The sequence below is a fragment of the Chenopodium album genome, chromosome 25 (genome assembly GCF_948465745.1).
Source record: "Chenopodium album chromosome 25, dcCheAlbu1.1, whole genome shotgun sequence".
Taxonomy (NCBI): domain Eukaryota; kingdom Viridiplantae; phylum Streptophyta; class Magnoliopsida; order Caryophyllales; family Amaranthaceae; genus Chenopodium; species Chenopodium album.
Window position 1 is genome coordinate 2,947,178 of NC_137858.1, and position 111,947 is coordinate 3,059,124.

Below are 111,947 nucleotides of genomic sequence, written 5' to 3' on the forward strand. Positions count from 1 at the left end.
ATATGGACCTACGCTACTATTTTAGTTATGCACACTAATTGCACAAAAAAATTCTCACGGGCCAAGAATTTTTTTCCACATTGCGCCATAAAGTACAAAATACACGATCAAACATATAACCTTGATTGTATCATACTCAAGGTACAACAAATTTCACATACAAGTGCCTTTCCCTATCCGAGTAGTAAATACCTAAGATATTTCCCTCTCCTCTTTTTGTACCTTTTTTTTTTTTTATTTGAAGAATTTTTGTACAAATATTTTGTTGGGTAGAAAAGATTGAACTAGCAATTAGTTCAGACTTCAGAGAGCCCAAACCAAAAGTAAATGTTGTTGTCTTGTTGATAGATTCAAAGGGCCCAAAACGTCCAAAAAGAAATGTCAAAGGATTAAAAACAAAAGAAATTTTATTTTAAAAAAAAAAAACAAAAAAAAGTTGGCAGGAAGCTTTCTCTATTTAATATCAGAGCCAGGTTTCGATCCTGGGACCTGTGGGTTATGGGCCCACCACACTTCCGCTGCGCCACTCTGATTTGATATTAAAAATTGTGCAAAATAAACATAAGTATCTTATGTTCAGTCAGAAGACAACTAACAATTGCAAAACAAAACTGTTACCTGCTGAATTTCTTCTTCTAATCTTTGTATAGGAATTCTGGTAAAGTTGTTCAACAAGCAGCTCAATGAGAAAATTGTTGAGATATCGAAAATCCTAAAGTGGAAATGGGAGGTAATAAAAAGGGACGAACAAGTGCCAGGAAGACACATAAGTGACATAACATGATCAAACGTGCTTCTCAGTGAACTTTGGATAATTGCATTGGAGCTGCTTCCCTTTGAAGACGAACATTATAATTTGCGTGGCTACAGGAATCAACCCTTGCACAAGATTTTTCACTTAATCTTCCATATTTCATCGCAACATCAAACCACGAGTCATGTTGCTACTGCTAATACCGCTATTTGCGACACTTCTACTGGCTCAGTTGCAACAATACACCATCACTATTCAGTCCAGCATGCTATAATAAGTGATTTTACTGATTTACCGAAACTAATCATTGCATAAAGAGTAGTAATTTAATTGGATCAAGAGTATATTCTGGTTGATTGTCATTTTCTGAGTGATCATCTTCTGATGTTATTCATTTCTGGTATACAGAAGCAAAGACGAGTATATTGAGCAAACCATCACTCGTCAACACCCATGACAATATCAACGTTGAGAAAGTAGTTTGAGGTTTTCTTTAAGTCACCTAGGTAACACAACAAGATTAAACAAACAAATTGAACTAAACTTATTTTTGAGAGTTCTGATTCGTTAACAAGTAGATGTTTAGAAGGCAGGACAGTCATCGATTCATCCGAGTATAGATCAAAGTTTAAGTGGGTGATATAAGTAGATTAACCATTCAAAAGAGGAAGAACACAGTAAGCTTACTATCAGATAATAAGCATAAATAAAGGGGTCATAGAGACACAAATAGGGAGGCATTATATTGTTCAAATTTGATATTATCAACAACTTAGAAGGAATTCATAGCCCCCTTTGTTCAGAATTCAGCAAAATGTTGATCAGTTATGTGATGCATTCGGAATAACAAAGATTCACAATACCAGAAATTAATGCATGCAGTAAAACAAAGCTTAAAGCAATATACAGAATATACTCAAGAGACACCTAGTCTCATTTATTTATTTATAATAGGGTAGCAACCCACGTTACCAAACACAATAGCATCATCACCACCTTAACACAATATCACACCATAGACACATCTAGACCATATTAATAAAGTTCCGAACCCAGAACACATAAAAGGAAATATCACACATAACACCTAGAGAAATCCTGCTGCAGTGAACGACATAACAGCTTCACAACTTCAAGCATCACCCCCACGAAGACGGAGAACAAGATGGAGGGTAGACTCCTTCTGAATGTTGTAGTCAGCCAAGGTTCGACCATCCTCCAATTGCTTCCCTGCAAAGATGAGCCTCTGCTGGTCTGGGGGGATGCCCTCCTTGTCCTGAATCTTTGTCTTCACATTCTCAATTGTATCAGAAGTCTCAACCTCGAGGGTGATAGTCTTCCCGGTCAGGGTCTTAACGAAGATCTGCATACCACCTCTGAGGCGGAGGACCAAGTGCAGGGTTGATTCCTTTTGGATGTTGTAATCAGCCAAAGTCCTGCCATCCTCCAGCTGTTTCCCAGCAAAGATAATCCTCTGCTGGTCAGGTGGAATGCCCTCCTTATCTTGAATCTTTGTCTTCACATTGTCAATGGTATCCGAGCTTTCAACTTCCAGGGTGATGGTTTTTCCAGTGAGAGTCTTAACAAAAATCTGCATACCTCCCCTCAACCGAAGCACCAAGTGTAAAGTAGATTCCTTCTGGATATTGTAATCAGCCAATGTCCTGCCATCATCCAACTGTTTTCCAGCGAAGATGAGCCTCTGCTGGTCTGGAGGGATTCCTTCTTTGTCTTGAATCTTTGTCTTAACGTTATCAATAGTGTCAGAGCTTTCAACTTCCAGGGTGATGGTTTTTCCAGTGAGTGTCTTCACGAAAATCTGCATACCTCCCCTCAAACGGAGGACCAAATGCAGAGTAGATTCCTTCTGAATGTTATAGTCTGCAAGAGTCCGGCCATCCTCAAGCTGCTTCCCCGCGAAAATAAGCCTCTGCTGGTCTGGTGGGATCCCCTCTTTATCCTGGATCTTTGTCTTCACATTCTCAATGGTGTCAGAAGTTTCAACTTCCAAGGTGATTGTCTTGCCTGTAAGAGTCTTGACAAAGATCTGCATACCACCCCTCAGACGGAGGACTAAGTGGAGGGTGGACTCCTTTTGGATGTTGTAGTCAGCTAGAGTTCTGCCATCATCCAACTGCTTACCAGCGAAGATGAGCCTCTGCTGGTCCGGTGGGATACCTTCCTTATCCTGAATTTTGGTCTTGACATTCTCAATAGTGTCAGAAGTCTCGACCTCGAGGGTGATGGTCTTGCCAGTAAGGGTTTTCACAAAGATTTGCATCTGCAACACACAAGGTCATAAAAACAAAGAAGTTAGATAACAGAGAGATCCACATGAAATCAACAACGAACCACAAATCAGTCTGCATTTCTACTAAAATCATCGGAAAAAAAGAATAATTACAATTATTCTAAACACAAAAGCATAAGGGTCACATAAATTCAAAACACAAGGTGACTAGACTAAAGATTATTAAGGTGTTACAAGCAAAAAGGCTTTTTAAAGATCATTTCAACACATAATATGAAGAAAGCAAGATTTAAATATTTGCAAATAGTTTGAAACAATATTCACTCGCTTAATCTAAGAAATTTTTGTATGAAATCTCATGATTGACAAAAACAAAAGAATATCTGTGATAAATCAAAGAAACCACCAAATAACAGTCATAAGTATGTTAGGATTCTTTAAAATCTAAACAATGACAACGAAAAATTCATATTATAATTAGTCAAACACTCGATCAAGTAATCGATCACTAAAAAGAGTTGCAGAAACATAGAAATCAAACAAGAAACGTAAAAAGAAAATCAAAACCCTAAGATGAACTGAAATCAAAAGAGAAAACTCAAAAACAAAGTATGATAGAACACAATAATAAGAAATCATGAACACAAAATAAGAAATCATAAACACAAAATAAGAAATCATAAACAAATTTACGCCAAGATCATGAACAAATCAAACATCCGCATCATAAACAACACGTTCAGCTAATTAAGTTATACAAAATCAAGAATCAGAACAAATTAACTCTTAAGGTCATAAACATCAACAACAGAAACAACTACTTCAGCATATTCAACATTATAAAATCAAAATTCACAACAAAATAAACCTAAAACAGAAACACACACAAACACACAGCAGAAAAAACAAACGCTTAATCAAGTGATTATTAATCAACAACCATACAGAATCGCAGAAACATAAAAATAATTCAAGAAACGTGAAAAGGAAATCAAAACCCTAAGATGAACTGAAATCATAAAAAAAAAAACTCGAAAAACAGCATAATAGAGCAAAAATCATAACTATACAGCACAATGATAAACAAATTTACGCCAAGATCATGTATATCAAACATCGGCATCATCAACAAGTTCAACTAATTCAGTACTACAAAATCAAAAATCAAAACAAATTAACGCTAAGATCATAAACAAAATCAACATCAACATCATCGACAACAACATTAACAGATTCAACATTACAAAATCAAAAATCATAACAAAAAACATCTAAAACAGAGACGCACACAAACAGACAGCAAAAAAAATCAAACAAAAAACGAGAAAAGATTGAGCAGAAACTCACATTGAATTAGGAGCGAAAAACGTCGGAGATTAGCGTAGAAACCCTAACCCAAATTTAGAGAGAGAAGATTTAAGGTGAATTGTGTTAGTGTTTGATGAAGAGAGAAAATAGTTTGTTGGTTGTGAAGGTGAAAGAGAATAAGAAGGAGGGTTTAAATAGGAAAAGGAGGAAGTTGAGATAATTAAGCTAGGTAACACATGAGTTACGCGTGTCAAAAGTGACAACGTTGATCTCATCAAATAAATAAAATCGCCGTATATTATGGAATTTAATGGTATATAGTTTTCAATTTTTTTTTTTTTTTTGATTCATATGAGCCACAAGGGCGGGTACAACGGGGGGAATTCCAGCATATGCTGGGGGTAAGGATCGATCCCGTAACCTCGAGGTTACGAAATGGGAGTGCTATCATCAGACCAACTCCACATCCTTATATAGTTTTCAATTTTAAGATAATCTTTGTTACTTTTATTTGGACTATACTATTGATAAGATGAGGTTTTTATTTAATTAGTACGGAGTAAAATTGATATGTTTACATAGGATTGGTTAGCTAAAAAAATTTGCTTGTGCATCTACGTTAAACACGTTTTTGGTTTTTACACCTTTAACTTGAAACTCAATTTCCTTGTTATTTCTTGTCAAAAAAGAAATTGTGTAAAAAGTTAAAGGTTGTGATTCAAATATACATCTCGTTGATGTATATTTTAAAGACAAAATTTAAAGATAATTCATAAAAATAATTTAATTTTGGTTAAGGTGTTAAATTATTTTTTCTAATTTTTATTTTAAAATACGCGTCAAGGATATATGTTATGAAGGTAAAAAATAGAGGAAAAACTACAATCTCACGTAAGTATCAAATTTACTCTATCTCTACAAATAAAATATATCCTTAAAATATATCCAATCCCACATAAGAATATTTTTAGGTTTTGTTTGGTAATTAGCTACAGTTGATTCATAATATCTCGTTACAATAATTGATTTTAATAGCTGGCTATATTAGATGGTTTGACAAGTTAGGGCATTTTCATTTTAGCTTAATTTCAGTTCAGTTCAGCTTCAATCAATTTTGTTCAGCTTCTAATTTTCTTCTCTCATAAACTATTCATTTCAGCTCTATTCAGTTCAGTTCAGTTTAGCTCCAATCAGTTCAGTTCAGTTTAGCTCAATTTAGTAAATGTGAACAGTCCCCTTAGTAGAATAAATTGTTTTGGTAACATTAGTTTCTTGTTTTTTTTTTTTTTTTTTTTTTTTTTTTTTTTTTTTTGAAATATTAGAAACTAATAAAGTTTAGTTAGGTTACCCAAATGAGTTTGATAATACGTAGTATTCCCTCCGTCACTAAATTATATCCTTACTTTTCTCTATTATGGTAGAAGTAGCAATGTAATTTAGGGATAGAGAGAGAATTAACTAACAGGTTGGTAGAGTAACCTATTTTACAAGTACTTGTTTTGTTGCTCCACTAATTAGAATGACATATTAGGACATTTAAATGAAATGACATAACTATATAACTATATTGATATGAAGAGAAAATATCAACTTATAGTCATTTTACTAATTTCATTTCTTTAAAAAACCTCACAAATCTAGCTTTTTACAAATAAGCTTATTGAAAATAATCTAATTTGTTAGATTATTTCCTTCATATATAGAAATCCAATACATAGTAAATTGTACCAAGTACTCCTACAAGAAAAGAAATCAAGCCAAAAATCAATTCAAATTCAAACACATGAACCTATTAATTATTAAGATGAAATCGAGGTAGCATACATCCTTGTCCAATTGTCCCTTCCTTCCCTCCAATAGTTGCTTTTACATTAGAAGCCTTTGTTAACTATAAGAGGCATCAAACAGACTTTAGTATGCATTAAACTCATGTCAAAATGACTGATAACAATCTTATAGCTACATTGTTTTTTCTTTTAGTGAATTAAAATTGCCAATTTTACATATAACTCGTAATTATACGAAGTATACATGTAATTCGTATATACTTCGTACATATTTCTTATTCTTATTGATAATTCAAAAGAAAACCCAATAGGCGATGATGAAATAATAATTCAAGCATATATATGTAATACACCAAAGACTTAGTCGTAACGTAGACTACAAGCTTAAGATTTAACCATTATACTCTACTCAGCAAGCATCAATCAGTCCACAGGCAGCAACTTAGACTTGATAGATCGATACTCGTAAGGTGTAATTCTGTGTATGATAGAGAATAGGAACACCAATAACAGCAAGTACTTCGTACAAGGTAAGAGGTTGCAGTATATACTCATAATGAATTATAAACATCTCCTGTACTCATATATTTAAAACCTGGAGATAAGGGCGCACATAAAAGCTACTTCACCTCATTAAGTTGAAAGTTTTAAACTGAATATATTATTTAAATCAACAAACATGTCTAATATATAATTTCTTTGATTGCATGAGACCAAAAAAATAAATTTCCCCAAGAATTTTTTGATTGACTCATGGAAAACCAAATTACTGTACAATACTAAAATACAAAGTTACAAACCTACTCTTCGCATTATCATTCAGGGTTTGATACATATAACACCTCGAAAGGTTGCTCACAAGGACACAAGAATATGATCAAGCCAAATATCGGAACAGCTGAGGGTTCTCCTTGTCTCTTTCAATATAATCTCTGGTGATCAGATCCTCGATCCTCTTCTTAATTGCCTTGAAATCAGGCTGTATAGATTTAAAAAATTAGTTATGTAATAAGGGGCAAAAACTTCGCATGCAATTCTCAATGTTACAGAAATTAGGAAACCGGTGGAGCATGTTGCCTTACAATCCAATAATTATGCTTAATAAACAATAATTCATTTTTTGCACTGTAAGTCAGTAAGCATTAACTGAACAAATTCAATCATACAAAATAATACTTGTATGTATCCAAGAAAGGCAATGCAAGCATCACTGCACAAATTAATGGTTGCCATTATCATCCCCTGCTTATTGATTACAGCTTAGGATCCTTCTTTTTACTACTTTCTAGGAAGGATGGCATGGCGAGAAAAACATCATATGCATAAGATTGAGACAGGAAATAGCCGAATGAGAAACACTAATGATACAACTAAAAGGTCACACAGTGCATTCTCATTCTAAAATCTACAAGCAGCAGCAAAGACTGTCTTACAAGAACTTCCAGAGATTTTGCAGTACCAGGGGGCAGGGGATAAATCATCTCGCAAAATCTCCTATATATTCTTATATCTAGTTTAAGCAAGTTTCTCTTATGCTTGCTAAAGAAAAGCAATTAAAAAAAAACTTGCATCATAAAAAGAAAACCATTGCTTTTAATCCGATGTGTTACTTTCTCTACACACTTTTATCCTTCACATGGAAGAACTGAGTCACACTTACCAGTTGTATGAGCGTACAATCCACAAAAACAGAATGTTTCATCATTAACTTTCTACTTGCTGTAACATATTTGAGTGTTGGTGGTAATTTAGCCTATTAACTAGTTCTACTGCTTTCAATCAGCTGATTTTTTTCACAAGTCAAATATTGATACATATTACATTGTTTCTGTTCTACTCGCTCATCAAAACCAAAACAAAAACAAAAACCACAACCAAAAGTCATTCTAATTGGCTTCAGCTCAACAATTATTTTCCAAGAATTGTGGTCCCTAAAAATTACTGTTACATGCCATCTATTATGCACTAGTTTTTCCACTTCACTTCTCTTTTAGAGCAGTTGACAGCAAGAATGATCAAATCATAAAAATATATACTACATCCACGTACTTCATAATTTATTTTTATAATTCAATGCCAAGCAATTCAGAAATACACTACTACCACCTCCTAAAAAAAACTTGATTCTTCAACAAGTGGGCAATAAAAATTCACAAATGCACAATCGTAGTTTTAAAAAGCGAGCCTAGGCGACGTGAAGCGGCACCCAAAATGCCTTGACCTTGCCAGCTGTTGGGCACAGTGCCGAACAAAAGGCGAGTAAAAGCGCCCCACACCTCATACCACCTCGGAGCAAGGCCAAAGCCTGGGCCACCACAAGTTCAAACGCGAGGGAGTAGCACCAGATCTGCCAGCTTTCTTCGCTGGTCAAACTTTCCACGTTTTTTCTTTGATTTGCTCGTCTTCTTTGTCTTTCATTCTCTCTCTTCATTCTTCTCCTCTTTCTGTCTTCATCATATTCTATCAAAATTCTCACTCTCCTCTTCTCGTTCTCATAAGATTCTTCCTTTGTGTGGACTCCAAGTACTCAGAAAGCCAGTGGCCCAATACCCAAATCTTCTATTCCACAATCACCTGATGCCCCTCCCATTATTTTGGGTTTTTTTTTTTTTTTTTTCTAAATCTTTTTATCTTACTTTTTTTTTTACTCATATTTGGGCTTTAAAAAAATTAATAATACCAGAAATTTTTAAGTGCCTTCACTTTTCACCTAGGCTCCAGTAACCCTTTTCGCCTTGCGGTTTTTGAATCTAAGAGCGCAACCTTATGTTCTTAGTTTTATCCGTTCAAGAAAACAGAGAAGATATACGTAACCAAGCATATATATATCTAAATTATATCAATGGCATCTTATTTCCCTATAGCATCCAGCAACTACCCTCTCCAAACACCCCTTTCCCATCTCTGTTTCATAACAATTATTTCCTGCCTCTACATTGTTCAGAAATATCCATCTTAGTAAAAACTCATCCGACATTCCGACCAAGCCCTCCTTGACGGTGATCCATGATCTTTGCCTCATTTTATGTATTCAGATCATTATCAATAATCAAACAGCTTTGCCATATTCCAGGGTCTAATTAGTCAAACACCATATGTACAGATTCACAGCTCGATTGAAGAAAAAAAGGTAGGAATCTAATTAATCATCAAAGTGTGAGGAGGAGTGTAATGGATTCCTCTACGGCTCTACTTTACTCCACAACACTAGCAGCAGCAATATAAGTATAAGGTCTAGCTAAAGGTTTAAACAATATTTGTTGATGGAGAAGATGCTATACCTTAAACATGCGGCTTAGCTGCTCCACGCATTCCGTGATTAATTGCTGGTATCCCAAAACCTTCCTACTTTTCATTATGCGAACAATTGAGGCATCAATAGCATATCTTCTATCTTTGTCAACATCTTCAACAACCTTCTTCCTTTCATCCATTGGAGGAAGAGGAATCTAAGCAATCATCAAAACAAAGCAAATTAATCTAAATAAAAAGAATCTTGCAAGATAATTATTCACACTAAGGTAATAGGAGAAATAAAGAGAGGGGGGACATACCCTTATCCTCCTCATTTTGTCAGTAAAATTAGAGTTGAATGAAAAATAATCAGTTGGGGACACAGTTCTTGAGGCTGGCTCCTTTAAAAGAATCTTATACTTAGCGCAAGATAGAGATTGAAGCACTCTAACCAAGTCTTCATCAGCTAAATTTAGTTGAGTTGCTATTTCTGAATAGCTCAGTCGATCTGAGGTGTTGAAGAGCATCAAAGCAGCAGCCTACAAGAATGTATATCAGGGCATTAAATTAAGATTTTAAAAAATGAGGTATCAGATGGTATTTTACCACGAAATTCTCTACATCTAATAACTTGAGTCATTAATGACTAATAATGTTCGTTGGTATAAAATAGTGCCTAAATGACATTACCATGATACCAAAATACTCCAACATTAATACCAACAAATGCAAAATGCTTTGTTGGTATCATAGTATGCTTTGTTGGATCATAGTAATCTTTGTAGGTATTAAGATAATAACATCAAACTACAATTATACCAACAAGTGTTATTAGAGTCATTTATTACTCAAGTTATTACAGGTTGAGAAATGTATAATTACCTGATAAGTTCCAACAACCAACTCCATTGTTTTTGGACCAAACTTTCCATTAATATTACAACTTCCCAACGAATAAACCCAGGTCAGCTTCCTGTGCTTTGTCTTAGTTTGATAGAATTGCTTAAAAACTTCAACACACCTCACCTACAAGAAAAACAACAAATTGATATACCCATGCTGATCCATAATAATCAACTTACATTAAACCACAGAATAATAATTTTGATCTAAAATGAAAATAAAAACATTCATTACCATCTCAGCAGGAAGGTTAAGATCAGAAGATTTATAACTAGGCCAGAACCCAGTTGTCAAAACTGTCACAGTCAAATCAAGACCTGGACTGGCATCTGGATTTTGTCCAAGATATTCCTCAAAATTCGTCTGATTCTCCCTCGCCAATGTCAAGTCAGTCACCTATAAAATAATCAAAACAGGTTAAATTCTGTGAATTTAGACCACCAAATATAAACAAAATAATTAAAGGCAATCTACCATTCCCTCCATCTTTGATGTGAATTGTCCTCCACACTGCTGCTTCAATTTAGTTAGAATACTTCTTTCATGATCATCATTAGCACTCTTGTCAAAGAGCAGTCGCCGAGAGAGCTTCTTCCTATTAAAAATCAATAGAAAATTAAAAAACTTGAACAGAAACAACCATGCAAGAAATGATACAGAAAGGAGAGGGTCAGGGGTGGCAAGAGGAAACTCTAACCTATAAAATTCAGCAAACAAGTCTTTATCACTGACATATGCAAGAAGCTTCACCACCTGGAGATAGTTGTAAAAAGCACACCTTTAGTAACAAGAAAATCATAGTTAAAGATCAAAAGTAGACAGGAAATTACCTTCTCAAGTGAATCCTCAATAGCCTCATCACTCAATTTCTCACTACCACCTTTCTTCAGAATATTATCGCAAAAAGAAGCTAGCAGTTCAGCACTTGAACTACCAGCAACACCCTTGTTTAAGAATACCTCAAATGCTTCTTTGAGTGCCTATAGAGCAGCAATAGTTAGCTCTAAAAAAAAAAAAAAAACCGCACCAGAACACAAATCGCAAATAATTCTTCAAGTGGCAAACCTTGTGAAAGATGGTATGGCTGTTGAAGCATTCGGTAACATAAGTCATAAATTTGTCATGCAACTCGATCACTTTCCTGACAAACACCTAAAAGAAAAGGCAAACAAGTCAGCCACTCAGCCCAAATATCCTTTTTCCAAATCATATGACAAGGTGAGTTAATAGACCTACCTGCTCATGTGAACCACCAGCATTTTCAGCCTGCCAAGGAAGTAGTGTTAGCAAGGAAACTGACAACTAGGGCAACTAATACATGATCCGGAAAGGCAACAAACAAATGACCAAAGTTTTCAACCCACATTCCTAACAAAGTATCAGTACAATGAATACAACATATAAGAAGAAATTTATTCTATACATGATAGCCATTTACTCGATTTCTTAAAGAGCAAGGCAAGCTTTAATGAAGATTGATGATATCACAGGAATATAAGGAAGCTATGGTGGCATAAAATTGGAAGATCATGTATTTCTGCTTCTTCCAAGCTTACAACAAGTCACTCATTGAATTCCAAAGAAAATCTATCTTTCATTTCAAACTTAAAAGACAACATAGGCAATAATATTCATTTTTGCATCACCAATGCAGACATTAGAAGTAACATCATGAAGATGATAGGAAAATAAATAAATAAAACACACCTTGCTAATTGCAGCATCTTCAGCCTGCTGTACTAATGTTGTTCCTTCATCAGTTATATGCTGCAGGAAATACATACTGAATATTAGCAAACTTACAAGGACAAGTAGATCTTGCTCAATTGAAAGTATGGAGAAAGCTTTACCTGTTTGAAGATACTGCCAATGGGTTCCAGCCCTTTAGTGACCTTACTGTATAGCCTGTACATTCTAGAAAGATCTTCCACCTAAAGAGATCCAAGAACCAAAGCCAATATTCTCAATGTAAAATAAACAAAACAGAAAACTTACAGACTGTAAATAGTGTAAATGCTATACCTTGTCATCTTTCAACAATGCACGACATCCAGAATTCTCCTTCTCAAGTAATTGATTTTCATAAACCAATAGCAGCTCATTTTGTACTTTCTGTGTAGAAGAAAGCCAATAATACATCAAAAACAAACCATATAAGAAGCCCAAACGTTTTATTATGATATTTCTGAGGACAAAATCTTTACACACAATCATCAAAACCTTAGCAATACTAGAAGGAAATTGCTTAACTAGAAACAACAACTAAATCTAACCTCCAGAAGCTTTGGCTCACTGCTAAAATGTAGATAATGAGCCACTCTATCTTTCTCTTTCTTCAAACATTCCTCTGACTGTATTGTCCATAAATAATTAAAATGAGTCATACATTGTTTTTAGGCAAAAATCAAATAGTAGAGAAAAGAAAATGCTTGCCTTCAACATATATTCTGGACACGAGTCCTCCAGAATCCAGCTTGAGGCCTTGCGTGAGTAGTAAGCAGCAGTATCATCTAGCATATGAGCTTCAAAGTCCTTTTCATAGTAATCCATTTGTCCCATTCCGATTTCAACATATATATCAAGAACATTCTTCAATAATGCTCTATCAATTTGTCCACCCTCCCTTTCTACGTCAATCTGATCAGAAACACAAGCCATACCTCATCAGCATGCAGAACATGTGAGAATAAAACCAGGAAAAAAAGCTTCATGCCATGTACTTACCAGAGCTATGACAGCATCCTTGGCTTTGCCAGATACTTCTTGATAAACCTGGTGCAGAAAAAGTTCATTCATGAGTCAGCTCCCCATGTAGAGCAAGAGTATACAATCAAGCAAGGGCAAAACATTAATCAATCAATCAAAGCCTTAATCAGGGCAAAACATTAATAGAGAACATATATTATACTACTAAGAGAGACATGGAAAATATTTCAATACCAGATCACGGAAGCAAGTCAATCCAACTTCATGCAAAGATGGAAGTGACCTCCGAGCAATGAAGTACCGATCCAGATAATGGAAGAAACGAGACAGCCACCTGACCATTACTTTATGATTTGACCATCTCTTCACAAGCTCTCTCAGCATAAACTCATCATGTTTCTCCCCTAGAGAAGGTAAAACCTGATTCAAAGTAATGGGAGGGAACAGGAAAATGCAGTGTTAAAAACACAGAGCACACACAATGACCAGACTTGGAAGAAACAGTTCCTGAAATCTTGAATTACATATGTTAAACTTCGGAAAATTTCGTGAGAAACTAAAACCAACATTGATATGCGAGCAAGATTATAGCAATACTTACTAGTTACTAGAATGGATGATTTACAACAATCTAATTTACACGAGCAAAATTATATTTGCAAAGATTCAAAATAGATCTACCACACGTAAGGGTAAGTAGTGACAAAAACAACACCATACTTGTACACCAAAACAAATTCCCTTCAATTTATTCATGCCAAGTCGTCAACAGGAATGTACAAGTACAAACAAATGACCCTTGGAAGACTGGCGAAGTGCAAAAGTTCAAAAAAAAATTCTTACTGTTGAGTTTATGTAATCCACGAATGCCTGTTTGTAATTGTCATAGAGCTGTTGAGAATAATCATGCGGGGGTTTCTGAGTACACATGTTATATATTGTCCTACATTTGAATTAGATACTCAGTAATGTGCAACAAATTATTCTAAACCAAAACATGTTATAAATAATAGATAAGGCACCCACGTGTAGAGCATCATGTAGTCTTCAGAATTAAAAGGTGGCTCTGGTAACCCTTCCAGAATCCTTTTTAGCTTTGTAATCCCCTTCTCCATGAATTCCCATCCTGACTCTAGTTCAATAACTTTACGATCGTTCATTTTTGTATCTAATTGATTGGCTTAATCACCTATTACACAACACGAAACAAACAGGTTAGCCACAAATTTGTCATACACAACTGATCATGATATCTACCATTTAATCAATTTAATCATTAAATGATATATAATCATAAAAATTCCAGATATATCTATTAATACAACATCTAAGACTATAAATGCACAGCACGTCAACATACGATGATCATAACATAGTTGATTAACACATAATAAAATGATCTCCCGATCTAACTTGGATTATGGGCATAAAAACAATCCCATTAATCCTTTCTTCCCCTCTCCTCCCAGAGGTAAAGGGGTCTGATTGAATTACAAGCACCCTCAGATTGAACTCAATTCCATAAAGATTAAGCATTTGAACTAGTTTGGACAAGTCAGCACATACTGTGACTTAATTTTATTTTCTTACAAGTATTACAAACTTGAAAACACTAAAGTCTACAACTTTATTAGTATATTACTATAACCGAGCAAATGCATACAAAGGCAATGAAAAAGAACTGAAAGGCAGTTTTACTAAACAAAAAACAAAAAAAACAAATCAAATTTCGGATGCTCATTGAGAGATCTATGAACCTAAACTAGAGGGCAAAATGGCATGAATTTCAAAAAGACCCAAACAATTATTCAATTTTCATTCAAAATTCTGAGAAATTCATCCTAAAAAGCAAAATTGAAGACCTCACATATAATCTACCATTCATCCAAACAGCTCAACACAAAAACCCTGATTTGGGTTTAGCATAACTGTATCCACACACCCAAAAATCGAAACCCTAACCCCAGAAATGAATCGAATTTATCCAAATTACCTCACAAAAACCCACCAATCAACCAAAAAAATCCCCCCCAAAACAACCCATCAAACTTAAAATGATTGAATTATCAGAAAAATGATCAAACAACAGACAAATCAACTAAAACAATCGAAAATGAAAAACAGCTACATAAAGATTAAAACTTTAGAGCTGAAAAACAAGAACAATAACTAACCTTAACAGTAAAACCTAATTAAAAAAGGGGAAATGAAGAAAGGAGAGATCACCTGAGATAAGAAGGTGATGTCACCGGCAACCGGTGGAAGGAGGAGAGAGAAAGAGAGGAGAGAGAAAGAGAAATGAGGATGCGTTGGAAGTGATGAATGTGTAATTGTGTTGTCTGAATATCTGTGTTGTAGTTGTAGTAAACAAAACCCCGATTGTGTATAACCTTTAGATTCAACTATTCTTCTTTAAGACAGGTTTTTCTACTCTTATGTAGTAAGTAATCTTGTTTAAGGTGTAATAATGTTTGGTTTTTTTTTTTTTTCCTTAAAGGTGTATTTTTGGAATATAAACTTTGATAAGGAAATGAAAATATTGGTTTGTTAGTTTTAATTACTCGGTATAAATTTTTCTATTATGAAAAGGTGTCTCGTTAGATTTGAATGGTTGTGAATCTCGATTTTTTTTTTAATAACGCGTGAATGACACTTGGTAGTTTACATGAAAATAATAATTTTTTATTGGTAAAATTTCTCATATCTACCTTGGAATTTATTTTATATCAACACGTGTGTGAGACACTGAGATTAATTACCTTTAAGTACTAATGTTCAATTGACAATTCAAGTGTTATGATAAATAGTCACTAATATAAACAGACATTGCCTACCAATTTCCCTTAAGGGAAAACTAATGTTAAGCCATCAAAAGTTATTGGAACTCTCATAAAATATAATATCAAGTCTTAATCCTTTTGGTACATGAATTTTCTATGCGTAAGCTGATGAAGCATAATTATATAAGGTACGAAGTCTTTTATTTTAGGTTTTATACTTGCATGCCTGCATGTGGGAGCCCGAGGGTAAAAATGGTCGGTTTTGCACTAAAACCGCTACTTCAAGTAGCAATTTGGTGTAAACCAAAAGTAGTGGTATTGCTCGTGAACAAAACATGTAAACTTATTTACAATATAACCACTAGATAAACAATTGTTATTTATCATGAAGATCAACTTGTCTTTTCTTACATGGCTTATTTGACGCTATACTACTCTCCATCTATGTGATATTGTATTAATGATTATTTTAAGATTAAGTCAATACAAATTAAATATGTTTGACAATACTTGAGAATTATAACCGTGGAGAAATTGAAGATAGTTTGCACAATAAATCATAATACATTTCATCGTCTAATTAATACATACAGGGAAGATCTTTGTTTGGGCGAGCAAGGGCCCGACCCCCCTAAGTAGTATTTTTGAATTATTGATTATACGTAATATGATGTCTAATAATTACATATACTAGTGAAAGTTAAAAAATAGTGATTCAGTATTGTTATTTTTAAGCAAAAGGTTGGAATATCAAACTTTGGCCCCCTAACTTTTTGGCTTAAGATCGGTCACCGAATACAAAAGATGAGACTTTTAAAAGTATTCTTGAGTTTTTTATTGTTAAATGCCTTATTGACGTGTGTAGTTCTTTAAGCTTGCTTGTCTTATGGAGTACTCTGTGTTACTCAAAAATCTGGCTAATTACCCCTCGTAATTAAAATAGAAGGTCCAAAATGCTGATAAGGTTATCTTCAATATTGGAATTTGGAAAGGACACATTTTTATATTTATTCTTCCTACAATGCTTGATTACTTTCCCTATATCCAAGATCACTAATGATACTTAGGTACAATTCTATGGGAACCTTAATTAATGAGTCACCAGATTAATCTTACTTATATCTGATATCAAATGGTAAATCAACTAACTACGAAATCTCTACTGGCTGAAGTCGGTGTATGTGAATATACTCATGGTTCGAAGGTTATATGATTCTGATAGCAAGATACTTAGCTTGTTTTTTCGAAATCTAGTAGCTGGACTTACAGACCAAGGAATGTGAGGAATTGCTGGATATCACACTCTTTGTAGGCAATAGTCCTGCTACTTCTGTTGAGGTTTAAAGGTTCAATGCATGCAAAACCTGATTCTATATTTTCAATGACGATGGTTTAAGCCATTACTTGTAATCGAGTTTATACAACCTGTAACTGTTGGCACGACTGATGGCTTCAAAAGCCTGGATGTATACTGTATAGTTTATTGAGCTACAAATTCTGGGAAGGGAAAACAAAAAAGACTCAATTTGCAATATGCACCTCAAGGTAGCTAGCAAGCGACTAGTACACATATTCCGACCTAGAAAGGGAGATAGCCAAGCTTCTCTTGGTTGCATCCCCCATAGTAAGCTCAATTTTCACATGTAGTTTCATGTAGATGGCACAGAATAACAAAACTAACTTGATAAAGCTTCAACTCTCAAGGTTGTGAAGGACAAGGGGAAGTTGGAGGCTTGAAATCTGGATACTGCAAAAAGAAAAGGGCGAAAATCAAAACTAGTTCAACAATTTCTCAAAGAAGAAGAAAGAAAAGGAAAGATAATTACTGCAGCATATGGCGAAAGTGGCCTTGGATGTGATACTGTATTAACTTCGTTCTGGGGTGTGGAATTGATTTCTGGGGCAGGTGCTTCTTCTACTGGTTCCACGGCAGGCTGTGCAGTTGCTTCTGCTACTGGTTCCACGGCAGGCTGTGCAGTTGCTTCTGCTACTGGTTCAACGGCAGGTTGTGCAGGAGCTTCTGCTTGTGGCTCAGGGATAGATTCAGCTTTCTGGAAGCTGTTTTCAGCAACAGCAGCTTCAGGGGCTGCCTCTGCAGGTGCTGGAAGAGACTTGCTATTCACGCTTATTGGTAGAAGGGCGGTTCCTATTTGCTGCCATCCATATTGGAAATTGAGACGATAAATCAGAGAACTTGAGGTATCAATTAAAAAAGCTTAAATCTGCCAAAACCCCCATTCATATTGGAATAATATGTATTATCGAAGATTGATTACTTACCTTTATATCTGAAACGAGCTCATTGGGAGCAACCTTGGTGGTCAGGAATTCATCTACTTGTTTCAATGTTTGCTTTCTATCCTGTCAGAAGAAACCAGAATAACATAAGTAAAATCAATTTATTAGATAATCGTACTGTAGTTAAGCGTAAGATGCTAATACTATCAATGCAATTATTCAGAATTTCAAAAAAAATCATATACACAATAGAAGGCATTGATTGGGGCCAACTGGGGTATCCAATGAATCAATGATCAACTTTTTTCAGACTTGAACTGTCATTTGTTTCCAATGACATAGGCTATGTTCTTTTCACCTATCAGTTACAACAAAGCTGAGTTCAATTCACAACTAAATTCAGTACACATTAGTTCCAAATTGTTCGGTTAAAGGTGAAAGAACGAACACTTAATAATGTCCACAATAGTGTTATATGCCTAAAATGTCCGATAGTGATGACTTACCTCTGCAAATAAAAGCTTCTTGCTAAGCAGCTGAATTATTGCTGCAGAGCCTAGCAGTTGGAGAACAGTTTCCATCTGAAAAGTAAATTAGGAAAACCAAAGATGAATAATTCTTTAAAATAAGGAAAGTCTCTATTCTTGAAGTAAATATTAAAATTTAACCTCTGTAAAAGCCAACAAACCCAATCCAGCAGCTGCTGCTGCGCCAATCCCTAGTACTGGTAATGTATCAGCACTCTCCTGCATTTTAGAAACTCGTTGAATTTGTAAAAATGCAAAAAAGCCTAAGACAAAGAAGTAATAAGAAGGACGAGATGGTTAAAAACAAGTTGGATCATTTGGCTAAAAAATACTCCCCGTGTCCTATAATTTTCTTGACAGTTCGACTATAATTTCTTGTCATTTTTCAAAGTTCTTCCATCAACGAACTTTGATGGTTTTTTTTTTTTTTTTTTTTTTATCATTTCACATCATGTGGATAGATTTATCTTGAAGAGTGAATACAGTGAAAAGAAATGTGAAGAATTCGGGAACCAAGGACTGAAGGAAGTATGCATTAACTAAAGAAGGTTGGCCCTAATGTTTAAAGCTTCAAAACAAAGCAATTTCCTGAAACATAGTGAATCAAATGGCCATATCTAGCTCGAAGTACAGTTTCCTTTGAATCTTAAGCAGCAAAAAGATATCTCATACATTCATAGAAGAGCCAAGAAACATACATCAAACGCACCACCAAATGCTTCTGTCAAACTACTTAAATCAAGGCTGAAAGTTTTCTTTGGTTCAATCCAAGGGAGACTGCTATTCTGCAATGCAGCAATTCATCTCATTAATCCGATGAGTATTGAAGTATCAACGTTTAAATTCAAAAGACAAAAGAAATACTGTATAACTTTTGAAAATTGGAAGAAGTGCAGGACATACCTTCCATCCGCGAGGTCCCTCTGCTCCATCTTTGATAGCATAAGCAGATTTGAACCCATTTGCAGTCACCAACTCTGCTACTAACTCAGAGTTTCCATCGAATCTGACAGAATCACATAATTAAAACATTGGTATTAACTATCAGGATTCTGTTCATGAGTTCAGAAGATTTCTGTAGAAAATGGTAACAATGTACAAGTAGTAGATAGCTGTTGCAGATTAGATTAAGCACTAACAAAACACACTCTCTCCAATATTGTGAGAGGTGAGCTATGTACATTGTACGTCTTCCCCCCACCCCATCCAGCCTAAACCAGGACACCACGGTATCTTTAGAGGTATTAAGATAATGTTATACATCATAAAACATCAATCCGAATAATATCTTTATTATTGCTTCCCTATCTAGGGCGCTGTCAATCCTTAAAGGTATAAAGATAATGTTGATGTCGATATGGACAAGTTAACAATTTATTAATGGCCCTAGAACCTATAATCAAACTCATCAAACAATGTATCACACACACTCAAACTGATCATCAAAAACTAACTTCTATCTTCTTTATCACTCAAAACACAGGATGAAATCGAAAAACACTTCAACCAATTATTAACAGAAAGTCAGAAATGATTAGATTAGCATTGTAAGGAAACAAGAAAATTCAAACCAAATCAAAAGCAAAGAAAGAAAACTAAGTTAAAAAAAACATTGAGCTAAGTGTTCTCACTTGTCTAGGATATACAAAGTAGTATTCTCAGGATCCTTAAACTTCAAAGACAACTTCTGCAAGAACCCTGGCTTATCTTCACCTCTATACACAATCGATACCGCCTTTTTTTTCAATCCTCGAATATCGGGACTACCAACTTCCCTCGACTCCTTTAAGGATCTAATATCAAGAAGCTGAGCATTAGGCTCATCAGCCAACTTAGCATACGCAACTTTAGCAGACTGAACCCCAAATGGCTTAGGTTTACCCCCAAAAACTTGGGATAAAAGCAAGGGAACAGCAATTACAGCAACTCCACCAGCTATAATTAGTGGGTTTTGAACAATTGTTTCAACAACACTTCCTGCATCAAATTCAGCCCCAGGATCTGCATTTACTGATTGTTCTAATGCTTCTTCATATGTCAGAGCACCAGCAAATTTAGCATTCAATGCAGAAGAAGCTAAAAGCACTAAACTTCCATGAAATTTTCTTGCAAAATCATCTGTAAAATTTGGTGGGTTGATTGTAATTTGTGGGAATTTAATAGAGGGAAGTGCTGGAATTTGTGAAAATTTTCTGGGTTTTCCTCTTTGATCATGAACAACACATATTGGCTTCAATCCTACTACATTGAGGGCCTCCATTGCATAATTTTTCCCAGAAAATTTCTGAGGCTCTCAATTATATTCAAGATTTTTTTTTTTTTTTTTTAAATTGAAGAATATTTAATTCACCATGAAAGATACTTGTAAAAGTTAAAAAGCTATCTTTGTTACAAGTTGTAAGCTAAGCCAAAAGAATTGGCTTCACAGAATGCAAAGTGTTTTTGGCTGGGGTGGAAGGTGATGACATGGAAGCAAGATCATTGGTTGTCCACCAGATGAATGACACGTGGCATGAAAGGATGAGATGTTGCTGATTGTCTAGAATGCACGATGTCATGATATCATGTAAAATATGATTGTGTGGATAACATTTTAGATGGTTTATGAAGAATAATTTAGATTTCTGGGAAAATACTAGAGCTTAAGCCTGATTATACAGTAGTACCAGAGTTAAATGGGAGTACAGGCAGAAAGGTCCAAAATAACCATCTGTCTTGTACAACAGAAAGAGTAGTACGCTTAATTTTCCAACTTTTTTGTACTACAACTCTACGAGTACTACTCAACTTTTTATTTACACCATCGACAAACAACGATGATCTAATCTGGTCTAATTTGATGAAGATGACCCTAACTTAAAGCAAATCTAAAAATCACATATCAACATATAAAATTAAATGAAAGAAGCAAATTTATTGCAACGAATTTAATTGTATTATTCATCATTTAAAAGAAAATGAAAAAAATAAAAAATAAAAAATTAAATTGTACTGTAGAACATACAAGATCTTTAGTCTATTTTATGCAAAAAGGGAAAAGCTTAATAAAACAATATAAAAAATTAGGGAAGAAAATTAGAAAAGAAAAATTATATAACAGAAGAAATTTTTGCCAATGATTTAATTTCCAAAATAACATTAGTAAATTTTAGTGTTTAAAGCACTGATTTAAGGTACAGTGGTGAGATAGGTGCACTATTTAACAGCTATTTAAATGCTCCATATATGAGCATGTGATTTTTTTTTAAGGTGAGATTGTGCAGTGTGCACCTTATTCATGAGGTATAAAAGAAATTGCTTTTAAGCTTGTTTTATTGGAGTAAGGATAGTTCATACTGATAAGTGATAACTGATACAACAGTGGTTTGAATGCAAGCTCATCGTAACACTAAGTTCACAAATGTCGAGTGTACAAAGTATAGTTCTTAGCAAATCATGCCAACCTTTTTCTACTCTTTATATTCAACTCTGTAAACTTTTCAGTGAGCTTGGGTCAAGGCTGTTACATCCTAAAACAACTTAACAAACAAAGCTATTACTAGGCTAATACACTAGTCTCACCTAGATAGATAAGACAGTAAATTCAGGTGAAACAATGGGTTGGGTTAGAAGTGTGCCTAAAGAAGATCGAAGAAATAATCTAGTCCTTGGCCTATTTCCCAGATTGAGATGCCAGCCCCCCATGAACGTGCTTCCTTTAGTCGCTCTGCTATTGACATCAAAGTAGGATAGAAGACTGCATGTTTGTGATGTTGATCATCAGAATACAAGAAGAAATGCTCCGCAAAGTCCTTTTGCCACCTCATGGTGGGTTTGTATTGGTCCACTAAAGAGAGATAGTCCCTGCCGGTAATTGCTTGAGCACCACCACCTATAAATTGAGACAGCCGTCAAAAGGGTCTTAAGCTCTAAAAGAAACTAATACACCATACGATAATGTACTCAATACTCAAAAAAATGCCAAGCTAAATTAGGGCACTTCTTCTACAAAATTGCTTGTTCTACTACTTGTCATACACACTCCCTCAAAACCAGTATTCACACTAGATGGAAAGACAATAGGTAAGCTAAGCCTTTTCAAGCAAATTCAAATGAGCTAACCAAGAAGTATACAAAATAAGGACTGTATCAAGAATATGATGCTTCCACTATTAGTATAGCTGAAAAAAGCAAGCACAGGACCCCTTTCTAACGGTTTACCATCCTAGTCAGTACATTCATTCACTCCTAGTACATTCTTCAGTAAGATGTAACACAAATTAACCTATGATTTGCTCACCAAATGCATTCAAAAGAAGAAAAGATAAGGAAACAGCATACCTTCAGCTATTACATAATCGTTCCCATAGAAATTGATTCCAACTAATATCTTGTTCGCAAGGCTCTTCCCACCATCACCAACGAGGAGTTTTATCGTGGAGTGCACCCAAGTCAGTGGTGCATTAGGACCAGGACTATAAGGACTTGAGTAGTCATATGTCATTAATGAGAAACCATCTACAGAGTCACTGAGGGTCCGCAAATCTTCTGGTCCAAAATCATGAGCTTGAAGCTTCTCAGACTCTGAATATGGAGGACCAATGACATACACTAGCTGCAGTGGCTGACCATTCCTTTGTGACCTGACGTTATGCAGGGAATCTCCAAGTTGCTTTACGAATTGTAGTGCCTGCATATCCCGAAGCAAAACTAAGAACATCACATAAGATCTATGGCATTTTAGTGACCTCGTTTATTTTCATGCACAGTAACAAATTTGCTGGAAAACCTAACTCGTACTTCTTGTGTGATTGAAATAGATTGTCTTAAACCCCTATGAAATAAATCAAAAAATTGAATGCATAAGAACATTGTAGTGGAAGCACTGGCATATCTTGTACATCAAGAATCTAAAATGCCCACCCCTTCCACCCTGCTTTCAATGAGGAAGAATTCATTAAATAGTAACAGCCAATAACTTGGTCATGTTCAACAGAATATAGATCCTGAGTTCTGTAAACCCACAAATTCATGCAAAAACAATGGTGCAACATCCCCATCAATCCCAAGAACCTAGTGAGTAATTTCCATTTAAGAGCACTTATGTGTACAAAGAAACAAAGGTGAAGGGTCTGAATATAAAATAACTCTTTAAAAGTTGTAGGCATTGCTCTGGCATAAATAAACATGATCTTCCAAGGAATTTAAAAAAAAAAAAAAAAAAAAAAAGGAAGTCACTCATAGCACTATTGAAATAGATTAAACAGTAATCTCTAAATTGATGGTATAGAGAACGTAAGTCCTATATTACCAATTTTCGCAAAGAAGGATCATGGAGAACACCATGAGCAGCCCATCTTGACCAAGATTCTAGGACAATCCCATCATAGCCAATTTCCCTGTGCAAAAAAGTATATAAACAAATGAGACATGACAATGCACCAAAAAACTGTTATAGTGGACAACATTAGCACAACCATCAGCATCCAAATTCCTGCACTCATTTTGACTTTCTTCCAAACCAAAATCTTAAGATGAAAATTATATCTTGGAAAGAACAAAATTCAGAATAACATGCTTACTTGCACTCTGTTATAAGCAGGTCAATAGCTTTGTCCCTTTGTTTCTTGTTTCTGAGCAGGTCCTTTGGCACTGCTTCAAGGACTACTCTTGGTAAAATCTACACATCAATAATCAAAGTTTATTCAAGAAAGCAGATCATCCTATTAACTTAAACATTCCACAAAGAATAAATAAGTATACAGTACTTTTCAATTTCATTATAGTTGCTATAGGCACTTAATTATTAATCCTGATCCTAAAAAATATGCTGGGGGGCAAAGATGAAGTGACATGCAGAAAGAAATTTGAATTCATGACTCTGCATTCTGCAATATGAAATTTTAATCTAAGTACAATAAGCTGGCCTGTTACCTGAGCATTTCCTCTCAGTCTCAGCTCAGAAATCCATCCTGTATCAGCATTGTGTCTTCCCTCGAGAACTAACTTTGTCCCTTGACTGACCACATGTAAAATAAACTTTTACGAAAAAGGTTTAGATACATATAGAAACAATGTCAACAAGAAGACTATAAAAAAAAAAAAAACCTCTCTTACTCTTTCTTTTCATCTCTCACACACACAAAAGAGGAAAGAAATGCAGATAAAAACAAATAATTGATTTGTGTTGCACCCAAGGAAATAAAAGTATCAAGAAGAGGAAATGATATAAGAGCACAGCAATTGTCATCTATTGAGTATAAGAGCTAGCTTGCAAATTGCAAAATATGTTCACCACAGCATACCTCTTAAGATCGTACCATACAGGAGATAGATGTGTAAACTTGGGGCAGAACCTTTTAGCTAGATCATAACCAGCCGAGTTCCTGCATCATTTGATTAGGTTGGAACTATTAGTATTGGACCCTGGCTTAGCAAAAACAAAGAAACCGATAAATGCTTGATTGAAACCTAGAAGGAAACAAAGCAATAAGCAATCAAGGCTAATTCAATCACCAATATAAGGTTTATTAGGATACCAATGAGCTACTATCATCCAATTGCAAAGTTTGAACTTTAGTCCTACATTTGTTGCATAGGTGCTAAATTTGTTTATTAGACAAGTTCCAAACCCCATTCTCTGCAGAATATAGCGTTCTCCTAGAGGTCAGCACCAATCACACCAAAGCTAATCCGAAAGACAAGTACTTAAGTTCACGTCTATTCGGCACATTGAGCTAGCTTTCGGAATTAGCTCGTCCAAATTAAAAAATGCCCAAGCACAAACACATACAGAGCCATAACTAACCCAATAATGCAAATAGTCCCAAGGTCTTTCTAGAATTCTAGTGTTCTTAATTATGCCATCCTAATTTTCCTATAACCAAGTAAAACCCTAAATTACCACCATCCCTCTGCCTTTCATATTAACAATTCATGATCAAAGTTCAAAATTCAATTCATTTCATAGATAAGAAAATAAACAAATTAAGAACAAGAAAATTGCATGAATGAAAAAATTGGAGAGAGAAAAGTAAATTACCAAGGCGTAATGTAAGCTAAGACAGGATTGGTGAAATGCCGTTGACTAACATTTTCAGAAACCCTAGAATTCTCCTGCATTGCTTAAAACAAACCCAAACAATCAATCAAAAACTCAAACTCAAACAAATCAAAGAACACATCAACGAAATTATACAGAATAGAAATTTTACAGTGAGAATCTCGTGGAAAGTGACATCTTCTTTGACGAGACCTCGTTGATGCGCGAATGAAGGAGGAAGAGAAGGGTGGTTGATACGGCGGTACAAGAATGCGGAAATGGCGGAAGATACGACGAAGACGACGGCGATGATGGCGAGGAAACGGTGGTTGTTGGTGCCATGGAAGTTGTTGGGGTCGGAATTTGGGGGTTTATGTTGTCGAGTTGACGACGAGTCGACTCGGTTGCGACGGCGAGTTGCGTCGGATTTTGGTTGCTTCTTTGTCATTGGAAATTGATGTTTTCATCGGAGAAGATGATGAGATCAGTTGCAGGGGTTTAAGACCCGCGAATTCACTTTAGCGTATACGGTGTAAACTACGTCGTTTAAGGCATTACTCTAGACTCTTAACAAAGGCATTTGGGAGAAATTCAACATGAGAAACATAGTTTATTTCTCAATTGATATTTGTCTGTATTTTATAAATTTAACAATTTGAGAAACAAATTTATTCTCATTTTAAGAAATTGGGTTGGCCTTCGTGTGCTGATGTGCATGTTTAGACTACTAAACCACGTCCGCATGTAACTTGTTTCGGGGTTTTTTGTGATTCCCTCGGATACTGGTCACATTCTGCCGGCAATGAGACTTGAACACCTACAAAAACAACGAATATTCCGGTGCCTCCAACGATCAAGTTTGTGATCGGAATCCGGAAAAGGCTAGAGAGAGAAAGTAGAGAGAAGTTGGAGCTTTTAGTGCTCTATATTTATGTTATGTCGTAATCCCCCCTTCCCATCATAAATGATTGGGGTATTTATAGGGGTGGGAACATGTGCCCCTCTAGGGTTTATAACCTAGAATTTCGTGACATGATTGGCTGCGCAATCAGAGGTCGCCACGTGTCATGAGGGGCGCCGTTTTACGGCTTTCAAGGATTTCTCGGGATTTGGGCCTGAGGTCATCAGGGCCTTTTTCTCTTTCTGATGTTGTATTTGAGTATTGAAGGTACCTGACATGTGGCACCCTGTCAGGTGGACACGTGTCCCTCTCTCATAGGGCCACGTGTCGCCTTCTTATCGGGCCACGTGTCACTATGGGATTGGGCCACGTACCTGGGGTATTTTTACCCTAAACATAACTAGCTCCTACACTTTATCGAATAATGTTCATATATTACTATGAACGACTTATTTATCCCTTATATATATAGCCTCTTAAATACTTTAATCCCATTTTCACTTTTCTTTCTTTTCAAGTTCTAACCCTTACTCTTTAACTCTCTCCCTCCACCCAATCAACCACTAGTCCACCACCACTAAACTCTATTAACCTATATAATAACCACCATCGACAACCACTAACACTAAGAGGTGAGAAAAGGAGCATGAGGAGCAGAGAAACCATAAGGGCAAGGGAATCGTCGGCAACCAGGTACATTTTTTTTAACTTTGTATTTGAGGCAGAATGCCCGGAACATTTGAATCTATCTAGGGGATTTGAAGTTTCTAAGATTCAACATTATCAAATGAGGCATATTATTCATAAAAAACAAAATCGTATATAAATGTATTTTTTTTCTATCGATAAACCACTACTTTTAAAATTTTACAAATTTAACCTCTTAAGAAACAATATGAAACGCCCTCATTATTCATCTTGCTTACTATACACTACTCCCTCCGTCCCTAAATTACATTCCTCCTTTCTATTTTTGGAATTTCAAAATTACATTTCTCCTTTTTATTTTTGGTAAGTTTTTTTTTAATAAATCAACTCTCTTTTTCTGTTTTATATTTAATGCTTTATCACTCATCCTTTCCTAATCTCACTCATAATCCTTGTGCCAAAATACAATGAATGTGATTGGTTAAAAATTTTCAATTAGGAGCATGTGATTAGTCCTTTTTTTGCAAAGGATTGATGACATGTCATGAGTAATAACTATTCTATCTTTATACTTCCCATTGCATTATCTAATTATTGTTATTTGTCTTATTATTCCCTCCTTAGTTCCCGTGTAAATTTCCAAAGAGAAATGTAATTTAGGAACGGAGGGAGTAGAACTTTTCCGACTCAAGTGAGTATGAGTTTATCTCTACCCTTATCACCGTTGACACCGTAATTAAAACAAGGCCTCAGCTTTGATTTAATCAAGTGTTTCATTGATACTCATAAGAGTCATAGCCTTGTTAACTCACCTAATCATATCGGGTCAACCAATAAGTTCCATCCTTAAACTACAGACAGATAAAACCTTATCCACACACATTAACACCATAACAATGGTGGTCCAAACATGGAATGCCCGCCTAAATTTCCCGCTTAACCCTCCTTTCTTCACTCACCATCTTCAGTTTCTCCAATGGAAAAACTTTCTGCCATTACTGCTACTTCTAATACCTTCAATTGCTTCACTTCCCCTGTTCTTCAAACCCCTTCTTCCTTCTGGAAGCTTCCCAGAATCAATTCTTCTAATTTGCATCCTCCCCTTGTTTCTGATTACTTTGATGATCCTGGGAAGATTAATTCGATTCATTTAGTCAATCAATTGCATGCCCAGGTGATTAAATTGCCCCAAATGGGGTATTCAGATGAAATTTCTCAGGTATTGATTACTTCTTACTTGAAATTTCAAGATTTTGAGTCTGCTTTGATGGTTTTTTTTCCGGGTTTTGGGAGGAATTTTGTGGTTTGGAAATCGTTTTTGGAAGAGTTTAAGAGTTTTGGAGGAAACCCAGTTGAGATTCTTGAGGGTTTTTGTGAATTGCGTAGAAAAGGAGTAGAATTTGATAGTAAAGTTCTTACTGTTGTGCTGAAAATTTGTGCAATTTTGATGAGTAAAGGGTTAGGTGTTGAAATTCATGCTTCTTTGATTAAGAGGGGTTTTGATATGGATGTTTATTTGAAGTCTGCATTGATGAATTTTTATGGGAGGTGTTGGGGCACAGATTATGCAGACAAAGTGTTCGATGAAATGCCTGAACGAGGAGTCGCGCTGTGGAATGAAGCCATTGTCGCGGCTATTCAGAATGGGAATCATATGAAGGCTCTGCAATACTTTCAGGAAATGCAATTTATGTCTGTGAAAGCTGATAGTTTTACTATTGGTAAAGCTTTACAAGCTTGTGCCAAAGGAAGAGCTCTTGATGAGGGGAGGCAAATTCATGGGTTTATGTTTAGAAATGATATGGAAAAGGATTTAGCAATATGCAATTCTTTGATCAACATGTATGCAAAAAATAACAAGGTAGAACTAGCTAGGAAAGTTTTCGATTCTATGGATAACTGCAGTTTATCATCATGGAACACGATGATATCTGCTTATGCTTCGGTTGGTTCTTTTGATGATGCAATGGAGCTATTCCATAGGATGGAGTTCCACAATGTGGAATCAGACATAGTAACATGGAATTCTCTCTTGTCTAGTCATTTACAACATGGGTTATACCATGAAGTTTTGAACATTCTACGCAACATGTTGGTGGCAAAATTACAGCCAAATTCGAGTTCCATCACCCCTGCAATTCAAGCAATTAACGAGTTGAATTGGATCAAATTAGGGAAGGAAATGCATTGCTATGTTCTTAAAAATGGATTTCATTGTGATTTGTATGTGCAAACAACATTATTGGACATGTACGTCAAGAATGGTGAACTGGTTAAAGCTCAAGCATTGTTTGACCTCATGAAGACTAGGTATATTGTTGCCTGGAATTCTTTAATTTCTGGATATTCCTCAAACGGTCTATTTGATGATGCTGTGAGGTTGCTGAACCAGATGGAAGAGGAAGATATAAATCCAGATATAATGACATTGAACTCTTTACTTTCTGGATATTCGTTGAATGGCCGTATAGAGGATGCATTAGCTGTGGTAGAGAAAATGAAGATTTTGGGAATGGAACCTAATGTTGTTTCATGGACTGCTCTTATATCAGGTTGTTCACAAAACGGAAAATATAAAGATTCATTAAGTTTTTTCAAAAAAATGGTGGAAGAAGGTATAAACCCTAATGCTGCCACTATATCTAGCTTACTTCAAGCTTCTGCAGGTATGTCTTGGCTACAAAAAGGAAAAGAGATTCATAGTTGGTGCTTAAGAAACGGGTTTGATGAAGATGTGTTAGTGGCCACAGCTCTTATGCAGATGTACATTAAATCAGGAAGTCTGCAGAGTGCCTCTGAGATTTTCCGGTGGATGAAAAACAAGACAATTGGTACTTGGAATTGCATGATTATGGGGTTTGCAGCTTACAACCATGGAGAAGAGGGGATTATGCTTTTCAAGGAAATGCGTGATCTGGGAATTTATCCTGATGCCATAACTTTTACTGCTCTCCTATCATGCTGCAAGAATTCAGGTTTACTTGATGAGGGCTGGAAATATTTTGATAGTATGAAAGCTGAATACTGCATAGTGCCTACAATTGAGCATTACTCGTGCATGGTTGATCTTCTAGGAAGAGCTGGATATCTTGATGAAGCGTGGGATTTCATTAAAACAATGCCTGTTGAACCAGATGCTTCTGTTTGGGGTTCACTACTTCAATCCTGCCGAGTCCATAACAACTTGAAACTTGGAAAATTGCAGCCAAAAACCTCTTTGAACTAGAACCAAAAAACTCTGCTAATTATGTTATACTGATGAACTTATATGCAATGTCAAGCAGATGGGAAGATGTGGATCGTGTGAGAGAAGAGATGACTGCTCAAGGACTGAGAATTCAATTTGGGTGGAGTTGGATAGAAATTTACCGTAAAGTTCATATTTTCAACGAAGAAAAACCTCATCCAGATACAGGAAATATATACTTTGAGCTGTATCATCTGATCTCTGAGATGAAGAAAGCAGGTTATATCCCTGATATCAAATCAGTGTACCAAGATATTGATGATGTTGATAAAGAGAAAGTACTGCTAACTCATACTGAAAAATTAGCCATAACCTATGGATTGTTGAAGATGAAGGATGGTTCACCAATCAGGGTGATTAAGAGCACTAGAATGTGTTCTGACTGTCACACCGTTGCAAAATTCATCTGTGTGTTAAGAAAACGTGAGATTATCCTTAAAGATGGTGTTCGATTTCATCATTTCCGGGAAGGAAGATGTTCTTGCAATGACCATTGGTAGTATGGGCTCTAACTTGTTCTTAATTAGGATGTACGAAGTATATGACTGGATCATAGACATGTGAATACACATTTGTATCAAAGCTACTCATATCTCTAATCAGTAAAATGCTTATTGTCGTTATAGGTTAGAACACCGAGTCATCTATCACCAGATTAAAACTTGTTTTTGCTCTGTACGTTTGATTCAAGTTGTATTGTAGATAGAAAAAGGGGTCTCCAATGTAAGATGCTTATGATCATGTCATGGTTGTTAGTTATTCTGACTTTCTGAGTATTAACTTCAATCAGCAAGGAAGACAGGGTTATAGACTTTAATAAATAGTACATACGAAGTAGTTTAGTTAGCATATTCAAGCAAGTCTTACAGTATGCATTTAGATTCAGCATCTATATCCTTACAGATGGGTGTATAACTGTACATTTATTAGTACCAATTACTCATAAGCAGTTAAGAACATGTGTAATTTTATCTACAAGTTCGTTTCTTTGATCTAAGTCTGATGAAAATTATGGTGTTTAGCTGATGCAAGCTTTTCTCCCTCTCTTAATTCTGCTTTTTTTTTTTTTTTTGAAACCTCTTCCAACTCACTTAACAAAACACTCCTATTAGTAATCTTAAGGGCTTAATAGTTGTAAAATTTACAAAAGACCTCCAAATCGTTAAACACGAACCTATTTGCAATCATGAGATTATCCTCAAGACTAATGAAAAAATGGACTGAAATTGGCACTCAACGACTCAAGATTCTTATTGTCACACAATATTTGATGATTTGAACTGAAATCTAGCATACAAATACAATGATACAAACAGAAGAAAAGACAATGTATATGCAACGTGTGTGAATATAGTAAATAAAACAAATGAAAATGTGAGATAATTCCAACCAAATTTCCACATGTTAAGTAAACATGAAAAATGGGACCAATTATAATGTCTCTATACTTCACCCCTTATCTTTTTTGCCTGGCAACTGGCATATGTTGGATGATTGGCTCAGTCTTGATAAAGTGATCGTGTGACCTACCATTGTTGAAGACTTCAAGTGCTACTTACAAAGAAGCTCATCAAGATATAGCATGACTTAATCTAGTTTGGCTCATTGTTTACCCAAATATATTCACTTATACTATTATGTGTAAACATAGTCCTAGAGAGTTAGCGAACTTGTCTATATCAATATACTTTTCTTTAGACGGAAAAAGAAGAAAACATGATTAACAATTAGTTTAAACTTCAGCAGTAGAGATACTCTATCTAGTATCTAATATTCTAATCTATGCACTTTATATTCAAAGTTCGAAAGTTCATGTCTTTTTATCTATGTACAACTAATTAGTCGCTAATATATATTTCATCTACTTAGATCAACCTATAGAGTGTAACAATAATGTAGTTGTAAAAAAAGTGAATGTTCTACCTTAGAGTTTTGTACTACAATAGCATATTGGCACTTGTACCATGTTGAAGATATGCTTCCATGAGATTCTTGGTTGGCCATTGTTTATCTCAAGTGGGGTTTTGCTTTTCATGGCGTAAAATAGTCTCACTTTTTATTCCAGGTATGCTCATTTTGGATATACCGTTCAATATCTTCCACGTGGCACGTTTTTGTTCCTTTTATCTTTTCTTTTTGGTACATTCATTCAATTGCTTCTAGCACAGTGACACTACAAAATTGTTAGTACTAATAGCTAGAGTATTCATGAAAATAAAGATAGTGCATGGAAAATAATTTGGAGTAATATTGGAAGATACTTTTTTTTAAATTAAATCCCTATCTTATAAAATATAAAATAAACTGATTTTTTTTTGAAATGGTTCAAAACAGAAAGCGGAAAATGACTATCACATTTTATCTTTCTCATTAAAGAAAAATCTCAATTACCCAAGTTACTCGGGAAAAATGTTGTCCCATGTCCTAACATTAAAATCCTTAAGCAATAAGCAATGGACTTTAGTTCCAACTGAATAAGGTCCTTTTACATAGCCGGCTTTCATTAATCTAACCTTGTTTTTCCTAAGCTTACTAGAAAGTTTGCGAATATTGCGATAAAACCAGATTCTTACTAGTTGCTCTTATGCATAGATATCTGATACTGTATTTTATTGCAACTTTCTCGTGCTCAGAAGCTTTAACTTGAGGAAATAATTTACAGATGCAAACTTAATTACCTTCAAGTAGAAAAGTTACATTCACACTTGCCACTACATACATGATATATCACTCTTACAAGAGTGTAGTTCCATACATCAATTATGTACAACTGCAGCACTTGGAATAAACTTACATATACAGCAAAGGTTCATCAAGGATTGCTTCTAAAACAAGCTCACATAAAAATTAAGTAATCATGAAGCCTGGGAGGCAACAACTCCTGCATCCAAACCACGACGAAAAAAAGGATGCAAACAATTGTCCATGACAATCTCCTCGAAGCTTCAAGGAATCAAGCAAGGATCAACGAACTAAAGAGGATCAACTTTCAAGCAACCAAACACGAGAAATTTATACTATAAGTCGAGTTCCCTGTGCCTGCTAACATGCATTTGCCATCCTCTCTGAGACATCAGCTAATGATTTGAGGTTGCAGTTGATTAAAGCCTCAACAAAGTAGCATGTTTCTTCTCTAGTGTTCCCTTCTGGTACATCGACTACAAATGATTCTATGACTAATGTCCCCATCTTCCCATCAATTATCTCAGGGTGAACTGTAATGGTTGAGGAGTAATTCTGCAACAACAAATGAGATGTTCGATTAGCACTTAATCCACCAATGATAACACAACAATAGGTTAGTTACTAGTGAGGTTATCTTTTTCTCTTTAATCCTTCTAGATGCAGGGGATACACAAAATAAGTCTAACATTAACAAAGAATTATACCAAATGTTATGATAATGTATTTACTATTACCACTATTAGTTACGAGTACCTCCTATTATATGCGTATGTGTTAACTATATCTAGCATCAATTTGAAGACTATCACTATCAACTCATATAACTAACATTTGCTCATGAGCCAATATCTTTTGTTTCTTTATTTGTGATTCATTGAATCCAATTACTTTTGCCACAAAGACCACTCTCATTCATGCCCAATACTCGACTTTAAGTCTTTAATTGGAAGTGGACCACGACGAGGATGAGGCTTCAAGCCTTTTCAATTTTTGTGTTCTTCACTTTTCCTATATGCCATCCCTCGAAATTGTCTTCTTGCTTTAATTGGTCGGTAGAGGAATTTGCAAGAATACTGAGGTAAAATCTTTCTCGAATGTCATTTCAAACTCGAAGAGCATCCAACCATATACACCATATAATTAAAGCAAAATGGCCCAATCAAGCTACACCTCCAACTACTTTCATTCATCACTTAACTAAATTGACAGGACTAAAGGATACATGGATAGACGGTTCTAGTTACACGTCGAATTCAAGAACAACGGTTATTATAGACTTTTATACTTGTTTTACTTTAGAGGTCAATTCATAGAAGTGGATGGTAAATTTGTTCACAACCGACTTTTGGATATATCTTGAATACTTTAGCAAATAACATGATATGGAAGAAATAAAGCAAAGCTTTCCAGCATGTCATTGGATAATTTATCAAAAATCTAAATTTAGTTTGATAAAATTACGAAAAGAGAAGCACAATAAGCATACCCTGAGCCTGTGATCACCATCAACAATTCGGACGCTGAGGATGTGTTCTTCATCATCAAGAAGCTCCAATCTTTCAGTGCTAGTTGTGGCAGGAAGACCTGATCTAACATTCACTTCTCTTACACTTCCGATCTTAAGCTCCCCACTCGCTTTGCACCTGCTTATAAACGGCTTGTACTTTTGAGGTTGATCAAATCTCCTAACCAAAGACCATACCTAACAAACACACAACACATCCCTTGATTAACAAGATGAAACAGAACCATAATAAACAACAAATCTTGTAACACAATGATGAAAACTCGATCAACTCGAAGATTTCATAGGACTTTTTTTATATGTTAGTAGTACCATAACAAGATTAATGTTCAATATATCAGTCTACTGACATGCTAGCTAGTTCCTACTGAGCTGATACAATACAGATTTGGTATCAAAGTTGTAACAATTTTTTGCTAATTCCTTCAAAACCCGAACGACTCGAATTTTAGTATATACAGGGCAATTGATTACACTTCATGTTAGACTTTTTTGCTTGAAACTATCAAATCTATGTCATGATATATATAAGCAGATAGCAGTACATGTCTTGTAGCATTTTATACTTTTATTCCCCCTTTCTTAGAAATAATGTAATATTATTACAACAATATTTATACAAACAACTAACTATTCAAGAATCTGACCTAAACAATCAAATTTAACCCTAAATAATTCCACCGGATTACTTATAAATAACAATCAAATGAGATGACATACAAGAATAGACAGCATTATCACACATAACAATCGAAACTCGAAAAAGATTGAATCTTTTAAATATAAATCAACATGAATATAGAAATATAAAGTTTTACTGTACCCACATTTCAGACCTAAAACAACAAACAATACAAAAAAAAACCCAGAAACTAAATTCACCATTTTTCAGATCAAATAATAAACCCAGAAATTATACATCATAATAAACCAAATTCATAAAGGAAATAATGAAAATAATGCAAACGAATTCATTTGAAGAAAAAGAAAAAAAAAAAAAAGAGATAGAAACTTACAAGGTCAACAGGAGCCTTGATGTGTTGGGTAAGAGCAGAGGAACACTGATTAGCTCCAATATTATGAGTATGGTGTCTAGAAATGTATACAGACTCCATTATATGACAAAATCAGAAGAATAATAACCTAGAATATTGATTATTTTGCTTCTTTTTCTTAGAAATTTGGAACAATATTTGCAAGAAAAAAAAAATAGAGGAGTTTAATTCAAAAGCATGATCATCTTCTTGTTGAGAGAAGTTTTGTTTATATTCACATGAGTCATTTTCTGACCATTTAATTAATTTGTGGTTGTTTAGGGTGAGGAAGGAGAAGGCTAAGTTGACAAGGTGGTGATAATTGAGGGTGTAACAGACCAACAGTTTTTGTTGATTGTGGGTGGGTTGAAGTTGTGGGGTCATATTTATACTGTGAGCTACTTCCAAGTTGGTGGTTTTGGCATCTTATTGGCTGCAACTTGGATAATCTTTTGTCAGTTTTTAGTGAAAGTTCAATAGTTATGGGAACAGGTCAACACTCAGCACTAATTTGCCAAATATGAAAAAATTAAAAATTAAAGAAAAATAAATAAAAAGAGTATAGTGTTACTTTTGGGCCTTTGGGGTTGTGGACTTTTGGCAAGGTTGAAGGATGGGATCTCCATTAGTCCACTTTCCTCGGGCATTCGACTCTACATGCGTTCCTTCCGTCTTTTTTTGTTTGCCTTATTGAGGAGAAATTACCTTTTTCTTTATTTTTATTTTATATTAATCATGGTTAGAGATAAAAGAGATTAGTGTTAGGATCAGTATAATTATTTGTAATATGGGACAAAGAAAAATTTGACAAGAATTAAAGGACTGTGACAGTATGTTGTGGTATCAAAGGGAATCATTGAATCATCATGTGATGCATAAACAAGTTCCATGAGATCATTCAAACGTATAGTTTTGCAATGTTAGGCTAGAATTTATCGTGCAAATCAATCCCATGAATGATGTGCACAATGCGCACATGCCCTGACAAATCACATGAATTTGTAAATGTATTGACATACCAACAATGTTATCCTATTATTGATTATACATTTAGACTTAATATGGCGATGATGGATATAATTAAACTATATGGATTATTAAACTAGTTTATGTTTGACAATGTTGTCTATCAAGTGGAAGTGTTTAATGGAATGGAACATGTGCCAAATAAATGCGCTAAGAATTAGTATCAAAACCTCAAAAAGGACACACAATTATAGGTGTTTTAGTTGAAAAATAATCCACTTGATAAAATATCATCTCTCATAGATCTCAATAACGAATTTTCACATTTCACCTATATGGACAAAATTTCTGGTTGCTATCTTCTTGACCAGAAAGTTAGCAAAAGTCGTGCTTATCTATTCATTTCTTATCCATTCCAACGAATGCACGAGAAATGAAAGAAAGAAGCCCACCCATTTGACTAAAAATGTAGGCTATGGAAAAAGTAATGCAAATCTTTGTCTAATTTATTATTACAAACAACTTATCAATATATACTTTTCTTTTTTTTTTTTTTTTGAAAAAAGTCCTAAAGGACATTAAATTTCATTAATAATAGCCACACGGCATCTACAATTGACAATTAACGATAATGAAAACGAATTTAACAAAATCAAACAAGAATAAATCGGGGAAGGGCTAAGAATCCAAATACATAAATATAACAATTCGGCACATTCTCGGTTCGTTGTCTCATACAACTTTTTGAGTGGATCCGTCGCCGCTTCGTAATTTTGGGAGGAAGAAAATTCTTGTGTTGATTCCGTAACCCGAATCCGAGCCATAATCAATAGTAGCCCCGCACAACCAGAGACCAAATTAAGCACAAATAAAACCTTGTCTTTCGAAGGAGTCCGAAAAACCTTATCTTTCGAAGGAGATCGAAAAAACCTTGTCTTTCGAAGGAGATAAACCCTTTCTTTCGAGGGAGAATCAATATATACTTTTCTGATTCTCTATTATATTAAGCAAATTATTGTCGGTTCGCTTGGTTATAATAAACAGTTGTGGTGACAATAATTTTATAAGTAATTTTGTGAAAAAAATTAAAAATCATATGTCAATGCCCATGATAATGCTAGTTCTCCTCTAAACATTTCATTTTATATATTCTCAAATTTCTATCATCATCTATTACCATGTTGTAATGAGAATTCATAAACAAAACACTCGCTTGTAGGTGAATTTCCATTGACATGGAAATGGCCATAGGATTGATTTTCTTACAAGATTACATATAAATTCATTACCATTCACATAATTTATAATCGCTTACCAAACGTGTCATGAGAAATTTGGTGTTCACCTAAAAAAAAAAAAAATCATACATGTTAGCTTCATGAAAAAAGACGTTTCTTCAGTTATGTTTGTCAATGCAAAAAATCAATTGAAAAATTAAATTTTACAACTCTAAAAAGAATACTAAAAGATGACTTTTAATTAAGCACACATTGAAAGAATCTGATAAAATTTCACATGACTATATTATTCATAAATCACAAATAAATCAGAGTAAAGTTGATGAAATTTGTCAATAATTTTTTTTTTTTTGAATAGGTAAAGTGTCAATCATTAAAATGTGAAATAAAGACAGAAAATTTAATTCAGGCAAATGTTGATACAAGGGTTCGAACCACAAACCAGTTATTATACATGATTAATTACAACCAAACATGTCCAGAAACTATAGTGGGCCTTATTCAAGATTCAAGATGCTTGATAGGGCCTTGGCCACTATACTACTATAGGCCCGAACATAGCATCGTCATTATGTGAAATGTCAAATACCAAGTATGTCCCTAATTATTTTACTAGTATATTCTTTTACAATTTAATATTTTCAATGTTAATTGTTAACATATAATAATCGTGACTAAGTGGTTAGAGCTCCTCTCCCGGTCCCAAGAGATCCTGGGATCGATTCTCACCTTCCGCCCTTGTGGCTCTCTAAACACCAAAAAAATAATAATTGTGACTAACTTACATTCTAACTTTAATCACAAATAATTATTTCCAAACCCCATAGACAAACCTGTAACTCCGTCTACAATCCCAAGCACCATCTACAACCAAACAGACAGTGGGATCGATAGCAGGTAAACCCTGTAAGGATAAGAGCTGCCCTGACTGAGTTGCCACAGGAAGAACCAAATTGTGTTAATGCATCTTATGCATGAGATATGTTATATTGCTTGCGATGAAAAACAATTTTTAATATTTTGGTTCCTAAGAAAAATAATAGAATCGGTAGTTATTGATATTGATATTATTGTTGTTCTTATTTATTGTTTTTTTAAAAAAAGGTTGTGTAGGAAAATTAAGGATTTGAAGAGTTGTGGCTAGAAGTTGATAAAATGACTTTTAAACTTCTTGGTATTATACTCATATTTCATACTTTAACTAGATTGTGGATACGGGCGATGTCCCGAATTTTTACATGGAACTGATCTTAAATATATGTTGTAATTTATGATTAAATTTTCTTGTAATTAAATTTGTTGTTCATATTGTCACTTGCTACATATTAATATTTTGTATTCAAAAGATTACATAAAAATCACATACCTCAGTGGTAAGATACAGCTTATGTGACACGTGGACATTATTAATTACTCCTTTTAATAGACTAGTATAGATTATTCTCTCTCTATGTTTTTTTTTTTAATATTATGTAGAATAATTAATCTCAATCCACAAATAAATTATTTAAAGAATAGTTTGATTCCATGACCTTAACGCCAAACTTCCACCGCGCCTTGCTTGGTGGTATTACACTATTACCGGTATATGATTAAAATCGGTGGGAATTCGAAATTCCCATTATATATACTTGTAGTTGCTACACGGCTTGGTGTACATCGTACATGTATTAGTATCCCATAGTCCGAAATAGTAGAGTACCATTCATCCGTTGAAATAGAATGAAGATGCAAAACATGAAGCAAATACTTGAAATTTAGACAGACATGCACCCGTATGAGTTCATGCAACCACACATTTGGCTCTTTTATTTCATTCATTTACTGCTATATTCTGATCGATCTGTGATTTTCCTCTTTTGTCCCAATGTTTTGCCTTTTTAGTTAGGATACCCACTACCAAACAATAAAGTATATTCCACCTACTATTTGTGTTGTTTCACAATTCTGCCCTTTTCTTGTAGTTTGTTCATTGATTTTGATAGTTAGGCTCTATTTTTGGTAATGTATGTCCTATCAAACAACACATGTAAGAGTCTCACATTGATAAAAAAAGAGAGAATTAAAACACTTTATAAGGTTAAGGGACTACTCCTTCTATTGTCATGTGGTTTTGGGATGGAACCTCCTTAGACTTGTGAAGTTGACTCTCTCGCTTGGTATGTGAGTGTGGCTCAAACCCGTATTTAACATGGTATCACTAATCAATCTTTCTATATATTTAGAATTTGTTCTAATTATGTACTTTATATATTTAGAATATGTTCTAATTATGTACTTTGTATATATAAATTAATTCAAAGAAGTTAACTTAAAATGATAATTGCTGAATTAAAAGCACCTTCAATTAGAATTTTGTTTTAAAAAAGAATTAAAAACACTTTCAATTAGAATTTTGTTTTAAAAAAAGTTATGTAATCGTTGGCATAACTTTTTTTACTTTACGGTTTGTTTTGTTCAACTTATTAAGTTTATTTAAGTCCTATTTAGGGAAAATAAATTATGATAAGTGTTATTCAAGCTTAAATTATAACTAAAATAAATTTTAATATTATCAAACAAGTTTAGATTAATGATTTTTCTCAAAAAAAAAAAAAAAAAGTTAAGATTAATGAAACTCATTTCAATAGATTACACCCTAAGTGGAATAAGATTGATTTGAATTTTACATAGATCTACGGAGTAAATAAAAAAGGGTAATACTATATGCAACCCTTAGGGCTAAGGGTTGCATATAAACATTTAATATACTTTTCTTTTTTGTATTAAGTTGGAAATCTATCAACAATTAACAGCTAATTCGGTGTAATAAATATTAATTTTATGTCTAGTCTTTCTACTTTTAGCTCCTTATATGCAGCCTTAGGGCCTGTTCTCATTGACTGAACTCAGCTGAACTGAACTGAACTGAACTCAGCTGAACTGAACTGAACTGAACTCAGTTGAATTGAACTGAACTGAACTCAGTTGAATTGAACTGAACTCAGCTGAACTGAACTGAACTGAAATGAATATTTTATAAGAGAAGGAAATTAGGAGCTGAACTGAACTGAGCTGAACTGAACTGAACTGAGCTGAACTGAACTGAACTGAGCTGAACTGAACTAAACTGAGCTGAACTGAACTGAACTGAACTGAACTGAATTTCAACGTAAGAGAACATGCCCTTAGTATGAAATGAAAGGTGAAAAGGGCAAAAATGTCCAATTAGGAAAAGACTGGTCCAAACTCAAAACACCGAAACCTCCGTTGTCCACGTGACAAAGAATCTTTGAGAAGGTTTTAGTCGTGGCCAATTTTCCATGAATTGTTAAATACACATATACCCTATTTTTATAGCACTTGTAGTACATTTCACAAATCACAATCATCGGATCTCAATTTCCATTTACAATGAATGTCACTCTCAAACTTCTCTAATTTTTTACCACAATTTTTTTTTTTTTAAAAAACAACTTTGGTAAACCCAGGCCCGACCCGACCCGGCCTACAACACACTTCACATTCAAGCTGTTTTATCATGCATGTCATCGTCCATCCTTAATACCATGATTTACATTTGAATCAAAGAGACTGAAATACAAGTCCAGGTACATTTTTATTTTCATTTTCGTGTTTAATACTCTCTTCGTCTCTATTTGTTCTTCCTGTACTCGATTTGAGTGTTTAATTTTAGCTATGAGTTATTGAGAATGATTTCATGTTACATTAAATCATAGTTTATGAAATTATTAGAAAAAAATTCGAGAATGTAGTTTAGCTTAACAATTAGGAATTTATTTCCATCAAGTTAGGCTTTCAACAGATCAATTTGTTCCCTATTTTCTTTTCGTGTTATGGTTGAACTATTATAATAATAATAATAATGTGATTAAAGTAGAATTTGATTTAGATTAATTAATAAATAATTAGCGAATATTCGGAGATAGTTGCAATCATGTCGAAAGAAAAACAGGCGGAGTCTACAAGGTTACAGCCTTTTCTTTTCTTTTATTTTTAATTTTATAGATTCCAACTTTTTTTTCGAGTACGAGTAATTTTAATTTGTCGAAGATTCTTCGATTTTAATGTTTTTGGTGACAGTACACACTATACAGTACCCAGTATGAAGTGGACAGTTCAAATTTAAAAGTTTTGAAACAAACAAAACTTGAAATTTTAGCATTGGTAAATTATACGAGCAACTGTTTTTGGTCCGTTTTGATATAAATCATATAATGGTTAAATTTTTGACATTATTTACAAACTCCGTTTGATCATCGTTCATTCGTTCTCAGTTCTTACATGTAATCATTATATTGAAACGTAATTATCATTGTTAGACTCTAGAAAACTAAGTTAAAGATAAGTTCTGATTAGGGTGAATAGGGGATATTAAGTTTAGTTTACAACTACGATAAGTTTTAATAAGTTATAACAAGTTTTCACCCATTCTATTAAGCTAGATTAGTTCATTCTAGGTGTATAATCACACCTCGACTTGAACTGATTGATGTACCGTACCGTTAAATAAGAATTGATCAAACTAGAAATGCGGCCTATTATTTTGAAATTGAAACAAAGGGATTGGAGTCTTATATTGCATCCAAGGTCACTAGGTGAGCATAGCATATATGGTGTGAAAAGAGATAACCCCATTATTGGATTTCTCCGCTAACTTCAACTTATTGGCAGCTGTTTAAGGTAAAGCAAACCTAAACAAATTTAACAACTTTAGATTGTTAAAGAGTATTAACTACCAAATCTTTTTATTAAACCAGAAGTTTTCACCAAAATCTTTTTCAGTTAGTCTATTCTTCTCTAACATTTGACAAAGTCTATTATTAAAAGAAACATGTAACAGAAAACTTGATGTTGACTAATGATTGTAATATAAATATGTTTTGCATTATGTTTTCAGGTAGGTTTCATACAAGGCAACCATGGCATGCTCTTCAATGAATATATCCACATCACACATTGCCGCGGCTAGGATAGGAATTCTTGGGGAGAATGGTAGTCTACGACGATCATCCTCAGGGGAGGAGTTGTATAAACAAGCTACTATTAGAAGATCATGCTCAGACAACAACCTCTTATCCTCCTCAACCCGAATAAGTAAGCTGAAATCAATCCGATCCTTTGGGATTTTCTCTAACCCATGTCCAACTTCCACCTCTTCAACTCATATAAATGCTCTGCTGTTTGATACTGAGACTGGGAATGAGAATGTCACGACGACAGTTGATGACAGCTTACTGAGTGATGGTGAAATGGAAGAGGAAGTTGAGAGGGAAGATAGGGTGAAAAGAGTGAATTGGGTGCAGAGGCTCCTAGAGCTGAGATCGCGGTGGAAGGGTAGAAAAGAGAAGGAAGTGGATTGTAGGTACGAAGAGATTGAAGAAGATTGTAATGGAGAGGTTGGTTGTCTAGTGGACTATGGAGAGACGGAAGATGAAATAAAATTCGACTTAGAATCATTCTCAAAGTTGCTCGTTCATGTGCCTTGGACCGATGCAAAGAAGTTCTCTAAGCTGTCTTACCTGTGTAACAAAGCTTATTCAATCCCTGAACTTAAGGTATGCACTGAAAAAATGAAGGTTTCCTTATTTCATTAAGGCTTTGTCCTTTCCACCTGAAAATCGCATGCTTGTTCTGTATGTAGTATTATCTCCTTTTAGTTGTGAATTGAACTCGAGTAACCCTTAAATCAATTTATTGGAACATTGTTTTCTTGAAACTTATTTATGAAGCTGAAAAAGTGATTGTTTCTTTAACCTTTCAAAAGCACAAAGATGGGAAATTAAGAGAATATGTTTAACATGTAGGCTCATGACTTGCAACAATACCATGGTCTACATTTCATAACATCTTCATTAGAAAAGAAAGCAAAGGCTATTGCACTGAACGCAATGTTAGCCAAAGACTCTGCTCACCAGCAAGAAGATGACTTGGAAAATCTACAGCAAAGGGATTATGTAGTTAGTCCTTCTGTTGCCTATGAAATTGCTGCATCAGCAGCTTGTCATGTTCAAAATCGAGCCAAAAATGAGTCTCATACCAGTACCTGTGGAGATGCCTTTTACGCAGCAAATAGAGAGGTATGTCCTGTACCTAGAGGTTGTAACTCAGAGATGGCTGCACAAATGGCTGCAACAACAATGACAACAGTAGTGGCTGCGAAGGAGAAAGAAAAGCAAGCGGCTGCAAAAGAACTTCAATCATTACATTCCTCCCCTTGTGAGTGGTTCATTTGCGATGATCCAAGTACCCATGTGCGCTATTTTGTAATACAGGTAAATTATACTCCTCTTATTTGGCATAGATTCAAGATATTTTGACCCCCCATTGTATAAACTTTCTGCGTTTGTATTACCATACTGTTGCAGGGGTCTGAATCGCTGGCATCTTGGCAAACAAACCTTTTTTTTGAGCCTGCCAATTTTGAGGTAAAAGAAACTATTATTATCAATAGTTCAATGAACTAATTGGAGATTTGAAGGGCTTCTAAAACCTAAATAAGCACTATCTACAAACACAGGAAACAGATGCAGCTGTTCATCGAGGAATTTATGAAGCAGCTAAGGGAATATACGAGCAATTGATGCCAGAAATCCAAAATCATATAGATACCCATGGAGAAGATGCAAAATTTCAATTTACAGGTCATTCTCTAGGGGGCAGTCTATCACTATTAGTCCAAATGATGCTTATGGCGAGAAGAGCTGTCAAGCCATCGACCCTTTTACCAGTGGTTACTTTTGGATCACCATTTGTGTTTTGTGGAGGTGAAAAAATCCTGAAACAGTTACAGCTTGATGAAAGCATGGTTCAAAATGTCATCATGCATAGGGATATTGTTCCTAGAGCGTTCTCGTGCAATTATCCTAGACAAGTTGAACAGGTCCTCAAGCGTTTAAACAAATCTTTCAGATCACACCCATGTCTCAACAAGCATGTGAGTATACTGCCTTTTTTCTACTCCCAGATTCGCTTTTACTACCACAAGGTCATTCTTTTGTCATTGTACCAGTGTTAGCTAGTTTTAATTACCTATAAAAACTTAATAAACATGAAAATGGTCTAACCTCGTTTTATTTGCATGCTTGTGCAGAAAATGTTGTACTCTCCTACAGGGCAAGTATTTATTCTTCAACCAACTGAAAAATTATCGCCTTCTCATCCACTACTTCCACAAGGGTGTGCTCTTTATGCATTTGATAATGCTCAACCTAATTTGATAGGACATGCTTTGAGGGAATTTCTAAATACTCCACACCCTCTAGAAACTCTAAGTGATCCTAGAGCTTATGGTTCGGAAGGAACTATCCTCAGAGATCATGACTCAAGCAACTATACAAAGGCAGTCAATGTGGTTATGAAGCAGTATACGAAGATAGCCTTCCGAAAAATCAAGAAAGAGAAACATATGGTATGGCCATTGGTTTCCTCTCAATATTCATGGACACATGAAGGTGTTTTGGAAAACACATCGGTGAGGAAGGAGGTGGTGACTAGCGTGTGAAGTTATCGGTATCAAAAATGAATCCTACGCAGAATGGAATTGGGATAAAGAACCAACTTCAAATGTTGTCTAAATAAATAGAAACAACAGAATGAAATAAATAGATAGAGAAGAGAGAAGACACGTGTTATCCCAACTTCAAATGTTGTCTAAATAAATAGAAACAACAGAATGAAATAAATAGATGAAGAGAGAAGACACATGTATATACGTAGTATATGAAGTTGGAACTAGGACTATTTTGTACATTCCATGTATATATACCAATTTCAAAAACTTTAGATATGTGCAACATTGTGTACTTGTATATTTTAACTACAGTAGGAGTGTAGGACTCTTTGTTGTTCATTTTATGTGGTAAGAAAAAATGCTAATCTTGAATTCTTGAGTATTAAATTTGAAGATTCAAAACTTGTATGTGGTTGATTAGGATGTACAAAGCAAGGATTTTGCTTTAATTTGCTTAAACTAGTCAATACTATTCTATTGTAGTGGGATAAGTGAGGTTGTATTCACTTCATTTGTTTACACGTAACACGTGGATCATTATTCTAAATCGACCATTTTTGAATTTGCTATATATTTGTTAGATATAAATATTTTTATATATGTTGTATCATCATATATAAATCAAATGCCAAATTAAAGTTGATTTATTTGATATTCAAAAGATTTAACTGTGTTATCGGATTGCTTGATAACAATATCAATTGACTTATCTACCATTGATTTTCAAAGTGAAGTGAAAAATATGATCAAAAAATATTTCATATTCCGTTCATTCGAAAACAAACAAAGATTTTATAATTTGGCCAAAAGTGTAAGAGAATGTAGCTCATTTTTGTGTGGTTAGCTGACACACACCAAAACACTAACTGGGTAACCCCTGCCTAATCAAGTAACCCTTAACTAAGTAACCCCTGAATCCCTAATCGAGTAACCCCGACCACATATGAAACTTTGTGAAGCGATTTTTTTTTTTAATTTTTTTTAAAAGCAGTAAGAAATAAGCTCATGCATAGACAATTATAATGCTGGGCTACATAGCTTACATACAATGCATCTACTTTTCATAGGCCCTTTCTTTCCTTCCTAACACCCAAAAAAAAAGTAGCTTGAATGTTAGGGCAAAAATGATCCAATTCACCAATTGTGAACAAGAAATTGGTTAGCCCAATTTGACAAACCAAATCAAATCAAATTCCAAAAAAACCAAAAACCCCCATTTTTTCACTTTCTTTCTTCTCCTTCCTTTCTCTTCCTCCTCCTCTCTTTCTCTCTCCTCCCCAAACACCACCAGATTCTCTCTATCTTTCTTCCCCCTTTTTTCTTAATTTATTTGTTTACAAATTTCCTAATTCAAAAAAAAAAAAAACCCAAAAATCTGATTCTCCCTTCTTTGTTCTTTCCCATTTTGTTGGGGTATTTCCTTTTCTTGCGATCCATAGCCTCTGCTTTTGATGGTGCTTGTTGTTGTAACATTAAACTTTTGTAGAAATTTATTAACAAGCATTAAATCCCACTTGGGGTTTTCCTTTTTCTATCATTTTTAGCATTAAATTACCCATTTTTCGACATTCTAAGCGTCATATTATTGCACCCACTTTGGAAAAGTTCCTCCATTTTTTAAGCTAGGGTTTTCTCTGCCAAAGTTGGGTGACCCAATTTGCCCTTAATCTTGTCAAGTAAGGTTTGTTTTTTGGGGGTTTTTGGGTTACAATTTGTTTTTTTTATTGGGGTTGTTGTTGTAGCATCAAATTTGTAGTTTTATAGTGAAGTTGTAGTTTGTAATACTAATATAATTTTGCTGCCTCTTATTATTGGGGTTCAATTTTGGAATAGTCTGCAAATTTGGAAGTATATTTTTATTAATTTGGGTGTATTTATTGTTCTAATTTGAATATTGAATACATAATTTGCTATATTCTTAATCTGGGTTGTTGTTACTGGTGGGTGGAGTTTTGTTTTTGCTTAGGAGTAGAGTTTGGGCTAAAGGAAATTAGCCTTTGCTTGCATGGGCGGCCATGAGGAATGGCCACAGCCGAGTGGGCTACATCCGAATGGGCTGTTGCCTAATGAAACCGCCTCGGCTATTCGAGTTCTTGATTCAGAACGATGGTTGAAAGCCGAGGAGAGAATCGAAGAGCTTATAGCTCGCATTCAGCCCAATGAGCCGTCTGAAGAAAGACGAAATGCCGTTGCAGATTATGTGCAGCGGTTGATTATGAAATGTTTCCCTTGTCAGGTGAAGTTACACTCTTTAGAATGCTTAATTGCTAGGCATGTTTTTTTAAGGTAGATTGATTGCTTGGTTGACTTGAAATTGCCCTTTCATTTAGTGCTAGTAATAGTATTGGTAGTACATTATGTTTCTCTGCCTATTGTTAAAATTCATCAATGCTATAAGAATTAGCCCTGTGCAAATTGCTGTTTCGCTTTCTATTGTGTTCTTTAGTCCATGTGCAACCTTTTATAGTGGTAATATGAATGAAACAACTAGTTCCAACATTTGCTTATTCCAATATTTACCCCTTGAAGCACTTTCATTGGTAATTAAGACTCATCCTTTTCACCTGAAAATCCATTATCTGAAGATATTGGAATTTATAGGAACTTGTCAGAACTTGTTGTAGTAGTGAGTTGTACTTGGGCAGCCTTTACCTTGTTGGAACTTGTTCGAATTACAATTTTGTGATAACTTATTGTCTTATTAATTATGCTGATAAGAGAAAACCTATCCAAACTACCTAATTTAATACAGGAACTTATTTTTGACAGTTTCATTATTCATGCTGATCTTGGCAATGAGCTGTCATTTGCACACTTCATACAACTTGTTAATGTTTAATTATGCTTTCCCCTTCAAGGTTATTTTTCTGCTGAGATCATCAGATCCTTTAAGCACAGAAGGGTCATAGTTGTATCTGGCCGTTGCTTTGCGATACTTTAATTTCTTAGTATTTATCGTTCACAGGTTTTCACTTTTGGGTCTGTTCCTTTGAAGACATATTTGCCGGATGGGGACATTGATTTAACAGCATTTAGTAAAAATCAGACTCTTAAGGATAATTGGGCTACTCAAGTGCGTGATATACTACAAAGTGAAGAGAAGAATGAAAATGCTGAATTTCGTGTGAAAGAGGTTCAATACATTCAGGCAGAAGTGAGTCCTTCACTCCTTTCATCCGCTTTTGTCACATTCTGTGTTTTCCTTTGCCTTTATCATACCATTATTCATTAAACATTATCGGGATATTATCAACCCTCTCTTTGTTTAACCTTTTTGAATTCTTCTATGATTCTATGCTTAGACTAGCAAAGTGTATGTTGACTTTGTGAACTTGTATTATGCTGCCACTACATACTTACAGTTATTTTTTCATTTTTCTTGTATATCTTCTTTTGTTTCCTTTTATTTTAGCCATGTTAAGAGAATGGATAATGTGGTTACTCACCTTGCTATGTGGTACCCGTCCTTGAATGATATGAAGTTTGTAATCTCCTAGGATTTCTCAACTTCTATTAGGGAGTGCTTGCCCTTTTGGTTCATTAAATCTCTCACTTCTTGCCTCTCTCATTAAATACATTATAATCATTACTGCAAGTAATTTCAATTTTTTAAAAAATGTAAAGATTGATGCACTGATCATCTGAGAAGCATGAATTACAAAATGTAACTTAATTTTGTAGTTGCAACTAGGGAACTTCTGCTATTATTCTGTGTGTGTAGGTAGCTTGCTTTTGATTGTTACTCTCTTCGGTGGTGTTGCTGATGTGAATATACTGTTAAATTGTCTTTGAATCTGTTCACCTTCAAAATTATTATTTCCTTTCTTTGTTGCTTAGTTACAGCAGTGTACATTTGCTCTAGCTTTTGGTATTGTCATCGTTATTTTTTTAGAATCACCACAGCTCTATGTGTTGGCCTCAAAAACTGTCTCTCAGGCCTTCAGCCTTCTCCTCGTTTGAAATTTCTGAACTCATATAGGATGTGTAAATTTTTTCCTAACCTGTCTGGGTAAATTACTAAACTAGTAAAAAAAAAATGTTTTCCTTTAATTTCATCTAAAGGCTTGAAACAGATGTAGTGAAGCAATGCATTTAAGTACAGCGTTACTGAAAGGGGGTATACTCTGAATTAGGACAACAACAATACATTGGTAGTACAATTTAGATTATATTTCGAGCTGATGTTCTATTTGTGCTCTTTTTCAGGTCAAAATTATAAAGTGTCTTGTGGAAAATATTGTTGTGGACATATCATTTAATCAGTTGGGTGGGCTATGCACCCTATGTTTCCTTGAGGAGGTGAATATTATCCTATTATGATTGCATTTTTTATTTTGAGGAACTATGTGCTGATTGGAATGACATGACATTTGTACTGCAGGTTGACCATTTGATTAATCAGAACCACCTGTTCAAGCGTAGTATTATATTGATCAAAGCTTGGTGCTACTACGAGAGTCGTATATTGGGTGCTCATCATGGACTTATTTCTACTTATGCCTTGGAGACCTTGGTTCTTTACATATTTCATGTTTTCAATAATACTTTCACCGGACCATTAGAGGTGCTATATATAAATCTTGCTTCATTTGATGTGTTAGATCCTATGCTCTCTATAATGCCCACTGATATTATTTCCTTTCCAGGTTCTGTACCGTTTTTTGGAATTCTTTAGTAATTTTGATTGGGATAATTTTTGTGTCAGCTTATGGGGTCCTGTACCCATTAGTTCACTTCCTGATGTAACTGGTAGGTTTCTTGTTTGTAGCTGATTCCTATCTCAATATTTGATTGTGATTGCTATCTCTGATATTCTTATAATCATCAATGTCACAGCGGAGCCTCCTCGCAAAGATAGTGGAGAGTTGCTGCTTAGTAAATTGTTTCTTGATGCATGTAGTGCTGTATATGCTGTCTTCCCCGGAGGCCTAGAAAATCAGGGACAACCCTTTATCTCGAAGCATTTTAATGTCATTGATCCTTTGCGTGTGAACAATAACCTCGGAAGAAGTGTTAGTAAAGGTATTTTTATTCCTAAACCAATTGATAGTTGATGACTTTAACATTTACTAAGGTTTAAACTATGTAGTTATTATATTCTCTAGTTAGCTGTATTCTTTCATCATTTTAGAGTGACGAGTATCTGATTTTTCATTCTGTTATTTTGTAAATGTAAGGGAAATATGTTTTACTGTAACTGGAAATCACTTTCAAAGGTGACCCTTCCTTGAGATGATTTTCCTCATACATGCTTGTTACCATATATCATGAGATAAGGAGTTGACACGTTGGATTAACAAAGATGGGGATTGAGTTTTACTATCGATTCGTTTACTATGATAAAATATACTTTCTCTTTTTGTCACTTGCAACATTTCTAATTTCACGCTTGACAATGCATTGCTTCATTTACTTATTTATCGTATCATCATTTATCAATAAGTGAAGTTTAAAAAAATAATTTGTAAATCAAGACAAATCTAACAAGATCTTACATGGCTATATTTATTTTAAACTATAAACCATCAAAGGCAGTCATAGTTGCATGTGTGAATAGTGCTAAAGTCAAAATGTTGCAAGTAAAAAAATAGAGGAAGTATATATTTTTCCATGTTCACCTGTTGATCAGCTTGAATGGATGTTTTTAAAACCTGACATGTTAATATTTCAGGAAACTTTTACAGAATTCGCAGTGCGTTTACATTTGGGGCAAAGAAGCTAGCTAGGCTACTAGACTGTTCTGATGAGAACATTGTTATTGAGTTGAACCAGTTCTTTATGAACACATGGGAGAGACATGGTAGTGGTGTACGTCCTGATGTGCCTAGTAGTGATTTGTGGCCCTCATTGGCAAATCCAGATGATCGATCAAACAATCAAGATATTGCTTCAAGTAGCAAGATTGCTAGTGATAATGTATCAATTCAAGAAACTGAGATTGGGGTGCCGCAGAGTAATCGGCCTCTAACCTCTCAACGTGCTAGTTATCCTTTGGAAAGCACTTCCAAAAACAATGAAATTCCTGCAGCTTCTTGCACACAGGATCTAAAGAGCATTGGGAATCCGGAGCAGGTTGGAAAAGGCAATGCTCAGAGTTTGCGAGCTGATAGAAATAAAAAGAGCTTGAAACCTGATCACATGCTGAATGAAATACAGGGGAAGTATCTTTTTGCCAGAACACGGTCAAGTCCAGAGCTCACTAATGCATATTATGATGCTTCTTCAAGAGGAAGACGTAGTAAACCTACTGATAGTGGGAGAAGTCAGGTTGTTTCTTCAAAGATAGATAGTAACAGAAGGAAAAACATAGTGTCTGAAACACTGTCAACTCAAAACACTTTATCCTCATCAGATGATATCTTATCTGGTAGGTACAATTCTCATCATGCTGTAGATGTTACTGCTGATTCCATGAGTGTTTTAAATAGCCATGTTGGTGATTCTGGAACTGGTATTGTTAGTGAGGATCACACTTCCGTAACAGGAGCTCTAGGAATGCATCAAGAGGAGCAAGATTTTGTAAATATGATGGCATCTTCCTCTCTACATAATTTTGGTGGACAGGTACCTATGCCACTGAATTTGGCATCCTCTCATTTACCTCTACCAATACCCCAATCAGTGCTTGCTTCTATGGGATACGGTCAGAGAGGCATGGCTGGCATGGTCCCTGCTAATATTCCTGTGATTGATCCTCACTGGGCAGCAAACGTACACTTTCAGCAGGGCTTTTCATCTCCATTGACTCAATATTTTCCTGCAGTTGGGTTTCCTACAAAGTCTGAGGATTTGATTGAACAAGGTGATGAGAATTTTGGTGTTGTGGAAATTGCACAACCGGGTGCTGATAATGATCATAATTGGCATGAGCGAGATATGGCTACGAGTGGTGGTCAAGATGATCGAAGTTTAGAGACGCTCCATGTAGATGACAGGCAGCCTTCAACTTCTGGTAATTCCAGCTTTGGTCCCTCATCTCGCATGGCTAGTTCTGGGAGTACCTTTAAAGCTCAGACAAAAGCTACCAAGGAGCTTCGAACGTCAATGAGAGATAATTATGTGGAAAATTTTCAGCGCCAGGATAATCGAGAAAATGAGGTGTACTCAGATGATAGAGTTTCTAGTGCTAGGTTTTCTTCTGCTTCTCAGGCTGGTTCCGCGAGAAGTAAGACGTCATCTGAGAGTTCATGGGATGGATCATCTGCAAGAGTGTCGAAGGTGGCCAGGGAAAAGCGGGGGAGGAAAACAGCTGTTTCATCTTCAGTACCTCCCATTATTCATAGTAAAGACAAAAATGTCTATGATAGTTCCACTGCTGATTTAGATGATGAGAATAAAGATTGGAATAGTGTGTCCACAAGAGGGGTAGAAAATGATGAAAGAAGTATAGTTTCTCAACATTCATCTACTTTGCATGTCTCAAGGCATCACTTGCCTGGCTATGAAGCAGCACAGACTAGTGGGTCTGATTCAGTCATGCCTATTGCTCCTATGGTTTTAGGTCCTGCTTCACGGCAAATCACATTCTATCCCACTGGACCACCTGTGCCTTTCTTTACAATGCTTCATTTTCCTCCTGAGACTGGAGCTTCTGATCGAGCAAGTAGTTCTCCACATGGAGAGGTGGGTTCTGATAATATTGATTCTGGTCAAAGCATTGGTATGTCTGCGGGGCATGATGCTCTTGATGTTTATAGTACCTATAATTCCATGAAAAGAACAGTTACCACAGAGTCATCTGAAGAACCAAAGCCTGATATTCTCAACAGTGACTTTGCTAGCCATTGGCAAAATCTGCAATTTGGACGGTTTTGCCAGAGCCCTCGATTTCCTCCACCAGTTGTTTGTCCCTCTCCTGTTGCTGCCCCTCCTATGTACTTACAGGGTCACTTTCCTTGGGATGGTCCTGGAAGACCACTTCCAGCAAATGCTAACCTTTTGTCCCAGTTTATGAGTTATGGTCCACGCTTTGTTCCTGTTCCTCCTGTTCAGTATGTGTCCAGTAGACCTCCTACTGTCTACCAACACTATGCTGATGAACTACCGAGATACCGCAGTGGAACAGGAACCTATCTACCAAATCCTGTAAGGGCCTCTCTTAGACTTTATTTGTGCATTCAGTAATTACAGTTGTCCATATTTCGCCAGCTGATCTTCTGTTGATTGTCTACATATCTTGATACTTTGACTTGCTTTTAAGTTTATTTCTTAGATAGCACAAGATTGTTAATTTTTGTACAGTAAGATAGGTTGGATGATTTTGTCCAAAAAAAAGGTAAAATGGTTGGATATTTTTCTTTGTTAGCATTTTTGATGATTTATTTGCTGCATGTGAATGGCCTTAATTAGAATGTCTAGTTGAGACTTAGAATCTAAGAAAATGTAACAGAATTGAGACTGGAAGAACCCCAGATCGCTTTCCCTATTTTGAATATCATCAGCAGCTTTACTTTTCTCTCCTCCAGTCCTCCCCATAGTACTCAAACTGCAATTTTATGTTCATTCTCTATCCCTGCTTGGTTACTCTCTCTCTACACCAACTTTTTCGACACACTTCCACTAGCTTTCCTGTGATGCTATACTCTTTTTTTGAGCGAGAAGGAAAATGAGAGAAATTCTCCTGGTCATTAACTTGGTTGTTATGATCTCTATATGCAGGTTTTTTATTTTATATGCTATAGCATCCCTTCCACTGAGAAGGCAAAGGATAGGATTTCGTTCAGTCTCTTAAATAGTTAAATGTGATTGTTATGATCTGTATCTACATTTTTCCAGTAATCATCTGTGTGCTGAGGCCTGAGGCACTGTGGTGGGCGTTGGATTGGGTGGATGATGGTTTGGGTTGCTGAGCAGGATTAATGAGAGGTTTTTTTGGGCTGTGGGAAATTTTGTTCTGACTTTTTTTCCTTTTTTTTTTTTTTTTTTTTTTTTTTTTTGGTTTCGAGTTTTTCATGCATCTGGTGCTAATTTCTGTGTTTTTAATTTTGCTCACAATTATTTGTGATTAAAAGTGTCAATTGTGCTTTGTGTGGTAATGTGATTTTCTGAGATATTGGATTTGTACCATTTTTCATTGCAAAATGATGATCAATCAATTATCTTTTGCTTGTTTCTGTAATGTGCTTTTCTGAAATGCAGCATCTTTCTTGATTGCTTTCTTTAAAAGTTAAAATTTTCTGTAGCAACCACATTCCTATTAAACATCTTGATAAGGCTTTGTTTTTCTAACGGATCTTGATAGTAGTGGAAATTGAATGGAATATGAAGTTGTTACTGAAAGGATTTGATTGTATTGAAGATGTACATGTGTTATATGTCTGTATTGGTCATGAATCACTCTCTCTTTTTGTTTTTTTCTTTCCTTTTAAATTTTCTTTTAAAGTACGATTTTCTCAATTATGTTCACTCTTTCTAGTCTTTATATTTCTTCAAAATACTATTCATCACTCAATAATTTATTGTCACTGCAGAAGGCTTCTGTGAGAGATCGACATTCTTCTGGAGCGAGAAGGAACAGTTACAATTATGATAGAAGTGATCATAGTGACAGAGAAGGTAACTGGAATGCTGCAAAAGCAAGAGCTGCCAGTCGTAGTCACAATCGTAGCCAAGCCGAGAAGTCAAGGGTTGATCGATTGCCCGCCAATGAGAGTCGGGCCGACAGGCCTTGGTCTACTTACAGGCATGACCATATATCTTCGTATCAGGCTCAAAATGGTCCTTCACTGCCTAGTTCCTCTCAGAGCAGCTCAGTGAATGTGGCTTATGGGATGTACCAGATGCCAGGTATGAACCCAGGTGGGGTAACATCAAATGGATCCTTGGGACCATCTGTTGTCATGTTGTATCCATATGATCACAATTCTGGCTATGTATCACCCGGAGAGCAACTTGAGTTTGGTTCTCTAGGCCCGATGAGTGTTGTTGGCACGAATGATGCAACACAACCCATTGATGGAACTCGGTTTAGGAGAGCGTTTGAGGATCAAAGATTTCACCGTAGCTCAACTCAACAGTCTTCACCAGATCAACCATCATCCCCTCACTTCCAAAGGTAATTTTCATTCACATTCATGTGTTTTGGTCATTATCCAGCTTGTGAGTTGTGATTATATCCTCTGAGAGATCATTTTATGATGCTGTTGTATTTTACTATCTTATAACAGGAGGATTTGATTATTTTGCCAGATCAATGGCCCAAAGGAACTATCATTTGAAAGATGAAGACTTTCCACCCTTGGTTTTCCAAAATCCTGGACAACATGGCGGGAGGATCTGTAATGAGAAATTCTCCCATCACCATACTCCGATGTTTGCACCACAAGCATAGGAGGTCGGGGGTTCTGATGGTTGGGTTGGTGAAGGTAAATGCTGGCTTCTTCTGTACACTAGGAACTCAGTTTCCTGGCTGTTCCTGCTCCAAGAGTGGAGTATTGGTGAACTAGCCAAAGATTATAACATGAAGGTTTGAAAATCTCCATTTTCAGAAAAGGTGAAGGTTGAAAGAAGCAGCAGGTTGAGGCAGTCGGGGAGTTGCAATTTTTTAGGGTCTGACACACTGTAACTTAGTCGAAGTAGCTGTAGAAACTGAGTTAAGGGCTTATCTTTCGCCCTGTCAAGATCAGTTTTCCATTCTTACACACTGTATTTGGAGGGGGTTCTTGATCAAGCTCATTTTATACTTGTTATCCTTTAGTTAGATTTGCTAAAAACAGTGTAGCAACATCACCCTCATAGTTTAAATAGCAGTTAGAAGCTCTTGTTATCCTTGTTAAAAGTTTTACTCAGTTGTTGTACCTGATTCATTAATTAGGTTACGGGGATTGGGTGCCCCATCATATATTTTAGGAGTATACAAGATTTTTTTTTTTTTTAATAAGACAATATTAACATTCAAAAATATCTTAAATCAACAAAAATTAGATGTTAGCTTGTTTTTTTTTTCTATTCTTGTCAAATTATTTGAAGAGACTGTTAGTTCGGCACACACTCACACTCACACTCACACTCAATCCATTGTACTACCTTTATTTCATATAATTTGCAATTTTAACAACTTTTGGCGGTTACTTTCTTCCTCGAAAAAAATTAATGGGAAACATGAACATCACATCTTGTCACAAAAGGAGCTAGGACTACAAGATTGCAAGTTGCAACTTTTCTTTTCTCTGGTCAGTCACACAACTAGCTTGATAATATCTCCATTTTCTTTATTTAGAAAAAAATAAATTTTCTTTAACCTAAAATTCCCAATTCAAAAAATCAGAAAAACCCTTCTTAAACCCTTATCTTCCACTTCAAAATCTCTACCATTTCCGGACCCCTTATCACCACCCCATTTGATGCCGTTAAAACCACCACCACTCCGCCCATTTCTCTCTCCTCTTCCGGTCACCCTTTACCCTTCTATGTCTTTATATTCTATTCGTCAACCCTATTTTGCAATTCCAACTTTTCGTCGCATTTTTCCCTTAAAGATCAAATTTTTAGGGTTAGGGTTTTCTCCTCGCTCATTTTCAACCCGCCCGTTTGAGTCCAGGCCCAATTCAGGCCCCAAATACCCTCGTGCTAAGGCAGCGCCTGTTGCTAAAAGCTTAGTTGAGGATGAAGATGATTTAAGCAACTGGGTTAGTGGTTTAAGGACTGGTTCTTTTAGGTCTGGTAGTTTTACTGACGACGAAGAAGATAGTGCTAGAGGTAAAGGGAAGATAAGGGCTAGTTTTGATCATCAAATGGGTAAGAGGGGTAGAGATAGTAATTTTGCTAATGGTGAAGATAGGGGTTCTGGGAAATTTGGTAATAGGGGTTTCCGGAATTCGGGTGATTCAGGTGATTCTGGTGAAGGGAGGGAGTACAAGAGAAGAGGTGGTGGGGTGAGAGAAGGTGGGAGGGGGAGAGAAAGGGAGTTTGGGGGGAGGGGCGGGCGGGGTTCGAGTAATGTGGGTGGTGCTGTGAAGAGTGCTCCGAAGTTTGGGAGGAGGTTTGGTGGTGAAGATGAGGGGAGGGAGATGAAGAAAAGGGGTGGGGAGAGAAATGGAGGATTTGAAGGAAAGAAAATTTGGACTAAGGTTAATACAGGAGGTGAGAAGGGTGGTGGGGCGAGGCGAGCTGCTCCTGTTTTATCGTCGGAGGAGGATGATGATGAGGACGAGGATGAGGATGAGGATGATTTGGGGAAAGGGAAGCAGAAGTCTGTTTCGGGTTTTATGGATTTGATTGGTGAGGAATCTGAGGATGATAGTGAGGAGGATTCTGATGATGAGGATGAAGAAGTAGTGGTTAGGAGTAGAAGTTCTTTGTTTGCTGATAAGGGTGCGAAATCGAGTTCTGGACCTAGCTCTGTTGATGAAGGTGGAGCTGATTCTTACCTTAGTGAAACCAGGTTCGTCTTCTATATGTTCGTTTATTGTTTAATCTCTATGCTATTAGTTTTATACTCGTATTGGTTTTATGTGCTATCGTGTATTAATTTTATCATATCCTATGTAATGAAGGATAAGAGTGAGGCAGTGTGCTGGAGGTTTTACATTGTCATGAGTTGCTATTAGTTTGTTTGTATTGTTTAACAGCAATGTGCTTCAGTATGGCCTGTTCAGTCTAAATTTGTATTATATTTGGATTTTAATTGGGTTTGCTTCAACTTCTACGCTGCATCTGCAGGTTTGATCAATGTAGTATCTCACCCTTGTCCTTGAAAGCAATCAAGGATGTTGGATATGAGAAGATGACCATGGTGCAAGCAGCGACGCTCCCTGTTATACTAAAAGGTCAATAAGAAAATGTCTTTAAGCAAAACCGAAAATGATATTGTAGTGTTACTGATTGTCTTCTAAAAGTTGGTGTTGTGCGTACCACTAGTTTCTGAATTGAATATATGATGCTAGATATCCTAAGCCTGCATTTCCAACTTGTTTATTTATAGCTTCTTGGTTATTACCTGACTGATTACTTGTCTACTCTCCAGGTAAGGATGTTATGGCCAAGGCTAAGACAGGCACAGGAAAAACTGTAGCATTTTTGGTAAAACATACTTCATCTCTTTTTGAGATTGTTGTTGGTCAAATAATATAAATTTGGGCTCAAGGTTTCATACCTTTTATTGATAAATTATAAACCTAAAAAATTCTGCCTTTGTTTGAGTATTTCCTAGAGATATCCTTTTTAATTTTTTTTATTTATTTTTTATTTTTTTTTATAAAGTGTACTAAGACTGATTCTTAATTTCAGCTTCCCTCCATTGAAACGGTGCTAAAGACACCTCCTGTTGGCCGTGATCAGAAGAAACCACCGATCCTTGTACTTGTAATATGTCCCACACGAGAGCTTGCTACTCAAGCTGCTGCAGAAGCTAAGACTTTGCTTAAGTATCATCCTTCTATTGGTGCCCAAGTTGTGATAGGTGGTACCAGGCTTGCACTCGAGCAGAAGCATACACAGACAAATCCCTGTCAGGTTAGATACATTCACCTTGCAAGCAAGTTCTTATGCAGTGCCACTACATGTCATAATGGAAATGCAAATTGGATCTTTGAGAGGACAAATGTGTATCACTCCCTCTCTAAAGTGAATGTTCCAATTCATTTTCATCTCTCCCTTAAGTTAAAAATAAAATCTTTTCTCCATCACCTCAACCTTTTTATTTCTCACTCTACATTCTTATATTTGTCTCTACCTTCTTTCAATATAATCCCACTTTTTTTTATCTTTCTCTCTTGTATCTAGTAAAATACCAACCACACTGCCAAATTATTTGGTGGGGAAATATTGGGACTTTAGGGTATGTTTTTATTGCTAGATTTCCTTTAGGGCAAGGAGTTAACTTAAGTTTGGACACAGATTCTTGTAGCTACACCTGGAAGGCTAATCGATCATATGGAGAACACTGCAGGATTCGCCACTCGGCTTAGGGGTGTGAAAATCCTTGTACTTGATGAAGCTGATCACTTGTTAGACATGGGATTCCGCAAGGCCATTGAGAAAATCATTGCTGCCGTTCCCAAGGAGCGGCAAACACTACTATTTTCTGCCACTGTATCAGATGAGGTTAGCTTTCTCAGCATTTGATTGCATATGCATGTCCTCTGTCGATGGTATTAAAAAATTCTGGAAGTTTTCAATTTTCTCTTTTGTTTGTGTGTATCAGAGGCAATGCATTATAATAAATTTGGGATTTTCCACTGAACAATTTTTTGTTTGAAGGTCCATCAAATCTGCCATATTGCTTTAAAAAGAGATCATCAATTTATCAGCACTGTTCAAGAAGGCAGTGAGGAGACACATGCAAAGGTGCGTTCATGGTCCTATTTTTTGGTGTCAAAAGTTTTCTTATACTTACTGAGTATAAGGGATTTGCTTGGCCAAGCTATTAAATATTCTAATTGCTATGAGAAGTCTCCTATTATTCCATGTGGGTATTAAAATAAAATTTCAACATGGTACTGAAGTAATAGGAAGTTGATTTTCTTTCTTTTCTTTACTTTCTCTCTTCTTTCAATCCAACATCATCTTCTCAACACCACTGTGGTCCAACCGTCCACTGTTCTCTCCTCTTCACCTCCACCATTATCCCTCTATTCTTTTGAACTCATTTTCTACTCTCTTTGCGCCCCTCCTTTGACCATCACCAGATCCAGCACCACCCTTTTCTTCCTCATTAATACACAATATTTCTTGTTTTATCCCCCCTCCCCATCCGGACTACAAATCAAAGAATCTAATCAAGCCTCCACATTATTGAAAATTGGCAGAGGAGTTTTATAGTGAACTGGATGACTATAATGAGGAGAATTTGTGGTAGCAGTTAAGGACTAAAAGGAGAAGGAATAAACTGTAAAAGTAATTGATATTTGGGGAATAAACTCAAGAAGAGATCTTAGGGTATAAAAAGACAGTTGTGCGTTTCTTTGGAATTGCCTCGCCTAGAACAATTAATATGCGTGACCTATATTAACTTGTGCGGTTGTGTCTCAGCACCTTAGTTTCCTTTTTTATACACTATGAGATGGGTGGGTCTTGATGGTTGTGGTTAAAAAGAAAAGAGGAAATGAAGAAAATAAATGAACTCTTCAGTCTTCACAGTTGAAGAGAACATCTGTATAATGCTCAATTGCTCAGAGCTATGTTAAATACTTTATTGTCAGGTTTTTTTTTTTGTTTTAATGCCCACTAGGGTTTTTTTTTTTTTTTTTTTTTTTTTTTTGGGGGGGGGGGGGGGGGTGGGGGGGTTCCCCATATAGTAGTTTGGTTGTGTTTGCTTTCCGATTCCTAAAACATCTATGAACTTTACAGGTCAGCCAGATGCATTTAGTTGCTCCCCTGGAGAACCAATTTCCTCTATTATACACTATTCTGAAGGACCATATTTCAGATGATGTGAACTACAAGGTGCGAATATTGATCAATTTACTGAGTAAAAAAAAAAATGCAACTGATTTCCTTTTGTGACCTCCATCTGTCGAATTTGCTCTATATAGATATGATGCTCAAATGTTTTTGATGTGGATTGATGACATTCTCTATGCAGGTTCTTGTATTCTGTACCACAGCAATGGTCACAGCATTTGTTGCAGATCTTCTTGGTGAGCTGAACTTGAATGTTCGTGAGATTCATTCCAGGAAGCCACAAAGTTACAGGACCAAAGTATCAGATGAGTTCCGCAAGTCAAAGGGTATTATACTTGTAACTTCTGATGTGTCAGCACGCGGAGTTGATTACCCAGATGTTACTCTAGTTATACAGGTAATATTACTGCCTATTTTGCTTGTTAGGCCTCAACCAGCCGCTTAAGTCCGAGGCAGGTTGGGAAAGTAATTTGGAAAGGGGAGGGGTTGGTGTGAACTAGAGATAGCAAATGGGCAATCCTGATCGACTGTCAGTTTAGTTTGGCTTGGGTCAGTTTACTTTGGTTCGTATTCGCATGCTAAGACCTTTGGTTTGGTTTCTGGTCAGGTTAGGGCTTATTGGGTTGGCCATATGCTGGTTTTCATCAATTATCTTTTGTTAGTCACAATCAGTTCGGTTCATTTAATTTTGGGGTTGGGTTGGTTGATTTTGTTGTGGGTGGTTGGGACAGTTCAGCTCTTGCTGGTTGGAACGAATGATGAACTTAAATCCGCCTATTTCTTTCTTGATTAAAATTCATATCCCAAACCACTTGTTTATCTGTAGGTTGGAGCACCATCAGAAAGAGAACAATACATACACCGGCTTGGCAGAACTGGGCGTAAAGGCAAAGAAGGGCAAGGGATACTTTTATTGGCACCATGGGAGGATAGCTTCTTAAAGTCTGTCAAGGATCTTCCCATACCCAAGGGAACCCCGCCAATCGTCGATCCTGATACGAGGAAGAAAGTATGCTAGTAGACACATAATTTCATTTATTTCCTTAGTCATACTATTAGAGATTTTATACTTAATATTATCTTTTCTTACTTGGTATATGTCGAGTTGTCTAATACTCTTTTTTTTTTTAGGTGGAGCGTGCTTTATCAAAGGTAGATATGCAGAGCAAGGAAAAAGCATACCAGGCATGGCTTGGGTACTATAATTCCAATAAGAGTGTGGGACGAGACAAAATGAAACTTGTAGAGGTCGCAAATGAGTTTAGTTGGAGCATGGGGCTTGACACTCCTCCAGCAATAGCCAAGATTACTCTTGGCAAGATGGGATTAAAGAATGTCCCTGGTTTACGCGTCAAATAGACAGAAATAATTGTTCTGTTAAAATTTTCTGGGGTTATGTCAAGCGATTTCAAGCTTGTAAGTGTTATTTTTTGTAGGTAAGCTTGTAAGCTTGACATTTGATGGCAAGTAGGGTTTTTGCTTTAATTTTTTATTTAATCGTGCTTGCTACAAGTTATCTTTGGTATGCATAGATTTCAGGTATTTAGCTAATAGAAAGTAGCGATTATTGTCTACTATTAATTGTTAATGCTAATAGAAATCTACAATTTACGGTATGTATTATTGAAAGATTTGAAACAAGGTGTATTGCAAAATTCAATTTTCTTTTATTGGAGATTTGTTCATAAAAGGATACGAGTCCAACTTTATCTGCCTAGCCTTCTAAAGAGTTTGATAAGAATAATGCATCAAGCCTCTCAATATTGGTAGCAATTTCTTAAAGTCGAATTTTCATGTAGAGTTTTACAAATGACTTACAAATCATTTATTTTGGCTACAAACTCAATAGAAAATCATTACAATTACAAAGTAAAAAATTCCACAAACGAAAAAGTTGTCCAATACATAGTGTCTAAATAGACAACTCAAGCGAGAATTGCATGATTTGATAATTCTTAAACAATGTCGACGTGTGAGCTGCACGTAATAGATGGAAATAAGGAAATTCGATTAATGCGAGTACTGCATCTCCTTCAAAATTTGGAGGGTAAAACGAACAAGGTTTGGTTTGCCCCATACAAAATTTTAGTAGCCGTGAATTTTGTCACTCCTAAATTTTGCTCTAAATTTCAATAAAATGCCAAATACTTTTTTCTCGCCCAATTTTTGCGATCAGGTATGCAATTCAAAGTCTTTATATCATTTCTACTTCAAAATTAAATCTTTGTATTATGAATTTCAAATTTAGGTTTTACTGTAGTTTATTCAATTGATTATTTTGATCATTGATACCTTACATGATTAATTCTGTGGAAATCATCTGAATTTAGAGCCTAAATTACATGATTGATTGATTGGATAATTCATTGATTTGTATCGCAATGCTTAATTGAGCTTGTTTTTTAGCTAGAATTGTTTTTTTAGCTAGAATAATTCGCTGCTGAGAAAATATTATCTGAAATTCCAAAAAAACAATGTGAGGATGAATGAGAAGATTGTTGAAAGCAACAAATTAATAAGAGTTGCACATTTTATTATACAATATTATCACATTTAGAAAATCTCGGGAAAACCTAGCTATTGACCTCTATAGGCATCATTTGTTATTAAATATTGATGCCAAAATTTTTAGAGCCAAATATGACTTCATGACTTTGTAGATTACTCCCAGTAGACTTTGCTTTTTGGCGATTAGGTTCATGTATGATTTTCAAGTAGTGAAATAAGCAGTCTTAGGACCAGTCGATAGCGATTTCCCTTGGCTGACTTGGTGGCCTAGTGGCTAGGCCTTTCTGTTGTGAATGTACCGAGTCGGGGAGTCCCTTTTGATGGTTTTAACTTGCCGAGCTGATGCTCTTCCACTTTGCTAGATATTCTAAAAATAACATGACTTCTGTTGTGTCATACAAGGAGTAAGATGCCCATGTTTCTCTTGGGATGGAAGTCACGATGATGGAATAGCCTTGTCTCTTTCGGTGTATGAGCTACAAATTAAGAACAAAAATTAGGATGGAGGACATGAAGGTCATGACTCGTGAATTTAAGAACACCATCCTAATATCCTATTTATCACCTCGTCCTATTAGAGTAAAATTAGAATAGCTTATTTCCCCCCAAGTGACAATTTGTTGTTGAGTTCAGATCAATACCTCAAAGGCATCTTCATCACTTGTGTCATCTCCTATGTATATTGGGAGAACATCATTGGAGCCACCCAACCCGAGGCTATCAAGTAAATATTCTAGAGCATGACCCTTATCCCAGTCAATGGGGGGGCGTATTTCCAAGACCTGATTTAGAAATAAATAGCCTTAATATATGGAAATCATGTAAAATTTCTTTCCTATTGTCCGAAATATGAAACTGTATTGTCCTTACTGTACCTTTTTACCTCTTGTTAGCCGAAAGTGTGGATGCTCTTCAAGTACAGACTTCACTTCCTCTTCTAATGAGCCCAAGTCCTGCATTTTATTCAGAGCTGTTATTAGAAACACTTCTTGTTTACTCATACACTATTAAGCTTCAGTTGCTGCTAATGTAGGAATTTGTCAATTTAGTACCTCTCCATCAATCAGCTGATACTGATATAGTTGGCTGTTTTTGGTCTTGGGGGTTATGGTGATTGATATACATGGATTGACTATATGCAACTTTTTCAGCTTCAAAGGTTTGTGGTCTGTTCACTATCAGGGTAGCTTATCACTTAATCCATTCAGACTTCTTTCTATAAAACTTGGTAAGAATAGGTTTGCGGAACTGTTGACCGGCTAATTTGGACAATGATCATTCATAACATCAGCTAGAAATTACCTCATCTGATACATTTCTGAAGTGGACTGACATACAGAACTTGTTGTCTTCAATTTTCACGCCATTAATTGCTGCAGTTTTCTCTTTTAGTAACATCTGAATCTACAAGGAAATGTAATCTATGTTGAATCAAATGAAATGAGTGAGATTTATAATTAATTATTATACAGGCAGTTTATGAATCTTTTACCATTTACCAAGTACCATTTTTATGAAATTAGCCAAGACTAGTGGTTGTAATCTTTATCCTGTAGTAGAAGCATTATCTAATAGTTAAGTGACATGTTTGACCGTCAACCCGATAACAGTTTAAGAGCTGTCAACAAGTTAATACAGACCAAAGACTCACTTAGTTCAGTGGCCTAGGTCCGCATATTACTGACTCTTGCCCTATCTTCACCTATTTCATATATTAAATTTCCTTTTAACTTTAGTATTACAAGCTAAATATTAACTCTGAACTAATGCATACATATCTCTGTTTTTTTTTTTTTTTTAGTATATTTGGACTTTTGATAATAGTATATGAGATGAATGCTGAATGCTTACCTGATTAATTTCAGACAAGTACTTGTTTGCTGGTTGATAGATGACAAGCTTGTTTCCCTACAAGAGAGAAACCATTTCATGGGAAGGTAAATCGGGTTTTGCTTCATATGTCTTTTTGTCCAATCAGTCGAATCTACTTGCTACAAAACTCTGCTATGGTGCACATTTATGTAGTATTTTTCATACTGTCTTCTTTGATACTTTAGGGAACATAGGTCAATGCTTTATTTCATGTACTATATGTTTATAGATTAGAATCTAGAACAGAGGAGAAAAGCCAAACCTTTAGGTCAACTGCTTTTGCATGATACTTCCAATCTCTAATCCTTAATGGCTGCAATGGGGCCATTATATCCATCCCATGACTGCCAGCATAGTAAATATTGTCCAATTGGACAAAATCATATACCTAGAAAATGAACACTACAGTTAGAGTTTATCTCTTATACTCATGTTTCTATGGCTTTGATTGATTGATTGATTGATTGACTCATGTTTCTATGTATATTATATTGATTGTGCATTTGTGCTACCTTTTCTCTGCTCCTTCCACTGATTATTGAAGTTGGGAAACAACAGCCAACTTCGTGCACCACAGCGCGCATCTGCAATTTTTCATATTCTGTTGTAATTAGTGACCAGCATGTGTTTTGATGGTAAGTCTGCCTAAATGTGGAGCTCCCTAGACATCGCATGATAATGCATTGACTTTCTTATATAATCCTATAAACTATGCTTGATCTGATTTTTGATGTCTCATAGATATTTATGCTCACAATTAAATTGAAATGGTATGTCATACAAGTGATACGACTAATCCTTGATAAAGTTGTTTACCTTGTCAGTCATAAAGGCAACATCAGGGTCATTAACTATTGGTGAAAGGGTTCCATCGTAATCTAAGAACACAACAATCTTTTTGTTCTCAGCTCCATGCATCATCTTCTGGAATTTGTCCAAAGCAGAAGGGTGCTTCTCCTGTATGCCATACAAAGTATATATTAGGAATTTATTCATTCTAGTACTGTTATGGTGTTTTTTGTGAAATTTGGTCCACCAGAGGCCCCGTACTTATGATTTCTCTGCAAATGGACACTAATAAATACGACAAAGTATATGAATCTTACTAGCCACGAGTCATATGAATGCCAATTTGTGTTCCTGTCTTCATCAATAGTTGAGCTTGAGACTGACTTCAAGTTGCTAAGTTTGGCAATCACTCTAGGAAGTCCCATTGCTAACGCTGATATTCAAGATTGTGTGTTTACCTGTGATAAAATTGTTGCTGCAATGTTGAACATTTAGACAAACATAAAATTTAAAAAATCACCATAATTAATGTTTTTGTTCTGTCTTCTGTGAATAATTTGTTGTTCTTCTTTACAAAGAAAATAAAGGCTCTGAATCTCTGACTTCAAGGGTGCATGCAATGCAGCTATAATAATGAAAGAAAGGGGTGAGTTTAAGAAGAAGCAAGATTACATTCAGCGTTTTCTCCAAATATAGATGCAGAGTGCCCTGGGTAAGGCTGGAATCTTCTTCTGCAACTTTTAGCTGTAGCTTGCCCTATTCTGCTTAATTTGCTCTTATAAGGATCTGAAATATTTTATACCTTTATATGTCTAAATTGTGAACCATAAAGCTTCGATTTGGCACCTTAAGAAGCTAAGATTTCTGAAGTAGATATATAGACAGTTGAGCTTCATTGTTACAGACAAAAAGGGGTCACAAACCTCTTATGTGGGGACAGTTAAACTTTTGGTTTCAGATGGCCACTTGAGTACCCTTTTTTTTTTCTCCTCTTTCTCAAGAAGCAGGCGTAGTTTTATTTAAGTTCAATGCTAGGTCGTCGCCCAGAAGCGACGCGCCACATTGCCCGAGTGTGGTGTCAAATGAGCAAGGGCGTGCCATTGGGGCGTTCCCTACTGAGCGACGCGCTGCACTTCCCAGACCCGGGTGCAGTGATAAGTATGTAAGGGTTGCTAGGTCGTCGCCCAGAAGCGACGCGCCATATTGCCCAATTGTGGTGTCAAATAATCAAGGGCTTGGAGTTGGGATCAGGAGGGAGCGTGGGAGAAAAGAATTTAGTTTGCGGATTGGTTCTTGGAATGTGGGGTCTCTTACGGGAAAATCAGCAGAATTGGTAGAAGTAATGAAAAGACGACGCGTGAACATCATGTGCCTCCAAGAGACAAGATGGACAGGAGAAGGAGCTCGAGGCTTGGTTTTGGGGTATAAGGTATGGTATGTTGGGCAAGAAACGAGCCACAGAACAAGGAATGGTGGAGCTAGGAACGGAGTTGGTGTGGTTCTCGATGAGAGGTTGGCAAAAGAGGTGATCGAGGTCTATCGGAAGAACGATAGGTTGATAAGGCTGAAGTTGCTATGTGGCAAGGAGATTGTGAATGTTATCAGTGCTTATGCTCCCCAAGTGGGTTTAGATGCAGAAGAGAAACGACAATTTTGGGAGGACCTAGACGAGGTGGTGCAGGGTGTCCACCACTCAGAGAAGTTATATATTGGAGGGGATCTAAATGGGCACGTTGGGGCGAGCCGAGATGGCTATGAGAGTGTCCATGGAGGCTTTGGGTATGGGCAGAGGGACGCCGGTGGTGAAGCTATTATGGATTTTGCCCAATCATATGATTTAATTTTGGCTAATACTTGGTTTAAGAAGAGGGATTCACACTTGATAACTTTTCGGAATGGAGCAAATGCAACTCAAATAGACTTCCTGCTCACAAGGAGCATAGATAGACAAAGTTGCATAAACTGTAAGGTTATCCCAGGGGAGAGTGTGGTCACCCAACACCGGCTATTGGTAATGACTATTCGTCTGAAAGAGAAGGCGAAGAAAAAAGTTAGACAAGAAGAACCAAGGATAAGATGGTGGACCCTAAGGGATGCAAAAGCTAAGGTTTTTACAGAAAAGGTAATTGAAGAAGCGGATTGGGATGGAGAGGTGGATCCGGACATGACTTGGTTACGAATGAAGAACTGTTTCCTAAGAGTGGCCAAAGAGGTCTTAGGGGAAGTAAGGGGAAGAACTTCGGTACAGAGAGATACTTCGTGGTGGAATGAAGAGGTGAAAGCAGTAATTAAGCAAAAAAGGGAATGCTATCAAGCCTTAGGAAAATGTAGGAGTGATGAAACCTTTGCAGCGTATAAGGAGGCTAAGAGCAAGGCAAAGGCAGCTGTTCGCCAAGCAAAAGAAAAGGCATATCAGGAGGTTTATGAAAAGCTTGATTCCAAGGAGGGAGAAAGGATCATTTATAAGATGGCAAAGAGAAGACAAGAGGCAAGGAAGGATATTGGCATGGTGAAGTGTGTCAAAGATAAGAACCAAATGGTCCTAGTGCAAGAGGAGGGCATCAAGGACAGGTGGAAGGGGTACTTCGATGAATTATTTAATGGAAGTAATGGAGTTGTGATAGGAGATACCTCTATGAGTGATGAAGAAATCAACATGGAGTATGTGCGAAGGATTAGGAGAGTAGAGGTGGAGATTGCACTGAGGAAGATGAAACCTAAGAAGGCGGTTGGCCCTGATGGGGTACCGATAGAGGTGTGGAGGTGTTTGGGTAAGATTGGTATTGATTGGTTAACAAACCTTTTCAACAAGATATGGACGGCTACAAGGATCCCACAAGATTGGAGGAAGAGCACCTTGGTCCCGGTTTATAAAAACAAAGGAGACGCTCAAGATTGTTCTAACTATCGAGGAATTAAGCTTATGAGCCATACTATGAAGTTGTGGGAAAGGGTGATTGAACAAAGGTTGAGGGCATGCACAAGCATTTCAGATAACCAATTTGGTTTTATGCCTGGGAGATCTACTATGGAGGCAATCCATTTGATAAGACAAATGATGGAGTTTTATAGGGTAAAGAAGAAAGATCTTCATATGGTCTTTATTGATTTAGAGAAGGCATATGACAAGGTGCCAAGAGAGATACTTTGGTGGGCAATGTTGAAGAAAGGTATCCCACGAAGGTATGTAGACCTAGTTAAGGATATGTATCGGGATGTGTCAACAAATGTGAGGACATGCGGAGGGTTGACAAAAGATTTCCCTATTACAATCGGATTGCATCAAGGGTCTGCATTAAGCCCTTTTCTTTTTGCAACGGTTCTAGATGAATTAACTAGACCAATTCAAGATGAGGTTCCATGGTGTATGCTGTTCGCAGATGATATCGTTTTGGTGGATGAGACTAAGGATGGGGTTAATGTCAAGTTGGAGCAATGGAGGCAAAGGTTGGAATCTAGAGGGTTTAAGCTAAGTCGGAGTAAGACTGAATATTTGGTATGTCGTTTTGGCACTCAGAGGGGGACAAGCAATGAAGTGGTGAGTTTGGATGGAAAGGATTTGACCATGAGTGAATGTTTTAAGTACCTAGGGTCGATCATCCAGAAGAATGGTGACATTGATCAAGACGTGACCCACAGGATTAAGTCAGGGTGGCTTAAATGGAGAGCGGCCACGGGAGTGTTATGCGACCGCAGCATTCCCTTAAAGTTGAAGGGAAAATTCTACAGGACTGCCATAAGACCAGTGTTGCTCTATGGTACAGAATGTTGGGCTTCTAAGAAAGAGCATATTAAAAAGATGGAGGTTACGGAAATGCGCATGTTAAGGTGGATGTGTGGAAACACTTTAAGAGATAGAATCAGAAATGAGGTTATTCGCAAGAAAGTAGGTGTGGCGGGCATTGTAGATAAATTAAGGGAAAATCGTCTGCGTTGGTTTGGACATGTAAGACGGAGACCCGAGGGTGCACTGGTGCGAAGAGTGGAAGAGTGGGACCATGGAGGGATTAAACGAGGAAGAGGGAGACCAAAGATGACTTGGTTGGAAGGAGTGAGGAAGGATATGAAGTGCATGGATTTACGTGAGGATGAAGTTTTGGATCGTAAGGGATGGAGGAGAAAGATTTATGTTGATGACTACACGGAATAATCAAATTTGGTTCATGTTAGCCGACCCCACTTTTGGGATTAAGGCTTTGATTGATTGATTGATTGAATTGCAAACTTGTCACTTCAATGAGAGGGAGGGATGTTGATTTACACAAGGAAAGCAAAGAGGGGAATAGTCCATGTAAACCTTCATCAGATCAGAACATCCTCAATGGTCATCCATCTATGGAATGCCAAGCTTGAATCTAATGGCTTTGGACCTTGAGTGATTAAAATTATATATGCTACAGGTTACAGAACTTCCTCCCGGAACCTTAGGGGCCACATAGAACCCTTCGTTTTCCTTTCAGACAGGCAATTATATTGGATTCTTTCAGGAGTGAGAGGGTATGAAAGTGATTCAAACAGGTCACTGAGGGAATAATGGCCACTTATGTTTAAGCAAAGTACTCCTTAAGAAATAGAATGGGTACAAAAACTGATACTGACTCTGCTATCCAGTTATCTAAATCGTAGGACTTGCCATTTTGTAGAGGGTAGTGCAATGCCACACATAAGTTTGGACGACAATCCCTAATAATTTAGAACTATTTGCAAATTAGAGCTGTCAAATGATGATGAAGACTTTGCTATATATGTCATAGGTCAATACACTTTAACAACATGTGGTTTTAGGGTATTTGTTGATAAGAAATGTAAAAAATCTTGTAGAGTCATTAATATCAGAGCTAATGAACCTAGTACACACGCCACCATTCTCATGAAACACGAGTTGAGGCACTGCACAGTTTTATATTAACTTCAAAAGGATCTATAATTTTAATATTATTACTAAGTTTAACCAAATCCACACCCAAGTTTCCGAAATTCAGATGTTGGTGAATTTTAAGTATAGTACAATACAATAGAGCACATCTAGGAATTCTATGATAGTCATCTCTATGGTGTTGCCAAGTTTTGGCCTCAGGTGTTTCCACCTTTTATTCCCCGTAGGTTCATCAAAATTTAGTCCCCTTGAATTTTAGGTTGAACTCAATTGTGTTTATTTAGGGTTTTCTGTTACCAATACAACTCTTAATTTTCTTTTAACCCTCTCCCACTAGAAAGGAATTATAAAATATTTTTTTTTGAAAGGAATTATAAAATATAAGATCCATTTTTATGTTGTTAAGCTAAACTGTTGTTGATTTGTTATTCTTTGTTGAATGGGTCAATAGGAATATTTTGAAGCTTATTTATGATACTCTTGTTATAGTAGTAAGAGAGATATTGCATTGCATTTATATATTTGAATAAGATTTGTTCATCTTTCATTTGATGTTGTGAAAGTGTGACACTACTAGTTAATTTGTTATGGAGGTAGTTTTCTAATTTTGTGGAGAAATAGCAAGGACCACAAGTCCACTAAAATTTGATCTTGAAATAGGACAAATGTCTATGTCACTTCAAGGGATGAATCCCAACTGTCAATTGGCCGTGGTGATTATTCACCGACCTTCAGCCCTACATACTTTCTTACTTAACTGTTCTACTGAAACCAATTACTTTGGGTCCCTGATTTGATGCTACATCAATGTATGTGACAACCCTATTGGGGTTCCCGTGATAGGAACTTTAAGCGCACACACACACCCTCTCACTTTCCCCAACTTGCAGGGAATGAAAATGTTATCTTGAATACAAGACATTTAGGGATGATCTTTCGTGTACACGTTAATAAGATTGAATTGCATCATGAAGATAGGAAAATAATCGAAATGATGTACTGTGTACAAAAGAAACGTTGTATTTCATACTCTGTGCTCCTCCTGTCCTAAATGTGACTTGTTTGTTTGGAAGTTTACGATTCTATGTCTGATGGACACACAATATAAATATCGAAAGTGAAGACTTCTAATTTTGAAAAGATGGACTGATGGAGCATGTAATCAAGTACTAAGATATTTTCTATCAAAAGCTGGAAGTCTCCATGACTCCATACAAGTATTTTAGAGTCGGTTATTTCAAATTTGTTTAGTGAATATACACCTTATACGGAGTTTACCCCAAATTTGTAAGTTGTAACAGCTTATGCCATTAGTGAAGTGAACCTTTTTGAGTGGCAATGGGATAAGGTCTGCAGTTCAAGACACACTGGTGTGGTGGCTGGGGTTTAAATTATTACTCCCTCTATCCCATAATTAAGCTAACGTCTGGAAACAATGGGTGGAGATACATACAAATAAAAAATATCCTCCCTGCCTTCGAATTCAGTGTAGCAACGGAACAAAATTCTTTGGTCCCCAGGCAAAGCCAAGAGATGAGCAATAGTGAAATGTGTTAAAACACAACCTCAGTTTCTTTTCTTGCAAAGAGCAAGATGTGTTTGGCATGAGTTTTGTGATTAGCTTAGTATTTATTGATTGGGTAGGATTGTGTTCGGGTCTCTCTCCACAGGCAGCAGGAGGAATATAAATCACCTTGGAGTAGCTAGGTTTATAAGAGTATCTGGGATGACAAGATTGTGATCATAAGCTAAAGCTAATGCTGCCTTTTTTTTTTTATGCTCAGAAGTCATTTTTTTTTTTTTTTTTACTTGAATAACTATGTGTGAATGTGATCAGTTTTTCTAGGATTTATTGATTAAGTAATCAACTTAGTTGTACAAAGATTATTAGACTTTTTTTTTGCAATAATGATTATTGTCTTATTCTGATGACTAAGACTTTAAGCACAATTATATCTTGTACTAATCATGTAGTAACATAAAATTCTCCATTTCTTTCACAGTTTGCAGTCTGGCAGATAAATGATGAGCAAAAATCAGCTAGAAGAAAGAATTTCAGAGCAGTGAGTCAAGTTTGCTCATACTCGGTTATAACCTAAGGTAAAAAGGTTCTACATATTCTTATATACTACGCTCTTTGAACTAAATGCCAGATGAGATTAACATACCAAATATTAGCTACTATTGCAATGGTTCTGTTTTCTCATTTTTAAAAATCTTGTACAGTTAAATGACATTATTTTGTAAAAATTTGTACAGGGGTTTTTGCATATTTAATTTTTAAAGTTTCTTTTATATGATTGTCATTCTATATATCTTTTATATGATGGAAAATTAGGATTACAGTTGGTTGTGTTTTGACTATAAAAGTCTAATGCGACCTGTTATTTTATTAGCAGATTTAGTATAATATAGATAATTTATTTTATTAACCTAAATTATTGGCTTGAAGCACTTTACATTGCTCTATATTTTTTTAGTGAATGGATTGTTCATCTTTATAGCCAATAATGTAGAAAGCATGCGAGATGCATACAAGTCTAATTGAGATGATGTGTTATACTTTAGGGAATCAATCATCTCACTATTACTAGGCAAAATTAAAGAAACTCCAACCCAAATCACCCTTTCGCATGAGTACAACTTTGAAGAGAAAAGACGATAGAAGTAGAAACACCAAGGAAACCTAGCTCTAACCTAAACCATCCTGAAAGGTTGAAACTCTTCACTAGGGTTAGATGATCTAACAAAATGCAAATTGTTGAATATCTTAAACGAATTAGTAGTATTCAAATTTTATTGATATATGCATAACTTACAACATAAACTCGTGTTCCTTATCCAAGTTAAACGTATAAAATTAACCATATGGTGAACATGTGCTTGTATAAATATGCATGTATAATAAGAAGCATACCAATGTTTGTCTTCCAATTCGTGCGTTGTGAGCGTTAGATACTTGGTAGGCACTGGGATTCAAAAGTGACAATGTGGATTTTGAACAAGTTAAGTGAATGAAAGAGAAGGCATGAAGCATAGATGAAATCTATGGAGCAAGAATTTTATGTTTTAGGCAGGGGATGAACAATAGACTAATTAGTGGCTGCCTTATATAGAAGCTTGGCCATCACTGTCTCCCTTCTCTCTCTCTTTCTGTTTTTGCTTTCTAAATAATGTACTCTAGTGCTTTTCTCAAGGGTTTTTGGTTAGGGACCAAAGCCTCTATTTTACACTTGGGCATACATATGTGCTTCACACGTGTGATGCATACGCCTTTCTTAGGTAGTTAGGTGCACCAAAGTGTGAGATAAATTTTTCTAGGAAATGAGAACTCGAATATGGCTCCACTTAAATATTAGCCCCATGGTTGTATTTAGGTATACCCGGGTGCCTTGGTTTAGGATTCCGATCCCCTAGATTAGGCCGGTAGTTGTAGGATAGTAGTTTAGGTACACCCGGGTTATGTGCTTCAGACTCTTTATTTTATGTTAGTATCATGTCAAGCGTTCGACACTCAATACATGGTAGGATAAATCGAACTTTTTATTTTGGCTATATTATGAAAATTTTTCACTAGATAACCGAGTTAGACACTTGGACATATACCCAAGTCGGACATGAGAACCCGGATTGGAGCAACATTGCACCAGGGTACCTTGGTTTAGCAACCCCTCTCCCTTCTTTTTCTGCCATAAAGAGTCGGGAAAATCACCCCATATTTGCTAATTTATCAGTATATTTTTGCTACTCTATTCTAGTGCTAATAGGACACTTTTTTCAATATGACATCAAATTTAGCTGCCAAGCCCATATAAATAAAGCTGCTTGTACAAGCCTTTATAATACAACTTTGTCCTAGCAGTTTCGTCCTTGGGTGTACTACTTCATAAGTTCACGAGTTTGATGGCAACCCACTGGCCACTGCAATTTAAGCCTTATTACTTACCAGCTTCTAGTAGTGCTAGGCGCATACACGGTAGGGAGATTTGGGACTGCACGTACCGATCAGGTTTGTATTAAGACCATGTACAACTACTTCCGCGGACACCCTTAGTTGTGACATTGATGCAGAACTTGTATCTGCATAGTTTATAGACTGAAACTCTGTTTGAAGATATTGCCTTAGGTTTGGGTTGCTTCTTGGCAGATTAATTTTGTCTTTAGAAAGACCAACAATACTCACAATTGGCAACTACCTAGCATTAGGTTGGATACATGAGAATCTAATTTCTTAATGGTCTGATGCTTGCCTTTTGAAAGGCAAGATCTATTAAAATGTTCTGCTGGCAAGCATGAAACAACTTGGACATTTTACCATCTACAAGAATATTCTTCTTAAAACAATATTATTTTTGTTTACATATACTTTAGTGTCCTACTAGTAACTCAAGTGCTACCAAGACACTCCTAGATACAAATATTGGTCTTATTTGGCGATCAGTTGTTAATAATATCAACGGTTGTATTGATAGTTTTGGTTAGTTGGATGTTTTTGAATAAAATTGTCATTCGATCTATAAAATAAAATAACTTTTTCACTCCGGTTTAAAAGGGTTCAATAACTTGATATACGAGTACAAGTTCTCTTTATAGTATTTAATTTAGGCCTCGTATAATTGACCTAAATATAAACAGTTTTAATCAGTTTCAGGTTAACCGAAGAGGGCCTAGCAACTTTAAAGCCAACCAAGTTGAATATACACCATTTGTCAAACCAACCCTATAATCTTGGCTACATAACAGGGAATAAATAATAGTAATAGCTTTCCAAATTTAGCCAATCATCATAGCTATCTCCACCATTTGGACAAGATGAAAGCCATTCATTGAACCATCACCACAAAAACATTCTTTTTCTGTAAATTAAATCATTAAAACATTTTTAATTATTTTACTAAAAAAATTTGAGTGCTAAGAAACCCATGCATATTGTTTTTGTTTTTATGCTTTTGTTGTTCAACAGGTAGTGTTTGCAATTGTTTTGAAGCTTTATTAAAGTTAGAACACTAATTAGAAACACAAAAAAGAGAGTGAGCACTTATACTAAATTCCAACCATCCGATTCAGCCACATGCATTGCTTCGTCCTTGATTTTACTCCAACAACTTTTGATTTTCTTCCACATTGTTTATGAGTTTGGACATGACCCTTTTTTAATTTTCATATGTACATTATATTTTTGTCTTAATTATATAATTTTATGCTTGAAAAACTTCCTTGGGTCATTAACTCATTATTTCATAGTAAAGTACAAAATTCAATTCAAGTGGAGTACTTCCTTTTTTTATTTTTTTACCGACAAGCTAGTGTCTTTCACACATGTCAAGACATATGTTTGATCATTAATATATTGGTGGAAAAAAATTATTAAGTTGACCTACATAATGACTAGTCCAACTCTACACCTTACAACAACGTTAAGGTTTTTTTTTTTTTTTTCAATAATATATGAAACAAATTTAAGTCAAAACTAATATGTGAATAGTCAATAAATTGTATCACTTAAACGAGAGTAAAATATTGTCATTGTAAACTATGTATTTCATACAATTAGAAAAAATTAATATACTCTCGGCATTGGAGTGGTTTACAAGGGCATTTCACTTGAATTTAAAACAAAATTAAAATGTTTTAGACCTCAAAATAGAAAATAATTAAATTGGCTTTTGGATGCAATTAAGTGAAAACTAAAATGTCCTTATCAATAAGGGCATTAAGCTTTCGGAAGCTATATACATTGTGTGCATATACAAAGCATAGGAAGCTAGGAGATGCCACTTTACCGAATGATTGATATCGACATTTCAAACTATCTTATAGTAATAATTTGATTTTTTATAGGATGCTTTTCTAAAGTTCATGTGTTTTATGGGTGGAATTCCACTTGAATGAAAGTAAATTGAACGGGTTAAAGCTATCTTTTTGTGTAAAGCAAGTTTAATTTGATTTCAGAAGAAATAATAATAATCTTTGATCACTTTGGTTTACTTTTTATTTGTTGGTTAATTATGTCCTTTATACCACTACTACATCTCTTCTCTAAACGATTTCCTTAAATAATGCTTTAAAGGAAAAAAAATATAAATTGTGTTAGTTTACATATTATTATTATTATTATTACTATTATCAATACCGTGGGATTGGATTTATTAGCAATTTATATGCAAGGAAAAACCACTAATAGTGCTAGCACTATCGCATATCATGGCCTCATGGGTGTTGGATGCTTTGCGCATTTGTGGCATGTACTTGTACATTTTTGAGGCAATTGTTCTCGATTCTGAAATAAGCTTTGGGCAAGTTCAGCAATAACTTGTATACGTAGTTGCTAAACGTAGCCTGTGTCCTGTGATTCTGCTATGCTGTATAACTTTGTAGTATTTGATATGATGTTCTTGTTTGATCTAATAAATATATATTTGAAGATCCAAACCCAATTTCCTTGGATACTATGATAAGGAATGCAATTTCAAGTTGTATCGTAGTGTACTAGTTTCATTATATCAAGTTACTTATTTTTGACCTTGAGTATTTGTCACCAATACTCCACGACTCGCTGACCCTCGAAGCTTATAATCAACACAAATCCTCTTCGTCTTGGCTGCCAAGGCAATGCTGCCATGCCAGGTTGATTGGAGCACTATACTTCGTAGTAATACTTTGCTAATATCTTCTCCTTACTTCACCCTGGCTGTCATTGCAAGGCTGCCCAGCCAGGGCGGATACATGATATTTTTTTGTGACCATCCAAATTAGTCTCATTTATTCTGAAATACATCAAAAATAATGAAACTACCCATAAAAGCATAATATGATTACAACCAAACCAATACAAGCTAAGATAAGCTATGAACAACTAATCTAGAATCAAAAACTACCTAAATGGACTCTAAAAACACGTACAATATACGACTTATCAACTATCCTGTTTAAAGCGAATACTCTCAAAGGTTGTATTATTAAGAAATAATTAAAAGATTGACTTGTTTTTGGCGGGCCACTAAAGTTTGTATTATTTTTGACAATTTTCCAAAAATTAACAAAAGCATATATAATTGAAACATATGTCCTGCACATGTCTATAAGTGACCTGAAAATTAAGGTCAATGTTTGGAAATTTTTTAAGGTAGTGGTCAATGATAACTACTTTTGAAGACAATTGTAGACAAAAATAATAATTACTCCGTATATGGCAGTTTTGGACAAAAAGTTGTCAAATAAAGGCAGTTTTAGACAAAAACTCCTAATAAAAATAAAACAATTTTCCATGGGCTAAATGCTATCTGAAATTTTCAACTTTGGCGAAAATTGATCTATATTAATGATATTTGCTGCAAAGTGGGGTCAAAATTGAATACTTGACTAAACATTGTCTAAGCATAGATTGACAAAATTTGTTGATCTGAATTATCAATTGGGGCAGCCTCGAGTTTGGCTCACCCAGTGGCGGCTCTCTCAACGTTCTCCATTGAAGCGCAGTTGGTCTTCTCTGTTGAATCTTGAATCTAATACTACACTTGTATCCCCCCATTGAAGCAGCTTCAGAGGTAAGTTGTTTGCTTTTGTTATCATCATATCAATTTCACTATCTAGGGTTTTATCTAATTTAATTGCCAGTTTTTTAAGGGTAAGTAGGGTTCGAAAATCTCAACTATTGATCCTAAATTCTAAGATAACCAAAATTATGAGTCTAATTTGATTATTGAATCAAATATCCCTAAAATTATGTGATTTTTCGAATCAAATTTGGCTGCCAATGTATGAAATTACACCTCTTTTCCCTGCCTCTGATTCGAAATTACCCTAAAATTATAGTGATCTTTTTGATAAATGCTTATTTTGTATGTCGAAAAATTTATTTATTTCTTAACCAATCAATAGATGCAGAATAGAGAAGATGAGGGGGCAATAAGATTATGTGCGAAGAGGATGTGTTGTTTGAGCAAGAATGAAGACTTAGACCGTATCTCATGGTTGCCGGAACACATCATCCATGAGATACTTGATAATCTTTCCTCGAAAGATGCAGCTCGAACTTGTATATTGTCCAAAACCTGGAAAAGTTTTACCAATTCGTATCCTATTCTACATTTAGATCATAATTTATTCGGGTTGAAATGTCTAATAGCTGCTGGAAACAGCAGGCACGATTACGAACCTAATATTCGTGAAATAAGGGAGGAATTCATGAGTTTTGTCAAAAGTATCACTTGTCAAAAGTGTTACATCATAAATTAGCTCTGCGAAGATTGTCATTGAATGTGGCAATTGAAGATTCCAAGAGCTTCTCCCGCGTGGATAAATTGATGGATTTGGTCTGTAAATTAAGTAAGGTCGAGGAGCTGTGCATATTTGTACAAACTAATGACTATAGTAGGACGTAGAGGTGGTTATTGGACAGGGTAGCCCAATGATAATAGAGTCAGGGCCAAGCTTATAGGGCTTTTAATGGACAGGGCTATTAATGGACAGGGCCCTTATTGGGTAGGGTCCATATAGGGCCAACATGTTTTTCCAATTTAGTTGATAAAGAAAATACATAATGTAAAAATAATTATATAGATTAATTTGTATTCATATGTATTTAATAATGGCTTTGTCCAATATTTATTTTAATTGATATTTTGTAGGCCCGCCCATTATTGACCTGCGACCCGCATTGGCCCGACCCTATAAAATGTGACCCTCTTTGACCCTGACCCGCAACCGACCTGACCCGACCCACCCAATAACCAGGTCTAGTAGGACGAAAGGAACTATTAGGTATGACGTACGTTACAATGTTCCCTCTATAGGGAAGTTTGCATTTGCTGAGTATGTTGAATGTTACTATATTCCCTTGTCTGTTTTGGCTTTAAATGGATTGCGTTTCCTCTATGTACATGGATGCAAATTTGGCAACCATTTCAGGTTCAGGAGCAACATTTCTTCTCTGCAACATTTGTCCTTGCTGCGTGTTGCATTGGACGAGGAAGCTGTAATTAATTTGACACGTTATTGTCCTGGTATTGAAATTTTGGAGTTTGATGAATGCACATTTTGGAATGAATCTCTTGAGCTTTCTGTATTTCCTACGCTAAAGAAAGTTTCTATCCTTAATTGTCTTGGCAATCTCAATATTATTTCCATTGATAAGGATGGTCTTGAGAGTTTCAAATGCAATTTCAATACTCGTTGTGAGTTCATTGCAAGTGCTTGTCGTAGAATCAGAGAACTCATCGTGTCAGATTGCGTGATTTGGCCACCCAATCTGTTTGTAGAGCTTACAACTACTTTTCCACTCATTGAGGATATGGAAGTTTTCTTTTTTTGTGGATTGAGATTTACAGAGAGGTTTAAAGTTGTTAGTAATCATCTGAGGAAATTATCGATTCCCTTTCCATTGGAAGTTCAAGTGAACCACATGAGTTTCGATTGTCCAAATCTAGAGTTTTTAAAGGTTGAAGTTAATGGATTAAAGGAGGTTTACCTCAATTGTCCCAACTTAAGACAATTTCGCTATATTGGGTATGCAATCCCAGCACTTCCTTTGTTTAACACATCAGCTGCTTTAAAGGTTATACATTATCGTATTACTCTAAAAACCACCTATTTCAATAGTTTATGGTTCATGCACTTAAGAGGACTAATTAAACAGATGGCCCAAGTTGGACGCACAATTCATTTGAACCTTGGTTTTAGCCCAAAGATGGTGGGTACTGTTTTTTTTTTTTTTTTTTTTTTTTTTTTTTTTTTTTTTTTTTTTTTTTTTTAAAACAAAAAAATTTATTTATTTATTTATATATTATGTGATTTTAATTTGAATTTGCATGCAAGGTTGAATTCATTCCATTGGAATATGGAGCTTTCCTGGCTTCAATGCCGAGCGACGTTCACTTAACAATCTGATTTTCATTGGATACAAAATTTTTCTTGAAGAAGTTGGCGGGATTTGTTGATGGGTTGATTTGGAGCACTTGTCCCACCACATTAACATTTGGTTGTTCATGTGATGGATTCTTGAAGGTAATCTGAAATGTATTTACTTGACAACTTGAAATGTACATTGCACTTGATTGTACAGAAAGCTGATTAATATGTATTATCTTATTTTGAAGGACTTTTGTGAAAAATTAGCTAAGAAGCCCCGAAATGAAAGTTGTGGGGAATTCTGCAACAAATGTTGGTGGCATTACATTGTAGATTTTGAAGTGGAGAGCTTTCCCGTAATTAATCCACAATTAAAGATATAAAAGAGAATCTGCCAACGTTTGTAAAGATGTACCAAAAATGTCCAAAAAGGCCAATGTGTACTTTCAAATTGTACTGGCGCTGCAATGAGGCTCGCAAAATTGTCTCTAAGATGTGCAACAATTAAGAGTTGCTCGGCTTACTCCCCTTTAGTTAGGATTAAAATGAGAAGATGGTCAATAGTTCGGATTATTTTTGTTGATTTTTCCTATTTATTATTGTGCCTTTAATATCTAAATTATTAAAAATTTATACTCGTATAATGGTTTAGTTTTATTAAATGCTCAAAACTAATTGTGAAATTTGTTGAAGTTTGGGTACTTAGGGTTTAATATTTTAGCGTTTTCAAATGTTTGGATTTGTGAGTGTAAGTTGCATATTTTGTTGTAATTCAGTTGTAGTTCAGTTCAGCTGAGCTCTTAATTTCCTTCTCTTATAAAATATTCATTTCAGTTCAGTTCAACTAACTTCAGTTAATGAGAACAGGCCCTACGTTGCCTGATTCCCAAATATCCCCTTTTCTACTTTAATTTTATGTTACTTGAGCTCAGGAGTATGTGACTTATTTTTAACGCATGCATGTGGAATGTGGATACTTTGAGAGGGTGCTTGTTTAGGGGATAAAAAGCCTACAATCCACACTTTTTGATGAGAATTTTGAGGTTTCGGGGCCCGGTGGCGAAAAGTCTTGAGACCCCTAAGGGTACATCTCGGGGTTATATAATGTCGTTTGAAACCATATATGATCATTATATATTGTCATAAACGTCTGTGGTAGACTTGAGTTTACGAAATCACAGCAAGCTGTGAACGGGTAAAATGACCGTTTTAGGGCATATCGGACGGTTCCACCGATCCAATTGGACTCCTGAAGGGTATTAGAGACCAAAATAAACATTTCGGCAATTTTTATTTCCGGGCTTAAAAAAGTACAAAAAAATTACAAAATTGAAGGATATAATCCATGCTTTTTTAGGAAATTTTGAGGTTTCGGGGCTCGGTGGCGAACAACCTTGAGACCTTCATGGATACATCTCGGGGTCATATAATGCCGTTTGAAACCACATATGATTATTATATGTTGTCATAAACGTTTGTGGTAGACTTGAGTTTACGAAATCACTGCAAGTTACGAACGGGTAAAATGACCGTTTAAGGGAATATTTTGGATGGTTTCACTGACCCAATTGGACTTCAAGAGGCTATTAGGGACTATGGTAAACATCTTGGTAATTTTTATTACCGAGCGAAAAAAGGTCAAAAAATTACAAAATTGAAGGCTATAATCCACGCTTTTTAAGAAAATTTTGAGGTTAAGAGGATTGTGGCGAAAAAGCCTTGAGACCCTTAAGGGATACATCTCGGGGTCATATAATGCCGTTTGAAACCAAATATGATCATTGTATGTTGTCATAAACGTCTGTGGTAAGTTTGAGTTTACAAAATCAGTGCAAGTTGTGAACGCATAAAATGAACGTTTAAGGGCATATTAGTTGGTTCCACCGACCTAATTGGACTGTTGGAGGGTATTAGGACCATGGTAAACAACTAAACATCTCAGCAATTTTTATTTGCGGACGAAAAAAAGTCAAAAAATTACAAATTGAAGGCTATAATCCACGCTTTTTTAGGAAATTTTGAGGTTTTGGGGTCCGGTGGCGAAAAATGTTGAGACCCTAGGGAATATATCTCGGTGTCATATAATGCCGTTTGAAACCATATACGATTATTATATGTTGTCATAAACGTACGTGATACGCTTGAGTTTACGAAATCACTTCAACTTGTGAACGGGTAAAATGATCGTTTAAGTGCATATTGGATGGTTCCACTTACCCAATTTGACTGCCGGAAGATATTAGGGACCATGGTAAACATTCCGGCAATTTTTATTTCTGGGCGAAAAAAAATCAAAAATTACAAAATTGAAGGCTATAATTTTGAGGTTTCGAGGCTTAGTGGCGAAAAGCTTTGAAACCCTAAGGGATATATCTCGGGGTTATATAATGCCGTTTGAAACCATATATGATCATTATATGTTGTCATAAACGTCCGTGGTAGGCTTGTTTACGAAATCACTATAAGTTGTGACGGGTGAAATGACAGTTTAAGGGCATATTAGATGGTTCCACAGACCCAATTTAACTTCTGGAGGATATTACCGACCATGGTACTCGACAATTTTTAATTCCTGTCGAAAAAAGGTCAAAAAATTACAAAATTGAAAAAAGGCCTCGTGGCTTATATAGCCTTTAATTTTGTAAATTTATTGACCTTTTTTCATCCGGAAATAAAAATTGCCGAGATGTTTACCATGGTCCCTAATACCCTCCAAGAGTTTAATTGGGTGGGTAGAACTATCTAAGTTGCTTAAATGGTCATTTTATCCGTTTTCGCACATGTCTCTTGTATTGGTTATAAGTTCTCATGAGGCCTTTATGTTGCCGGATAATGGTCATATATGGGTCCACACAATATTATATGATCCCGGGATTCATCAGTGTTCCGTGAAATTCCAACACCATCTCCCGACACCTCCTAAATCGCTCCGATTTTGTGTATCATAGTAGAGTTGTCGATTCGGGTATTCAAGTCGGATTTGGGTTGGGTCAAATCATGTCTCGAGTTAAATTAGGATCTGGTTCCTAACCGGTTCCAATTCCGGGTAACCGGAATTTTCGCTTACCCCTAATCGTCACCATAGTTTCAAGCTCCACCAAGGTCCAAACTCAGTTACAGAGAACTTTATGTCCGTTTCCCACCCCCATTTAATATATTATGCGTCAAATTTCCAAAAGACCCTTACTAATTTTTTCTTAGTTGACGATTATACCCTATGATAATCATCTATCGTTTCTCACCAAGAGGTGGAGGGGTTTTTGGGTGGTGAGGAAAGGTGACGAAGATAAGGGGAGGTGCGGCGAAGGTAGTTGGGTGGTGTGGTGGTCGGGTGGTGGCTAGAATGTTGAAGGAATGAGTTATTTGTGTGGTGGGGGAAAGTTTATAGGGGCGGTGATGATCAGGGAAGGGGCAGGGGCGACGGGGGAGGGGTGGATGGGTGGTGGGGATAAGATAAAAGGATGATGGCTAGTATGGATGTGGTGGTGGAGGGGTGGCTAAGGAAAAGGGAATGGAAAAGTCTAAGGGGGGTGGGGAACTAATGTAGAGGAAATTATGGTAAACTTAAAAATAAAAATGGGTAAAAGAAATACGGAGTAATTAAAAGTGACAAACGCAATAAATCATTTCCCTTTGTTTACTAACCCCAATCAAACGGCCCCTTATTTTACTCGTAAGTGGCGTGTGTGTATCACTGCTTTCAACATCTCACTATCATTCCCACTCCTCCATTTTTCTCTCTCTCCTCTGCTGTAACAGTGCTGTTCAATCTGCAGCGTCAAACCCCCAAAACCAGTTTCCCAAAAACTACGAAATTTCTCACCTAAAACATCTTCTATTTTTATTTCGACAATATTTATTCTTTCGAATTTCATTTTCTTCCTCCTAAAATTGTTATTACAGTAAATAATTTTGAAATCCGATTTTCTGTAATTTAGATTACCATTTTAGGAAACCCATTCTTCCATCTCCATGATATTCTTTCCCTTATTAGAGTTTAATAATAATTTTAATAATTATCACTGAAATATTAAATTCGTCGAAATTTCTTAGCTATTTTAGTTTCAAGTTCTCCGATTATTATAATATTTCACATTTTGTTGCCATTCTTTTGAAGGTTGCAGATAATTTATGCCTTAATTGAGGTAATTTAGTTGATAGATCTTTGCTTAAATTTGCATCGTTGCGCTATGAATTTGTTCGATTGTTCAATTTTGCTGAATTGAGTGTTAATTTTTGCAAGGTGGAGTTTTTTTTTTTTTTTTTTTTAATTTTTTTTTTTTGGAAAAAAGGGTACTTTTTTTTCTTTACATTTCAATGCAATTTGATTAGACTGAATATATTTGAATGTTTACATTGATATGCATTTATAACAGTGTTTGGGTGGGGTGGATTTGATGATGAGTTGTTCTATTGTGGACTTGGGATATTTTTAGTTCAGTAGATATTTGGATATGTGCTATAATTAACTAAGAGTCCAAGACTATTGGTTTTCTAAGAATCGAATCGTTGTTTCGGGTTATTTGTTTAATGTTTTAATATAGATTCATGTATGATTCTTTAGACTGATTAAAGGATTGAGATTTTTGTTAGTTAGGGTTAACTAATGATGGGGAGGTAAAGTCTATCAAACTAATTGACAAAGACTTTTGTGGATAAACCTAAGTTTATGAGGTTATGGAAATGTTACAAGGGGATTACTCTTATAAGGTATTGCATTATCAGAAGATAATTGCTTTAATTATATAGTGATACAATCAATGGTGAAAGTAAACAAGATTTTATCGAAAAAGTCAAATGAGATTTATTAGGGAGCAGTGTAGTATGGAATATTGATATCCTGATGAGGAGAATTGGAGATTTTTGTACTTGAAACATGGTCTGTGATATATGAAGTAATTTTAATGAATTAAGACGATACAAGTGATGTGTTGATATTATACCAGTATTTCCAATTTTCCACTCGTTACATATACGTATATATATGTATGCATGTTTAATTGTAAGTTTCCTTTTGTATTTTCCAAATGCTACAAGTAATACTCTTATTGATACACCTGTAACTAACAAGTTTAACTCAAAACTCATCACCATTTTTTTTTTCTGTCCAGCTGCTGTGTTTCTGATATTGCTTCAATCGAATATTAAGGGTGCTTGCTTTGTCCAATTAGCATAGCAGTATGTGGCTGTATCAATCTTAGTGAAATGAAGACCTCACCGGTGTGTTTATCTTAACTTACTGCTTGTTCTATATGATATTCCCCTTAGAATGGCGTTGAAAACAATTAAATGGGTTTTTGATTAGTACACATTAGCTGTGGTGTGCTACGCCTGGCACCACCAAAAAACATGATTTATGTGCTCTTCACTGGTCTTCAAGTAATGTGCTTGACTACCGTTGTCCTTCCCCTCCCTTATCTGTGCATTGACATATATCAGCCGGACTTTTCTGGACCTTATACTGTTTGTTTGGAAACACAATATCGTTAATGTTTTATGTGTAGCATCAGAGCCCACCATCACCAAACTTTTTATACCTTTGTGGCTTTGCTTCTTGCGACCATGTGTCGTTGTCGTGCACTTAACTGGGTATGGATTTGTAGATAGCTTTTGAGTACCATGTTTTGTTTAATAATCCTTAAAGAGCTTTGGCTAGCCTTAATGTGTAGAATCAGATAATCTTTTTTCCTCATGTTCCTTGTTAGGTGTTTGGAAGAAACAGAGATAGGTGGGCAATGATAAGTGTCGAAGACATTCTTGCTGTTTTTATTCTGCCAATTAAATGCCTGTTAATATATGCTCCCTTTGTTATTCAATAATACTACTGATTAAAGTTAATTTCTAGATTGTATGATCTTATCTCTATTCTCAACCATAAATTGGCTGACGAAGAAGCTTTTTAGGCTCTATCCACGTAATGACATGACTCCTTTGTTTTTTACGTCTTCATGTGAATGTTCAGGATCATGTTTAAATTTGTGCTTATATGGCATGCACTATTTGCGTATTTGGCATCCTTTTTCATTATTTATTTATTATTTTCGTGTAGACTTTAGTGAGGACTTTTAGCAATCTTAGCATTAGTAGTCATATGTCCCTATTATGTACTTTAAATTTGGCTTATGAATCCATGCAGGATTCTCAAAATACTCCTGAAAGACAGTCGACCAACCAAGCTTCACTTGATTCCCAAAGTGAGCAACAAAATAACAACAATCAAGAAGCTCCAGCCCCTGACTCAGGCTCAGCTGCTGTTTCAAGCAATGATGGGCGCAAAGTCTCTCGAGAAGATATTGAGCTTGTGAGGCAATCTGGTTTTTTTAACTTCTAGTTTCCTGTACTTTTGATTATATACCTTGCTTAACTAGCATATGTAAGCATATTATTCGATGCAGGTACAAAATCTAATTGAACGATGCTTACAACTGTATATGAATAGAGATGAGGTGGTTAAGACCCTCTTAAATCGTGCAAGGATTGATCCTGGATTTACTACCTTAGGTAGGATCTGCAAGCTATTGCAAATTTTGGATGTACTAAATGTGTAAAGAAATTCATACCTGACCAATTGGACTTGACTCATGGGCAAGAAAATTTGGTGTTAGATAAAACGTTTGTTTTTTTGTTTTTTTGTTTTTTTGTTTTTTTTTTTTTTTTTTTGTTCTGGATGTTATATTTGATGATTCATTTACATGACGATTACTGATACTTTTTCTGTCAAGAAAAATATGTGCGGGTAATGCTGTTTGAGGCCAACAGCCTTATGTTAAGCTCCCTAATTTTTACAGAGAAAAATTAACGCACAAATTGTTAGCTTATCTGCCTATCTCTTCCCCCTCCTATTGCTTAGTGTGAATTTTATCATGGTAGCTACAATTTTGTTTCTGGGAGATTCTTTGTGGTTTGGTTATGGAAAACAGGCTCTTTTTATATTGAAGCTCTGATCAAAGTTTTTGTTCCATCTCATTTGAGTAGTATGGCAGAAGCTGGAGGAAGAGAATGCTGATTTTTTCAGGGCTTATTACATAAGGCTTAAATTGAAGAAGCAGATTGTTTTGTTCAATCATCTTCTCGAGCATCAGTATCATCTGATGAAATATGCTGTGCCTCCAAAAGTTCCATTGGCTCCTATCCAAAATGGAATTCATCCTATGCCTGGTAATTATTTTGTACCTCCAAAAGTTATGTGCAATCTGATTGCTTTGTTTTATTTAAAAAAATTGTAATTGCTGTGTGGCTGTCCATATGAACGCTGTTAGGATGTTTTCTTTTTGGGACAAGATACAAATTTCTACAAAATGATCCCAATATCTACTCATAGAAGTGAGACCTGTTTCTCCTCTTTCTCATACCCTCGTAGTCTAAGTTTTAACATCTAATGTGATATTAGGTTTGTGGCTGTCTCTCTGATTCGTTGCTGTTAAAGAGCTTCATATCTTGACTTCCTGGGTCCTCTTGATGTTTAATGTTTCTGAATAGGCTTATGAGATATGTGGTTTCTTCCTTTCGAGTTTCGACATCAATAACTTAGTAGCAGAAATGCAGAATTCCTGATGAATGCACCCTTAATCATATCCAGACTAGATTGGTACAGAAGTTATTTCTCCTTAGGCTGTAGTAAACGTAGATAAGTACTGAAATGAGGCTCTTCCTTTTAAATTATGTGGTGGTACTGTGGTAGTCTCAGTGTGGGTGAAGCTTCAGGATAGTTTTTGTATGGGAATTTTCTTTGTGCTTTTTACAGCAATGGAATTAATCACTTGTCATACTTGAGAAGCAATAATATAAAGGGAATATCAATAAATCAATTACTGTATTGCTTCCCAATATTCATTTGCCTTTCAATGAATCGCATTTTCTCATTAGTTATGTGCTCGATTTTACGAGTATAGAAAGTTGATTGTTATGGGACATCCTAAAAAAGAATATTTGGACAATTATTCAAGGATGGGGTTATTATTAATTTTTTCGACCTTTTTTTTTATCTGTCATATTTTGGATTATTAACTTCAATTATCTGCACTGCAGTTAACAACATGCCTATGGGATACCCTGTCCTACAACCACCTCCAATTCCGGCCCCTGGTCAGCCTCATATTGATTCTATGAACCATGGACTATCCAACTGCCATGTGGTCAATGGAGTACCTGCACCCAGTAATTTTCAACCCATGAGAATGAATTCTGGGAATGAGTGAGTGTCTCTTCAATAATTACTATTTTGGTATCTTACCAATATTTCAGCACACTAACTTTTATTCTCATTAGTCTCACTTAATATGTGCAACTTTGCTAGATTGTTAAATTATACTTAAAATCTGGTGAAAATCTCTGTTTTATAGTTAAAATGTCAATTTCTAGCAGAGTACTAATTTTGGGTGTAAAGTAGACTAGAAAGCTACACCATCTTGCATCAAGAACTTTGTAGAACTAGATTAATTAAATATATACTACATATTTGATTGTTTTGTTGCTGTTATTTAACTTCTTAGTGGCAACTGGCCACTGCTGGGGGAGTATGAAGAATTCATTTTTGTACCCTCTTTTTTCTTTATTATAATTGGTTTGAGGTTTTGCTTACCAATTGTTATTTACCCCTTAGTATGGTGATGGAAAGTACCTCAGCTGAAGCTGCACCAGTGATTCCGCCCAGTAGTGGCATGTCGTCCATGTCGGACATGCCCATCAGTCCAACTTCAGTGGCATCCAGCGGGCATTTTCCATTCACTGCTTCTGAGTTGCCTGGAATGGGAGTTGATACTTCAGCACTGGATACAGCATTTCAGTCTGACGTGGGAAGTTCAATTGGATTGCAGCTTCCATCTGATGGAGGTGCTGGAAATTCTAAAGATTCCCTTCGTTCTTTGGCTCAAATTCCCTGGAATTTCAGCCTTTCTGATCTAACAGCAGATTTATCGAACTTGGGAGGTTATTATCTGCCCTCTTATTATTATTTTTGTACATAATACTTCAGTGACTTTTTATGGTTATTGCAAATATACTTTGATACATTGTTATACATTTGAAAAGAAATTTGGTTGTTGTAAACCGTGTTCACTGTTCATTGGCCAGTTGCTTCATTTAACTTCCAAAAATATCTTAACATGCTTCCTTTCCCGGTACGCTTGTTGCTTACATTCTCTTTGAAATTCTGTAGATCTTGGACCATTGGGAAATTATCCTGGCTCGCCTTTTCTGCCTTCCGATTCTGATATCTTACTTGATTCACCAGATAATGAAGATATAGGTATTGAGTCCTCCCCCCCCACCCCCCCTCTTCCCTTTTTTTCCCTTTTAAGTAATGTTAATGCTTATATTGAGAGGGAACCAATTATTTTTGTAGAAATAACTTTTTTTTTTTTTTAATGTTTCAGTGGAGGAGTTCTTTGTAGATTCAGTCCCTGGACCAGGTCCTCAATCCGACGAGGAGAAGCCTTGAGTTAAGTTCTGATCCGTGCCTTCACCTTTAGGGAGCTGTGCCTTTGTTTATGGGGTTTAGACCAGTAATAAAAATCCAAAATTGGAAAAGAAGGGCATGTATTTGCATCTTAGGCATTTTGGAGATGATCAGATTGCTCCCTGTAGGATCCCATTGCCTGTGGTCATCAGATTTTAACAAGAACTGAATGATGATTGTTCATTTGTTCTCTGTTGTATCACTGTATGCCAATCTAATGACTATACTTTGTAAACTCATCTTGTAGACGTTATGTTAAATACCAAAGTCTTGATCCATTCTCTTCTTTTGTGTTCATGCTTTGTGTACTGGTTTATATTCATTCTTGATCAGAACCTTAGAAACAGGTTCCCTTTCCCGATTGTTTTCCCAATCCCGTCTTTGGCAAGATGAAGACCATACTTCCCTATCTTTGGAATATTCTACTCCATGTTCACTATTTCAAGTTAAAAAGGGTTTCATCTTATGACTTGAGGTCATGGATTCGATTCCTATCCACTTTGGTTCTTGAGGTTGATGATTCCCTTAAAGAGCTCGACTCCTTTGCACATTCCCGGTAAGAGATTCCGGTCTAGTAGAGTTGTTTTTCTCCTTCAGTTATGCAATATTTAACTTGTATTATTGTGTTCTGTTAAATTGTAATTGTCATGATTAATTTCATACAGTACTACGTACATAAAAAAATCTTGTTTGGGTTGGTAGGAATTTGGCGCTACTCAAAACAGTTGACTTGGTCTATTGCAAAAAAGGTTGACTTTTCAACAAACTACTCAAAAATACGTAGTAAAAAAGAAATATATAGCTTGACTCATTTTCATAGTCATAAGTCAATGCTTATTTGTCACTAACGACTCACACTGTTTTCTCTCTTGTCGATAGTATATATGTACATTATTGAACTAGACTACTAGTTGTAGTTTGTCATTTTTTACATTTCAAAATGTTATCAACGAAATTTCCTTCCAATTTCCCAAAAACTACTCCTTAAATAAACTTCTCTTATTTTCTTCCATTTTCGCCTTTATTAATTCTTCTTTGTTTCTTCCATCAAATAAGAAAATTGTCAAATTTTGGTGCTAAATTCAGAGTGACTGGTGTTGAAATTCATATTATGCTTGGAAATTCACCAAACAGGCCATTATAATACCAAGGTTTGATTAAACTCTCCTTTGTTTTCTTCATGATCAATGGACTCTGTTTTTTTTAATACCATTTTTTCTTACTGTGATTATGTTCTGCTGTACAAATATAATAGTTCTCCATTTTCTACATAATTATTTTGCAGTAGGCAGAATGAATATGCAGTAATTTGGTTAATGTGGATATCAACTAAATTAGTTACGGATTATTAGAGTTTGATCAAACCTGTCTATGCCCCATTTTCCTTTCTAAGGGGATTACAACTTTTGCTAAATTTTCCATTCTAAGGGGATTACAATTTTACACTGATAATCCCAAACTCCTATTTTCACGTTCCAAACGCCCCGTAACAAAAGTAACTCTAAGTCCCACTAGTTTTCTCTCTTAGAAGAAAATTGAATAATGTAACAGAAGTAGGAACAGTAATATAAAATTCATATCATCAACTTTTAATAATCTTAATTTTATTTATAATTTACTAATAGTTAATAATCAATTGAGTTTTTTTTTTCTTTTGCTTTTGGAAAGCTAGTAATGGTTAAGTTCATTGCTACCAAACATCAACCTTCAAAGTTTCGAGCTAAAAATAATGGAGAAATCATGTACAGACTGCTGGTTCAATGATTCTAACTTGTAACTTTGAACTTTGAACTACTACTTTTTGTTTCCTTTTTTCTTTCAACGTGGGAAACAGGCTAAAAGGGTCATAAAGTTGAATATTCTTCGATTTCAAGTTTGTTTGACGTAGATTCTTCAGTTAATGTTGCTGTGTTTTTATCCTCTTTGAAAATGGTCTTTTTGACTCTCAATGCTGAAAAAAGGGATAAAATATTTTACAAGGTCTTTTTTTTTAATCGTTATTACGGAGTATTGTTTAGTCATTGAAATATCAACCTAAACTCGGAGATGAATTTTTTGGCAGGGACTAACTCAAGGGTGCCATCTTTGGTTTTGGATAAGGTACAAATAGTGCATTTGATCCTGGATAAGCATTTCACATGTCAGGAAATTTGCAGCTTTCTGAACTTATGAGTAACAACCGAGACAGGGTTGTAAGGTGAGTCTCAAAGTATCAAGAGCTGTTTTTGTTGTTGTTGTTGTTGTTGTTGTTCCGTGTTTATTTTGAATAGGTACCTCAAGTCACCAGAAAAATGGGAACTAATGTCAATTATATTGGTGTTTAACATCAGATTTGTTGCAGATAGTAGCTAAAGTTGACTACATAGTTGGAATTTGCTTAATATCTTTAGATTTTTGTACATTATATGCCTGCATGTGGTTGCTGTTCTAAATTTTCTTCTGCATCATGCACTTTCTCAGGTTTGATGACCATAATTCAGAAGGATCAACAAGTTCTGACCAACCATTTTATCTGAGTCAAACACCATCACCATCTCCTGAGAATAGAGCGGGCTTTGGCTCAGCCTTTGGTGTTATCCGTCGAGGATTTGAGAGAAGTTCTAATGGGATAAGAAACTTGAGAGGAAACCTGAGCTTTCAGGGTATCTATTACCAATCTGCAAAGAAGCCTGAACTTCAGGACACTATTCTTGATCCACAGGGGCCATTTCTGCAGAGATGGAACAAGATATTTCTGATCTCATGTTTTTTCGCAATGGCCTGGGATCCATTGTTTTTCTATATCCCTGTTATTGATGGCAAGAAAAATTGCCTCTACTTGGATGCAGATTTAGAAATCATAGCCTGTTTTCTTCGCACATCCACAGACTTGTTTTATCTACTTCATATCATCTTACAGTTCCGTACTGGTTATGTCTCTCCTTCTTCTCGAGTGCTTGGAAGAGGTGTATTGATCAAGGATTATGCGTCTATAGCTAGAAGATACCTCTCTTCATACTTCTTTGTGGACATTCTAGCTGTGCTTCCCTTCCCCCAGGTACTTGGTAGTTGTCTAATAGTCTAATATTCCATTGTTTATAATATCACGCTCCTATATTTTGAATTGCAATATAAAAGAAGAATGCAGACATCAATGAATCTGATGAGATGACCTATCTTGCATGATGCTAGTGCTTATTGGGAGAAGTTTATTATCTTGCTTAGATTCCGGATACTTAAGAAGTTAAATAAATGTATTGCTGATGTGCTATTATAGGCCACAACTATTGATCAAAGAGATGATTAACTAATCCTGTTGTGTTTTTCCAGATGGCAGTTTCAGTTGTCATTCCAAAGTTGATGATGAGTGGTGGTCCTTTAACTTCCAAGGGCCTGTTAAAATTAGTGATTTTTGCCCAATATGTACCACGGCTCATACGGATATATCCTTTATATAAGGAGGTAACTCGCACATCTGGTATTATCTTCGAAACAGCATGGTTTGCAGCTGCTTTGAATCTGTTCCTCTACATGCTAGCCAGCCATGTAAGTTCAAATGGATCCTTGATGTCTGTTAGACTGACTCATTCATGTCATTCTGTCAATAAAATCCTTTTTCTGCAGATTTCTTTGTTAAACAAATTAGTATGCATGAGATTATAGATAATGAGAAAGATTTTGGAGATGGTGCAGTAAAGATGAATATTTGGAGCATTTTTTTTTTAAAAAAAATAATACATTTCCCCTGTTTTATTCACTTTTTAAAATTTGGTTTCTGAATGCACAAGAAGCAACTCAAAATCTTAAAGAGTAATTTGGAAATTCTAAATCTCTGGATTAGTCTTTACTTTTATAGAATTATATTCAGGCTACAACAGACAGAGTTCACACTTTTGCAGTTTGCAACCATGTTCAAAGCAACATTTCCTAATACATTGTTTAGCTCATAAGTTTAAATTAGAAATTACCAATTCTTAGATCTTGTGTAAAACCACAGGTTACTGGAGCAGTTTGGTATTTGTTTGCCATAGATCGACAAAGCAAATGCTGGCACAGATCATGCATAGGAGAACGATGTCATAATTTGTCTTTATATTGCAAAATGCAAGACACAATTGTCGGAGCAAAAAACTTTCAATTTAACAGTTCTTACTGCAAGCCTGTAAATCCTGATGATATATCGGATGGTAGTGTGTTTAACTTTGGCTTGTTCTACGATGCTCTTCAATCAGAAGTGGTACAATCCAAACCATTTTTAAGGAAATTTTTCTACTGCTTTTGGTGGGGTCTCCGAAATCTTAGGTAAGCACTTGAATGATCAGTAATATTATCTTGAAGCACATATCTCCTCACTTTTCGATTAAACTGACCTCTTATAGTCTCCTAAACTGTCAAGTAGACGATGGTTCTTATACTACTCTTCTACAGTTTAGTTATGATGCCAGAATAAAGGCAGTTGTGTATGTGCTTTCTGTTATTGCATAGGCCATATAGCTTAGCTTAGAGAGTCTAATAGGAAAAACACAGGCTGCTCTTTAAGGTTCTGACATAAGATAAATAGCTAAACTGTTTCGTAGAGTTTTATGGAAGAACCCTGTTACTTTGCTGTCATATTATCTAGCATTATACACAAAATTCCCGAGGGTGACTAGCTGTTACAGATGAATTTTTTTTTTTTTTATTTTTTTATTTTTTTTATTTTTTTTATTCCTCTCAAGTCTCTACTGTTTTTTCTAGAGTTCCTTTTTTGCACCTGAACCTCTTAGACCTGCGGGTCTGTCTCTTGTGCTTGTACTTGGGCTTGGCATTGAAGACAGTTTCTTAGAGACTTAACAAGTTAACAGTACAATAAAGGATGTTTCAAATGCAAAGGCTATTTGACTTACTTTACTACATACTTTTCTTGCAGCTCTCTTGGTCAGAATCTTAATACAAGTACTTTCATCGGGGAGAACTTATTTGCAATCTTCATTTGTATTGCTGGACTGGTTCTGTTTTCATTTCTTATTGGGAATATGCAGGCAAGTCCTTTATCAATTATCATGATTGTTTCGACTTCTTTATAATAGATATAAACAGTTTGCTTCAGTATTTGAAGTATGTCACAGCATTAAGTTAGTCCAATTGGCAAGGGCTATTCTTCATATAATCATATTTGAGGCTTTATTTTTCCAACATTATTGATTAAAGGAGATCAGCGGTCCTAGTCTGTCCTGCAAACAATATAAGATGTTAGGAACTTAGGACGATGAAACCTTTGTCTGATTATCTTCATTTCAGACTTCCTATAGCTTTTGGTTTCCTTCTGTAGATATGATCAAACACAAACATATCATCGACTAAGATGAATTCTTATCTTATCTCTTATAAGATGTATGCTCATCTGATTAAATTTTCTGCATGGAGTTGGTTTTAATTTAGATATCTAAATTTCTGCTGGCTATGTTTTGAACAGAAATATCTACAATCAACAACTGTTAGAGAAGAGGAGATGAGAATAAGAAAGCGAGATGCAGAGCAGTGGATGTCTCATCGTATGCTTCCAGAGGACATGAGAGAGCGGGTTAGAAAGTACGAGCAATACAATTGGCAAGAAACACGAGGAGTTGATGAAGAGAGTGTAATTCGAAACCTTCCTAGGGACCTCAGGAGGGACATAAAGAGGCATCTCTGCTTGGCTTCATTGATGAGAGTGAGTGCATCTCTGCTTAATTTGATTATTAAATTTCTTTCTTGAACTAGTTGTGACTCATCATCATGAAACATGCAAATATTATCCCTGTAGGTGCCAATGTTTGCAAAATTGGACGAGCAACTAAAAGATGCAATGTGTGATCGTCTCAAACCAATGCTTTATACTGAAAACAGCTTCATTGTACGCGAGGGTGATCCAGTTAATGAGATGCTCTTTATTATGAGAGGAAGCCTATTGACTATGACCACAAATGGTGGAAGAACTGGTTTCTTTAATTCTGTTTCCCTCAAAGCCGGTGATTTCTGTGGAGAAGAGTTGCTCACATGGGCCTTAGATCCGCAGTCCTCTTCCAATCTTCCCACTTCAACTAGGACTGCACAAACTGAGACAGAAGTTGAAGCCTTTGCACTGATGCCTGATGATCTCAAGTTTGTGGCTTCGCAATTTCGTAGGCTTCACAGTAAGCAGCTACGACACACCTTCAGGCAAGTCTCTCTCTCCCAGGCTGTCAGACAATATATGATTGCTATAAATGCATGACCAGAAAATTTTCTGTTGTATAAAGCTGAACTTCAGTCCTTAAATTAGTGATCTGCAACAAATTTTGAAGTTCTGTCTAAGTATAGTCTTAAATTCTGAGATGATTATCATTGTTGATGTTGTGCCAAAAACTTATGTAATCATCTGTGAATTGTGTCTATTGTGATGCATTCAGGTTTTATTCACTACAGTGGAAGACATGGGCAGCCTGTTTCATACAGGCAGCATGGCGGCGATACTACAGAAGAAAGCTTGAGAAATCTTTACAAGAGGCTGAAGAATATGCTCTTGCCAAGGAGGGTGGAAGCTCACCAAGCTTTGGTGTCACAATTTATGCATCAAGGTTTGCTGCCAATGCACTTCGTAACTTGAGACGTAATGCTCCCAGAAACAGCAGAATTCCTCCAAGGTCACCCCTGCTCAGCTTGCCAAAGCCAACTGAACCTGATTTCACGTGGATCTGACGATGGTTAGCCACTTAGACTTTCAGAGCCCTTCCCTTCCAAGTTAATGTTTCTTCCTACTCTTAACCTTGATGTTTAGATCATAAACAATCAACATATTTAACATGTATAATTTGTAAATTGTTAGGATTAGAAAATTTCCAGTTTGCAGCAAAAGTGATGCTCTAATATCATTGTTGTTTTTCATTATTACAGTATGTATTTGTGCAATTATTGTTACTTTAGTATTGTACAATGTTTCATGAGATCATGTCTCATGCCATAGACAAGGGATCAATCCATCATTCAGTATTTGTGTTATTACCATTGGATATACTTGTATGATTTAGTGAATTTTTATTTATATTTTATTTATACTTTTTTTTTTTTTTGAAAAAGATTTTTTTAGTGAATTTACTACAACACATAATAGTTAATTTGTGAAAAACTCGAATGATTTGCATGATTAATTTCTACATAAGTAACTCAATATATGCATTGTCAATTACCTCATTTGATTCCTTCACATCATCAACAAATGAATGACAAGTTACATATAAAAACTAAAGTTCTACGACACGTCTATTGTGTGGCCAACTGACACACCAAAACACTAACCGGATAATCTCTGACTGAGTAATCCCTGATCGATCGAATAAACCCATAACCAAGTAACCCTTAACCAACCAAACAACCCTTAACTAAAGTAACCCCTAACCAAATAACCCTAGTCACACGGTATTAATCAAGTTACACTCTTTAAGATTATCATTTTTTTTTCGGTTCTTTTTATGTAACGCAAAAGCTTTTGTTTTGAAACATAAAAGTAATATGATGACTTTATTAATTGTATTTCTTCAATTATTTGCCACAATATCAATACTCATCCACTCTTTTAAAAAGTAAAAAACAAAAAATCCAGTCAATTGGCCTCTATTTATCTAACCATTAATAATTAGATGAAGTCTTTGCAGAGTCAACCCTGTAAGGTAATATAGTATTTGGAGTTCAACCTTATTTTAGTTTTCAAATATTTTATTCAATTACTGCTTTTTCTAACAATTTCTGCAAAAATTTACACTAAGCAGTGATCTTGCAAGTTGCAAACGACGAGTTTGATGCCAAAAATTCCTCAATTTCTGCGGTGAAGCTTCATTTTACCTTTTGTGAGCTGCTCAACTATACATTCTCGCTTGATTTCTGAAATTAAATGTTTGTTTTTGTTTGCAATAAAATATAGTAAACTATTATTCTTCTCTAAATAATTTTATATCACTCTTTAATTATAAAAAAAATTCTTACTTGCTTAATTTTTTATTTTCTAGATTGACCTAATTCATCACATTAGTTAGTAATTGTAAATTTGCTGGGTGATTTTTTTTTATTATTTCAAGTATTATTTTGTTTTTGTAAGCATGATTGAAACACAAATATGATAAGCTAGATTTAGAGAATTTTGTTGAAATATTTTCTTCAAATTGTTAGTATTTACTTTACTCCAAGGTAATTTTTTTTAAGGTCAACGAAGTAATTAGTTTGTGTTAGCGAAGTCATAAGAGTAGTGGGTTACTCTAATGACTATTAGGCGTGATTTAATGATCATGACTCGTGAGATTGTGTTCCTTACTTTTAGCTTAGTTTTGCAATATTTATAGGTTGCTATATAATTTAGTACATGTTTAATGGATTGAAAACAAATTAATGTTATTCTTTCCTCTTTCTTGTCTTTCATTTGGATTAAGTAATTTTGTTGCCTAATATGATACTTTTGGTAGGTGGGTGAATGGCTATGTGGCGGAGCTGGCGGAGCCGCGGAGGAAAGTATACACATGTGGGTACACATATGCTTTATTTTATGCATACTCCCTCCGTTTTTAAATATTTACCCACTTTCCTTTTGCGGCCGTTTTTAAATACTTGCTCCATTCCCTTATTTGGAAAGCTTTTATAATATTTAATTCATTTATCTCAACTAGTGGACCCAAATTTATTACTTTTAGATTTTCACTCCTCTAATTTACCTTCCACCAACCCCACTATCTCCATATTTAAATACTTTCTCCAATTTCTCCTAAAACTCCGCGCATGGAGAAATGGAGCAAGTATTTAAAAACGGATGGAGTATTTCTTATTGAAAAAAATTGTATACACATCATTTTTTGTTTTCGGTTTTTTTTTTTTTTTTTTTTTTTTTTTTTTTTTTTTTTTTTTTTTTTTAACAAAAAACTAAAATAGTAAATAAGAAAAGAAATATTTCTATTCTTTTATTGTCAATTTTTAAAATCATCATGATTTTTATTACTTTGAGTGTTTATGTTACTTATGACGTATATATATGATTTTGTAAAACAAAAATCACAATAATACCAAACAAACCCTTAGTTTAATGTTTATAACTTAGGATTTGTTTGGCATCGTATTTGGTTTTCAATTTACTGTATTTTTTAAAACAAAAATTAAAAATAGGAAACAAAAAAAAAATGTTTTCACTTTTTAGTTGTCAGTATTCAAATTTAATCATGATTTTAATAAGTTTAACTAATTTTTGATTCATTATGTGACATATATCATATGATTTTGAAAACCAAAATAGTACTTCCTCCGTTTCTCTTTACTTGCAACACAGCCTTGTGGCACGTCTTTTGAGGTCGGGTTTGTGTAATGTAAACAGACAAGTTATTCATTATAATTTTTACAAATGATACTTAACCCTATTCTAATCTTCGTGTAAAAATTATATTGATAAAATCGCTCGTTTATCCTCACTAATCATTTCCTAAAACTGCGTGCCTAAAAAGTGTGTTGCAAGTAAAAGAAAACGGAGGAAGTATATGTTAATATCTGTGAACTCTATGGACTTTCCACAATCTTTAAACTATATAATAGTAATAGATTTTCCATAATCTATGAATTTAATGTTCATTACCTATTAGCTATATAGTCATAATTTTGAGCCATTTGTTCATTTGGAATCAGGTGTTTGATACAATTTTCAAGTGGGCATTTGGTGGTACAATAGAAAATAGAGCGTCATCTGGTTCATCCAGAAGATCTTTGTGCTTTGGGTTGCTCTATAATCAACCAGAGAAAGCTCTAGATCCCAAGGATATTTTTGTGCAAAGATGGAATAAGATAATTCTAATCTCATGTGTATTGGCTTTGGGCTGCTGTGATCCACTGTTCTTCTATGTCCCAGTTATAGATGGAAAGAAACAATGCATCAAGTTGGATGATAGTCTCAAAAACTTTACAAGCATTTTTCGCACATGTATGGATTTGTGCTATCTAGTTCATATCATCTTGCAGTTCCATATTGGATTTGTCTCTCCATCTTGTCGAGCATTTGGAGGATTTGCAATAATCAAGGACCATGCTGCTATAGCTAAAAGATATCTCTTGTCATACTTTATAATAGATGTATTAGCCATACTACCCCTTCCACAGGTAAACACACTTACTCTACCCATTTTGTTTGCCCCATTTGGTTGTGTATGTGGAGTTGATGGGAAGCTATCGATAATCGATGGGACCAAATGTTAAGAATGTATAGATGACTTGGTTAGTATTCTAAGTAAATCCTTCTTCCTGCCCTGCTTTCTCTCAGCTCGCAGTTTATCATATCATTCCAAAGATGGCTCATGGTTCTTGGACACCGGATGGCTTGTTAAAATTGGTGATTTTGACCCAATATGTTCCAAGGCTTATTCGGATTTATCCTTTGTACAATTATTTTCAAAGGACATCCGGCATGATTACTGATACCATATGGGCTGGAGCTGCATACTATTTATTACTCTACATGCTAGCAAGCCATGTAAGTATTCACTCTAGTTCTCTTCTTTTCACTGCTTTTGAGAACTTTTTAATTCATTGCAACTTGTATGAACTCTTTAGAACATATTGTCAGTTGTATCTTAATTGGGTAACCCATTTTGGAACTTCATATTGGAATATTTGAACTGATTTTGCTCACATCAGATCATTCAATTAATTTAATCTCCAATATAGTTGGGACTTACCTAAATTATATTAAGGAATCAAAATGAGCATAAAATCAATAATGATGCACACCAAGTTGTTTATTATGGAATCATGGATCATGTTGCTACTCTTGCTAGTGTTCGAGGCTGCTTAACAGAAGATATGGGTTAGAATTAGATAGTATAATATCGGAATGTTCCTTTCCTGTTGCTGAAAGGAACATTCCGATATTGGCTAACTAGGCTTTTCTAACAACTTTATTCCGCCTGTAATTTGAAACCGCAGGTGGTTGGAGCATCTTGGTATATGTTTGCTATTAATCGGCAGGGAACATGCTGGCGCGAGACTTGTATGCGAAAAGGATGTGATCATATAATTTCATTTTGCAAAGACAAAAGCAGAGACACCTATGCATTCAACATTTCGTACTGCTCCCTTAATGATCCTGACCAAATCATTGGTTCTTCTTTGTTTAACTATGGCTTATTCTATGATGCTCTCCGATCAGAAGTGGTACAGTCTAATCATATATTACCGAAGCTCTCTTACTGCTTCTGGTGGGGCCTTCGGAGTCTTAGGTAAGCACATAATGAATCCAGTAGTTTTCTGATTACATTTACGTAATACTTCCTCTGTTCTTTAAACATTGCAAATATAGGGAGTCAAGGGAGATGACACAGTTTCTTTTGTAATCGGAAAAAAGGGAGAGATTCTTTGTATAAACCCGTGTGTATGGTGTAGCCAAAGTTGTATTTTGTCAGTTACTTTTGATGACAATTTGTTATTTAAACCATCAAACCAGTAAAATATATTTGTAAAAAAAAAAATGAGAAAAATATAGCCATACCAAGATGTTAAACATGCATGCAATTGATGCAATGATGAGTATCCTTATTATAAGAGCAACTGCTTTAATTCTGAAATATGGCTGTTTCAAGTCTTGATGTCACATTGGCACTAGAGGCGTATAGCCAACATAGCAATTAACATTGCGTGTTTGTTGTATATCTATAGTCATTTATATTTGTCAATCTCTCTTGTAATTTGAAATTGATTTCAGGTGCTTTTTGTGCTTGCTCATTACTCAAGTTTAGGTTACTTGAAATGCTAAATACTTTGTATATATATGTTTATCTAATATTATATCAACGAACTTCTCTTGCATTGCAGCTCTTGTGGTCAAAATCTCAACACAAGTAGTACTTGTTTTGGGGAGAACTTATTTGCTACGTTAATTTGTGTTGCTGGACTAAGTCTGTTGGCATTACTGATTGGGAACATGCAGGCAAGTTTCTCAACATGACTATTTGGTTACTTGTGTTGATTTTATAAATTAGTGTTGCTGATTAATATGATTCCTTAAGAAAGTTATCAAGCCAAAACGTCTCCATGGGCCTCACACTTGTTGATTTGATTATTTTAGTTCTTGAGTTTTATTAAACCTTAAACACCAGGTTTCATATATCCAATTTCTTTGGCTTGCATTATTTAAATTTTATGCTTAAAATTAGACTGGCATGGTCAAGTTTTTACTTCGAAAATCATAAAATATAGTACACACATATGTTTTTAGGTACCCTTTTTATTATTAATATGATTTTTCATCTTAAAGTCCTAACAACCTCATATGTGCATCACATCCCCTTAAAGTATATGCTCTTTTCATTTGAACTATTATATTTGATTATGTTCTTTTGGAGTCTTGGTAATGATATTTGACCCATATACCCATATAATATGTTTTTATTATATTAGTAAAGAGATAGTCAAAGTTAATATACAAATAGTTAAAAAAAAAAAAAAAAAAGTCTTTAACATGGAGGGAATATTTTTTATATACACCATGTATACTTAGGTACGGAGTTTAAAGATGTTCATTTGTTTTAGCCCTTATGTATGTAAGGGTTCATGCTCTTTTGTTTTAACTTTCAAGTTTGTTGATTTTTGTTCATGTTCTTTATATTAAATTTGACCTTTTAAGTTTTTTGGGTGCACATTATGTACACCCGGATGCACATATTAATAATTAGAGTTGGTCTCTAATGAAGGATTAATAATGTCTTGGATGTCTGTTAAATAGAAACATCTGCAATTGATGCTATCAATTGGAGGCACGGAAGAGAACAGAAAAGAGAAAATGCAAGCTGTAGAGCAATGGATGTCTTGTCGTTTGTTGCCAGTAAATTTAAAAGAGAGGATTAGAAGGCATCATGATTACGTTTGGCAACAAACTAGAGGTGTTAGTGAAGAAAGCGTGATTGATTCCCTTCCTAGGGACCTTAGAATGGACATAAAGAGGCATCTTGGCTTGGATCTTGTTATGAGAGTTAGTACATCTGCCATTTCTCCTTATTCCGAACAACTTTTTATTTAACTAAGTTTTTTTCTCCGCCTCAAACAGTCAATCATGATTTACGTACGTGGATTGCGTTGTGTAGGTTCCAATGTTTGCAAAGTTGGACGAGAAACTAAAAGATGCAATGTGTGATCATCTGAAACCGGTGCTTTATACTAAAAACAGCTACATTGTACGCGAGGGTGATCCAGTTAACGAGATGCTCTTTATTATGAGAGGAAGCCTATTGTCTATGAGCACACATGGGGGAAGAACTGGTATCTTTGATTCTGTTTCCCTCAAAGCCGGTGATTTCTGTGGAGAAGAGTTGCTCGCATGGGCCTTAGATCCACATTCCTTTTCCAGTCTTCCCATTTCAACTAGGACTGTACGAAGTGAGACAGAAGTTGAAGCCTTTGCATTTATGCCTGATGATCTTAAGATTGTGGCTTCACAATTTCGTAAGCTTCACAGCAAGCAGGTCCAACACACCTTTAGGCAAGTCTCTCTCTTTCCCAAGCTGTCATACAGTTGATTGCTGGAGGATAAATATTTTAAGATAATATTTTTAGATGAGATAATGCATGACCAGAAAATATTATGGTAGTCATATTTCAAACGACTATTATAAATTTTTCACTAAATGTAGTCATAATTTCTGAGATGTTGTGTCAGAACTTAAATAATCACCTGTAAAAGTGTGTATATTGTGATGCATTCAGGTTTTATTCACCACAGTGGAGGACATGGGCAGCCTGTTTCATACAGGCAGCGTGGCGGCGATACCACAGAAGGAAGCTTGAGAGATCTTTAACAGTGGCTGAAGAATACGCTCTTGCCAAGGAGGGTGAAGAATACGCTCTTGCCAAGGAGGGTGGAAGCTCACCAAACTTCGGTGTAGCAATTCATGCAACAAGGTTTGCTGCCAATGCACTTGGTAACCTGCGACGTAGCAGTCCCCAATACAACAGTATTCCTTCGAGCTCACCCTCACCCCTCCTCTACTTGCCAACGCCAAAGCCAGATGAACCTGATTATGCATCGATCTGACGATGGTTAGCCACTTAGCCTCTCCGACCCCTTCCATTCCAAGTCATTGTTGCTTCTTATGCGTAACCTTGTCCAGTTTGCTGCATAAGTGATGCTCCAAATTCTTCTTCAATTTTCTCTGTTTTCGTACAAAGTATCACTAGTTAAGAGATCATGCCTCATGCCAAATGACAAGGGGTCAAGCCATCATGTATTTCAGAATTTCTGTAATTAATGCAAGTTCTCAAGGTTTAAGATTGTTTATCTCACGAATCACGATGTCGTAATGTACCTCTTTTGGGTCTAGTAATTTTACATTGCTATAGCACTTTGCAGAGTAAAGTATATTACTCTCTCTTTTATGAGTTTTCTCTCATCTTCTCATGCTATAAGAGTAGTAATACTTTAATCTCTCTAATATTTAATTTTACCATATATAACTCTTCTGTATGCAATGTACTCAACAATACTTACTGCAACCTTGTAGGTCCTAATCAACCAACTATAGTCTATAACTTTGTCCTGGTCTAAGAAGCTGTTAATTCAGAAGTGTTGCAGTTCACTAAATTCTTTGAGAAACTCTTCTACTTCTTTTGGTGGGCGCTTCATAATCTTAAGTATGCATTTTATCAATCTTTTGTAAGTATTGGTTTGTGTTTATCCACGCTTTTTGAGGAATTTTGGATATTACGGGGTCTGGTGGCGAAAAGTCTTGAGGCCCTATGGGATACATTTTAGGGTCATATAATGCCGTTTGGAACTATATTTTACCATTATATGTTGTCATAAATATCCGTGGTAGGCTTGAGTTCACGAAATCGATGTAAGTTGTGAACGGGTAAATTGACCGTTTTAAGGCAAATTGGATGGTTCCACCTACCTAATTGGACTTCCGGAGAGTATTTAGGGACCATAGTAAACATCTCGGCAATATTTATTTCCGGGCAAAAAAATGTCAAAAAATTCCAAAATTGAAGGCTATTATCAACACTTTTTGAGGAGTTTCGAGGGTTACGGGGCCCGGCGGCGAAAAGCCTTGAGGTCCTATAGGATACATCTCAGGGTCATATAATGCCGTTTGAAACCATATAGGATCTATGTTGTCATAAATGTCCGTGGTAGGCTTGAGTTCACGAAACAAGTGCAAGTTGTGAACGGGTAAATTGACGGTTTAAAGGCAAATTGGATGGTTTCACCCACCTAATTGGACTCCCGGAGGATATTAGGGACCATGGTAAACATCTCGACAATTTTATTTCCGGGCGAAAAATGGTCAAAAAAAATTCCAAAATTGAACGCTATTATCCACGTTTTTTGAGGAATTTTTAAAGTTACGGGGCCCGGTGGCGAAAAGTCTTGAGGCCCTATGGGATACATCTCAGGGTCATATAATGCCGTTTGGAACCATATTTGACCATTATATGTTGTCATAAATGTTCGTGGTAGGCTTGAGTTCACGAAATCGGTGTAAGTTGTGAACGGGTAAATTGACCATTTTAAGACAAATTGGATGGTTCCACCCACCTAATTGGACTCCCGGATTGTATTAGAAACCATGGTAAACATCTCGACAATTTTTATTTCCGGGCGAAAATTGGTCGAAAAATTCCAAAACTGAAGGCTATTATCCACGTTTTTTGAGGAATTTAAGAGGTTACGGGGCCCGGTGGCAAAAAGTTTTGAGGTTCTAGGGGATACATCTCAGGGTCATAAAAAGCCGTTTGGAACCATATATGACCATTATATGTTGTCATAAATGTCCGTGTTAGGCTTGAGTTCACGAAATCGATGTAAGTTATAAGGAGAAAATTGACCGTTTTAAGGAAAATTTGATGGTTCCATCCACCTAATTTGACTCCTGGATTGTATTAGAAAACCATGGTAAAAATATCGGTAATTTTTATTTCCGAGCGAAAAATGGTCGAAAAATTCCAAAATTGAAGGCTATTATCCACGTTTTTTTAGGAATTTCTGAGGTTACGGGGCCTGGTGGCATAAAGTCTTGAGATTGTAGGGGATACATATCAAGGTCATATAATGCTGTTTAGAACCATATTTGACCATTATATGTTGTCATAAATGTCCGTGGTAGGCTTGAGTTCACGAAATCGGTGCAAGTTGTGAACGGGTAAATTGACTGTTTTAAGGCAAAGTGGATGGTTTCACCCACCTAATTGGACTCCCGGAGGGTATTAGAAACTATGGTAAACATCTCTCCAATTTTTATTTCTGGGCGAAAAATGGTCAAAAAATTCCAAAATAGAAGGCTATTATCCACGCTTTTTGAGGAATTTCGGAGGTTACAGGGCCCGGTGGCGAAAAGTCTTGAGGTTCTAGGGGATACATCTCAAGGTCATAAAATGCCGTTTGGCACCGTATTTGACCATTATATGTTGTCATAAATATCCGTGGTAGGCTTGAGTTCACGAAATCGGTGCAAGTTGTGAACAGGTAAATTGACTGTTTTAAGGCAAAGTGGATGGTTTCACCCACCCAATTGGACTTCCGGAGGTTATTAGGGACCATGGTAAACATCTCGACAATTTTTATTTACGGGCGAAAAATGGTCAAAAAATTCCAAAATTGAAGGCAATAATCCACGCTTTTTGAGGAATTTCGGAGGTTACGGGGCCCCGTGGCGAAAGGTCTTGAGGCCCTATGGGATACATCTCAGTGTCATTTAATGTCGTTTGGAACCATATTTTAACCATTATATGTTGTCATAAATGTCCGTGGTAGCATTGAGTTCACGAAATCGGTGCAAGTTGTGAACAGGCAAATTGACCGTTTTAAGGCAAATTGGATGGTTTTACCCACCTAATTGGACTCCTGAAGGGTATTAAGCACCATGGAAAACATCTCGACAATTTTTATTTCCGGGCGAAAAATGGTCAAAAAATTCCAAAATTGAAGGCTATTATCCACGCTTTTTGAGGAATTTCTGAGGTTACGGGGCCCGGTGGCGAAAAGTCTTGAGGCCCTATGGGATACATCTCAAGGTCATATAATTCCGTTTGGAACCATATTTGACCATTATATGTTGTCATAAATGTCTATGGTAGGCTTGAGTTCACGAAATCGGTATAAGTTGTGAACAAGTAAAATGATCGTTTTAAGGCAAATTTGACGGTTCCACCCACCTAACTGTCTCCCGGATTGTATTAGAAACCATGGTAAAAATTTCGGCAATTTTTATTTCCGGGCGAAAATTGGTCAAAAAATTCCAAAATTGAAGGCTATTATCCACGCTTTTTGAAGAATTTCAGAGGTTACGGGGCCCGGTGTCGAAAAGTCTTGAGGTTCAAGGGGATACATCTCAGAGACATAAAATGCCGTTTGGAACCATATTTGACCATTATATGTTGTCATAAATATCCGTGCAGTGGTAGGCTTGAGTTCACGAAATCGGTGCAAGTTGTGAACGAGTAAATTGACTGTTTTAAGGCAAATTGGATGGTTTCACTCACCTAATTTGACTCATGGAGGGTGTTAGGGACCATGGGGAACATCTTTCCAATTTTTATTTCTGGGCGAAAAATGGTCAAAAAATTCCAAAATAGAAGGCTATTATCCACGCTTTTTGAGGAATTTGAGGTTACGGGCCCGATGGCGAAAAGTCTTGAGGTTCTAGGGAATAAATCTCAGGGTCATATAATGCCGTTTGGAACCATATATGACCATTATTTGTTGTCACAAATGTCCGTGGTAGGCTTGAGTTCACGAAATCGGTGTAAGTTGTGAACGGGTAAATTGACCGTTTTAAGGCAAATTTGATGGTTCCACCCACCTAATTGGACTCCAGGATTGTACCATGGTAAACATCTCAGCAAATTTCTTTCCAGACGAAAAAAGGTCAAAAAATTCCAAAATTGAAGGCTATTATCCACGTTTTTTGAGGAATTTCTAAGGTTACGAGGCCCGGTGGCAAAAAGTTTGGAGGCTCTAGGGGATACATCTCAGGGTCATAAAAAGCCGTTTGGAACCATATATGACCATTATATGTTGTCATAAATGTCCGTGGTAGGCTTGAGTTCACGAAATAGATGTTAGTTGTAAGGAGAAAATTGACCGTTTTAAGGAAAATTTGATGGTTCCATCCACCTAATTTGACTCCTGGATTGTATTAGAAACCATGGTAAACATCTCGGCAATTTTTATTACCGAGCGAAAAATGGTCGAAAAATTCCAAAATTGAAGGCTATTATCCACGCTTTTTGAGGAATTTCAGAGGTTACGAGGCCCGGTGGCATAAAGTCTTGAGGTTCTATGGGATGCATCTCAAGGTCATATAATGCCGTTTAGAACCATATTTGACCATTATATGTTGTCATAAATGTCCGTGATAGGCTTGAGTTCACGAAATCGGTGCAAGTTGTGATCGGGTAAATTGACTGTTTTAAGGCAAAGTGGATGGTTTCACCCACCTAATTGGACTCTCGGAGGGTATTAGGGACTATGGTAAACATCTCTCCAATTTTTATTTCTTGGCGAAAAATGGTCAAAAAATTCCAAAACTGAAGGCTATTATCTATGCGTTTTGAGGAATTTCGAAGGTTACAGGGCCCGGTGGCGAAAAGTCTTGAGGTTCTAGGGGATATATCTCAGGGTCATAAAATGCCATTTGGAACCATATTTGACCAATATAAATTGTCATAAATATCCGTGGTAGGCTTGAGTTCACGAAATCGGTGCAAGTTGTGAACGGGTAAATTGACTGTTTTAAGGCAAAGTGGATGGTTTCAACCACCCAATTGGAATTCGGGAGGGTATTAGGGACCATGGTAAACATCTCCCCAAATTTATTTACGGGCGAAAAATGGTCAAAAAATTCCAAAATTGAATGCAATAATCCACGCTTTTTGTGGAATTTCGGAGGTTACGGGCCCGGTGGCGAAAGGTCTTGAGGCCCTATGGGATTAATCTCAGGGTCATATAGTGCCATTTGGAACCATATTTTAACCGTTATATGTTGTCATAAATGTCCGTGGTAGGATTGAGTTCACGAAATCGGTGCAAGTTGTGAATAGGCAAATTGACCGTTTTAAGACAAATTGGATGGTTTCACCCACCTAATTGGACTACCGAAGGGTATTAAGCACCATGGAAAACATCTTGACAATTTTTTTTTCCGGGCAAAAAATGGTCAAAAAATTCCAAAATTTAAGGCTATTATCCATGCTTTTTAAGAAATTTCTGAGGTTACGGGGCCCGGTGGCGAAAAGTCTTGAGGTCATATGGGATACATCTCAAGGTCATATAATGCCGTTTGGAACCATATTTGACCATTATATGTTGTCATAAATGTCTATGGTAGGCTTGAGTTCACGAAATCGGTGTAAGTTGTGAACAAGTAAAATGATCGTTTTAAGGCAAATTTGATGGTTCCACCCAAACTGTCTCCCGGATTGTATTAGAAACCATGGTAAACATCTCGGCAATTTTTATTTCCGGGCGAAAATTGGTCAAAAAATTCCAAAATTGAAGGCTATTATCCACGCTTTTTGAAGAATTTCAGAGGTTACGAGCCCGGTGGCGAAAAGTCTCGAGGTTCAAGGGGATACATCTCAGAGTCATAAAATGCCGTTTGGAACCATATTTAACCATTATATGTTGTCATAAATATCTGTGCAGTGGTAGGCTTGAGTTCACGAAATCGGTGCAAGTTGTGAACGAGTAAATTGACTGGTTTAAGGCAAATTGGATGGTTTCACTCACCTAATTGGACTCCCGGAGGGTATTAGGGACCATGGTAAACATCTCTCCAATTTTTATTTCTGGGCAAAAAATGGTCAAAAAATTCCAAAATAGAAGGCTATTATCCACGCTTTTTGAGAAATTTCTGAGGTTACGGGGCCCGGTGGCGAAAAGTCTTGAGGTTCTAGGGAATAAATATCAGGGTCATATAATGCCGTTTGGAACCATATATGACCATTATTTGTTGTCATAAATGTCCGTGGTAGGCTTGAGTTTACGAAATCGGTGTAAGTTGTGAACGGGTAAATTGACCGTTTTAAGGCAAATTTGATGGTTCCACCCACCTAATTGGTCTCCTGGATTGTATTAGAAACCATGGTAAACATCTCGGCAATTTTTTCTTTCCGAGCGAAAAATGGTCAAAAAATTCCAAAATTGAAGGTTATTATCCACGTTTTTTGAGTAATTTCTGAGGTTACGGTGCCCGGTGGCGAAAAGTGTTGAGGTTTCAGGGGATACATCTCAGGGTCATAAAATGCTGTTTGGAACCATATATGACCATTATATGCTGTCATAAATGTCTGTGGTAGGCTTGAGTTCACGAAATCGATGTAAGTTGTAAGGAGAAAATTGACCGTTTTAAGAAAAATCTAATGGTTCCATCCACCTAATTGGACTCCTAGATTGTATTAGAAACCATGGTATACATCTCGGCAATTTTTATTTCCGAGCGAAAAATGGTTGAAAAATTCCAAAATGGTATACATCTCGGCAATTTTGAGGAATTTCTGAGGTTACGGGGCCCGGTGGAAAAAAGTCTTGAGGCCCTAGGGGATACATCTTAGGGTCATTCAATGCCGTTTGGAACCATATTTGACCATTATATATTGTCATTAATGTCCGTGGTAGGCTTGAATTCACGAAATCGGTGAAATTTGTGAACGGGTAAATTTACCGTTTTAAGGGAAATTGAATGTTTCCACCCACCTAATTGGACTCCCGGAGGGTATTAAGGACCATGGTAAAAATCTCGGCAATTTTTATTTCTAGGCAAAAAGTCTAAAAGTTCCAAAATCGAAGGCTATTTTCTATTTAGTAATTCAGTCCTTATCCATACTTGACAAAAATGGGCTCTGATACTTCTGTGTTCTGTGACTCAATCTATATCATTTTATCTTAAAGAACAGAAGTACACAAAATTTTGGACTTTTTTTTTTTTTGAAAGTTACTAATAGACCCTTGGGATGCCAAGTTGGTGATTGAAATCATCTCTTGTATGCGTTGCATCCCTTGACTACCACTACAATAGAATTCCGAAATAGCCATATAATTGAACTAAACTCATTGTCGAGGCATTATAGACATATTGATAGGCCTGATATGGTTCTAAACCAACTTTTATGACCTTAGGGGACACTCCACACATTCACTTCAAATTTAAGAAAATTTTCCAAAATTGGTCCAAAAACGTGGATTATAGCCTTCATTTTTGGACAATTTTTTACTTTTTTCGGTGCTGAAAAAGAAAGTGGTTAAGATGCTTCTCATGGTCCTTTCAAGACCCCGGGAGGCCATTTGGGTGGTTGGAATCATCTACTTTACCCTTGAACGATCAATTTAGCCGGTTATATATACATACCTCCTTTCATCAACTTAGGGGTACAACAGGCCTTTATGTGACCAAATAGTGGTCATATATCACATAATATATGCTTGTTTCTCAGGCTACCATAAAACCACACAATAACTGGTAGTTGGAGGCTGCTTGTCTTCATTTTAAGCAGCCTGCAGGTGGTTTCAGGAAAAGAGCTCTATAAAGGTTTAAGTCGCCTGAAAAACCCTTATCTAAACTTGTTTTTTGTATTGGATTAAGCTAGGCTAGTCCTTATCTGAAATTATGGACCCTTACCCAAACTTCTAGACCTTATCTTAGTGGCCCTTGTCTGAATCAACCCATGTAAACTTATTGGAACAATTTGAAAATCATTCTTGAGCTTGATGTTAGTCCTGAATTTTGTCAACTGTGAATTAAAGGGATGGTTGATAATTGTGTTTTTGTTTTTTTTTTTTTTTTAACCTGTCAAAATTTTATAACAACCTATATATCATGATGCATTCAGGTTCTCACAACAGTGGAGAACATGGGCAGCCCGTTTCATACAGGCAACATGGCAGCGATGCTACAAAATGAAGCTCAAGTAATCTTTTACAGGAGATTGAACAATAAACTTTGGCAGAGGGTGGAAGTTCACAAAATTTAGGTGCCTCCTTACTTGTGCCAAGGTTTTCTGT

The 111,947-nt window shown here is 35.8% G+C and overlaps 11 protein-coding genes and 1 pseudogene across 18 annotated transcripts; 7 read left to right on the forward strand and 5 right to left on the reverse strand.

Annotated features, from left to right (window-relative positions):
- Positions 1 to 1,692: 1,692 nt before the first annotated feature.
- On the reverse strand, positions 1,693 to 4,463 carry LOC145613357 (polyubiquitin-like). The gene is made up of 2 exons (XM_081668451.1): positions 4,353 to 4,463; positions 1,693 to 3,035 (listed from the first exon to the last, which is right to left on the reverse strand). Exon 2 carries the CDS (start codon positions 3,033 to 3,035, stop codon positions 1,887 to 1,889), a length of 1,149 nt encoding a protein of 382 aa, XP_081524577.1. The 5' UTR covers positions 4,353 to 4,463; the 3' UTR covers positions 1,693 to 1,886.
- A 2,270-nt stretch (positions 4,464 to 6,733) lies between these two features.
- On the reverse strand, positions 6,734 to 15,320 carry LOC145614732 (cullin-1-like). 2 transcript variants are annotated; one of them, XM_081669801.1, is made up of 20 exons: positions 15,170 to 15,320; positions 13,970 to 14,132; positions 13,787 to 13,886; positions 13,178 to 13,363; positions 12,962 to 13,009; positions 12,671 to 12,874; positions 12,511 to 12,588; positions 12,260 to 12,349; positions 12,088 to 12,168; positions 11,945 to 12,004; positions 11,474 to 11,503; positions 11,303 to 11,389; positions 11,068 to 11,217; positions 10,935 to 10,990; positions 10,712 to 10,832; positions 10,472 to 10,633; positions 10,217 to 10,360; positions 9,655 to 9,873; positions 9,382 to 9,549; positions 6,734 to 7,079 (listed from the first exon to the last, which is right to left on the reverse strand). In XM_081669801.1, exons 2-20 carry the CDS (start codon positions 14,101 to 14,103, stop codon positions 6,978 to 6,980), a joined length of 2,220 nt encoding a protein of 739 aa, XP_081525927.1. In that variant the 5' UTR covers positions 14,104 to 14,132; positions 15,170 to 15,320; the 3' UTR covers positions 6,734 to 6,977. The 2 variants fall into 2 exon arrangements, with proteins under 2 accessions (XP_081525927.1, XP_081525928.1); XM_081669802.1 differs by having other exon boundaries at positions 15,118 to 15,286.
- Positions 15,321 to 17,070: 1,750 nt separating this feature from the next.
- LOC145613013 (rhodanese-like domain-containing protein 4, chloroplastic) lies at positions 17,071 to 25,972 on the reverse strand. The gene is made up of 16 exons (XM_081668089.1): positions 25,682 to 25,972; positions 25,510 to 25,583; positions 24,773 to 24,853; positions 24,402 to 24,486; positions 24,050 to 24,147; positions 23,779 to 23,866; positions 22,809 to 23,157; positions 22,112 to 22,359; positions 20,120 to 20,778; positions 19,392 to 19,494; positions 19,187 to 19,273; positions 18,630 to 18,707; positions 18,468 to 18,542; positions 18,004 to 18,084; positions 17,550 to 17,876; positions 17,071 to 17,470 (listed from the first exon to the last, which is right to left on the reverse strand). Exons 1-16 carry the CDS (start codon positions 25,955 to 25,957, stop codon positions 17,423 to 17,425), a joined length of 2,757 nt encoding a protein of 918 aa, XP_081524215.1. The 5' UTR covers positions 25,958 to 25,972; the 3' UTR covers positions 17,071 to 17,422.
- Positions 25,973 to 27,832: 1,860 nt separating this feature from the next.
- LOC145614360 (pentatricopeptide repeat-containing protein At4g01030, mitochondrial-like) lies at positions 27,833 to 31,302 on the forward strand (annotated as a pseudogene).
- A 1,677-nt stretch (positions 31,303 to 32,979) lies between these two features.
- Positions 32,980 to 35,847, reverse strand: LOC145614331 (abscisic acid receptor PYL9-like). Its single transcript, XM_081669371.1, has 3 exons — positions 35,532 to 35,847; positions 34,477 to 34,692; positions 32,980 to 33,542 (listed from the first exon to the last, which is right to left on the reverse strand). Exons 1-3 carry the CDS (start codon positions 35,628 to 35,630, stop codon positions 33,348 to 33,350), a joined length of 510 nt encoding a protein of 169 aa, XP_081525497.1. The 5' UTR covers positions 35,631 to 35,847; the 3' UTR covers positions 32,980 to 33,347.
- Positions 35,848 to 42,663: 6,816 nt separating this feature from the next.
- LOC145615649 (phospholipase A1 PLIP1, chloroplastic-like) lies at positions 42,664 to 45,257 on the forward strand. Its single transcript, XM_081670715.1, has 5 exons — positions 42,664 to 43,311; positions 43,561 to 44,028; positions 44,122 to 44,181; positions 44,274 to 44,690; positions 44,847 to 45,257. Exons 1-5 carry the CDS (start codon positions 42,676 to 42,678, stop codon positions 45,255 to 45,257), a joined length of 1,992 nt encoding a protein of 663 aa, XP_081526841.1. The 5' UTR covers positions 42,664 to 42,675.
- Positions 45,258 to 46,461: 1,204 nt separating this feature from the next.
- On the forward strand, positions 46,462 to 56,053 carry LOC145614436 (uncharacterized). Of its 2 annotated transcripts, none has more exons than XM_081669494.1 (9): positions 46,462 to 47,502; positions 48,232 to 48,420; positions 49,473 to 49,565; positions 49,648 to 49,830; positions 49,913 to 50,015; positions 50,103 to 50,288; positions 50,938 to 53,351; positions 54,737 to 55,320; positions 55,455 to 56,053. In XM_081669494.1, the coding sequence occupies exons 1-9, from the start codon at positions 47,272 to 47,274 to the stop codon at positions 55,594 to 55,596; spliced, it is 4,125 nt and encodes a 1,374-aa protein (XP_081525620.1). In that variant the 5' UTR covers positions 46,462 to 47,271; the 3' UTR covers positions 55,597 to 56,053. The 2 variants fall into 2 exon arrangements, with proteins under 2 accessions (XP_081525620.1, XP_081525621.1); XM_081669495.1 differs by having other exon boundaries at positions 55,433 to 55,597.
- Positions 56,054 to 56,488: 435 nt separating this feature from the next.
- Positions 56,489 to 62,237, forward strand: LOC145613351 (DEAD-box ATP-dependent RNA helicase 31-like). The gene is made up of 10 exons (XM_081668442.1): positions 56,489 to 57,648; positions 57,927 to 58,033; positions 58,231 to 58,286; positions 58,494 to 58,718; positions 59,103 to 59,309; positions 59,466 to 59,552; positions 60,555 to 60,650; positions 60,790 to 61,005; positions 61,435 to 61,617; positions 61,740 to 62,237. Exons 1-10 carry the CDS (start codon positions 56,609 to 56,611, stop codon positions 61,965 to 61,967), a joined length of 2,445 nt encoding a protein of 814 aa, XP_081524568.1. The 5' UTR covers positions 56,489 to 56,608; the 3' UTR covers positions 61,968 to 62,237.
- An 821-nt stretch (positions 62,238 to 63,058) lies between these two features.
- On the reverse strand, positions 63,059 to 73,718 carry LOC145614336 (putative trehalose-phosphate phosphatase C). 5 transcript variants are annotated; one of them, XM_081669380.1, is made up of 10 exons: positions 66,450 to 66,722; positions 66,095 to 66,252; positions 65,805 to 65,945; positions 65,501 to 65,572; positions 65,251 to 65,376; positions 64,968 to 65,024; positions 64,419 to 64,514; positions 63,992 to 64,069; positions 63,758 to 63,898; positions 63,059 to 63,592 (listed from the first exon to the last, which is right to left on the reverse strand). In XM_081669380.1, exons 2-10 carry the CDS (start codon positions 66,200 to 66,202, stop codon positions 63,443 to 63,445), a joined length of 969 nt encoding a protein of 322 aa, XP_081525506.1. In that variant the 5' UTR covers positions 66,203 to 66,252; positions 66,450 to 66,722; the 3' UTR covers positions 63,059 to 63,442. The 5 variants fall into 5 exon arrangements, with proteins under 5 accessions (XP_081525506.1, XP_081525505.1, XP_081525503.1 ...); XM_081669379.1 differs by lacking the exon at positions 66,450 to 66,722 and adding an exon at positions 73,571 to 73,718 and having other exon boundaries at positions 63,061 to 63,592; positions 64,419 to 64,520; positions 66,095 to 66,235; XM_081669377.1 differs by lacking the exon at positions 66,450 to 66,722 and adding an exon at positions 73,571 to 73,718 and having other exon boundaries at positions 63,061 to 63,592; positions 64,419 to 64,520.
- Positions 73,719 to 84,212: 10,494 nt separating this feature from the next.
- Positions 84,213 to 90,256, forward strand: LOC145614206 (uncharacterized). Its single transcript, XM_081669225.1, has 9 exons — positions 84,213 to 84,647; positions 85,614 to 85,722; positions 86,639 to 86,803; positions 86,898 to 87,003; positions 87,478 to 87,660; positions 88,531 to 88,696; positions 89,105 to 89,430; positions 89,660 to 89,749; positions 89,877 to 90,256. Exons 2-9 carry the CDS (start codon positions 85,708 to 85,710, stop codon positions 89,939 to 89,941), a joined length of 1,116 nt encoding a protein of 371 aa, XP_081525351.1. The 5' UTR covers positions 84,213 to 84,647; positions 85,614 to 85,707; the 3' UTR covers positions 89,942 to 90,256.
- Positions 90,257 to 90,892: 636 nt separating this feature from the next.
- Positions 90,893 to 96,940, forward strand: LOC145613138 (cyclic nucleotide-gated ion channel 1-like). The gene is made up of 9 exons (XM_081668201.1): positions 90,893 to 91,110; positions 92,022 to 92,156; positions 92,420 to 92,996; positions 93,269 to 93,484; positions 93,936 to 94,240; positions 94,848 to 94,959; positions 95,394 to 95,630; positions 95,724 to 96,118; positions 96,349 to 96,940. The coding sequence occupies exons 2-9, from the start codon at positions 92,098 to 92,100 to the stop codon at positions 96,635 to 96,637; spliced, it is 2,190 nt and encodes a 729-aa protein (XP_081524327.1). The 5' UTR covers positions 90,893 to 91,110; positions 92,022 to 92,097; the 3' UTR covers positions 96,638 to 96,940.
- A 545-nt stretch (positions 96,941 to 97,485) lies between these two features.
- On the forward strand, positions 97,486 to 104,323 carry LOC145614838 (cyclic nucleotide-gated ion channel 1-like). Of its 2 annotated transcripts, XM_081669900.1 has the most exons (10): positions 97,486 to 97,605; positions 97,705 to 97,782; positions 98,392 to 98,447; positions 99,593 to 100,060; positions 100,221 to 100,430; positions 100,883 to 101,175; positions 101,768 to 101,882; positions 102,678 to 102,923; positions 103,036 to 103,430; positions 103,655 to 104,323. In XM_081669900.1, exons 3-10 carry the CDS (start codon positions 98,400 to 98,402, stop codon positions 103,980 to 103,982), a joined length of 2,103 nt encoding a protein of 700 aa, XP_081526026.1. In that variant the 5' UTR covers positions 97,486 to 97,605; positions 97,705 to 97,782; positions 98,392 to 98,399; the 3' UTR covers positions 103,983 to 104,323. The 2 variants fall into 2 exon arrangements, with proteins under 2 accessions (XP_081526026.1, XP_081526025.1); XM_081669899.1 differs by lacking the exon at positions 97,486 to 97,605 and having other exon boundaries at positions 97,633 to 97,782.
- The last annotated feature ends 7,624 nt before the right edge of the window (positions 104,324 to 111,947 follow it).

What these genes read in the sequence shown, in the direction of transcription:
- LOC145614206 (XM_081669225.1), top strand. An exon ending in CTCGAGAAGATATTGAGCTT is followed by an intron (nt 86,804 to 86,897) that starts GTGAGGCAATCT and finishes TATTCGATGCAG; the next exon opens with GTACAAAATCTAATTGAACG. An exon ending in ACCAGATAATGAAGATATAG is followed by an intron (nt 89,750 to 89,876) that starts GTATTGAGTCCT and finishes TTAATGTTTCAG; the next exon opens with TGGAGGAGTTCTTTGTAGAT.
- LOC145614331 (XM_081669371.1), bottom strand. Translation starts at nt 35,630, where the DNA reads ATGGAGTCTGTATACATTTCTAGACACCATACTCATAATATTGGAGCT. An exon ending in TCAAGGCTCCTGTTGACCTT is followed by an intron (nt 34,693 to 35,531) that starts GTAAGTTTCTAT and finishes TGTGTTTGTTAG; the next exon opens with GTATGGTCTTTGGTTAGGAG. An exon ending in ATGGTGATCACAGGCTCAGG is followed by an intron (nt 33,543 to 34,476) that starts GTATGCTTATTG and finishes TTGTTGTTGCAG; the next exon opens with AATTACTCCTCAACCATTAC.
- LOC145613138 (XM_081668201.1), top strand. Translation starts at nt 92,098, where the DNA reads ATGTCAGGAAATTTGCAGCTTTCTGAACTTATGAGTAACAACCGAGAC. An exon ending in CTGTGCTTCCCTTCCCCCAG is followed by an intron (nt 92,997 to 93,268) that starts GTACTTGGTAGT and finishes GTGTTTTTCCAG; the next exon opens with ATGGCAGTTTCAGTTGTCAT. An exon ending in TGGGGTCTCCGAAATCTTAG is followed by an intron (nt 94,241 to 94,847) that starts GTAAGCACTTGA and finishes CTTTTCTTGCAG; the next exon opens with CTCTCTTGGTCAGAATCTTA.
- LOC145613351 (XM_081668442.1), top strand. Translation starts at nt 56,609, where the DNA reads ATGCCGTTAAAACCACCACCACTCCGCCCATTTCTCTCTCCTCTTCCG. An exon ending in CTGCCACTGTATCAGATGAG is followed by an intron (nt 59,310 to 59,465) that starts GTTAGCTTTCTC and finishes TTTTGTTTGAAG; the next exon opens with GTCCATCAAATCTGCCATAT. An exon ending in ATGTTACTCTAGTTATACAG is followed by an intron (nt 61,006 to 61,434) that starts GTAATATTACTG and finishes GTTTATCTGTAG; the next exon opens with GTTGGAGCACCATCAGAAAG.
- LOC145615649 (XM_081670715.1), top strand. Translation starts at nt 42,676, where the DNA reads ATGGCATGCTCTTCAATGAATATATCCACATCACACATTGCCGCGGCT. An exon ending in ATTCAATCCCTGAACTTAAG is followed by an intron (nt 43,312 to 43,560) that starts GTATGCACTGAA and finishes TTTAACATGTAG; the next exon opens with GCTCATGACTTGCAACAATA. An exon ending in TTGAGCCTGCCAATTTTGAG is followed by an intron (nt 44,182 to 44,273) that starts GTAAAAGAAACT and finishes CTACAAACACAG; the next exon opens with GAAACAGATGCAGCTGTTCA.
- LOC145614838 (XM_081669900.1), top strand. Translation starts at nt 98,400, where the DNA reads ATGGCTATGTGGCGGAGCTGGCGGAGCCGCGGAGGAAAGTATACACAT. An exon ending in TGGGGCCTTCGGAGTCTTAG is followed by an intron (nt 101,176 to 101,767) that starts GTAAGCACATAA and finishes CTTGCATTGCAG; the next exon opens with CTCTTGTGGTCAAAATCTCA. An exon ending in TACTGATTGGGAACATGCAG is followed by an intron (nt 101,883 to 102,677) that starts GCAAGTTTCTCA and finishes TCTGTTAAATAG; the next exon opens with AAACATCTGCAATTGATGCT.
- LOC145614732 (XM_081669801.1), bottom strand. Translation starts at nt 14,103, where the DNA reads ATGAACGATCGTAAAGTTATTGAACTAGAGTCAGGATGGGAATTCATG. An exon ending in TTAACCTTCCTGCTGAGATG is followed by an intron (nt 10,361 to 10,471) that starts GTAATGAATGTT and finishes TTTTTCTTGTAG; the next exon opens with GTGAGGTGTGTTGAAGTTTT. An exon ending in TGGTTGTTGGAACTTATCAG is followed by an intron (nt 9,874 to 10,216) that starts GTAATTATACAT and finishes ACATTCTTGTAG; the next exon opens with GCTGCTGCTTTGATGCTCTT.
- LOC145614436 (XM_081669494.1), top strand. Translation starts at nt 47,272, where the DNA reads ATGGGCGGCCATGAGGAATGGCCACAGCCGAGTGGGCTACATCCGAAT. An exon ending in TTCAATACATTCAGGCAGAA is followed by an intron (nt 48,421 to 49,472) that starts GTGAGTCCTTCA and finishes GCTCTTTTTCAG; the next exon opens with GTCAAAATTATAAAGTGTCT. An exon ending in CCCTATGTTTCCTTGAGGAG is followed by an intron (nt 49,566 to 49,647) that starts GTGAATATTATC and finishes TTTGTACTGCAG; the next exon opens with GTTGACCATTTGATTAATCA.
- LOC145614336 (XM_081669379.1), bottom strand. Translation starts at nt 66,202, where the DNA reads ATGGGACTTCCTAGAGTGATTGCCAAACTTAGCAACTTGAAGTCAGTC. An exon ending in ATTCATATGACTCGTGGCTA is followed by an intron (nt 65,946 to 66,094) that starts GTAAGATTCATA and finishes TATGGCATACAG; the next exon opens with GAGAAGCACCCTTCTGCTTT. An exon ending in GTGATGAAGATGCCTTTGAG is followed by an intron (nt 63,593 to 63,757) that starts GTATTGATCTGA and finishes CTTAATTTGTAG; the next exon opens with CTCATACACCGAAAGAGACA.
- LOC145613013 (XM_081668089.1), bottom strand. Translation starts at nt 25,957, where the DNA reads ATGACAAAGAAGCAACCAAAATCCGACGCAACTCGCCGTCGCAACCGA. An exon ending in ACTTTGTATATCCTAGACAA is followed by an intron (nt 19,495 to 20,119) that starts GTGAGAACACTT and finishes TGATTCTGTCAG; the next exon opens with ATTCGATGGAAACTCTGAGT. An exon ending in AGGGACCTCGCGGATGGAAG is followed by an intron (nt 19,274 to 19,391) that starts GTATGTCCTGCA and finishes GCTGCATTGCAG; the next exon opens with AATAGCAGTCTCCCTTGGAT.
- LOC145613357 (XM_081668451.1), bottom strand. Translation starts at nt 3,035, where the DNA reads ATGCAAATCTTTGTGAAAACCCTTACTGGCAAGACCATCACCCTCGAG.